Source organism: Meriones unguiculatus, chromosome 20 (genome assembly GCF_030254825.1).
Source record: "Meriones unguiculatus strain TT.TT164.6M chromosome 20, Bangor_MerUng_6.1, whole genome shotgun sequence".
NCBI lineage: Eukaryota > Metazoa > Chordata > Mammalia > Rodentia > Muridae > Meriones > Meriones unguiculatus.
The window spans coordinates 44,785,120-44,906,154 of record NC_083367.1 but is presented as its reverse complement, the minus strand read 5'-3'; the positions used below and the strand labels follow the sequence as shown (position 1 = coordinate 44,906,154).

At 42.9% G+C, this 121,035-nt stretch overlaps 1 protein-coding gene and 1 long non-coding RNA gene across 3 annotated transcripts; one reads left to right on the top strand and one right to left on the bottom strand.

Moving 5' to 3' along the window:
• The first annotated feature begins 7,726 nt into the window (after nt 1-7,726).
• Nucleotides 7,727-116,079, top strand: Slc16a10 (solute carrier family 16 member 10). 2 transcript variants are annotated; one of them, XR_002476466.2, is made up of 7 exons: nt 7,727-8,303; nt 66,109-66,253; nt 70,944-71,397; nt 94,141-94,284; nt 108,011-108,239; nt 111,180-111,655; nt 115,118-116,079. XR_002476466.2 is itself a non-coding variant. In XM_021638748.2 (6 exons), the coding sequence occupies exons 1-6, from the start codon at nt 7,958-7,960 to the stop codon at nt 111,410-111,412; spliced, it is 1,551 nt and encodes a 516-aa protein (XP_021494423.1). In that variant the 5' UTR covers nt 7,727-7,957; the 3' UTR covers nt 111,413-116,079. The 2 variants fall into 2 exon arrangements, 1 of the variants encoding a protein (XP_021494423.1); XM_021638748.2 differs by having other exon boundaries at nt 111,180-116,079.
• On the bottom strand, nt 54,969-88,573 carry LOC132649557 (uncharacterized). Its single transcript, XR_009588057.1, has 7 exons — nt 88,149-88,573; nt 79,810-80,048; nt 66,002-66,506; nt 64,099-64,466; nt 58,489-58,734; nt 56,056-56,421; nt 54,969-55,781 (listed from the first exon to the last, which is right to left on the bottom strand). It is a non-coding gene; the product is annotated as an uncharacterized LOC132649557 (long non-coding RNA).
• Nucleotides 116,080-121,035: the final 4,956 nt, after the last annotated feature.

Genomic DNA, 121,035 nt, shown 5'->3' with positions numbered 1-121,035 from the left:
CATATATACATTTCTTTCTCTCTTTCTTTTTTTTTATCTTGTTTTGTTTGAGATAGGGTCTCTTTATGTAGCCCTGGCAGTCCTGGAACTTGCTAAGTGGATCAGGCTGGCCTTAAACTCACAAAGATCCACCTGCCTCTGCCTGTGTCTCCATGTATGGCATTAATTTCTTTTTTAATACTGGGGACAGACCCAGAGCCTGGTACATGGTATACCACCACTGAGCTACAATTCCAGGCCAGTCTTGAGGTTCTTCAAGTTATTCTTCAATTCCATTCAGTTGGTTTGTTCAGGTAATTTCATTGAACTTGTGCTTTTAAAGTGTTCGAGATATGATCTGCCCTATCTGATAATTCCTGCTGTTGTTAAGGGGCCTGGAGCAGGACTCTATGAACAGAAGAATTCTGTAAACAAAGTTTGGAAGCCTAGGAAAAAGGATCCATGAAGCCGTCAGAGTGATGAATCCCCTTTTAGAGTTGAACTTCCAAGATGAAGAGTTCATTATTTAAGACAGGTTTGATGGTACAGGCCATCTCAATTTACTTGATGGTCTGAATCAAAAACGGAAAGTCAAGGTGGTTTGAAATGAGACTGGTCCCACAGGCATGGATAGGTTGGTGTTTGGTGCTTCAAAAAAAAAGCTCAAGCCTGGCCCAGCATCTCTCTCTTCCTGCTGCCTACAGATCCAGATGTTCAACTCTCAGTTAATTCTCCCGCATACCACCATGCTTCCCGCCATGATGACAATATGTTAAACCTCTGGAACTATAAGACAATTATATGCTTTCTTTTTTAAGAGTTGCTGTGATCATTAACAGCAATAGAATTCTAAGACACTTTTCCAGACCTTGCTTCAAAATAAAAAAGGCCTTGCTGGTTGATAGTGGCACATGCCTTTAACCCAGAATGCAGGAAGCAGAGGAAGGTGGATCTTTCTGAATTCGCCAGCATGGTCTATGGACAGCCAAGGTTACACAGAGAAACTCTGTCTCAAAGGACAAAAAAAGGCCTTAAAAAGGCTGGGAATATAGCTTAGTGTTTGCCTAGAATGTGTGAGGACCTAGGTTCAACCCTCATATTGGGGAAAAAAGTTTCATCATTCAGAAACAGAAAAGGAGGCATGTAAAGGGATTTTAATCCAGCAAAATGGCTACTCTGGCTGGAATACAGACAGGCCCTTAGCACATACCTTTAATCCCTCTGGCTGGAATACAGACACACCCTTAGTACACACTTTTAGTCCCAGACAATGAAGGTAAAGTTAGTTTGTAGAAGGAAGCACCCATATTTGAAAGTGACATCTAATTGAGAGGCAGAGAAAGTGATGAATCAGAGAAATGTTTGACAGACTATCAGAAATGCCCAACTCTCACAAAAACAGAGAGGTGACTTATAAGAGAGCAACACACACACATACACACAGAGAGAGAAAGAGACAGAAACAGAGAGACAGAGATAGACAGAGGAGGCAGTTTTACCAGGAGAGTTGTACAGAGACAGGTTACAGAAAGAAAAAAAAAAAACAAGCTAGAGACAGAACGAACCAAAGAATGAGAAGGAGCCAGAAGATTAGAACAGATTGATAGAGTTAGTTTGAGGCCAAGCAGAGCAAAAAGTCAGAAGCTAAGAGAAGCCAGATTGAATGAGTCAGCTTGGCGAGGAGTTTGAGCCAGAATATCTGAGTTGACCTTACCTCGCCGGAGTTCAGAAAGAAGTAGAAAGGGTGAGCTTAAGTCTTAGCAGGAAGTCTTAGAGTCTGAAAACATTCTAGGCCTTGATTAGATTGTACAAAGACTAGAAGCTGCCAGGACTGGATTAGCAGACAAAGGCAGTAAACTTCTGAGACAACAGCTATTTCCGGTGAACAAAAGATACTTTAACAGAGGAAACTTAATGCTTTTTTATACTGCTATAAAAGCATATTTCATTGTAAAGAACAGAAATTTATTCATAGATCTGGAAGTCAGGAAATCCAAGACTAAGGAGCCAGCATATAATGTGAATCTTCTTGCTGTTTCATCCCATGGCAGAGGACAGAAGGGCATGATATTACACACCCTTCCTGGCATCACCTAAGAGATGGGGAGGGCCATGAGTCGTTCTGTTATCAGGAATTCTACCCCACAATAGATTGGTTAAGGCTGAGCCATCACTATCTAATCACTTCTTGAAGGCCCACATCTCTGCACCCGTGGACAAAGGATGATGTTGATAACATGTAAACCTTGGGAGATACCTCCAAACCATAGCTTGGAAGTCTTGGATGTGTTTATGCAGGGCCTGATGTGAGGGGCAAGCCTTCTGGCTGCAGAGTAGGGTTTGAGGGGGTACAGGATAGGTCATCAGTTGAGAGTGGCAGTTTGCTGGCAGGAAGGCTAGTTAGGAGAGCATGATGGTCCGTGAGAAATGGACTCATCCTGCGAACCAACTTCTAGAACGGAGAACCAGGGGTTAGTTAAATGGTCTTCTAGAGCTAGGGTTGACAGGATTGTATTGGGGGAGGCAGCAAAGAGGTATATGAAGGAGATGTCTCAGGTTTTAGTTTGAACTTTGAAAAGCTGAGGGGGTTTGCTAGAAGACAGCTTGAGGGGACGTTGAGATCAGGTAAGTAGGAACCAGTCTTGTTTCTGAGATATGAATTTTTTTTTTGCACAAAATACCACATTTATCATTTATACAAACCAATGTTCAAGAATTCTGTGCATTTTTTTTGTTTTGATTAAACTCAGGGCTTCACACAAGAAAAGCACACACTCTACATTTCCAAGTCATTCTGTGTATTTTTTTTTTCCCCAAGATTTTTTTTTTCTTTTTGGAGTTAGAGATTGAACACAGGGCTTCACACGTGCCGAGCCAGTACTCTCCAATAGCTTCCAACTGAGCTGGATCCCAGCCCCATGCATGCTTTAATTAATTAATTAGGTAAGTAATTTTAAGACAAGATCTCGCTCTATAGCTCTGGTTGTCCTGGAACTCACTCTCTTGACCAGATTGGCCTCAAACTTACAGAAATCTGCTTGTCTCTTCTTCCAAAGTGCTGGGATCCAAGGTGTGCAGCACCGCATACGGCCTTCATTTCCGTGCTTTTAATCAAGCTGCTCGCCGTAAGGCTTCCAGATAGCGTGTTTGTCTCTCTGTGTGTAAATTATGTTAAGTCGCAGATATTTAGGAGAACGCCTACCAAATAATCATCACTATAGTGCTATTCTGATTTTGTGATTTGTAGAGTGTATCACAGAAAGATTACATTTTAGAAATTTCTCTGTCGCCGTTGTGGTAGCTCAAAGCTACATCTGGCTATTTGATTTAAAGTGGTCATTCAAATGGCATCAAAGAACCCTGTACCATGTAACATGAATAGAAACGGTACTTATATGTAACATCATTGGAATCTCATTCGGCACTTCCAAACTCTGCATATTCGATTTACTTAGTTTTAAATTTATTTTTAGATTTTCTTCTTACTTTATCTATATGAATGGTTTGCCTGCACATTTTCAAGTGTGTCAGAAGGTATTGGAGCCCCTGGAATGGATGGTTGTGAGCTACCACCTGGATGCTGGGAACTGAACTCAGGTCCTCTGGAAGAGCAACACATACTCTTAATCATTGAGCCATCTCTCCAGTCCCCTGTATATTATATTCTTTTTGTTGTTGTTGTTGTTTTGGTTATTTTTGAGACAGAGTTTCTCTGTATAACCTTGGCTGTTCTGGACTCTCTTTGTAGACCAAGCTGGCTGCAAACTCACAGAGATCTTCCCCAGTGCTGGGATTAAAGACGTGTCACCACACCTGGCCTATATGCCTTATGTCCTGAATGAATTAGAGAGGAGACCAGGACCACACAATTTTCTCAGGGGCAAGTCTCCAGTGACCTAAACTATCTCACTACTCCTGTTCTGCTTTACTCTCTATTATATGATTAAACACTGTGACCAAAAGCAACTTGGGGAGGAAAGAGTTTATTTCCTGTTATAGCTTACAGTTCATCATGATGGTAAGTCAGGGCCGGAACCCGAGGCAGAAACCTGGAGGTGGGAACTAAAGCAGAAGCCATGGAGGAATTTTGCTCATGGGCTTGGTCTCGGTGGCTTGCTCATCTGCTTTCTTCTATCATCCTGGACCACTTGCCCAGAGGTGACCCCACTCACAGTGGCCTGGGCCCCAAAGACTTGCCTACAGGCTAGTATGATAGAGGCATTTTCTCTGTTGAAATTCCCTTTTTCCAGGTATCCCCGGCTTGTGGCAGGCTGACTAATTAACCAGCACCAGGCCCTACCTTTTAATGCTTGCACCACTTCCCAAGAGCATCACTAATACTTACAGTGAGGATTGGGCCCCCACTACATGTGGTGATTTGAATAAGAATGGCACTTCCGGGCTCACGTATTTGAATGCTTGGGTTGGGGAGTAGAACTGTTTGAAAGGATTAGAAGGATTAGGAGGTATGGCCTTGCTGGAGGAGGTATGTCACTCTGAGCTTGCTGATCAGGATGCAGCTCTAGCACCTTGTCTGCTTATGTACCATTATGCTCCCTACTGGGATGGAAATGGACTATGGCTCTGAAATTATAAGCAAGCCTCCAATTAAAAGCTTTCTTTTATAAGAGTTACCTTAGGCAGGTGGATCTCTGTGAGTCCTAGGCGAGCCTGGACTACAAGGAGAGTTCCAGAACAGCCAGGGCTGTTACACAGAGACCCGCCTCCCGAAAAAATACCAAAACAAAACAACAACAACAAAGTTACCTTGGTCATGGCAAGGTAACTTCACAGCAATAGAATAGTGACTGAGACAGAGGTTGGTATCAAGGGTAGGGTATTGTGATTTTTTTTGGATGCTTTAAGCAGGGCTTAATGGGACTGTGGGATATAGCAACAAGGGTGATTTGAACTGCTGGGGCTCAGCTCAAGAAATTTCAGAGGGAAAGAATATCAGTAAATGGCTTAGAGACCACTCATGTGATATTTTTGCAAAGAATGTGGCTGCTTTTTGCCCTAAAAATCTGTCTGAGGCTAAGTTGAAGAGCTTTGGATTAACGGTATTGGCAGAGGAGATTTTGAGACTGCCTAGTATTGACTTTGTTGTATGGTTATTAGCAATTACTCCTATGCAGATCTGTAATGAAAAGGAGCAAGCCGGACAAAGAAAAATATAAAATGTACGATACGAAGAGAAAAGGAGTGCCAGGGAGCATAATGGAGCTGAGTTCTGCACTCAAGGAGATCAAAAGTTTAAAGAAAAGCTAATGCTAAATCGAGTAAAAGGAGTGGTGATCTCAGGGCAAGACCCCATCCAGTTTAGTTTTCAGTTTGTGAAGAGAAATTAAAGGAAAGCTTAAGTGTTGAGGGAGACCACCACTAGAAAGCTGGGGTAAATGTAAGTGAAGGAGAGGGCCAGGTTCCAGCCCCATGAAGCAGGAGAACAGAGCAGCTTTGGCCACATGGTTCAGTCTTTAGAGTCAAGGAAACAAACAAACAAAAAAAAGAGGTTGTAGAATCTCCTTCTAGGGCTAAAGAAAGCCACCAAGGCCAGGTGTGTGTTGGGTGTGTCCCTGCATGGAGGCCAAGAGAGGGAAGCCTGGATTGTGTTGGAGGCCCCAAGATATTGGAGATGCCAGAGTCATGGGATAGTTGCCAAGGAGAGCTGAAAACCAGCATGGAGCAACCCAAGAGAGAGAAGTGTTTTGCAGTTAGCAAAGATGGACAGAGGTGGACTTATGAAGAGTCCATTGACTTCAGACATGGACATGCAGAATTTGGAGTTTCCACTGTCGGGTTTCAGTCATACTTTGGCCCAGTATTTCCTCACCATGCTCCTTTTCTTCCCGTTATAATGGTAAGGTATACTTTGTGCTGCTATATGTTGGAAGAATGTGATCTGCTCTTTGATTTTGATTTTACAGGAGGTTACAGTTAAGACATTGCCATGAGTCTCAGAAGAGACTTGGGACTTCTAAACAGTGATGAGACTGTGGTAGGTTACGGGGTCTTTTGAAATTGGACTGAATTCATTTCTGCATTATGATCTGGCTACAGGCCTGTGGGGGTCAGGGAGTGGAATGTGGTGGTTTGAATAAGAATAGCCCCCTAGGCTCATGGGGGCGCTACTTGAAAGGATTAAGTGTGGTCTTATTGTAGGAGTGTGTTTCTTGGGGTGGCTTTGACAGTTCAAAAGCCAGTGCGAGACCAGGTGTCTGCTTCTGGGCTTGTGGTCAGATGTAGCTCTCAGCTGCAGCGCCGTTGTGCACTCTGCTCCCTACCGTGATAATGGACTAAATTTCTGCCACTGTAAGCCAGCCCCCGATTAAATGCTTCCTTTTTTAAGAGTTGCCTTGGTCATGGTGACTCTCCATGGTGATAGAACAGTGAAGAAGACACAAAGACGGCATTTTGAGGGACATTACATATCCAAGCTATTGTGGCATTTTAATTTAGTCTCTAAAGCACCCCACATTTGAGCTATACCCTCAGATTCCTCAGGAATACCGTGCTTTCCTTGGGCTCTTCTCTTTTTTCTCTGGCTGGGATGCACTTTGCTTGTCTTCCTCCACTGAAATCATGTGACTAATCCAGAGCTCAGCTCAAACTTATTTTCTGTAGACATTTTTCCTCCTTTTGGTATTTTGAGACAAGGGTTTCTATCTGTAGCCCAGGCTGTCCTGGAACTTACTCTGTAGACCAGGCTGGCCTCAAACTCAGAGATCTGCTTGCCTCTGCCTCCCGAGTACTGGGATTAAGGGTGTGTGCCATCATTGCCTGGCTATATAGACTCTATTCTTTAGTGTTTTGAAGAACAGTTACTGGCCCTATCCACTTGGGGTGTCCCTGCGTTTTAAACACAATTGCACCCTAGTTTGTATTTCAGGACTGTTTGTACTTACTAGTTTAGGACTGAGAGAAGCACAAATGTGATCGTTACAGTTACTGTGTGACCCACCACACTAGTAGGAGCCGAAGAAACTAGCACATTTTGATTTTGTCTGAAGTGAGCAATCTATGTATCTGAGAAATAATAGGATATACGGGCATTACATGCCTCCAGGGCCAGAGGAATCGGAATATAAGGAACTGGAATGTCTTTGTTTAGTATGAGGACAGCTTGTGCAGCTAAAGAGCATTGCTTTCTAGCTGCCCGTCAAAAATGTTTGTTAGCAGAAAAATTTATAACCACAGTCTGTCTTCCAAAGAGAGCATCTTCAGTGTGCCAAATATTCAAAACAAACCGTATATTAACGGAAGGGAACCGAATTGAGAGTAATTAAACAAGGCCTCTGATTCTTGAATTGCCTTTTAAGTAGGTGTGTGCGGCCTGAGGACTCTTCTGTATTATAATTAGCACACACACAGAAAGGACAACAAACATAAACTCTAACGGGTGTCAACTGTGACTCTCTGTTCCAGTGAGGCTAACGACCCGGTGCGGCCGACTGGATCGATCACCCTCGCAGCTCACACGTAGGAGGAGACGCTCCCTGAACTTCTAAGGTTAACGCCGGGAGGAGGTGACCTACGCCTGGTGATAGACACCGGGGAGCTAACTTGGCCGCGCGCCTGAAGCGCGCGCGCAGTCAGTCACTGGACCCCAGGGGTAGGGCCGCGGGGCGGAGCCACCGCTCGCCGGGACCCAATCACCCGCGGGCTCAGGGGGTATGGCCCTCCAGTGGCCACGCCCCCAGCCGCCGCGGGCGGGCGGGCGGGGAGGGAGGAAGGGGCGCTTTTAAGAAGCGGCGGCTGACGGCAGCCTCAGTCAGGCTCGAGGGGCCGCGGGCGTGTCGAGCGCTCCCGCGCCTTCGGCTGCGTGTGCCGTGTGCGCAGCCCGCCCGCCTGCCCGCCCGCGGCTCCGGGGCTCTCACCTTGGCCTCCCTCCTCCGGCCGCTCGGCTCTCCCAGCCTCCGCGAGCTACCCGGCACCTTGCGCCCGCGAGCTATCCCGGCTCCCGTCGGGGCCGCCTCGGGCCATGGTGCCGTCCCAGGAGGAGCCCGCCGCCGAGCGGGAGACGAGCGAGGCGCAGCCGCCGGGGCCCGCGCCGTCCTCGGAGGACGCTCCGCTGCCCGGCCCGGGACCCTCGGATGGCCCCGACGTGTCCGTAGAGAAAGTGGAGGTGGAGCTGGCGAGGTCAACGGGCGACGAGCCCCCCGGCGCCCCCGTGCCCCCCGAGGGAGGCTGGGGCTGGCTGGTGATGCTGGCGGCCATGTGGTGCAACGGGTCGGTGTTTGGCATCCAGAACGCCTACGGGGTGCTCTACGTGTCCATGCTGGACACCTTCGGGGCCAAGGACGATGACAAAATGGCCTTCAAGACAGGTGGGGCGTTGCGGCCGGCCAGGGGCTACGTGCGGGGTGGGAACACATACCGTGGGGGCTCGGTGCGTCCTCCGGTGCCGGGAGGGTGCGAACCGTAGGTCTGACCCGTCGCACTTGGAGCCTGCAGCTTCCCTCCTCTGCCGGTAGAGAGGCGGAGACCCTGCCTTTGGAAGCAAGTTGCAGAGTTGTACCTGCCCGAGGCTTCGGACTCCTCCTTTCCGCGGAGTGGGAGCCAAGAAGCCACAGTATTTTCCTCTTACTGTTGGAAAGCAAACGGAGCGTTCCAGCACCGACAGCGTTGCATTACCATTTTTACAGTCTGTTTTGTGACCGCCACGGTGGCGTGGTTATCTGCCTGCTGTGCTGCAGAAGGGAGTGTGTGTGTGTGTGTGTGTGTGTGTGTGTGTGTGTGTGTGTGTGTATTTGGGTGAGTGAGGCGCGGCCCAGCTAGGGAGATTGGCGAGATGGAAAAGTAGATCCCAAGGTCATAGGGAGTCCCAAAGGCAGCCCATCAAAAGTAGTACTCTGCCTCTCTGCACTCTGTACTAAATATAGAAAGCATAGGAGGCAGCCACGTGGGATGCTAAGAGGAAGATTAGGGGTTACACCTCCCGTTGTGTTGACATTTTTTTTTCCCTTTCTACCTTGTGGAAATAGCGTGCAAAAGGCACAGACTTCGCATTTTTGCCAAATGCTTTTGCCCGACTTCTTGACTGATTTTGCAAAAGCCAAGTCTAGGATCATCTACATAACATTTTTTTTTCTTCATTATTTCATCTCATGCTGCAAGGCAGATGTTGTCAGCTCTGTTTAGGTGAGAAAACGGAAAGTCAGTGAAATGAAGTGTCTTAGTGAGTAGCAGAATAAAGATAGAGTGCATCACCCGACTTTGAGGGTGAGTGATTCCCGTTGCTAAATCAGGCTATCATTGCCTTTTGGGAAATGTCATAAGATCAATATTTTCTGTGTTTCTCTCTGCTCAGCCCGGCCTTGACGCAGTTGGGATTATAAGAACATTTGGCACCATACTGGCCAATAGTCATTTTAAACCAACAGCAGGGTCTCATACAGTTCTGCCTGGCCTAGAACTCAATATGCAGGCCGGGCTCTCCTCAAACTCACAGAAATCTCCTTGCCTCTGCCTCCCAAGTGATGGGATTAAAAGCCTGTAATACCACAGCCTCACACAGTAGTCCTTTGTTTTGTTTCTGTTTTTAGAGTGCATATTGCTCAGGTTTTCTTGGTGTGCACACAAAGAAAACAAACAGGATTGTAATTACACATTGTAAGATAAAGGTGGTGTGGGGGATTTTAAAATTACCTTTTTTTTTCATTCATTTCTTTCATTAGTGCAAGGGTTGGAACCCAGGACTCAAGGGCTGCCCCACCTCCCTAAATTTGAAGTGATTTTTATCAGCTGAATATATTGTACTTTATGGACATTTAGATTGCTTCCCAAACTTATAAATATACTTCAAGCACTGCTGCATTGAGTATTATGATGTATATTTAATGAGAAATTTCTGTTGAAGTTGCTGTGTTGGGCAGATTAAAGGGTTAGGTACAGAAGTTTTATAAAAGTTCTTAGTTTTAATTGAAGAAAGGTAAGCTTGTATACTATGTTAATTCTTTTATTCTCCTGATGGAATTGTTGTCTTGGAGGCTTACTGCCTCTGTCTGCTAACCTAGGCCTAATCCTGGAAGCTTCTAGCCTCTGTACAGTCTAGGCCTAGAATGTTTTTAGCCTCCGAGACTTACTGCTGAATAAGTTTATCCTTTCTGATCTCTGATCTCTGACTGGCTTGTTCAACTCAGCTGTTTTGTCTCAAACTCTTTTCCAAATTGACTATTCAATCTGGCTTCTCTCAGTTTTTCACTGAATTGCTCTGCTTGGTCTTAAGCTAACAAGCAATCTTCTCTAATGTTCTGGCTTCTCCTTCTCTAGCTTATTCTGTCTTCACCTGTATCTAGCCATTTCTCTCTTCAATCTGTCTCTGTAAAACTCTCCCAGTAAAAACTGCCTCTGACTGTCACAGACTGAACTGCTACAAACTCAGCTCCACTGCACTGCCTCTCAGCTTTTGACTCAGCCAAACTTAATGATCAGCATTGATTAGAACTCAAATCTGCATGCCTCTGTCTCCTGAGTGCTAGGATTATAGCCGTGTACCAGGTGTAACCTAAACTTTTTTGTTTTTTTAACCTGAAAATTGCTCTATACTAGTCTGGCCTTGAAGTCAGTGATCTTCTTGCCTCTTTCTCCTGGGATTGAAGGCGTGTCTGTAATTCCAGCTGGATCACACAGACTTAGATGTGATCTCTGCCAGAGCAGCCATGTTCTGAATTAAAATTCCTCTACAACACTACAGCAGTTCAGTTATGAAGATGCAATAGAAAACACAAATTATTTTGCACAGTTTTTGAAACTTCTGTGTCTAAGTACTTCATGCATTCTATTTACATCTTTTGGCAACTCCATGAGACAGGCCTCCTTTTCAGACACAGAAATTTGGGCTCATGTGAATTCCAGCTGTGAGCAAGATTTCAAACTCAGGTTTGTCTGACTTCAGGAGTTAGGTTTTTTTTTTTTTTTTTTTGTTTTTAAGATTTATTTATTTATTATGTATGTAATGTTCTGTCTGCATGTACACCTCCATGTCAGAAGAGGTCAGTATACAGATCCCAGTATAGATGGTTGTGAGCTACCATGTGGTTGCAGGGAATTGAATTCAGGACCTCTGGAAGAGAAGACAGTGCTCTTAACCTCTGAGCTATCTCTCCAGCCCAGGAGTTAGGTTTTTTAAACTGCACTGGCTAGATAACATTCTGCAGATCTGATATTTTTGTGCTGATTCAGTGCTTCTGGGTTAAACATCTGGAAGGCTAGGGATTTAGGTCACTTGGTGGAGTACTTACATAGCGTTTAGTACTGCAGAAAGCCAGGTCTGGTGGCATGTGTCTGAAGTCTCAGTACGCTGAAGGACAGGCCAGAGGAGCAGGAGCTCAAGGTTATATGACCTTTCACTTAAAAGCAAGTTTGAGGTCTCTCTGGTATACAAGAGATCCTGTCCTTAAAAAAAAAAAAGTTTCTTTGCAGCTAGTAAACAATGTCTTGTCAACAGATTTTTGAAATGTAGAGGCTTCCACGAAGAAATGTACCGTTTTATTTTGTTTTTTTTCAAGACAGGGTTTCTCTGTGTAACCCTGGCTGTCCTGGAACTCATTTTATAGACCAAGCTGGTCTCAAACTCAGAGATACACCTGCCTCTGCCTCCTGAGTGCTGGGAATAAAGGCCTGCACCACTACAGACTGGCTGAGAATTCTACCTTTAAAATGGCATTCATACAAAATTCTGGTTAGTCTGCACCATGCAGTGCCTGGCAATTCGAGGGGATTTTCTTGGGGTTCTTCTCCTTTAAGGGTATCTTTGTTCATTTGTTTTTGTAAAAAATAAATGTGTAGCTTTGGATGGTCTTTGTCTCTGCCTCCAGAATGTCCCACCTCCTTACGGCTATTTTAATTTTCACATAATGTATGCTCTAGCCAGAATTCTCAAGAAAGGGCTAGATTTACTAGTAATACTGGCTAGATTTACTAGTAAATGATGAGTGTAAGTGAGCTCTACACCTGTTCAGCTCCCCTCCCCCAATCTAGCTCCCTCCCCGCCCCCTTTTCTTTTGAGACAAGGTCTCACTGTGTAGTCTTGGTTGGCCTAAAATCACTATGTAGACCAGAATGGCCTTGGACTCACAAAGATCTGTTTGTCTCAGAGTTCTGGGATTACAGGTATGTACCACCGTGCTCACCCCTGCTCCCCTCCACCACACATACACACTTTTTTTTTTCACTGTTGTACAAATGTGTACTGTTTTGGAACTAGTGACCCAGGAAGAAACAATACCAGCTACTCTAGAGTTTAGTATCTGCTGAAACACAAATGAGTCTTCCAGGGATAATGTTAGATTCTCCCCCGAGGCACTTGCACTATAAAGATAATCAACCCTGTTCTAAAAGTCTGAAATTGTAAGGGAATTTAATCAGGTGGGAGGAACTGGGAAAGAACTGATAGCCTTTCTCTCTGGTTATAAAATCTCTGTGTAACCGAGGCTTTGGGATGGGGATGCAAGCTGAACTCCAAATGGGTCTGTAAAATCAATGAGACATACAGCACGCCAGCCCCCGCCACGGTCCGATCACGACAATGTCTCACACATCCTGACCTGTCAGAAGTAGTCTTGGTAGGTTAGAAGGAGTAACAGAGCTTGAGTTGTCCTTTTCATTTCAGTTTTACCTTTTACCAAGCACAGGCTTTTGGCTGAGCGAAAGGGAATCAGACAGTTTGGAAAAGAAAATGGGTACCAGAAGAACCTGGAGCATTGTTTTGTGATAGAAGCCATAACTTAGTTTTAGCTGCTGGACACTGGTAAAAACCATGGCACTGCTAAGTCTAGAGTTCTCCATCTTCTCATGCAGTGCCATGGACAAAACAGTCTTTGGAATCATGCAAGGGTCTTAATCTTATCTGCTACTCTCTTCCTAGGGAAAGACAAATATTTTAATGATGTGTTTGTTTGTTGTTTTTTTAAAAAATATCTATTAAAAACAAGAATTTTTGTTTTATGTTAAGAAATTATGTTTTAAGAATTCCTGTTGAAGAAATTACTGTCTTTGCAAGCCAAAGGCTTGGCTTCTTTCAATAATTTCCCCAGTATGTTCTGTTTTTTTTTTTTTTTTTAATATTTTTGTGAAGTTGTGTGTGTGTGTGTGTGTGTGTGTGTGTATGTATGTACATTTGTGTGAGGGTGTGCTCATGCCTGGTGTGTCCATGGATGTCAGAGGACAGCCTTGGGGTGTTGGTTCTCACTATCAGCTTTTACACAGGTCTCAGTGACCTGAGCTTAGGCGTCCAGGCCTGAGCAGCAAATGCTTTTACCCACTGAGCCATTTCCTTAGCCTCCAAACATGCTCTGTAATGGCCTTTCTTGAAAGTAGAGAAACACCACACTATAGTTCTCTCTAGTATATTCAAATTGCAAGTCAACATGATTTCTTTTTTTAATCGACTGTCAAAAAGGTGTGGAAAGAGGCTCTTTGTTCATGACCTGTAATGTTATACCACCTGCCCTTTATGGTAAAAGTGTGTTCTTTAGACAGTTACACCCCTGAGTAGGAACTGGGTAGCATTCAGAGGTGGAAACATGCTGCATTACCTCATCACCCTCATTAGCCTCTGAAACTTCAGGTCAGTTGGTGTCAAACCCCAAGTTTTCACGTTTACTTACATTGATATCTACTATAGAGTTTAGACTTTCCCTGGCAGCGTAAAGATTAACCAGTGTTGTAGCAAATTAAAAATAAAATGGGTGTTGGTCTATATAATGTTCATTATTAGCCTTATGATCATTACTGCCTTTCTATCCAACCTGCCATCACAAACAATAAGACAAAGACATTGGTTAGATTTTATAATGGCCTTATTGACCTTGGACCATGCAGATATCCCTACCTACACTGTCTGAATCACTTCACCATCCAGCTTCCAGCCCATATCCAGGTCCATCCTTCTTAAACCTCCAACCTCCTATCTTTCATCTATAATCTTATAAATACTTGCTTTTATTTTTCATCTGGGCTTTTTCATGCCATTTTCAGCCTACGTGGTGTTTTCTCTAGGCTAACCCATCCCGATGTTCTCCTCCTTCCTCTCTTCCTGTCCGTCTGTCCAGTGATTTTCATGATTCTTCTGTCATCAAAAACCTGGGAACCTATCCATGCCTACCGCATTCTGCCCTGCCCAGGTATAGGCCACTTAATGAACCAATCAGGTATAATGTTTTAGGTAGGTTCACACAAACAAGGATGGGTGTATCCAGCAGGCAGTAAACCCAATCCTGAGTGCCAGTAATTAGCATAAGACCAACCTCTCACACCAGAGAAAAGCCCATTTATTTCGTTATAGTTTCATGTGACATGGAAGTCTTCAGATTGCCATTCAAAATTAACTGCCCCATTTTTAGTCACTGGATTGATGAAGCTTGATCAACTGTGTACAAATACTAATCAAGAAGAAGGGTATAACAGCAGTTATACTGCCAACAGGAGCAGATCAAAAGGGAAACCTGCAAGGACTGTCTGGCCAGATTCTTCTCCATCCTTCAGTTGTAGTGTTAGGGACCGAACAAGATAGGTCCTAGAGTTTCCCTACAGACAGCTCTTACACAGAGCCTGCTCAGTATGGGTATAAGAGGATTATTTTTTAGCTTTTATAGCTGGCTTTGAGGAAAAGGGCTTTAATTGTTGTCATCCACCTGGGAATGGGAGAGAGAATCCAAGTTGAAATTGTTTGCCTTAGGGAACAGTGAGTGAGAGGCAGGAAGGCACAAGAGGATCTGAGAAAACTGCTTTTTAAGCTCACGTTGAGCTAGTTTTCTAAGGCCCAGAACTACAGTGTACTTTTATGTTACACCTAAGTTACTGCAGATTTAGGCTGTCAAAGCCTGTGACTCAGGAACAGAGTTAATCCTGGTGCCGTGACTCGTCCTTATCCTCCTCAAGAGGTTTAGTTGGCCAGGAAAGCCACCGATACAACCCGCCATGTTGCTTAAGAAGTAAGTGATAACTGCTTTAATGAGGTGATTACAGTAGAAGAGCATCCTGGTTTATGTTCCTATACATCTGTTACTGTAATCGCTACATGATTTCTACTTTCACTGGAGGCGGAAAAGCTAAGAAGACTCACTCACATGCCAAGAACTCATCTCAACTACCAGCTAATAGGCCAGTAGAGCACAAAAGCGACTCAGGAAATTGGAAAATAAAGAGTATAGGGCTGGGCTTGATAGCGTACACCTATAATCCTGGTGCTTGGAAGGCAGAGGCAGAAGGCAAGTTCAAGGTCAGCCAGGGCTATGTAGTGAGATCCTACCTTAAAAGAAAAAAAAAAAAAAGTACACTTATGGTTATTTCATTTCATTTCCTCCCATTTTAACTGCCAAATCAACCTAAACAAAAAGCATATCAGACTTGTTTTAGAAGTTTTGAGATCTCCTTTATACTAAGTTGCGTTCTGGGCTTTTTTGTTCATAGCTTCAGTGCTGGAGATGAAATGCAGGGCTGCATACACGTTCGCCAGTGGCTCTACCACCGCTTACAGCTCCAGCCCTGAGCTTGATATGATTTGCTGTATCTCTCCATGTGCCCTCGTTGATGTGCCTGTCTTTTTCTGCCTAGCCAGGTGTTTCACAAACTCCGTGGCTCCAGTTACTTTCTTGGGGTCATTATTATTTCTAAAGTTAAGATGAATAGTTATAATTTCCAGACAGTTCCATCTGACTTTTTCAAATGCACATCATACTCAACTAGAGTGAATTTGCTTTTTAGCCAGCCCAGGCAGACTAACCCCTGACCAGAAACATCATCTCCCTTGCAGGCACACATCTTTCCTGACCCTCTACTCTTGCCTGCCTGCCTGCCTCCCTCCCTTCCCCTTCATTCTTCTCTCGCTCCCTCCCTCCCTCTGTCCTTTCCTTTCCCCGTTTCTTCCTTTTTGATATTTTTGAGGCAGGGTCTCACTGTGTAGCCCTGGCTGGCTTACAGCTTGTCTCAGATGCGGAGACCCACTTGCCTCTCCTCCATGCCTGGCTCACCCCTCCTTTCTTGTTCTTTGTATTCCAGCTAAGATGGAAGTCTTGCACCCGTCTACATCACCTTTATTCCTGTCCTTTCGTGTATACCCGTCCTGTCCATAGTTTGGTTGTCAGTCCAGTGAAGTGATTGCTCCTTACATTCTTCAGGCCACAACCCTGGCACTTTATGCAACGGTGGTTTTAAGCACTTTTAAGCACTTGGGATGGTGGGGGCTATGGCACTTTGGAGATTTGAGACTAAATTCAAGTGAGTTATGAGTTAAGCTTGAAGTGGAAGTCAGAAGCCAATTTCAACTTCTAAGTTAATCAGCAGTCTGTGAAAGGACTTGCCTTGTAGACCAGGCTGGCTTTGAGCTCACAGTGATCCTCCTTCCTCTGCCTCCCCAACTGCTGGGATTAAAGGCATGAGCCACCCAATTTCTGTTTGTTTGTTTGTTTGTTTGTTTTTGTGTTTTTGAGACAAGGTCTTGCTGTGCTCTGTCTTTGACTTCTGAGTGGTGGGATTACAGGCGTGTACCACCACAATTCTAATGTAAAAGGCATTTTAAAGATATCCATATTTATTTAAGTGTTCCTTTGCCATAAAGAGAATGCTTTCATGTGTCACCTTATTTAAATTTTTATTTATTTTAGATAGGATCTTGTGTTGCTCAGGCTGATCTCAAACTCTTAGCCAAATGATCCTTCTGCCTCTGTTTTTTTCAGATCTGAACTATACACGTGTGTCACTTCATCTGGCTTATTTTTGGAATTGTCTTGTCATGTGTTAATAGATAAATAAGGACACTGCAGCTTTCGGAGGTTAGGGTTGGGCTGCATCAGAAGTGAAGCCATTTTTGGAAGCAAATTCCGCTTTGAGTAATGATAGCTCAACCCGAAAACTGACCTCATATTCAAATTAAACAAACAAATCTCAACAAAAACAAACTAAGCCCCAAACATAACTGGAAAAGTCAGCTCACCAAAGCTCCAGGCACCTGCCTCACCCAGTACCACCCACGCAGGAACTCTGGGTGGTGTTTTGTTTGGCAGAGATTCAGAATGGGCAACTCCAGTGCACCTGAGAATTGCACAGACCTACCTCCGATAGGAGACTGCCTGCCAGAGCCTGCAGTGACGGAGGAGAGCCGTACCCCGAACACTGCCGAGTGGGCAGGGTTACACGGTGTTTTCCTTAACAGCCAAGGTAACTCCTCACCTTGCATGGAGAAACCAGAACTAAGGAACTGACTTTCCCAAGTCAGAAGTTGTTTTCATTTCCCCAATCTTGAGTTACAGGGATATTTGTGAGCTACTGATTTGAAAAAATATATAAGGACTAAAGCAGTGTTTCACCCAACTTCCTTATTTCTTCTACTAAACCAAAGAACTTCATGGTCTTGACAGTGTCTGTGCACACTCTCAAAGGGCGTTCCCTTTTCTCATGAGTGAGCATCCGTAGTTCTCAGAAGTCAAAGCAGTAGCTCTGTGTCACTGACCAGTAAAAGCTTTGTCAGGCTTTATTTTTAGTTGTGTTATGGAAACAATTAGGATTCTTCCTTAGTTTTCCTGTAATTACAAAGTTTTAATGCTGAATGTACTTTTTGTGCATCTCTGGAACTTTGATACATTCTCACTATAGTCTCCTGACTTGAGACTTATGAAGTGGAGTATAACATTAATTGATAGGGCTGGGTATGCAGCGTAGGAATATCCTATAGAGTTTGTCTAGCACGTGGGAGGTTCTGGCACTCCGGATTCCACCTCCTTCACCTCAGCAACAACAAAGTAATAAAATCTGTCAGGGAATGCCTTAGACAGTTAAATCTAAGCAAAAGATAATTGGTTAAATTAATGTAAAGAGTCAGGGAAACGAATCAAGCTTGGTAGTTTATACCATTAATCCCAGCACTCAGGAGACAGAAGCAGGCTAGTTTGAGTTTGAGGCCAGCCTGTTTATGTGGGAAATTCAGGTTAGCCTGGTCTACATTGCAAATTCAGGGCTACATTATGAGCCCCTGCCTCCTTTCCATTCCCCTCAAAAGTTCAGGGAAATGTTTCTGCCTGCTTTCTATCTGCCCCAGAGTTCAGGGAAATGTTCTAATGTGATCGAATTTCAGCTAGTGCCCCTGTTTCCCTCCCCAAGAGTAAACAGCTTCAACAATGTTCTGCAACAATTCTGAAAGCTGAAAATTGTTTCTGTTGCATACAGAAATGGGATCTAAACTCCAATTCTCTTATACCTTATAAAAACAGAAAACTAGGTGCTGGAGCAATGTAATGGCTCAGACATTAAGAGCACTTACTGCTCTTGCAGAGAACCAGAGTTGCTTTCCCGGCACCTGCGAATTCCAGTCCTGAGGGATCCCACGCCGCCTTCTGGCTTCTGCAGGCATCGCATTCACACCGTGCACAGACACACAGATAGACAAAACACTCTTACACTTAAGATAAAAATAAAGATCAAAAAAAATTAAAAACGGAAAACAATGGCAGAAGTGGTGGTTTAAACCCCAAATACCAGCACTTCAAGGACTGAGGCAGAAGTGCCCTAAGTCTGAGGCCTCCCTGGTCTACATGGTGAGTCTCAGACCAGCCAAGGTAATGTGGTGAGACTTTGTCTCAAAAAAAAAAAAAAAAAAAAAGAGCCCCAAATACCAGCACTTCAGGGACTGAGGCAGAAGTGCCCTAAGTCTGAGACCTCCCTGGTCTACATGGTGAGTCTCAGACCAGCCAAGGTAATGTGGTGAGACTTTGTCTCAAAAAAAAAAAGAAAAGAAAACAAAACAAAACAAAAAACAAACAAACAAACAAAAAAAACCACTCGTTAATACTGTTTTCTGCATAGGTAAGTATCAATGTCTCGTTGAGTCAATCAAGTGACTTATTCTCTTCTACCTGCTGGAGATTAAGCTCACAGCAGAGTGCGAGCTTCTGGTGCCCGTTTCTAGCCCTGAGCCGACTGCTGTGCCTTGTGCCCCCAGCCCCAGGAGATGTTTTCTAACTGTAGAAAGCTTTTCACCTGGCATCTTATTTCTTTTTGTTATTTATTTAGTTTTGACTTTTATTTAACTTTATGTGGGATTTCTAATGAAAGCACCTGAATGGCTTCACATTTGTCAGTGACTGTATAAACAAGGGAGGCCCCCAAAGTTAGTTGTTGTACAAGTTGTATAGAAAGTTACTCTTGTCTGTAGGTAGATCTGTAATAACACTGGAAGTTTGGCAGTGGGCCTCCCAGCCCTTTGGTTATTAGTGACAAAATAGTAAACTCACTCTAAGAAAAAAGCTGTTTTGTAGGAATAACTGACAGTTTGGTCATATAAGTATTGTGTTTTATTCTTTCTAGAGTATTTTTCATTGTGGAATAGGTTGGAAATGTAATTTTATTTATTTAGTTATATGGTTTTGGGTTTTTGTTTGAGACAGGGTCTCTCTATTTCATCCTTGCTGTCTTGAAATTCACTATGTAGATCAGGCTGGCCTCAAACTCTCAGAAATCCTCCTGTGTCTGCTTCCTCAGTTCTGGGATTAAAGGCATGTTGCCACCATACCCAGTCTCGGGGACTAATTTTAAATAAAATCAGATTATTTATGTATAGCTTAATTTTGGATTAAAATGGATATTTAGTGTCATATACATAATCATTTTCTTTTCTTTTCTTTTAACCAGAATTTCATGTAGCCCAGAATGGTCTCAAACTGTGTAGCTGTGGGTACTGGGACCTGAATTCAGGTCCTCTGCAAGAGCAGTAAACTCTCAACTGTGAAGCGATCTTTCTAGCACCAGCCATCTTTAGAAACTTTGAGTTTAGGATTTCAAAATTGTAGATCCCTTGTGGGCTTCTTTTTCTTTTTAATTTTTTTAGTGTGTGATCCCACTTTGGTGCTGGAGTCTAAATCCAATGCCTGTGTTTACTACACAGCGCTTTGAGCTAAATGCTTAGTCCCAGAATTATAGATTTAAAAAGAAGAGCAAGTACACACAAAAAAAGAAATTGTCAGTTTCACTGAATTTTTACTTTTTGTTGTTGTTGTTGCTGTTGATCAGCACATTTTATTTAGGTAGCTTTCTCTCTATCCCTGAGGTTACCTACTTAATAGTTTCATAGGTCACCTACTTAATAGTTTCATAGACCACACTGGCCTACTCCAGGCCATCAAACCAGGCCTCTCGTGGTTGAGTGTTGTACAGTGGCCTGTGTTCTCTTTCCTCAGCTCTGTCCGCCTCGATGTGTTGACCAAGGTCTTCCCTGGATTGAGGGTAGGGATGAACGTTAACCATCTGCACACTTGGTTCTGAAGGCCTCATGATTCTGCCAGAAGACATCCTGTCCTTTAGCAGCTCAAGTCTGCAAGGTCCATCATGACAGTCCTCTCTGTTGCCACCTTTCTTGAGCCCTCGCTGTACCCAGGTTGATTCTGTTGAAATATCTTTAATCAGTTGGTTTGGGTATGTGTATAATATGTGCCTTAAATGTTTTTTTCTTTACTTGTTTTTAAAAGAGTTCATGTACTCATGCTATGCTAACAGAAGTAGATCTGATTGATTCCATGTTTCTGAGAGGTTATAAGGGGAGAGAAAAGAACTAAGTTGTTCATGCCAAGACAGTGCCAGATGCAGTATTTTCTGAGCTCATTAAAGAAGGCTCTGTGAAGGTGTACTTTTTTTTGTGTGTGTGTGTGTGTGTGTGTGACATGAATGTATAAAAGTGGCTTTTTAGGTAGGCTTAAGGATTGGTAGACCATCTTCAGCAGAATTCATAGATGAGGACCATTCTAGTGTGAATGTTTTCACTGAACTTTTCCATCAGGCCTGGATCCAGTGTCTTGTATTTTCTTTTTCTTTCCTTTTTTTTTTCTTTTTTTTTGTGACAGACTCTCACTATTGCTGACCTTGAACTTGCTATGTAGATGAGGCTTGCCTCAAACTCACAAAGATCTGCTTCCAGAGTGCTGGGATTAAAGCCATGTACCACCATGCCTGGCTAGGATCTGTAACTTTAAACTTTTAAACTTTACTACACATGGGGGTTTATTAAGTTTTTATCATTGGATTTGGTTGGGCTCTATAAAGCAGGATACATAGTGGAGTCACAGAAGGTGAAGCTGATAAAAAAAATGTTGTAGCTAGAGAGTGGAAGATTAGAATGTTAATTTAGGAAGCTTAAACATTGATTATAGGCATAGAGAGAAATTGAGGGCTTCTGGGAGAGTCTCTGAAGGGTTTTGAAAAGGTAACTGAAGGCCGGTGAAGTGGCTCAAGAAGCAAAGGTGCTTGCCATCCTGCAGTGAGAATTTCGCTTTCTTTAAAAACACAGAGATATTATAGGACATGGTCTTGTTTTAATCCCAGGTGTGGAATATGGGGCTGCTCTAGATTGTCCACAGCAGCTGACTATGATTTGCCTCATGCTCTAGCACAGGTGTGATTTTGCCAATGTGATTTCTTGACCTTTGGAATTCTGGCTTGAATATTTTTGTTTTGTTCTGGTTTTTTGTTTGCTTATTTGTTTGAGACAGTTTCTCTGTGTAGCAGCCCTGGCTGTCCTAGAACTCGTTTTGTGGACCAGACTGGACTTGAATTCACAGAGATCTGCTTGCCTCTGCTTTCCTTTTTTGTACCATCACACCTGATCCTTGAGTAAATTTTTGCCATGTGGAATACTATTAAAGGGCAGAGGGATTTAAGGAGGTGATGTCATTGATAACTGTAGATGAGGCTGGGTGTGATTGCTTAAGCCTATAATCTTAAAACCCTGAGGCTGAGACAGGAGGATAGTAAGCAAGGGGATCTTAAATTTTCAGTTTCTCAAAACTACAACTAAAACTGGAGATGACTGGAAATGCATTTTTCACGCTGGAGAGTAAAGCTGAGTCCAGCAGTAAGCTTTGGGAAGAGTGTGTGTCGTCCAGGGAGCACTGCACAGCAGGAATCGGGAATTCTGTCTTGGGCAGACATGGGAGTGCTCCTGTCTTTGAAAAGCAAAGGGGGGAAAAATCAAATAACCCTCCGAAACAAACAAGCTAACAAACCAAGAAACCAAACACGATTTGTTTCTGCACACACAGAAACTGACATTTGACCAGGAAAAGGGTATAATTTTGTGGCACTCGCTGGCTGAGGATGGAGCAGTCCTAACTGAGATAATAACTGGTTGCTTGGCTACATACAAGTGAATTTGACCGAGTTTCTTGTCAGACAGCGAGCAGGAGGGCAAAGCAGATACAGACTTGGAGATGCTCAAAGACCCATCCACCACTCCTGTCTCTGAGCACACTGGCCTGGCACCTGCCGTTGGTGAAGCGTGTTGACTCAGCTGTGTTGTAGTCTCTTGGACGCGGGTCCGGAGCTGCTGTCTTGTGACTGACGCCGAACTGAAGGTGCTGGAAGTGAGCCAGTCACAGCAAGGGGTGGATGGAAGGGAACTGGCTGTTACGCAACCAGAACATTTGCTTTTTCAGAATGAAATTCATTGTTTTTGTATATATGTGTGGGTGTGCACATGCCACCTTGTGTGTGGGGGTCAGAGGACAACCTGTGGGAGCTGGTCCTCTCCTTCCACCATGATCCCAGGACCAAACTCAGGTTAGGTCATTATTACCCACAAAGCCATCTCACCGTTTACCCCGTCCTCATTTTTAAGTGTTTTCGTTAACTGTTTTATCTTTTAATGTCATTTTCCATCACTCACAAATTCTGTATGAAGGCAATGATTGGCTTGTGTCAGCATTTGTGTTCCTCTGCTATTATGCTTGCTGGGAGGAACTAAGATATGGTTTGATGACTCGTAAAGTTTAAGGCTTATGGGAAGTGGGGAAGAGGAAAGGACAGTTGAAGCATTTTTCCTCTGAAGAGTTTTTTGAAACAGAAAACTTCTTTTTCACAAAAATAACAAAGGTTAGGGGCTAATTTCAGTGTTACTCCTTATGTGAGTGCTGCCATAATTAGTTTTGTTAATGTGATAGATTGTTATTATTTTTTTTTACATCTTTTATTGGAAAACAAACACTGGGCCATTCAAAACATACTAATTTTGGAAAAAATTTTGGTAAAAAGTAATCTTTAATCAAATTAATCTGTCCTTTTCCTCTTAATTCATCATGATGGCTTTGGGTGTCTGGCGGCAACTGAGAACGGATAATGCAAAAATGTCAAAGCAATGTAATCCCCATTATTTATGGTCACTTAAGAGGATAAATTAATCATTGGCCCCTAATCTTGGGATGCTTACTCCATTGACCTGGAAATATCCCTAATTTTATTTTGGAAAGCAAGTCAGTGAGTTAGTAGCACTGTCAGAACTGATCAGCTTTTCTAAACCTAATAGTAAGTGACTAGAAGCCTTTCTCTTCTTGCCTCATAGCGTGGTTATTCTTTTACTCTGGAAACTGGAGTGCTAGGGGAAAGGCATTGATATCTGATCTTGTGGGCTTACCCAGAGGGCAGAGACTTACCTCTAGTCTAGGTAAGCTGCCTTCAGGCTACAGGCCGTAAAATCTACTTCTGGTTTGTTTGTTTTGTTTTTGAGAAAGCATCTCTGTGGCTTTTACTGACCTGGAACTCAGTATGTAATCTAGGTTGTTTGAAATTCTTGGCAGCCATTCTGTCTCAGCTTCCGAAGTGCTGGAGTTATTGGCTTCTGTCACCCTGCTCTGATCCATGCTCGAGTTTTTGATTGGTAGAATTAGGCTTGGCTAGGCACGGTGACACACACTTGCAATCCCAGTGGGAGGCACAACCTAAAAGATTGTAAATTCTGTACCAGTCTGGATGATATCCTGAGTTTCAGTCCAGCATGGGTTATAGTGAGACACTATTAGTCAGCCAATCAATTGGTTAATTACTGAAAGTTAATGATGTTATGAAATTGGTTTAGATATAGATTAAAAGTTTTGTGGTGATAATTCTGCTTATTTGTACATTATTTTGAAAAGTCATTATTGTTTAAAGACTGTATTTATGCTAGGGTCAGAGCGGGAATAAAGAAAAGAATACCCTTCAGTCATAAAGGAACAAAGAAGGAAGTCCTTGTTCCACTCTTCCACTGGGGTTCCAGCACCTTAGAAGAAGAGGTTGAGGTCTCCATACAGGAGGTTTCCTAAAATCTCTCTTTTTCATGCTGCTTAAAAATAGACATATTCATCTTGTTTTAAATACAAGTGTTTTGCCTGCATGTATGTCTGTGTGCCATGTGAGTGCGTGGTGCCGGGAAAGGTCAGAAGAGGGTGTCCAATCCCCACGAACTGGAGTTACAGAGGGTTGTGGCTAACACGTGGGTGCTAGGGACAAAACCTCGGTCCTCTGTGCTCTTAACTGTTGCCATCTCTCCAGCCCCTTAAAAATCTTTGTATTTGAGAGTATATGAAATTTCCATGCAAGTAGAATCACAGACATACTGCTTATTTATCACAATCAAATACCGTTTTGATACTAATTCACCTGCCTATGTGTGCCTCGATAAGGATTCTGGGAGTAAGGCAGATTTAGGGAGCCCAGCGAGATGGCTCAGCATCATGCAGAGGACCAGAGCTTGGCTCTCAGCACCTATTATCAGGTGGCTCTCCAGTGCTATCTACAAAGGATCAAACACCCTTTTCTAGCCTTTCAGAGTACCTGTGTACACACACACACACACACACACACACACACACACACACACACAGGTGCTCATAATTAAAAATAAAATTTTAAAAATCCCCTAGGATTTAGTTATGGTATCCTGATACTAGTAAATTATTTGTGTCATGAGAAATCTAATACTATATATGGAACCAGTTCACCTTGCAACAAAAATGCAAGTTAACATCTGGAAAGAAATGTAGATAAAATCTTAACTAGGAATCACTTTAGAAGTCACAAGTTTCAAAGGTCAGCTTTGTTGAGGCTCTAAACAAGAGCCACTGATTTTAAGTGTTCAATTTGAGTCCTGACAGGTGTAATTTTTGTATCATCATCATAGAGTGTATCTACTTTTCTAGAATGTTCCCTGTCCCCTTTGCAGTCTTCTTCCCTTGTACTCTGGCTGCAGAAACCACTGACATCCTTCCTGTCAGCACAGTGTTTACCTTTTCTGAATTTCCGTACGTATGGAAGCTTAGCATCCAGTGTGTTGGATTTTTCTCTCAATGCAATGATTTTGAGATTCTTCTGCATTTTGTAGCTATTAGCAGGTCCTGCTTCATGCTGAGTATGTTACATAGTATGCCTACGTACACTGCCTACACATGCTGAACATTTTGATTGTTTCTAGTTCTTACCTCATGAACAGTGCTGCTACAAACATAGGCCTTCAAGTCTCTGGGTGAATATGTTTTGTTTTATTCTGTATTTATGAATAATTTATATTTCATAAGAAGATAATACCATCTTTTCGAAATTTATTAAACAACGCTGTGGGCGCTGGTGATGTAGCTTTGTGGTAGAACATTCGCCTCACATGTGCAGGGCTGTGGCTGGGTTCAGTCTCTGGCAAACAAGAAAGAAATTATGGCTGAACAAGGAAGTAAAAAAAATGGTCATGGATAAACTCTGGAAAGACTTCTAACGTTTTTGTGGGATGGGGCGTAGTTACCATTTAAGAGTTAACTATGGATAGTATTTCAAATCTTTAATTAAAAATGTTTGTACTGTTTGAGAATTTAATACATACAGATAATGTTTTGATCAGCTCCACCCTTGTTTCCTGTCCACAAATTTCTTCTTCTATCTTTCTAACCACTTTTCCCTCCCAGATTCTTCTTCTTTTTTAAAACCCAGTGAGTCCACTTCATACTACCCATATGTGCATGTATGTGGGACCGTCTTCTGGAGCATAGGTCGCCTCACTACCAAGGGGCAGGATCCCTGAAGAAAACTGACTCTTCCTCCTCTAGCAGTCATTCATGCCTAAGGGTGAGGATTCGTGAGTCCATCCCCTACAGGTGTTGGGATTTTGGCTGACTTGCTCTTGTGTAGGTCTTGTACATGCTGTCACAGTTACTGTGAGTTCATGTGTGCAGTGGCTCTGTCATGTTCAATAAGTTCTGTTTGGTGCAAATGTTCACTACCTCTGGTTCTTACAGGTATAAAAGTAAGGGCTTTCTGCACTCATTCTTGCTCCCAAATAATGGCACAGAGACCTTTATATTTATTAATAATAGCTTTAGACACAATAGCTGGGCAGATTCTCTGTTATCTCAGTCTAAATTAACCCAACCAATCGTGACACTGACCTACTTCCCAGCCATGTGGCCCATTCCCTGCCATTTTAGTCTTATCCTGGGTGTCCTGCTCTGCCCTCATGGACCCCCAGGACCGACTTCCTGGTCCTTACCTGAGACTCTTTCTATCTCTCTGGGCCCCTTAAGTCCCGCCTTAGCCTCTCCTGCCCAGCTACTGGCTGTTCAGCTCTTTATTAACCAATCAGAAGTGTTGGAGAAGGTACCCATAGCTTGTAGTATTTAGGGTGGTCAATGGGACCCCACTGACCACCAACAAAAAGAAGTAAATCCATATCTAGCCACAGGCTTTTAATTGGTCAGCCTACACTTAGGAGAGAGGCATTGTTTCTCCTGTTACAGGGTAACTCCATTTAATCCTTTCTTCATACGTGTTTTGATATACTTTAGGAAGCTTTTACACTAGTAGGTTTCTGTATGGTATTTTCAAAGATCTTTAGTGTTTATCCTTCTTCATGCTCAACTGCTCTATCCTGCCCTCTTATTCTCAACCCCATTAGTCCTTCTTGTTCCATTACTGCTCTGCCCCTGCATGCTTTCCGTGTTCTGTCCCTCTTCTCTTTAAATCCACCCTGTGGCCCCTTGCTGGAATCTCCAGTTTCACATAAACTGGAGTCAACAATAAAGCTTAAAGTGACCTTTCTTTATTGTGTCTGTATGCATGCTTGAGTGCAAACACGTGGCTGCATGCTTACACATGTATCATGGCGCATGTGTGTAGGCTAGAGAACAACTTGAAAGAGTCACTTCCTTCCATTAGATGGGTCTGGGGATTGGACTCAACCCCGAAGGCTGTCAGGCTTCATAGCCTTCACCACTGAGCTTTCTCACTGGCCCCAGAGTTCATATTTTTATGTCTTGATTTTTGAGACACAGTCTCTCTCTATAGCCCTAGCTGTCCTGGAACTGTGTAGGTCAGGCTGGCCTTGAACTCATAGAGATCTGCCTGCTTTTGTCTCCTTAGTGCTGAGATTAGAGATCTGTGCCACCACACCTGGCATAGGTTTTATCTTTTTAAAAAAGGCCCAAGATCTGGAATTGGTGATGCAGGCATATAATCTGAGCTACTTTGGAAGTTGAGGCAGGAGGATTAGAAGTTCTAGGCTACAAAGCAAGACTTTGTCTAAAAATAACAAAACAAACAAACAAACAAAAAATACTTCATAAGCACAGAGAGAAGGAACCCGTAGAGAGGAAGAACCTCTCCACAGTGAGAGGTGGGGATTCAGGGGTTTTCTATCTTCATGCTGAGTGTTAACCGGGTTAATCATGTGCAGGTTTTGTGTAGGTGATCACAGCTGCTGTTAGTTCATGGATGCAAAGGCATGTCAATTCTGGAAGACACTGTCTTGAGCAGTCCTTGTCATAGAGAGGAAGAAAGTGGAGTTACCATGAGGATAACTAATAGAATTCAGTCTGTGAGGCTAGTGGAGTAAGATTTGAGATTCAGGAGTCTAGAACACATCTGGATGGATATTTGCAGGCGGGGCTGCCTGGTTGGGACCTGGAGAGGGAGAGAGAACTTGAGCAAATGTGTGTAGGTTTACTGAGGACTGTGAATCTGCCAAGATGAGGTCTTTACATTTCATTATGGAGTCGAGTAGCAGAGTTGAGGAGCATGGCAAAGGCTTGACATAGAAAAGGGTTGAGGGTCCAAACAATTAGACCCACGCATTTGCAGTAAAACCAGTTTCTAAGATCGTGTCATCTCCTAAGCTGTGCTCCGAGAGCTGATCAGGCGGTGTGGAGTATACGTGATGGAAGGTTAAAAAAGAATCAAAGCCAAGAGATCTCATGCTTTTGTGTTCATCTCTTTGCTTCTCTCTGCTTGTACACTGTGATTGGAGGCTTGGAAATGTTTGTGTGATTTAAGTCTTGGATGATTAAATGTATAAAACCTTACATTTTTATTTTGATAAATATATCATAAATGACTGCTGGTTCAGTCATTTTAAGTGGCATTAAGTACATTCACAGTATGTGCACCTATCATCATTACCTTTACCTTTAATGTGGAGTGTAATTTTGTCATTTCTCTCCTGCCCTTTGTATCACTCTTGAGCTACAAATGCAATAGGTTTTTTTGAGTGAGTAGAGTACTCATAGCTTTGAACCTGAGGCATCAGTGATCCTGTTTATTAAGCTTAAGTTTGGCAGGCACTATGCAAAGTATAGAATCATGCTATGGCATTGGGTTTGTGGCTATTAAATTGTGACACTGGCATTTGTCACTGTCTTTTCCTTAGCTGTGGAAGGTCTACATGTGTGGAAGCTCTTATGTACCCTGTTTACGATGAGGGTCTAACACAGTGTCCCACTTGTCAGCTTCTCTGGATCTTCCCCATCTCATTCCTACTTTCCTGTCTCTCTTTCTCTTTTTAAGATTTATTATTTACACAGTAATCTGGCTGCCTGTGTGCCATGTGTGCCTTCAGGCCAGAAGAGGGCACTGGATCTCATTATAGATGGTTGTGTGCTACCATGGAGTTGCTGGGAACTGAACTCAGGACCTTTGGAAGAGCAGCCAGTGATTTTTAACCTCTGAGGCATCTCTTCAGCTCTCCCACCCCCAACACTTTTAAAAATTAACTGAGTGAGTCCAATGAGTCCTGCCTGTGTGTGCATGAGTGTGGGTCATGCACCCAAGCTCTGTCAGCCTACCAAGGGTCATGCCCCTGAAGAAAACTGCCTCTCCAGCAGCCATTCATGGCCACGCAGAGGTGGGGCCTCATGGGGGCCTCACGCGCCACATTCATGCTGAGTGTTAACCGGCTTGATCATGTGCAGGTTTTAGGTAGGCAATTACCGCCATGAGTGCACAGATGGCAAAGGCCTGCCAAGTCCAGCAGACACTGTCTTGCAGTAGTCTTCCTCATAGAACCATATTAAGTGAAGCGATGAAATTGAGAATGCCTAGTAATATCATTATATATATATATATATATTTTACAATATGTAAAACAAGGGCTGAGAGGATGCAGCTCAATTGGTACAGTTTTTGCCTAGCATGCACAAAGCTATGGGTTTGATCCCTAGTACCACATAACATTAGAATTCCTAGTACTTGAGGGGTTTTTGAAGGAGAATCAGAAGTTCAAAGTCATCTTCAGCTATATAGCAAGTTCAAGGCCAGGCTGAGATATAGGAGACCGTGTCTTAAATGAAATAATTTAAAAATAATGCAGTTTAAAAAGCCCCATATAAAACAGTTCTGTCATATTTTATAGACTGTAAAAAGGTTGCTGATAAGAAATACTGATAATGTACACTGGTTAAGGGGGAAGACTGATAAACCATGATATAATACTTGCTGTACATTGTAAAGTGGATTCACATTCCAGGGATGCTGAAATATGAAAAGTATGCATCTCAGAATGGTGGTAAGTATATTATTGGTACATTGGAATAAAGGCATAGAATTATGCATAAAAATGGTATTTAGCCAACTCAAAATGTGGTCAGTTTTATGAAGGGAGAAAGGGGAGTAGTGAACAGGGCTGTACAAAGGGCTAATTATATTTTGTAAAGAATTTAAAACAAATATGACCAAGTTAGTATTTGGCAGTCAGTGGTGAATGCTTGTAGTTTTTTGGATATTTTATAATGAAAAGCACATTTATAAAGGTACATAGCCAGGCATGGTGGCCCACGCCTCTAATCGCAGTACTCAGGAGGCAGAGGCAGGTAGATTTCTGTAAGTTCAAGGCCAGCCTGGTCTACAAAGTGGCTCCAGGACAGCCAAGGCTACACAGAGAAACCTTGTCTTGCCACCACCATCACTACCACTACCACCACCAACAAAAACAAAACAAACAAAACAAAAAAGTAAGATGTGGGGATACAAGCTTGTAATCCTTGTAACAAAGTTATATATAGTGGACCCCCCAACTTTCATAGAAAGGTGGGCAGAATGCCTCTACGTCTTTGTTTAGCAATTAAAAGAAGTAACATGTATTGCCTTAGTAAGGTTAAGAAGGGGGAGAATTTGATTTTAAAGACATTATCTTGCTGTTATTAAACAGTAAAAAATGTTTTTTTTTAAAGCCATATTTCTGGCTATTCCTTTATTCTCTCTTTCTTAAACATGTGATATCTAGAGAGGCTTAGGCTATGGAGTATCTTGCTGAAATGTATTTATTATACAAGGTGAAGAAAACCCAGTATCATGCCTACCTAGAAAGCTATAAAGAAGCATTTATTTATTTATATTTAAAAACCCAGAGCCTTGAGCATCATACTTAAGTTCTGTGTGAGTGGTCTACCCCTGAGTTACACTCCCTGCCCCATCTTTAAACACTGAAGTGAACAAATCCTACAGCCTCCTTCCCCAACTTGACTCTTCATATAGATCAGGCTGTCCTCAGGCTCCAACTTCCTGCCTGTTTCCACTGTGCTGAGATTGTTGGCATGCCATCATGCCCAGCACAAATCTTGCTTTTATGCTTTTCCTAAAACCTGCAGAGGTCTGCAGTACTGTCTCTCTCTCACCAGCTGAGGGGTGCAGTGGAATGCTTGCATAGATTCCCCCAAGCAGTCAGGAATTAAGGAACTGAAAAGGGCATATCTGTTCATCAGTACTCGAAGACCTTTGACACCCATGAAAAAGGAATATTTCGTATAGCCTGAGGATATCACACGTAGGTATTTAATGGTTGTGGTTTATTTATTATTGTTGTTTTATTTCATGTGTATGGGTACATCAAATGAGTACAATGCTTATGGAGGTCAGAAGATGCTGGATCCTCCCGGAACTGGAGTTTTAGGTGCAGCTGTCATGTCGGTACTTATTTTGGGCACTGAACCCCGGTCCTCCGGAAGAGCAGCAAGTTCTCTTAATGGTTTTAAAAATAGGTCTTACTCTGTAGCCCAGGCTAGCTTAGAACTTATATAGCATAGGCTAACTTCAGGGCACATCAGTCTTCCTGCCTCAGCTTCCCAAGTGTTGAGTATAGGCATGAGTCACCACAGCTGGCTCAGCAGTACCATTGTTAACTAAAACGCGTGGCCAGCTCTAGGTTAAACTAGCGAATGTGGTCAAATAGTCAGGCCCAGAATCTTGCTTCCTGGTATCTTGCCTAGTGAAATGTCTGAAAGAAAAGGCTCACCGCCTAAAGGTGTTCAGTACTCCATTCCTCCAAAACAGCCCCACTCCTTCAATGCCTTCAAAAACAGAGCTGCTTGCATCAATGAAGGTCTGCTTTATGCACTGTGTTGTAGCTGTAAATGATAATAGTTGCTATGTCGTACCATGGCAACACCAGATGGTGGAAGAGCAGACTCTATCACATGACTAAAATTCTAAAAATGTGCATGAAAGAGGGACTATGGAAAAATTTTAAAATAGTATATTGAGATGAAGGATTTCCCTTCTCATGATTTGTAAAAAAAAAAAAAAAAAAAAAAAAAAAATTATGTTTAGTTTTTCGGGGGGGGGGGAGGAGCCAGCGCTTTTAAAGATAAATTCAAATTTCTCCGTTTGAAAGTGACAGTTGGTAGAGTAGAGGGTACTGGAAAACTAACGGTGACCCTTTTGAAGTTAAAATGAGAGCATTTCAAAGCCAGAACTGCTTTTTTTAGCAATACACACACTGACTATTTAATTTTGTCCTTTAGAAGGGAGTTGGCCTCACACAATTGCTGGGAAGTTAGAATATTGAAGAGGATTCGTTAAAAAAAAAAAAAAAAAAGTGGGAGGATCAAAGCCAATGAGATTGGCTTATTCTTCTGCATTACCAAATAAACCAAGCTTTTGAACTGTATCTACTTTAGTCAATATTTGTGTATTTGCTCTGAAGCTATTTGTTTGCGATAATGCCATTAACATCCTGAACAGAGCCAAAGTCTGACCCTGAGATGGTAGAATCTTAACCAATCTCGTCATTTTTATAGAAATCGAACCCTCTGAGGACATGGAGTACCATTTCTTGAAACCTCTTGTTTATATTTTGGGTTCAGTGCTGATTTTTGACCATCAGAAAAATCTTTACACCCCATGCTTCATGTTGTCACAATCTCGTCATAGCTACAGTGGGAGCTGCTGGACTGAGAGAGAATAAGAAAAGGCAGCAGGCTGTCAGAACTGCAGGCCTGTGCTGCCTTTCTGGCCAGTCCAGCTGTTTCTTTAGTGGGACTTAGTAGTGATCTGTGTGTTAGTCTACTTCTCTCTGTTGCACTGCCAGGAGAGAAGAAAGGAAAAGGAAAGCACAGGCAAATAGTTTTACTTTAGGGCCATTATTTTTTTTTTTATTTATTTTAAATTAAAATTTATTTTTTTCAAATTTATTCATTTTACATCCCCATTGTAGCCCCCTTCCTCATCTCATCTCATCTCATCTCATCTCATCTCATCTCATCTCATCTCATCTCATCTCATCTCATCTCAGTCCTGCACTCCCTCCCTCTTTCCCTCCATTCCTCTCCCCTAGTCCTCAGAAAAGAGGAATCTTCCTCCCCAACTGACCCCAGCCTAACCAGCCTCATCAGGACTGGCTGCATCCTCTTCCTCTGTGGCCTGAGGGCCATTATTTTTATGTGCCATTAGAAAGTGACGTTTTAGAGACTACTGCCCCAAACAGTAGAAGACATGTGCAAGCAGTTCCCTGAAGAAGAAAGGTAACACGCAAGATTATGAATGGTGGAGTTAACTATAAATAAGAAAATAAAGGCCTAATGTAAAGGTCAAACATTTACCTGTGGGATTTTTCAGATTTCTGGTCTTGTAAGGCCTTTTCCTGATTCTCTACTCTGGTCTTAGTAAATGAAATAGGAAGAAGAGATGCAGCGCGTATCTTGGTGCAGCCCTGCAGCTTTTCGGCCTCTTTTGTTAGCCATGCACTCTGTTGTCAGGTAGCACGTCCAAGAAGGATGCTCTGGGCAGTGTGTGGGAAGGCTAGTGTTCGGGGCAGATCTCAGCAGCTAAGCTTTCCTTTTCCTGTTTCCGGCTCCCCTCCCACAGGGGAGGTGTCCTCACGCCTGTTCAGAAGGTGCTGCAGAGGCCGGAGCCATGGCCCAACACTTAACAGGACTTGTTGCTCTTGCAGAGGACCCAGGTTTGATTCCCAGGGCCCACGTGGTAGCTCACAACCATCAGTAATACCAGTTCTAGAAGATCCAACAGGCATACATGTGTTACACACACATGCATGTATACAAAACATTTATATACACGAACTAAAAAGAAGTCTAATCTTAAAAAAAAAGAAAAAAGAAAAAAAGAAAAGAGGGTACTTGAAGGTACTGGAAGATAAACCCAGCAGTGAGAATAAGGCAGGACTGAAAGTGTACGTGGTTACTGGAGGGTGTCTTGCTGAGGAAGACAAGGAAGGGACTTGGACATGGTTGTTGTCCTGTCCAGTGGAGCTAGGTCTAGGAGGCTGTATGAGTGCGTTACGTGTCCAGGCAGCTGCTATAGTTTGGATCTAAAGGTCTATGTGGCTAAGGCTTGCTCACTAGGGAGGCACTTTTAGGAGGTGAGGGGACATGGCAAGGTCCTCAGATCAGTGGAGACATGCCTGAGATGGGCATTGTGGGACCCCGAGCTTCTCCTCTTCCTCTTATTTGGTTCCTGGCCATCATATAGGAAGTTTTCCTTTCCCTCGCACACCTGCCAGGACATGCTGCCTCATCCTGCTACCTTCCACCTTTCCCCAAGTCTTTCTTCTGCTTTCATGTCATACGCATGCATATAAGCATGTTCCCTTGCACACACAAACATGTGTGCACGTACCCATGTCAGCACATACATGTGTGCACACAATATGCTATGTATGATGTAAATGGCTTCATGTATCTATAAAATTTAGTATTCACACATGAGGAAAAATGTTCAATTTGTCTTTTTGAGTCTGCCATATTTTGCTTAATATCATGATCTTCAGTTGTATCCTTTTTTCAAACAAACATAATTTTGTGCTTCTTTATGGCAGACTAAAAGTCTCTTGTGTGTATAGACCACCTCTTCTTCACTCACTCGTCTACTGCGGGACCTATAGTTCATTGAGGAACCTTCATATTGAGTCTCACAGTGCACACCCCCCAGCTCTGTGCCTCTCCACCTCCACCAGCTTTCGTTGTCTTTTTAAAAACTGTTTTCCTAATGAGTGCCATTCTGACTGGGGTGAGAGGGATTTCAGTGTAGCTTCACCCCATTTCCCAAGTGGCCAAGGGTGTTCTTAGACAGTTTTTTTTTTTCACATGTATTTTTGCCATTTCTACTTCATCTTTTGAGAACTGGCTGTTCAGTCATAAGTCCATTTGCTGATTGGGCTGTTTGGGTTTTGGCGTTCAGTTCTTTGAGTCTCTAACGTATAGATGTTAATCTTGTCAGATGCATAGGTTACAGATTTTCTCCTATTCTGTAGGCTGTTTCTTCATGTGACTTTCTTTTGCTTTGCAGAAGTTCTTAACTTGATGCGAGTCCTTCTGTCAGTTTGGGCACTAGTTTCTGAAATGCTAGAGCTCTTTTCACAAAGTCTTTCCCTATGTTTATACCTTGACATGTTTTTCATTTGCTTTTTTTCCTAACAATTTTGGTTTCAGGTCTAGCAAATGGAGCGGTGCGTGCCTTTTACCTAGTTTTCGGAGGAGTATTGGGATCCCATCTTTTCTTCCTTGCTTACTTGAAGCCCCAATCAAACAGCCTTTGCTTCTGCTACGTTCCATAAGTAGTCCTTGCTTAATGCTATGTTGTTGACATCTTGAAAAAACTTTTTTTAGGTTATTTTATTTTTTTTACATGTATGAATGTCTTACATGTATGAATGTCTTGTCTGCACGTATGTCCATGTACCATGTGTGTGCCTGATGCCTGAGGAGGCCAGAAGAGGGTATCAGATCTCCATAGGACAGCTGTTACAGTTATGAGCCACTGTGTAGGTACTGGGAATCAAACCTGTGTCCTGGAATAGCAGCCAGTGCTCTTCAACCATTGAACCATCATCTCTCTGACTCCTTGAAATTATTATTGTTGTTGTTATTTTGAGACAGGGTTTCTGTGTCTTTAGTTGTCCTGGAACTCATTCAGTAGACCAGGCTGGCCTTGTACTCACAGAGATCCACCTGCCTCTGCTTCCCAGCCCTGGGATTAAAGGCGTGTGCCACTGCTGCCTGGCAATTTTTTTTTTAAGCTGGTTATGGTGGCTTGTGCTTTAATCCCAGTGCTTGGGGAGGCAGAGGCAGGTGGATCTCTGTGAATTCGAGGCCAGCCTGGTCCAGGACAGCTAAGTCTGTATAGAAAAACCCTTGTCTTGAGAAACAAAAACAAACAAACAAAAAACAACAACAAAAATTTAAATATTTTTCATGTACATTGGTGTTTTGTCTGCATGGATGTCTGTGTGAGGGTTTTGGATCCTGGAGTCACAGACAGTTGTGAGCTGTCATATGGGTACTGGGAATTGAACCTGGGTCCTCTGGAAGAACAGTGAGTGCTCTTAACCACTGAGCCATCACTCCAGCCCCCTCTTTGAAATTCTTAATCCTTACTTTGTGTCTGTGTGGACGCATGTGTGCATGTGTTCGAGTGTGTGTGTGTGTGTATCTGGGGCAGTATAGGGCTGCAGTTAGTGACCGGTGTGTGGAGCACAGGTTTCAGGAGTAGACTTTTTCCTTCTACCATGTGGGTCTGGGGGGATTGAACTCTGGACGACAGACTTAGCGGCAGGCACCTTTATCCACTGAAACTTTTTGCTTGCCCCAACATCTTGACTCTTTTTTGCTTGTTTGAGATGGGGTCTGCTTTGGGGTCTTACTTTGCAGACCAGGCTGGCCTCGATCTCAGAGGTCCACTTGCCTCTGCCTCCCGAGAGTTGGGGTGAAAGGCATGCACCACTATGCCCGACAGAATTCTTTACATTTAACCTTGGTTTGTAATACAGCCCAGTGGGACAGTGGAGCCTAGACTGGACCTCAGTTCACACACCATTTGCTCCTCCACCTTAGGAAGGACTCTTGGTGTTGGCTTCCCGTTCCATGATACCATGGGTCTTGTCTGGCTGCTGCTTCATGGCTTTCACCGCATGTCTGCTGTACCCTACCACATGGGTGATGGGTCACATGAGAGAGGAGGAGGGCGTTAGTGTTCTGTTGATACCTTCCACTTCCTCTGGGGGTCAGGGATCTCTCGTCTTGTGGGGAACCTTAATGCTCACCTCCACCACTGGCAGTGTGTTTGTGCATTTGCTGGGCAGCTGACTGGAGCATCTGAGGTCTGTGCTCTCACCAGTCCAGGGACGTAATGTGTGTGGATGTGGAGGATTACAGCTCCCTGACATACTTGCTTGCCATGGGATGCAGAGGTGGTCTCTCGGGCTGGAGTCTGTGGGTTGTCTGAGCATGTACTTGCTGGGCAGCTGTTGTAAGAGGCTCCCTCCCAGCTCCAGGGAGGAGCTGCACTTTTCTTAAGGATGTCCTTATACGGACAGCTGAGTCGGCAGCTATAGGCTTACAAAATGTCCTCTTTATTTCCTTCCAGCATTCTAGTCTGACTGAGCTTTCTTCTGGATGGCTTGAAGTATGCTCTGTGAATAAGCTGTGTGTGTGTGTGTGTGTGTGTGTGTGTGTGTGTGTGTATGTGTATTCTGTAATTTCAGTGATTGTGCATGTAAGTTAAGTGGTTTTATAGTGGCATATAAAACTGGCTTGCATAGCATAAAGAAAATGGTGGAATTTATACTAATAATTAACATATGTTTCAAAGCGATACATAAATTCCTTTAGTAGTTAGGTCATGGAAAGATGAAATCCAATATGTAATAAGTGTATTGTGTGCAAGTTTTGGCCAGATGAATAATACTGCCAGATGCACTATATTTCCAGCACACATGCCATACTCCTAGCATATGTAGTATTTTCTTCTTGAGCACAGCTTTAGTCTAAGCATTCTGTTTTCAAGTGAACATGGAACACTAGAATTCATTTCTAACCAGATCTGAGTTTCTTTCCTATCCTTGTGACTTTTGGCTTCTTGGTTTCTGACTTTGGGAGTCTGTGAACCTTTTTTGTTTTTGTTTTGAGACAGCATTTCACTATGTAATTCTGACTGTCCTGGGACTCACTATATAGACCTATCTGTCCTCGAACTCAGATCAGCCTGTCTCTGCCTCCTGGGTGCTGAGATTAAAGGTGTATGCCACTATGCCAGGTCTTTCCAAGCCAAGACCATAAAAAGCCCATATTGTTTGCTATTTGTCCGTCCTTATTTTAATTTCTTTTTTGGCTGTTGTGATAAAATGTCCTGACGAAAGCAACTTAGAGAGAGATGATTCTTGTGGTTCACCATAGCTGGGAAGCCACAGCAGTGGGAGCAGGGGGAGACGGCCATGTTATACCTGTAGTCAGGAGCTGAGAGCAATGGTGTTGCATGCTGTGCTCAGTTGACTTCTGGCCCAGCTCATGAAGTGGTGCCACCCACATTTAGATGAGTCCTCCACTTGGGACTATGTAGTCAAAGACAGATAAGCTTTGGGATTTTTAAAGATGGAACCCCGAGCCGGGAATATAGTTCAGTGGTAAAGTACTTACCTTGGATAAGTACTTTGTTCTCCAGTACTGCAAAATACAAAGATGGTGGCTGATGAGATGGCTCAGCAAGTAAAGGTGCCTGCTGCCAAGCCTGATGACCTTGAGTTCAAATTCCAGAAGCCACATGGTGGGAGAAGAGAACTGACTCTCCCTTCTCTACCTGAGCCCTGGCGTGAACCCTTCTTCTAACAAACGAACGAACAAACAACAAACAAACGCAAAAGTAAATAAGTGAACAAAGATGGAACCAGTAGGTTACTCTTATTCTGAAAGGAATTTAGATTGGAGCTGGAACGGGGTCATACAGGAGAAGCTTTAAAACTGCTTGGTCTGCCAGTGAGTACTCCTTTCTTCACGGTAGGCTGGCAAGGGAGGAATCCTGACCTCTAAAGCAGCCCAGAGCAGTGGTGTCCTCTAAAGCTGCTAGGATACACGATCCTCTGGATGCAGCTCTTTCGTGCCCACTAACTCCTGGTTAGGCCGAGGGCTCCTGCTCAGCTCAGCTCAGCTCAGCTCAGCTCAGCTCAGCTCAGCTCAGCTCCAGCTTCCTACTTCCCTAGAGAGAACTGGTGGCTTCTGTTTCAGGTGGTTCCACGTAGATCAAGTTTACCCTCAGCTGCCAGTTTTCACCTTGCCGGGGAGGTTCGAAGCATAATCGCTGGGTACTGTTGTCGCTATTTCCTCAGTTTCCCTCTCTACTAAGAACCATCCCATGTGGCAAGTCAGCACCACCCTACCTCGTCAGTATAATGCCTCTACACTTGCCTTGCATGCTGCATTATTAACTTTCATCTTAGAAAGATCAGCTTGGTCTCGGAGCAGGTGTGATTTGGCTCATATTACTGCCTGTGTCTGTTTGTATTCTCAGGGTACATGTATTCCTCACTCTGCCCATCTGTCAGCATCCCGTCCATCCGGTTGATGGCTGCCCTGTTCAATAGGAAGGAACTTAGCTTCTTTCCCTTATCTATCCTGACTTCTCTGTCAAGAATAATTCTCTCACTCGGAACTGTGCATGGTGATCCTAACAGCAAGGCTGCTTCCATGCTTGGAAGAAGTCTAGCACAGTGTAAAATAATCCTATCAACCTCTCATTGCTTTCCTGATCAATTACTTATTTACTTGTGTAATTCCCCCATCTGCTCTGTAGTATGTGTTAGCATAACTCTAGATTTGCTCCCTTAGAAGGGTCTTGGTCTGGTGTCAGCCGCCTTCTCCAGAGTGTGATTTAGTTTGCATCACCATGGGAGACCCATTGGCTGAGAGTTTTTGCTTGTTGTTTGGCCTGTTACTGAGCCTTCTAGCTGGAGTTGTCTGATTTTGTATCCCCTCCACTGATGAGCAGTAAGCTGCTGAAGGCCCAAGGGACTGCAGCGGCGTGAGCCTTAGTGCAGGTGCTTCTTCTGGGGTGCTGGGTTTAAGTCTTTGTTCTCCTTCATGCTGGCTTCTGCGAACTTCTGCTTAGTTCTTTTTAGCCTTAGTGTCCTGCTGAAAGAGGTGTTGATGTTTAGAAAAGAGGAGTCAGGTGTGTGCGATGCATCAGGACAATGCTAGTTTTAATTCCTCCTTTAGTGATTTTTTTTCAGGAAGCCCTGGATTGGAGGGTCCGGGAAGCCACAGACACAGATGGGAATGGGGCTGGGTTCAGCGTTGAACTCCAGGGATTGCTGAGGGACTTGGTGTAGAGCAAACCAACCTTCTGAAGGCCTGAAAAAGTAGCTTGAAATCAGGGTGACTTTGTCCTATCAGATGAGGGGCTCATCTGATAGTGGGCTTTAGTTGCCTAGAAGAAAATAAGGTGTAGGTGAGGGACAGGCACTATGTTTTCAGCTCTTGTTGAGCACCATAGAATGCTTCTGTTTTGTGAAGTCCTTACAGTGTTATCTGGCTTAGGCTATAGGGTAGGAATGACAGGAGACAGTACTTTTTTGTGTAATTTAAAAAACAATTATTTTGCTTTTTTGAGACCGAGTCTTGCTGTGTAGCCCTGTTTGGCCTGGAACTCATTGTGTAGGCCAAATTGTGCTCCAACTTGCAAGGCTAATCCTGACTGCTGTGATCTTTATGATGCTGGGGATCAAACCCAGTGCTTCCCGCATGCTAAGCTCTTTTTGCTTCAGCCTCTTGAGAAGTAGTGTCCTTTCTTGGCTGGTCTTTAGTGTGATATAAAGATAAGTTTCACAATGACAGTAGAACATGTTCTTTACAGGCTTTCTAAAGGAAAAACAAACGTTTATAAATTCTGCTTATCCACTGTTTGTTACTCTTTCATCCATTAATGCTATCATGGTTCAAGTTCAGTTCACTGTACAGTATCTGTTAACTAGTAAGACTTTATATCAGGTGCTAGTGGCTAAATGGCACAGTAAACATGGTTAGACCTCAACCTCAGTACAATTGTGCTGGGAAGGAAAAATACAGTTTGGAAAATATTTTAATCAGGAAAGGATTTTATTATAATGTCTTACATTTTACCAATAAAATTAATTTTAACTGCAATGCTATTTTTTGGTTCCAGAAATATTTTAATACATGAAATTTGTTAAGAAACTTATTTTAGGGGCTGGAGCGATGGCTCAGTGGTTAGGAGCACTTATTGCTCTTCCAAAGGACCTGGGTTCAATTCCCAACACCCACATGGCAGTTCACAACTGTCTGTAACTCCTGTTCCAGTAGATCCGACCCCCTCATATAGACATACATGTAGTTAAACACCAATACACATAAAATAAAATCAAACAAATAAAAAAGAAACTTCCATAGTCCAGTTCATATTATTAATCTTATAAGCAATGTTATTAAATTACAGACTTTTTAGTTCCTCTTTATCAGTAAAGGGAATATTTTGGAATAAACCCTTTTAGAAATGATAGCAGGTTTCAATAAATGTGTATTGGTATGGGGAAATTGTCATTTACCTCCTTGTGAAATTTGCAGAAAAAAGGAAATATTTACTGTTTTATTATGAACTAAGTAAACCTCAATGAAGAACTCATTTGGTTGGATTCATTCACCAACAGGCTGATCTCTGTGAGCATCTCATCATGGTGTCCTTAGTATCCCTTCAACTTTAGGCTTTTCTAGACATTAAGAATAAGGGAAGCAGCTGGGCGTGGAGGTGCACACACCTTTAACCCCAGCACTTGGGAGGCAGAGGCAGTCGGATCTGTATTAGTTCAAGGTTTATAAATCAAGTCCAGCACAGCCAAGGCTACACAGAAAAACTATGTCATAAGAATAAGGGGATGTAATTTCTGTGATATTTATGAGGCTAAACACTTTCCATAATCTTGAATATCACTTATACCTAATATTTGTTAGAATTGATTCACTTCCTTTAAAAAGAAAGTCTTTGTGCTGCTTTATCTTGCTAGCTTATCTTTTATGATATTAAAACTATTATTTTCTGCATACATAAAGAAACTAAGGTTCAGATTGAGTAGCTGAAACAGATCTCTAGAAAAGTTAGGGGACAAACCCAGATCTCTGGTTCCACGTGGTCCTACCTTCTACTGTACGGAATGCGGATATATTGTGATTTCCCTTCGCCCCTGGAGAAACCAAGAACAGCAGTGTGAAACATGAGGGTGGGCTGGCTTTACTCAGACATGGGTGCATTCTATGCCGTGTGCTTATGTGTTCGAGATGTACTACCATCATATCTAACTTTGTGTGTGTTTGTGTGTGCGCTCATGGTCCTTGCCTTCTCCCCCAGTCCTCCTGCTCCTCTTCCTCCTCTTTCCAGGTTCTAACTCTTTCCAGCTCTGGATGTCCTGAATTCAGTGTGCACACTAGGCTGCCCTCAAACTCACAGAGATGTTTGCCTCTGCCTCTCTATCGTTGGTAATGAAGGCATGCACTACCCTGCTTAGCGGGGCTTCTGTTTAATGGATGCTGATCCTTTGGCTAACTGCTCCTTATCCTTTAGACTATGCGGTTGCAGTTGAAGGGTCGGCGGGAAGAATACATACGAACTTAGGCTGAAATGTGTCGAGGAGTGTCAGATTCCGGTATCACTGACAGCTGTGTCAGAGATGAAGCATGAGATAATTTTGTTGATTACCACATTTCTTCTTGACCTAGTTAGACTCGTGTTAGGAAGTCTGTGGCTATTTTAGGATGTTGTAATACCTCTACACAGTACTTTTCAATTTGTGTTTACATATTTGCTTCTCATAATAAACCTTTTGAGTGAGGTGACATGGTGGTTTTTGTATCACACGACTAACCAAACCAGGAGGTAGTATAACTCCATGGTTAATAATATGTGTTATATTTTATGTGAATTATATGACGCAGACTAGAAGGCCAGCTCTAGCACGTTTTTCATTTTGTTTTGCTTTTTTGAGATACAGGGTCTCATGTAGCACAGGCAACCTCAAACTTGCCAAGTAGTTAAGGCCCACCTTGAACTCCTGGCTCCACCTCCTGAGTGTTGGGGTTACGGGTGTGTACCAGTCTCCCCAGCCAGTTCTACCAATTACTTGCAGAGTAACATTGCAGCAGTTTTCTCTAAGGTCCCTCTGTGTGTGTATGGGGGGGGGTGGGTATGTGCACGCGCATGCACGCATGTGTTTGTGCATACATGTACCATGGCAAGTGTGAAGGTCAGGAGACAACTCATAAGAGGCAGTTCCCCTCTCCCCCATCCCCCACAGCATGGGTCCTGTGGATGGGAATCAGATGTGGTGCCAGCACCTTTACTTGCTGAGGCAGCTTGCTTGCTGGCTTATAACTTGTTTATTTTTCAATGTTTGTGTACTGTGTGTGTGTGCTGTACACAGAGGCCAGAAGAATGCGTCAGATCCACTGGGACTGGAGTGATGGATGGTGGAAAGCCACCACGTGCTGGGAACCAAACCTGGGTCCTCCGCAAGAGCAAGAAGTGCTCTTAACTGCTGATCCATCTCTTTATCTCCCCCCCACACATACCATTTTTTGAGGCAGGTCTGTCACTGGAACCTAGGGCTTGCTATTAGTCTAGGCTGCTTGCCAGTGGACTCCATGGATCTGCTTGTTTCTGCTTCCCCAGTGCTGAGCTTACAAGCACCTGCCACCACGCCCAGTTCCCATGTTTGTAGAGCAGGCACTTTACCAACTGAGCTGTCACTCCAGTCCTCAGATTTCTGGGCACTTTAAACTGTACTGAAGAATAAAGCGTGTTTAAAATAGTCTTGCAGAAATAGACTTGCAGAACGGCTGAGCCAGGAGTACAGGTATGCTACCATGAAACCAGGGTTTGCTTCCCAGCGCCCAGGTGGTGGCTCACAACCATTGGTTAGTCCCATTCCAGGGGATCTGACACTCTCATACAAGCACAGAGCATGTATACATGTATGTGTGTGGTATGTTTGCACTCATTTACGTTAAAATAGTGGAAGAATGTAATACACACTCAATAAGTATTTGGCAGTATTAACATCTCAAGAGGTCATTAGTCATAACTCAACAAAAATTCAGAGCTCCTCTGTGCTAGCATCCGTGCATAGTGACCCTGCATAGGAGCTGAGGTGTTTGAGACTGCACCCATTTGTGTCGTGTGACATGGTGTGTGCAGTGCAAAGTGCACGTGTATTCAGGCTACAAGTAATACGGTAAGCTCAAAAAACTCGTGAGACTTAAGCCCTTGATTTTGAATTGAGTTTTGATCATTGTATACTCAAAAAATATTTTCCTGCTGCCGCCTCTGCCTCTAACAGCCTCTACAGTTGTGTATCCCTGATGGATGGCGAACTGCAGTTCAAAAGCTGCATTCTGACAGAAGTACATCTCAGTGGGAATAGAGCCGCTAAGGATTTAACAGAGTGGCAAGGCTTCCGAGAAGAGTAAAATGGGATAGTGCTTCAGAAGGATGTTGTCAATCAAGACATCGTTTTACACGAAGTGACATGTAATCTGAGGCTTGAGTAGCCATGTAATTAAGTGAGCTTTGAGGGAGAGGTGAAGGCTGATGGTGAGGACCGTTGAGGACCGTTGTCACCGTTGCCTGTTGTGGAGAGGTGTAGAGACCAGATGTTGTGGGGCTTGAAGCTGGGCCGCCTTCTACACGCTGTAATTTGAACAAGGTGGAAGATAACGTGTTTGAGTTGAGCAGACACTAAGCCAGGAGCAGTGAAGGAAACAGCAGGCATATCTTTCCTGATGTCATTTAGAGGCTGCTGGCTGTGGCAGATCTTTAGTTAGCACAGGGCCCAGCATTCCTGCTTGTCCGCTTGTGCTCTAATCCGATTATGGATGATACTTATCACATACGACTCATCACGTAGTCTCAACAGTCATGTATGAAATAACTTAGGGTTCATATTATCTATGAATGACTGTTCTAACTTCACAAAGGAGGAAAAAACCATCTGAACCTTGGGTACAAAATAGGGATTAGGTAGTAGGGGGCAGTGAGAGGAAAAACAAGGTCCCTCAGTATATGAATATAAGTGTTGACACCATGGCTCCTTCCAGTTGTTCAAGGCCAGCAGTGGCTGGGCCATGCTCATCTCTCCCCCATCACCAGGGGAATGTTGGCAGAGTTGTCCCACTGCTGCTGCCTTTGTTCTGAGGTCTTAAACTCTCACACCGGTGAGTTCTCTCTGTAGGGGCTCAAGCTCCTCAGAAGTTGGCTCTTTTGAATCACAGTGTAAGTGTAGATATTAGGATTGACCAATTGGACTTGCAATAATATGTATAATTATTACAATAACAAGAATTTATTGAGTGTTTACTAAGGACTAGTTGCAAGCCCTTGTACCCTATTATTCTATCATCCTTTCCCATTTTAACCATAAAGAAAATGAGTTATAGAGAGTTTAACCAATCTCCTTTAGGTCTGACAGTTGGTCAGTGATAGCAACCTTCAAAACCATGTTTAATCATCCATTAGAGACGATGTTCTTAACTCTTTCTTCACAATCATACGTTCAATAATTTTTATTGGTTATTTAATGTTCTGATAAGGAGGAATGGTGCTCTTCCTTATGGAGGAGGAAACCTACCACATGGAGTAACAACTGGCTTATTTAAAAAAATATAAGCCAGGCATACAGGTGTGTTCCAGCTTTGAATCCCAGAACTTGGGTGGTGGTTGAAGAAAGATCAGGAGTTTAGGGTCATCCTGGGCTACAGAGTGAGTTTGTGGCCTCGGTTACATGAAGACATGACTGGAAATCTGTCCTTTGATCTCCATCCACATGCCTGCCATTCCGTGCTTGTTACCCACACATATACAATAATAATAACAAAATCAACAACTTTAAAGACTCACCAATTTTCATGTTATGTATGAGTGCTTCCCTGAATGTATAATAAGTGAACTGCATCCACGCCTGATGCCCAAGGAGGCTAGGAGACCGTGCTTGGTCCTCTGGAACTGGGGTTACGGACGGTTATAAAATGCCAGGTTTGCTGGGAACTAAACCTCTGCCAGAATGTTCAGGGCTCCGAACTGCAGAGCCATCTCTGTAGCCTCCCAAAAGTTTTTTTTAAATCAACGAATAGAAGAAATATAGAAGTTAGTGCTGTAGCGCCGTACCATGTGCGTATGTTCTGAAGAGTCATCTATAGGCCACAGAGGTGAAATGACTAAAGAGACCTGTTAATCTACCTGAGAACTGTTCTTTTCTTTCTTCAAAATAAGTGTGTTGTCTATTGTAGTGGGGGACTTTAAGATGGCAAACTGTGACTACATCTTCAGGTTTTAAAAAAATCATTATTAAATAGCAGTAAAGACCTGTAAATCAAAAAGAAAGAAAGAAAGAAAGAAAGAAAAGAAAGAAAGAAAGAAAAGAAAATTTAACCCTGATAATTTTAATACTCATTTCCAGTTTGTTTTTTTTTTTTTTTGTCTCTGTGCATACAATTTATAATGGTCACAAGATAGCTGCTCACTTTTCCTTTAGTATTTTTTGAAGGTAACAGACTTTGGAGTTAGGCAGTCTCCAGTGAAAAGGAAAAGACTGGGCTATGCAAAGGTTACAGGGCATTAATAATTGATTGGGGTGATGCTTAGCAGGCAGCCGCATCAGTTTTGCATCTGGCCTTGGAAGGAGCAGCTGTGTGTTTGGACGTTGGAAAGTTCATCTTTCCAGACAGGCTGTCAGGCTTCCAAGAAAGTCAGAGGGAAATGGAAAAATACAGTGATTGAGAGCTCCTGTGAAACAAGCTGGTGGAGCTGGTTGACAAGAGGAAGAGCAATCCCCCCATAGGGTGTTTTAATTGTGGTTAAACTTTAACAAATAGACGGGGCTGCACAGTTTGTCAGGATTATCAGGATTTTGGTCTTTTTGAGGGCTTTATGGTTTTATTTATTTTATCAGGGTGCAAGAACAAAATACTTGACAAATACTGTTTTTTGTGCTAAAACTATTACTCTATATTAGGTGGTTTTAAAGTTTCACACCAATCTGATTGTACACTGGCCATAAAGTATTCAAATGCTTCCACATTTTAACCCTCAGGATGAAGTCTCATATTTAGGACTCTCACTGGTAGCTTCCTTTATCCAAACTGTCTTCAAGGATTTTTTAATTTTAAAAGTGTGTGTGCACATGAGTGTGTCACACACACACACACACACACACATACACATGTGCACATGTAGTATGGCACTTGCTTTCTCTCTGTGGGCTCTAAAGGTTGAACTCAGTTAGTCAGGCTTAGTGGCTAGTGCCTTTATCTGATGAGCCATCTTGCCTGGCTCCAGTTCATTTTTTCCCCCCTTAGGCCTTTGGATATGATGAGGTAATGTCAGTGAAAAGCAGGAACAAAGTAGAAATCTGTTAAATCTGTACAACACCCGTACAAATAAGGGTTTGTGCTGTTGTGTGTATGTGTGTGTGGTGTTAGGGCTAAACCCCATAGCCTCATGCATGCCAGGCAAGTGTTCTACATCTGTAGACTTCAAAGCAACTTGTGGTAGTGGTTTGTTTTTGATTTTGTATTTTTGCTTTGACACATTGTATTTGATTTTACTGAAGTCATCCTGCACAATAAAACATTGAGAGAAAAAGAACTAGAATTCTAAAATTAAGTTTTGTATTGAGTTAGACATCATACTGCTTTAAAGAAGCCTACACTGTTGGAATTATGAATTGGAATTTTTAATTCTGAGATTCAACCATTACAACAGAATCTGTAGTTTGCTTTAAAACACTTGCTCCTGTAACACTCCCCTCCCCATCATTCCAAAATGTGATAGAACTGTTAGGACTGTATCATGAGAACAGGTCAGGAATGTGTTCTAAATGAAAGGCCATCACCGTGACATCACACCTGATTCCCTGGAGAGAAGTCTGGGGAACCCATGGGCGTAGTTTTCTTCTCTACAAAGAACCTGTAGATGTGGCCTCTGGATGGCAGCTGAATCGTCGTCTTTACTCTTCTCTCCCTGTTCTATTTCTTTTGAGTTTGCATGTAAAAAAAAATGCTTGGGGGAGTAGGGGAGAGCTCCAGTTGAATGACCACTGTTCTTAGAATGGTGTCCGTTTGTGCATGTGTTGAGCTGCCTTGCGGTCTGAAGTATTCTCACCTTGGGAAGGGTGCAGGTTAACCATGCAGAAAGGCCCTTCACGTTAGCTGCTGCCACTTACCAGGAACCTCTGTCCTCCAGTGCATACAGAGCTGGGTTAGATCTGGCCTAGATCTGCCTTACCTCTGGGTTCTGTTTAACTGCATTCGCCTGCCGTGTCTTCTCCGAACAGATCTACTATGATAATCGACTAGCTTTCTCCCACCGTGAATATGTGCGGGTGTGCGCGCCTACACTTGTACACGGAGGCCAGAGGAGGATGTCAGGGGTCCTGCGCTATTAATCTCTACTTTGTTCTCCTGAAACAGGGTCTCTCACTAAACCTGGAGTCCTACTGGTTCTCCTGTCCCTGCTCCCCCTACCCCACAGCTGGGTTTACAGATATGCTTGTGGCTATATTGTGGTAGGTTGCAGTGTTTTTCCTCCTGCCCCTATGGCTCCCTGGACTCATAGCTCATGAGACTTATTAAATATTATACAAATACCTAGGCCATATAGCTAGCTCTTTCCTAACTAGCTCATAACTTAATAACCCATATAGTAGTCTACATTCGGCCATGAGGCTGGTTACCTAAGCTCAGGCACCATGTATCCTGTTCTCACATCCTGCTGGCTGAATCTCCAAGCCTGGCTCTATCCCAGAATCCCTTCTGGGATATTCCGGATATTCCACCTCCTACTTCCTGTCTAAGCTATAGGCCACAGGTTTTTGTTTTGTTTTGTCTTGTCAGGTATTGTATCCATACAACAAGCAAGAGATTCCTTCTACATGGCTATACTTGGCTTTTTACATGGAGTTGAATGCAGATCCTCATGCCTGCACAGCCAGTGCTGTTTCCACCAACCTGCTTCAAGCTCAGCTCAAGAATATACAGTAAATAGTCATGTGTGTAAAGTGCACTAAGAACACTGTAGCTAGTCTTTGATACTTTGTGGTTTCTTCTTTTTCCCATTCTTTATTCCCTGGTTTTACCCCATATCACTAGATAGAAAGAAGGATAGAGCAGAGGGAAAGAGATAGAGACCCTTGAATCTAATTTCTTCTTCTAATTTTGTTTCTTCTTTGAGTACAACTACAAACTAACTACAATCAACCCCCCTGGATGACAACCACCCACCCACCCACCTATCAGGGCTCTAGCATTTATGGGCCCTCTGAAAAATTCCCAGAATTTCAAAACGTCACACAGTCACAGGAACTATCTACAGCTGGGAAAAACTACACCTTTGCTAGAGCATGAGGCAAATCACAATCAGCTGCTTTGAAGCAGTCCTATATCCCACACCTGGGATTAAAATGAAAACATTGTTTTTTAATTTTTTTTAGACAGGGTGTCTTTGTGTAGCCCTGGCTGTCCTGGAACTCACAGAGATCCTCCTGTCTCTGCGAGTGCTGGCATTAGAGTCTTGCATCACCACTGCCCAGCTCACATATTGTGATAATAATTCTGTGTTTTTAAAAGAAACCAAAATTCCAGAATTCTCACTACAGAATGCCATCTAGTTTATGGCTGTCTTGGCATCCTAACAGGATTACTTTCCAGTGGTGAACTCTTGAGCAAGTCACTTTCTCTCTGCACCTTGGTTTCCCTAGAAAGAAGGTACTGATAAGGCCTCCCTCCCAGGGCTATTCCAAGGATTAAAGGAATTTTTATTTGTAAAGCAGCAGCTGCCTTATGGTAAAACATAAGGCAAACCAGATGTTTTTTTCCTAATAATAAAAGTAATACATTTCTAGAATTCAGAAAACTATTAGCGAGAATTGGAATGAATAAATGGTTGCCTTTGTAATGGTGGCAGCAGTGATTTGTTCTAGGAGGTATGTCTGGTCTTTGAAACTTTAATTAGCTGTTTTGTTTATCAGGATGGTTTGTTTAGGATAAAAAATTCTTTTTAAATTCCTAGCTCATTCTTCTGCCACTGATAAATCAATTCATTTGGTCTATTTGGTGAGTGAATCTTCAGAGAGCTGACTGTGTTCTTATTCTATTACTTACTAGCTCCATGGCCATATGGAGAACTATTTAATCTTTGTGAACCTCTCCTATCTTGCTAGTGAAATGTAGTTACTATTCCTTGTTTTGCAGGAGTGCTGCAAAGATTTAATGACATATGTAATGCAGATCCAGTGGCTATGTGCCTAGTCCTTTGTGGGTGGTTTTGGGATATCTTTTCTGTTTGTTCTCTTTAAGATCTGACATTGGAATGAGATTCATTCTCCTCTCCTTCCTGGTTGCCTCAGGGAGGAAATCTAGGAACATCACAGGGCTTGCCTCAAATCTCTGAAAAGCTACATGCAGGCAAAGTTAGTGTTCCTGCTGAGCTTGGTCACAGACTTGGTGGTGCATGCCTGTGAAAACTCATCCCAAGGGAGTTGAGGCAGGAGAATTTCTCAAAAAACAAAACAAAAGAAAGAAAGAAAGAAAAAAGGAATAGCAACACAGAACGAACATATTAATTCTACTTTCCCACTTTACACCAAGCTTAGGAAATGTTAATGGTGTCTATCTGGCTCACAAACAATGATATTTTGACATGCTTTTGTCATTTTACTATAATGACAAAAGGTATAGGAAGGTATAAAAACATACATATATCAAAATATGATATATGTTCAAAAATGATCATGAACATCTGTATCAAGAAAACACTGTGCAGCTAGGGGGATGGTTCAGCCTTTTAAAAATATTGATTGATTGATTGATTGGTTGGTTGGTTGGTTGACTCATTGTCTGTGTATGAATGTTTTCCACACATGTATGTATAAGACTTGGGTTCCCATTACCCTCACTGGTCAGCTCACAACTGCCTGTAGCTCCAGCTCCAGGAAAACCCACTGGTCCCTGGGCACCTGTACTCATGTGCATATTTGCACACATAGACATGCATATATACATATAATTAAAAATAAAGTCTTCAGAAAGAGTAAGATTTGCCACCACAGTGGTCTTGGTGGTTGTTCATTTAAACTATTAACCGCCTCATTTATTCATTAGCTTAATTTGTCTTTTGACAATTATTTATTTTATGTGTAGGGGTGTTTTGTCTGCATATATGTCTGCACCGCATGCATGCCTCATGCTAGAGGAAGCCAGGCAAGGCTGCTGGGTTTCCCTGGAACTGGAACTTGTGAGCTGTCTTGTGGGTGCTGAGTCCTCTGCCCGTGGTCTTTGCTCTCAACTGTTGAGCTGTCTTTCTAGCCCCAGCTTAATCTGTCTTAAGAAAGAGCTTTTCTGTTAGGTAAAAGGTGGTTTTGATTTTACATCCACTGTCAAGGAAGAATAGGGAGGAGTAGTTTGAACCCCAGTCTGCCTAGGTAGTTGTCTTATCTTGGCAGTTTAAATGTTCTCATCTCTTAGTTTCCTGCTATTCAGTGTTAACTCCTGATAGCTTACTTGTGAGAAGGAATGCTGTTATCAGAGCATAGCTGTCTAGCTGGTATTTAGGACAGAAGTGTTGGCTATTTGAGAGAGAGGCCAGCAATCTTGAGACATTTGATTCACTAAGATAGAAATCTGTTAGAATCTTGTCTGTGTGGGCTCATACTTTCTTAGTTAATTACATACTATCTGTAGGAGGAGACCCAAGAGTGTCTCCAAAGGTTCATTGTGACCTTGAATAGAAAGTGGGCTGCTCCTGGCAGGCCGTGTATGAATCCCTTGCTGCAGCTTTTTGTGGCCTTCAACAAGTTATACATGTTTTGCCTCAGTTTCTTCATCATCATGAAGGTTAGAATACCTTAGTATGGATTGTTGTGAGAACTGGGGCTGGAGGTGATTGATACAGGTCTGTAATCCTAGCACTTAGGCAGACACAGGAGAATCACAAATTTGAGGCCAGTTTGGGCATTTCAGGGACTATGAAGCAGACTGGGAATGAGACTTAGCCTTGGGGTTGGCGATGTAGTTCAGTGGTAAGCTGGTTGGGCTGTGAGGATTGAGTGCTTAAAAATAAATGTAAATATAAATGCACATAAAGCTCTGAAATAGTCTGAGTACACAGGGAGCACTTAATAAATGTTACTTAGCTCTATGTTGGCATAAAGAAGGGACAGTGGTTTGAGATTAACAGGAAGTTTACCTTGGAATTTGTCCTGACCTACTTAAATTACCTGTACTCAGGTAAACCCCTTTGAAAGTAATCAACAGCCCTCACCACTCTCTTGAAGGGAGGAATAGAGTAACTGTCTCAAACAACCTCTATTATTCGTTACTGCAGTAAGCCCTGCAAAGTGTGATATTCCTTTTGAACTTTTGAAGCCACACATGCTACTGTAAAGGACTGGCAAAATAAACTTCTGTGGTCTTCCGAAATTCCACAAATCAGTCTATGATTATAGTCAGGGTCTCTTCCTTTAGTTTCCTGTCTTACTAGTTTAGCCTTACAAATACTCTCATTACTACAGGAGTAATGTCTTCTGGCCCTCAAGGGTTCTGGCCAGTTAGTAACACTACGATTGTGCCTCAGACAGACGGGTTATGAATGTGAAACTTGTCCCCACGTCTGCCCCAGCCAACGCTCTGACTTGCCTTAAGGAATCTACTTGTGTCTTTCTATATTTTATCTACAAATTCAACCTCTTTCTAGGAAAATTGATCACAGGTTCCAATCTTGAGACAGATTTTTATGACCCTTAGCACATAGTGCTCTCTCTGTGCTATTTGTTAGGTACTTTTAAAGACTTAGCCATATACCTTGATCAGTTTCACTAACACTGGTGTCAGTTTTCTTTACAAAATTAATTTTTATTTTATTTTATTTTGTTAAAAAAAAAGCTGTAAAAAAGTTCAACTCTCATCATGGACACCAGCATCTCCTGATTCATTCTAAGGAAGAGGCTGGTATGACAGAGCTGAGCTGGTCCGCTGCAAGCCTTTCTCATACGCCTTTCCTGGTGTATGTATGTTATAGATAAGGAAAGCAGTTGGACCCTCCCTCCCAGGACAGGCCACTAAGAAAAACAAGAGAAGCCCAGAGGGGCTGGTTGAGCAGACCCAGCTTCTAGTGAAGGCACCAGTAAGCTAGTCCTTTACCCCACAGTTGTCTCTGAGACTGTGGGGCCAGTTGCCTGCATTGGCTCAGATGGGAAGTCCCTGACTGGGCCAAAGGCCAATGAATGAGGGAGGTTCCATGTTACAAATCTCTACTTGCACAATATCAGGATAGTTGTTTTTAATTTGTTCTGTGGGCTCATGTTTGTGCTTTCCACAATATAACAACTTACTGTGTTACTCTTTAAATTTTATAACATCCCACATTATAATTATGTGGAAAAGATACTTCTCAGGAAGAGTATCTGTGTACATTTCTCTGCTCCAATAAAAGGAGTTCCTTCCAGCAAGTTGTGGCCAAACCCAGCAACACCTTGAGGTTGCTCCTGGCTTACTTGTCTCCTGCTGCAAATAGTCTGTTCAAGATAGAGACATTCTCTGCTCTTGGTGGCCACATCTGCAGTCACAGCATTTGCAAGGCAGAGACAGGGGGTCAGCACAAGTTAAGGCCATTCTGGTCTACATAGCAACTTCCAGGCCAGCCGCAGTTACATAATGAAATCTTGTCTCTAAAACAACACGCACACCAACAAACAAACCAAAAACAAAAAATGAAGGGCTGGGGAGATGGCTTCGCGATTAAGACACTGGCTGCTTTTTTGTGAAGACACAGGTTCAATTCCCAGTACTCACAGGGCAGGTAACAATCAACAGGATTTGATGCCCTTTTCTAGCCTCTGTGTGCACCAGACTCACACATGGTACACAGATATATACGCAGACAAAACACCCATACACATTAAGTAAAGAAGGAGTTAATTAAAAACAGAACAGCCCCCTTCAAAACCCCAAACCAAACCAAACAACAAGCACACAAAATACAGAAAAATATAAAATTCTCAATGATATATATACTTTAAACCAGGAGCGGTGGCGCACACCTTTAATCCCAGTACTCCGGAGGCAGAGGCAGATGGATCTCTGTGAGTTTGAGGCCAGCCTGGTCTATAAAGAGAGTTTCAGGACAGCCAAGGTTATATGTCTTGAAAAATAAAAAAAACCCCAACCAACCAACCAACCAACAAAATACACACACACACACACACACACACACACACACACACACACACACACACACACTTTAAAGAGAGAATTAAAGGGCTGGAGAGATCGCACTGCAGTTAAAAGTGTTCGCTGCTCTTGCAGAGGACCCAGGTCAGTTCCTGGCAACCATTTGTTGCCTAACAACTATCTGTAACTCCAGTTTCAGAAAGTCTTCTGGCCACTATAGGCATTGCATACACAGGGTACACAGGCATACATGCAGGCCAAACAGCCGCACATAGACATTTTTATTTAATTAAGAAAAATTTAAAATTGTGTGTGTGTGTGCATGTGTGCATGAGTATGTGTGTGTGTGTGGCTGTGAGTGTGTGTCTATGTCTCTGTGTATGTCTGTATCTATATGTACGTGTCTGTATGTGTAATGACTATGTCTGTATGAGTGAGTGTGCTTGTATGTGTGAGTGTGCAGGCACACACAACTTCCGCTGTTACTTCACTGTTGTTCCTTAGGACTTTGTCTTGTTTTGAACCTGCTGCTCACCTAGTAGACCAGGCTGAGCAGTCAGGGAGCCCTGGGGACCCATCTGTCTCCACTCCTTCAGTGCTGGAGTTATAAAAGCACATGCCACCATACCTATCTTTTTGCATTAGTCTGGGGAGCCAGCTCTGGTTCTCTGGTACCAACTAAAGGTCTTAGCAGTTAAATCATTTTATTTATGTAGATATGTGTGTTCTCATTTTCTCTGTCTGTGTGTGGGGCACACGGGAAGTAGACAGAGGAGGATATCCAATGTCCATCTCTTGTCTGTAATTCTCTGCTTTATTCCTCTGAGATAATCTTTCAATGAACCCATGGCTAGGCCGGCAGCCAGCAAGCCCCAGTTAGCTGATCCTCACGTCCCTGCCCCTGTGCCCTCCTGCCCCACTTCGTCACCAGCCCCGCCCCCACCGCCCATCATGCTGGGTTGCAGTATAGTCATATACAGTGTGCATGACCATTGCTGGCCTTTGAGATGATGATGGAGATTTGAAATCAGTCCTCATGCTTCTGCAGCAGGTGCTTTGCTTTACATTCTGGAACATGAGTGAGTTGCTTTCCTTTTCAAACAGATTTATCATTTTTCCTTTACCTCATTTCTGGATCTATTTTTTCTCTGTTTTTAGACCCTGCCTCTCACTGCCCATTGCCACTCTCCCAGACTCTTTATTGTCATTTCTTTTATGTTTCTATCTAGTGAATCTTCAAATCTGTTGCTTCTCACATCTCTCATGTCCGTCCTCTTGGTCTCTTGCTACTTTTGAATTGGGATTGTTATTTATCGCTCTGCAGTCCTCTGCTTTCTGCCAAGCCTTCCATATAAGCAGGCTTTTCTACTAGACCAGTGAAGTTTATAATGGGGCTTAGGGTCTGATTTTGCCAACCACGATATCATCTTTATTCTTAGCTTTTGTCCCTCCGTTGAATGGCACCATTTTGTGGGCAGAGATTGGCATCTGTGTCGTTCCCTCTATCTTCTCAGATCTACAAGAGTGCTGGCTTAGTCACTCTTTACTTGCAGAGTGAATGAATATGTTGGCTGAAAATCGGGCAAGTGGAGTTTTGTTATTTTTCAGCTCTTGTTGTCAACTCCATTCCATCCAACACCTTTATTAGATATAATTTGAAAGTTTTTCATCATTACATAGGACTTTATTTTGTAATTCATACAGCAGAATAAGGCTAGATTGAAAAGTGCAAGGAAAACTTGTGTGGAATCAAGGTTGTTACGTTGTATGAGAGTTTTTAACGGTTGATATCTTGCTATAAGCATCCTCAGCTTTCTGTGTAGGAACCCTTTTTTGTGGCTTTGCAGAACAAGTTGTTGGAGAGAAGGAGGGACATCGTACTATGGACAAAGGAAATAGATTTCTATTCAGCCCTCTTTGAGAAAGGCGTTAGGTATTCAGCAGTCACTTCCCTTTCAAAGATTGAAGAGATAGGTTTGTTTTGTATACACATAGGATGTGAAGAAAAACTTAGATTTGGGAGACAAGTTGTGAGTGTTTCCTCTCCCTTTTGTGTGTGTGTGTGTGTGTGTGTGTGTGTGTGTGTGTGTGTGTACCCTAATGGTAAGTGCTGCAGCCCTACCTAACTGAGGCAGTTTGGTAGAACATTCTTGGAGGAAGCTGGTTCTGATGTATTTCCTCATAGAAGGGTGTTATAAGTAGATTTGTTGGGTCCTAACTAGCTAGTTGAAAGAGTTACTATGTTGATCTCCCACATTTAAGGGAAGTAATTTTTCTTTTTTAAAAAATTAGTTACATAGTCATTTCTTTATTATTTTGTGTTTACGTGTGCACATGACCATGGTGTGCACGTGGAGGTCAGAGGACAACTTGCAGGACTTGGTTCTCTCCTTCCCCCACACGGGATTGAGCTCAGGTTCTCAGGATTGGTAGTAGGCTCCTTTTGTCCACTGAGCCATCTTGCTGGACCAGAAACTGCTTTTCTTGATGTTTGAGAATTTAAAAGCTAAGACATATTTTAAAAACATTAACCTATGGGATACAGAGTTAATAAAATTAACTAATAATAAAAAATTAAATTAAATTAAAAAAACATTAACATATTGTACAGACAAATTAACATTTGTTTGAAGAACAATGGAGTATTCACTGTTTTGGAGAATATTTTTCAATACCTTATATAAAAACTTAATTAAAAACATTCCTTGTTAAGTACTTTCCCACTATTGGTCATCAATCCTGTTATAATTTTAAAGATTCAAGAATTATATTAAATGATTCCGTGTGTATTTGTTGTACTACTTACAGTTGTCTTCTGGTTAGCTTAGGTGTGCTAACCAGAACTTATGAAAGCTGCATGGTGCTCATGAGGAAGGCAAAGAGCTGGGCTTTGGGCCAGGCAGGCGAGGCGGTGAATCCGGGTGCTTCCACTTACACCATCGAGCACGCTCAGGGAAATCACCAAGCAGTGGCTACTTCACCAAGGCTGCTGAAGACAGGGAAGAGTGCTCACACACTCACACCATGTCTGCCACGTGGGGAGCTCTCCAAATGTTGGTTCTCATCCTCCTTCCACAGACAGACACATCTTTAGAATTTCTCTTTAGAATCCTGGGTGGTATTAGCGGTGGCTTTCCCTCTCGATGGAGACACTGTCTCACGGCAGTGGTTCCTGCAGATGAGAGGGAGCGCTTACCACAGGAAGGGGAGGAGCACAGGGATGAGTGTAGGGGAGTAGTCTTTTTTGACAGTTGAGAATTTAAAGTTAGCCTTAGAGTGTTTTGAAGAAATGATGTTCAGGTGAAGAACAATTTGTTATTTCCTGTTTTGAAGAATATTTTCAAGGCTTTATAAGAACAGTAAAAACTTTAAAATTAACTGCCTTCCCGTTCACTATAAGGTCATCAATCCAGTTACTCTTTTTAAAACTAGAGACGTATAGTAGTAAGAGTGTATGTGTATTAATCTAGGCTACCTCATCCCACAGGCATTTGATGTGGTTTTCAGAAAACACAGCATAAAACAATAAAAAATAAGATGTGGAATGTGATGTTCAAATCAGGTGGAAGTAACTGTTAGTGTACTCCATCCTAGCCACGTGGTTATTACAGAGTAGTGACAGCAAAAACATAATAGGAAGCAGGGTGGACAGGGCTCTAGGAGAGAGTCAGGGTGCTTTCTCCTCAGCCTACAGGAAGTCCTGAGAACCGAATGGTAGAGGTAAGGACAGAGGCAGCATCAGGCAGCTGCTCTAACGCCTGTCAAGGAAAGCAGCAGCAGCAGAACCGAGAGCACGCTCAGCAGCTGTGCAGGGTCCCAGGACCGGAGTGCATGGGCTAAAGGCTGGCCTAAAGTAAGGGCACCACACCCAGGGTATGGGTACAATTAGAAAAAAATTTGCTTTGTTTTTAAATTAGATTTATATATTTTATTTTATGTGAAAGTGTGAAGTCTGCATGTGTGTGTAGATCATGTGCACACTTGGTTCCTGGGAAGGTTAGAAGAGGGCATTGTGTTCCCTAGAACTGGGGTTACAGATGGTAACTCAACATGTGATTGCTGGGAACTGAACCCAGGTCCTCTGCGAGAGTAACAAGTGCTCTTAACTGCTGACCTCTCTTTTTAGTGCATTTTTTAAAAAAATCATCTTGAACTTAAATATACATAGATGTGCATGTGTGTGTCTGTGTGTCTGTGTGTCTGTATGTGTGTGCCTGTTTTCCTGGATTGCACCACATGTGTGTAATGACTGAAGAGGCCAGAAGGCGTTGCATGCTCTGGAAATGGAGTTACAGGTGATTATGAACTGTCCAGTGTGGTTGATGGGAACTTAATTTAGGCTCTCTGCAAGAGCAGCAAGTGCTCTTAACTACTGAGCCATCTCACCAACCCCTCAAGAGTCATTTTTAAATTTCATTGTTTTCAGTGGAATTTATTTTAAAAAGAGGCAACTACATAAAATCATTGGTATGCCCCAGGAGGAGGCTACAGTGCAGGGTGGCACAAAGTCCAAGCGCTCTCCATAGAGTGTTTGATGGCCCTGTGCAGAAGATGCAGGTCCTGAGTGATGAGCATTCTCATTGAACTGCACTGGCTCCATGTCTTAGAATGAAGAGGTTGGCGTCCTGTAACTGGAGCCTAATCAAGACTTAACACACTGCCTTATGGACGAGGGTTGAGGGCGTTTACCTTCTACTGTAGACAGTAATCAGATTACAGCATTATTACTCTTAGAGGAATAAGTCTTAGTAAATGAGGTTTGCGTAAGTCTAAACTGTACATCTAGGTAAGAAGTGAAAAAATTTTCCCACAGACAGAACTTTGTTTTTCGTAATGCTGTTAATTTCCAACACATATAAAGATGAGCTGTAGAGGCTTGGGAGTTGGTAGAGGTTTGATATAGTGTATCTTATCTCTCTTTAAAACCTCCAGGCCTTGTTATTTTTCATAGTTTTAGGGTAATAAATGATAGTAAGTTCAGAAATTTATACTTAGAGCAGTGTTGCTCTAGTCAGCACTTTCCTTGCGATGTGAATGGTTTTAAGTTGCCAGAAATGTTCCGCACGTGTCTCTCTGTCCTCACCAGCCGAGGCTGTGAGCCATCACCTCTAACGGAGAGCAATCTTGACCATTTTACCTCAGCAGACTGTATAAGCATTATATTTTGTGTAAGCTGTGACCAAAGACTGTCGCCAATTACAACCTGAGTTCCCTTTAAAGTGGACTGTGGCACAGCTACCTGCAATCCCAGCTGCTCAGGGAGGACTGTCAGTTCAAAGCCTTTCTGGACTATATTGCAAGTTCAGGGCCAGGGTGGGTCATTTAGCAAGATCCTATCTCAAAATGGAAAAGGCCTGAGTACATGGCTGGGTGATACAGCGCTTGCTGAGGCTGCGCAAGGCCCCAGGTTCCACGTCCAATGGCTGCTGAGGGTTGAGTGAGGTCAGTAGTCCTTTGAAGTTCAGTCCTCCAAAGAGTCTTGATACTGCGGACAAAACAGTATAGTAATTTATATATCTGTACACACAGTCACTTCCTTTACTTTTGTACTTCCTTCCCATTCTCCCTGCCTCCATCCCTCTTTCATCTTTCACTTGTAGCTTTCTTTTTCTTTTTCTTTTCCTCTCCCCACCCCAGACAAGGTCTTGCTGTATAGGTCTGGACTGGCATCACATTTGCTATATGGCCCGGGCTGGCCCTTAAACTTCCCAGCTTCTGATTCAGCCTCCTGATTGTGGGGATTACAGGCCTGTGCCGCCATACCTAGCATTGCCTTCCTAACTTTCTGAGATGAGCAGGATATTTCTGAGTTTTCCCTGTTGGAGTGAGTGGTTACAGTCAAGACAGGATGAAGCCCAGGATAAGTCCTATGATAATGGAGTTCAAGGTTAACTTAAGACGCCTGATACAGTGCTGCATGCCTGTAATTCCAGCTATTTGGGAAGCTGAAGCAGAAGGATTCTGAGTGTGAGGCCAGTCTAGGCTACATAGAACCTTGCCTCAAAAATAAGTAAGCAAGTAAGTAAATAAATAAACCCCCAAAATTATGTAAGTGGGATCTGTGTCAAAGAGTGACAAAGCCAAATAAAAAAGCCATCAAAGAGCTTCCAGTACTCAACAAGATTTGACTATAAGCAAAATCCTATCACTGTCCATGAGCCTGTTACTAATGTGAATAAATGGCTGAAGAAATGGATGTAGATGAATACTCTGATCTCTCATACAAAGGGGTTCCAAAGTTTATGTAGGCAAATGCTTTGCTCCCAAAGGAGAGCTTAATCCTCACTCCTGCAGAGTGAGCTGTACTCAGTGGCTCCCTTCCAAACGCGCAGTGTAAAAAGGGGGGAGTAAGGCAACTTCACAGTGGAGGATCCTGAAAACACCACTCAGCAAGGTGGTCAAGGTGATAAAGCGGCCTCCGTGACTGTGCTGTTCCTCTGTGCAGAGCGCGCAGTTCTCCACACACCTCGGTGTGTTCAGCCATATACTTGATAATTGGTCCTCAGTGCAGCCAGTATTCTCAAGCACAGGGGAAGCCAGGCAAATTCTTAGAGTCAGAGGAGCCCAAGCTGAAATGCCCACTAAATAGAATGTGGTCCCCAAACCAAAAAAAAAAAAAAAAGGACATTAGTTAAGTCTAAAGGAATCTGAATAAAGCCAGGCATGGGGACACACCTTTAATCCAGCATGCTTGAGAGTCGGAGGCAGGCAGCTCTCTGTGAGTTTAAGGGCAGCCTAGTCTATAGAGAGAGTTCCAGGACAGCTAGGGCTACACAGAGAACCCCTGTCTTGAATAATAACAGCAGCAAATGAATGAATGAATGAATGAATGAATGAATGAATAGATTGATAGATAAATAAGAAAGAAAGAAAAAAAGAAATAAAGGACACTACCAATATTGGTTCCTTAGTTACTTGAAAATATTCTAATGTAAGATGTTTTAAAAAAAGAAACTGCATGTAGGATAGATATGTGGTTACTATCTGCATCATCATTTTTATGTAAATTGAAAGGTTTTTTTTGTTTTTTTTTAAGACAGGCTCTATATAGTCCTGGCTGGCCTGGAACTTGCTATGTAGACTAGGCTGGCTTGAATCACCTCCCTCTGTAAAAGTAACATCTTTAAAATATACAAGTTGATCTAGTTTGGGAACTTTTTCTACAATCCAGTGTCTTTCAGCTAGGCTCATTCCTGCTCTCTGTTTATTAAGGCACAATCCACATATAAACTAGACATTTAGGCACTCACATTCCATACAAAATCAACAAAACAGCAGGACTCTCTCTTTTGAAACAGGGTCTCTGCTATGTAGCTCTGGCTGTTCTGGTACCCTCTGTGGAGATCAGGCTGACCTCTGGAGTGCTGGCATGGCTTGGAGCACCTGCCACTCCACTCCCTGGCCCTCAAGTTCTATTCTTTGTTTGTTTGTTTGTTTGTTTGTTTGTTTGTTTTATTGAGGCAGAGCCTGTGTTATTTTGTACAAGTGGGTATTAAACTAGCTGTGTTGCTGAGAATGACCTGGGAATAATGACTATCCTGTCTCTATCCACTGATGAGTGCTAGAATCAGAGGTAAGGATCACCATGCCTGCTTTACGTAGTCCTGGGGATTGAATCTATGGCCTACTGCATACTAGGCAAGCACTTTACCAACAGAACTGCATCCCAAGTCCCACCGCTTGAATTCTTTAGTTAATATGTTCAAGCTTTGCAGAAAATAATGTCTTATGTGTTTCCAATAGCAAATAATTATTCATTTAAAAATCTGCTTGTTTATAAGTTGCTATTGTTTTAATAATTACAGAATCTTCTACTGAAACTGCAGCAGAGGCACGAAGGTCTAGTGATGTGATTTCAGAAGTGACTATTCCACTTGATAGGTGCTCCTGGGTTGGAGTGAATCTTTTAGAATAGTACTGAAAACTCTAAAACCCCTAGAAGGATTCTTGTTAGAAAGAACATTTTGTGAAGTTCCTTCAGAAATGCATGTGCCTTTTCTCCCTATGAAGAAGCACAAGAGTATAATATGCTTTTGCACTTGGTGCCTGGTAGAGAGTGTCTAGAAAACCTCCATCCTTTGGGGAGCACGGAGGTTCAGGCAGCCCCTGCAAACTCTTCAGGGAGGAAGAGATGACTCGGTGGTTAAGAGCACTGGCTGCTCTTCCAGAGGACGCGAGTTTGATTCTCGGCACCCGCAAGGCAGCTCACAACTGCTTGTAACTTCAGTCTGAAGGCATGCTTCCTCTGGCCCCTCCAGCACTGCGTGCACAAGTTATGCAGATATACACGCGGCAAAATGCCCACACACAGAAAACAAACAAATAAAAATGTCCAGCAAGGAGAGAGCTATTGCCCGCCAGCAGCTCCCACAGCAAGAGCTGGACAGGAGGTGGCCAGGTTGGGATTTGAGAGGATTTGTGAGTGCTTCCTACCGATCAGAAGAGGCCAAGTAGCTGAGAGGTAACCCCACAGCTGTTCTGACTCCTGCCAAAATAGACTGCCTGGAGGGTGTGCGGCTCCAATAGTCTTGTGGATGACAGCCAAAAAAGCTGTCGGTAGAGCTGTAGCTACAAGGAGCTTAGAGGTAGGACTGAGAAAGCCAGCTCTGCTCACCGCCGTCTCTGTTGTGCATTGTCCTTTTTTTCCTCCCCAGCCTCCACTTTCCACACCCACCTTGGAGGAAACTAACAGCAAGGGATGGGAGAATTGGGGAGCAGCTGATGCCAAGTCTTTCCTATCCTCCCTAGGTCTAGAAACTCTTGAGTTACTAAATGAAGACTAGCTTGTTAGCTGATGTGGCTGCAGGCTTTGTTTTAGCGTGGACAAAAAAGACCACTCGAATCTGCTAAACTGCTCATCCAGTGACAGAGGAAGTTGTTCCCTCAATGAGGGGCTAGTCAGGGGAATGTACATGATTATATCTTGTCGTTGGTGCCTGTGAGTGTTCATGTTTGGCCCAGGCTTAATGTCCTATGAGGTCATTTGTTTCTTTAGCACAAAATCATTATTTAACGACTGTTAGGCTACTTAATACTTATCTTCTGATTTTTGCCTTTCTTTTTTATGTATTCTTACAGAATCAGCAGGGAGGTGTGATTTCTAATTTTCAAGAATTTTTTTCTTGTTAAAGATAATATGTTTTTAGAAAAGATAAGACCGGGTATAGTTTTACCGAACACTAGGCAGACTTTTTTTTTTAACTTCTTATTTTATTAATTACAGTTTGTTCACTTTGTATCCTAGCTGTAGGCCCCTCCTCCCTCCCCTCACAATCCCACACTCCCTCCCTCTTCTTCTCCTATGCTCCTCCCCCAGTCCAATGATAGGGGAAGTCTTCCTCCTCTTCCATTTGACCATAGTTCATCAGGTCTCATCAGGACTGGCTTCTTCGTCTTCCTCTGTGGCCTGGCAGGGCTGCTCACCCCTCAGGTGGAGGTGATCCAAGAGACAGCCCATGAGTTCATGTCAGAGATGGTCCCTGGTCCTATCATTTGCCTTGGGGTACTGCTGTGTAAGGGTTCTAAGTTATCTCCATGCATGGTCCTTGTTTGGAGTATCTGTCTCAGAAAAAACCCCTGTGCCCAGATTTTTTGGTTCTGTTGCTCCCCTTGTGGAGCTCCTGTTCCCTCCAGGTCTTTCTGTCTCCCCTTTCTTTCATAAGATTCCCTGCACTCTCCCAAAGTTTGGCTGAGTCTCAGCATCTGCTTTGATACCCTACTGGGTAGAGTCTTTCAGGGGCCTGCTGTGGTAGGCTCCTGTCCTGTTCCCTGTTTTCTTCCTCTTCTGATATCCATCTCGTTCACCTTTCTGAATGAAAATTCAGCATCTTACCCAGGGTCCTCCTTCTTGCTTAGCTTCCTTAGGTGTATAGATTTTAGCATAATTACCCTATATATGTCTGATACCCACTTATAAGTGAGTATATACCATGTGTGTATTTCTGCTTCTGGGATACCTCACTCAGGATGATCTTTTCTAGATCCCACCTTTCTAGGCAGACTTTTGCAGAGGTTTTGTTATGGTTGAGTTGTCATATGTTCTGCTGGGTTTTAATAGTTTATTGTTTCTTTTTGCCTTTACCGTTTGTTTTATTTGTTTATTTTTAAGACATTGTCTCACTTTGTAGCCCTGGCCGTCCTGGAACTTACTATGTAGATTAGGCTAACCTCAAACTCATAGAGATCCTCCTGCTTCAGCCTTCTGAGTGCTGGTATTAAAGGTGAATGTCACCATATCTATCCCAGTAAATTGTTTTTTAAGCATGGATTACTGAGTTGTTGTTTTTTTTTTTAAATGGGATTACATTATTACTATGAGTGTTTTTTTTTTTTTAAAGACAGCATCTTTGAAGCTCAGGCTGTACTTGAACTCACAACCATCTTCCTGCTTCGGCCACCTAAGTGTTAGAGTCACAGGTGAGCCACAATGCTTATCAGACCCCTTTTATTCTAAGCCACCGATAACTAGCAGGTGGCCATGATTACCCATTTTTTTTTTAAATCACATAAAACCTAGATATTTGCTCTAGAAAAACTATGAAAAAATTAAACTATGTTCTATAAAAATACCACAGTATGCACAAGACTAAAAATTTAAAGCAAATGTATGGAATACTGAATCAACTTTATAGACAGCTTCCAACATTAAATCAATATTTATTTTACTTGAGGATGATGGAAATTTCCAAAAAAAGCATGAGTCAGAGAGAGAGAGAGAGACTAGAGCTCTAAAAATTAGCTCTCCCAAACTACTTAGTAAAAATAGCTTTGAGAAGTTGTCCCAAGAAATACATAAAATCACCCCAAATTTTTCACACAGCTCACTCTCCGTCTTCAGCTTCATTCTCACCCTTTGCAGATGATGCCAAAGCCTTTTTTTCCATTTTTCTGTCTCCCTCCCCGAGAGCCTCCGCTGATGTTTATTCTCGGTCGCTTCTTAGCAGACAGACGTTTTTCTTGGTGTAGGCGCAGGTCGGGTGGAGCAGGTTTCCTTGACGGTCTGGCTGACCATCCCGCAGTCTCCAGTTTAGTTACTTTGGTTCCACGGTGGCCCTTGTCTTCTCTGTAGATGTTCTCTTCAGCATTGTGCTGATGTTAGTACAGCAGGAATAAAGCAGCAGGCTGGGGAGCTGCTGTGTGCTCAAAGCACTTGTGCTCTTGTGGGGACTGAGTTTGATCCCAGCACCCACGTAACGTTTTAAGAGAACAGTCTTCTTTCTGGCAAAGGAAGTGAATTAGAACAATGGCAATTTAACTATGTCCTATATGCGATTGAAGAACAACTTAGCTGACTGGTGTGGTGGCGCACGCCTTTAATCCCAGCACTTGGGAGGCAAAGGCAGGTGGATCTCTGAGTTCAAGGCCAGCCTGGTCTACAGAGAGAGTTCTAGGACAGTCGGGGCTGCCCAGAGAAACCTTGTGTCAGAAAATTAAAAAGTGAAGTTGTCAAGTTGGTTCATTTAGACCTAGTATTAAGAAAGGGCCTTTGTATGGGATTTGGCCTTTGTGCCAAAGGGAATACAGAAACACACCAGGAGACTTGGAGGGCTGAGGGAAGCTAGACACACCTGCATTCTGACCGTCATCAAGGCTTTAAATTAGGAAGTGTGCTGCCCGGGCTCTGAGCTTCACTGACATGTTCTTTCAATCCTCAGTAAGTCTAATCTATCTCCAAGATACTTAAACCACCTCAGAAGGACAGTGACTTCTCAGAGACACCTTATTATGGGGCTTGTTGTACAGCCTCATGCACGCAGGCCCTATTGCCTTATCTATTATACTTTTTTTGGCAAGAATTTCCAGGCTTGATGACAGATCATTCAGCTCTTTGACATACTGTCATTGCACCTAATGCCGCCTTCTTTTGTTTTGAGTTTTATAGAATCAGAACCAGAACCTATGATTTTGATTCCCACCACTTCCCTCCCCCTCTTAAGTTGTGGGAAATAACATACTTGCAGAGAGGAAAATAGAACAGTATAGTTTTATAAATAACGGCAAAGTAAATACCCTATGGTTATTGTCTAGGTCAGAAATAATATACTATGTATACATCAGTTTCTTTAGGACAAAAGCAAAAAAACAAAAACAAAAACAAAAAACCAACCCTCAAAACCTAAGCCCAGATGCCACACAGACGATCACTTCTTGACTGCTTGTTCCAAAATGACAGTAATCTTTTCCACGCAGGTTAATCACAACCAGACATGGTGGCCCACATATGTAATTCTCGGAGTCTGGAAGGCTAGATAAGATAGGAGAAATGGGCTAGGCTTCAGGCCAGTTATTGCCAACATAATTAGTTCTAGGCCAGCAGGCCAGAGTGAGCTCCTGTCTAAAATAAACATTCTAAAACAAAGACTTATAATCACTATCCAGATTTCAGTGGTCATTTCTTTGCATTTTGACCTCCCTAGTATAAATTCCTTAACTAAATATGTGTGTGTGTGTGTGTGTGTGTGTGTGTGTGTGTGTGTTGAGGGTCTAAAGTGTCACACAAGTGTCTTATCTTCCAGAGTGCTGGGACCATAGGTGTGCTCCACCATGCCCAACTTTCATTTAAAATTTTTTTTTATTTAATGAATTTTGTTCCATAGAGTAGAATTTGCTTAAAACCACACCATATCAATCAGTTAGGGCCATAAAAATGTTTAATTAATTTAAAAGCACAAACTTTTCAAGAGTTCATTTAAGTGCAGTCACCATATAAATCGCAGTGCTCAAGCTGGTGTTCAGGCTTGCCGTCAACTCACCGCAGGACTTGTGGTTTTCAGCGTGTGTCAGTGCTCTCCTTTGCCGTGCGTTAGCCGCTCTCCGAATACGGTTAGCAGCGCTGTAACGCTCCCCTCTTCTTTTCCAGCGTGGGTAGGCTCGCTGTCCATGGGCATGATCTTCTTCTGCTGCCCCATCGTGAGCGTCTTCACAGACATGTTTGGCTGCCGGAAGACAGCCGTCGTGGGCGCTGCCGTGGGATTCATCGGACTCATGTCCAGCTCCTTTGTAAGGTAAGGACCTAGCTGCTTGACGTTGCTTGCAAGAGCTGTTAATCATGTTCCAGAGGCCTCACTGTTTACAAGGAAACCCCCCTTAAAATCTTACCATTCCACAGATCAGAACTGTCATTCATAGCAGCGTGCCAGAGGCTGAGCATTTAACTGTGTTTGCTTGCAGTGCCAATGTCAGATGTCAGGATATATGTGTTCACTGGAGCCAAGAAAAATGTGCTTCCTTTTGTTTTAATCTGCTTACATAAAACCCCTAAAGGAATCAAATTATATCTATGAGTTATCTAATGCTGGGGCTTCAGTTTACAGTCGCTGCCATCTTAGAGATAAAGGATCCAGTCAGTGATATTTTAAAGTAATAAGCTTGACAGGAAAAAATTTTCATTGATGAGAATAAGGTCTTTTAAATCAGTGCCAACCCAGGTAGGGAATTTCAGTCTGTGCTTTAAAATAAATAAATAAAAAGAACCTATTAAAATATTTTAATGACATGACAAAACGGGGTGGCCTAACACACTTGAAAACTCAATGTCATATACTACTTCTATTAGAAGGAAAGATTCAGGCGTCCAAAGGCACTAAGGTCACTGGACATGCTGTGACACGCAGCAGCTGCTGTCCTCAGTTCTTGGTGTGGTTCTGAGAATTCTCAGTTAGAGGAACAATGCTGTACCCAGCACCACGGGGAGCAGGCCACCACTGCCAAGGGGAAGCCTGAAGACCCTCCTCCAGAGAGGGGTGTGATCCCCTTTCCCACCAGGGTCTCTATCTTTCCTACCTCCCCTCATGTTTCCTTGGTTGAAAAACACGATTTAGTTTTGGGTGGAGTAAGATGGGATCTAGCTTGCAATATTGGCCGTGTTTAAGGTTTTCATATTCACTCAGCATAATCCTTAGCTTTTCTCATTTCACTCTGCACCACACACAACCTTCCCTCATTCGAAAGTAAGCAGTTAGCTTTTGTACTTTTCCATTTAAAATTGTATTCAGGTTCTTTAAAAATTATACTTCTTAATAGAAAAAAGGTTTTCACCTGCTTGCTTCTGAACTTCTTATTTAAAAAGAAAAGAAGTTTGTTTGGAGTTCTCTGTACTGATTTCCTGAACCTGTAGCTTTATTATTCTGGGGGCATAGAGAGCGACTTCGAAGAAGGAAGCCTATAAAGCCTGGTATCCAGCTCAGTAAGAAATCACACAAACACCAAACATTTGTTTTTCAAACTTTTTGGCTTGTGAAAAAAAAAATTATATTGTAACCCAGTTTGCCCTTCTCCTTCTATCTTCGTGTCTCAAAGTCCAGGAGAAGCAATTTTTGAGATCACATTGGCCTTAATATACACAATATCCTCACATGACTCATTTTGATTGTTTAACCTGCCTGTCAAAGCTGTCAGACCATCAGAGAGTGTTGTGGAAGACCCAGGATATTGTGAGATCCTGGTGGATAAAAATAAAGACACCAAGACCTTTTCATGTTTCAAAGCTTTGGTCTTGGCTGGGCAGACTTTCTGCCAGCTTATCTAAGTTAACCTGACCACCTAGCTCCATCCAGCCACATGGCTAGTTATACCTTCCAGGCCTGTAGTCATGGTCATCTCCTCTCATGCCTCCTGGCAAAAAAAAATGTCTTCCTCTTTCTTCTTCCCAGAGTGCCTTTCTCCCTCCCCTCCATTTTTCTCTCTGCCCAGCTACCGGCTGTCAGAAACTTTTATTATCCAATCAGGGATAATTGGGAATCATTCCTCACATCACATGGATACAGGAGATGGTCCAGCTTTTATAACAGTGCCTGTGGCAGATCTCAGGGCACTGAAACCACCATGTGAAAACCCAGTGCACAAGGCCCTTCTCCAGCAGAGTAGCATGGAGAAGGCAGGTGTGAGTGGAGAAGGCAGCAAGAGGTGGCAGGTCTGTTTTTCTTGTGATTCAACTTCTGCCTTCTTAGGAAGCTTTCTCTAGCGTCCTGGCTCTGAATCCTTTGTATGTGGTAAAAAGAATCCTGTAATCTTACTAACTTACACTGCAGTTAGACGTCAAACCTTAACTATAGATGGTCTTTGTTACTTTGTGGATTCTTCTTTGTCCCATCCTTTCTCCACCTCCCCGTTTCATCCCCTTATACTAGATAGGAGAGAAACAAGGATAGAAGGGAGATAGGAATTAGAAAAATCCATGAATCTAATTTTTTCCTTTTGTTTCTTCTTTGACCATAGCTACTAACAAACTGTAAACAACCCCCTACCCCCAACATCCGCCAACCTATGGAGAGGCTCTAGCGTGCACGCGCGCGCGCACACACACACACACACACATATACATGTATATATATATATATATATATATATATATATATATATATGCACACACACTTTTCTAGCATCTGAAAAAGTTCCCAGAATTCCAAACATCACACAATTACAGACACTATCTGAAGCTGCCAAAACCATGCCTCTGCTAGGGCATGAGACAAATCATTGTCAGCTGCTGTGGACAGTCCAAAGTAGCCCCATATCACCACACCTGGGATTAAAATTAAAACACATTCTTATAATATTTCTGTGTTTTAAAATAAAGCAAAATTCCAAAATTGTCACTACTCAACCACTGAAACCGGCCATTTGTTGTGAGGACGGACATAAGTAACAGAAGTTTTCTGAGGACAGTGACACAGACACAGGACATGGAAAGATGCGAAGCCAATCTCATTAACTGATTTCAAGTCATGCTAAGGAGAATGCTTCTTATTTACACACACAGCTATATGATCTTATCATCTCCATTTTGTGGAGTAACTATAGCACTTGATGTTTGTGATGATGATGTTATCAATATTATTTCTAATCTATACATTGAGGGAGGCAGAGAAATATATAATAGATTTTACTTTTTTCTTTAAAATTGTTTTAAAATTTTGAGAATTCAGGAATTTGCAATTATTTGGAAAATTGCTTATGTGGAAGATTTGGTACAGAAAGAAGCATTATGAGTTTGAGGCTAATCTCTGCCATACAGTGAGAGACCTTGTCTAAAAACAAAAGTCAACTCCCCACTCCAACCAGACAGAATGAAGCAGGGGCAGGAGAGATGTCTCAGCAGTTAGGAGCATTGGCTGCACTTGCAGATAACCTGGTTTCAATTCCGGCATCCACATGGTGACTCACAAAGATCTATAACTCCAGGCCTAGGGCATCCAATGCCCTCTTCTGGCCTCCGTAAGCATCAGACACACACACGGTTCACAGGTGTACATTCAGGCCAAGCATCCATACACATAAAACAAAAATAACTAAAATATATTTTTTAAACAAAGCACTGTTTGTCCTGTATAAGTCTTGCTGGAGATAGAGATAGAAGTAGTCGTTTAAGTAGACTGTGAGTAACTTCAAGACACAAACACTTTCCCACCAAATATCTGCTTAATGTGGCTATTGAACCAAGAGTAGAGGTTGGGTAAATAGTGATGGGAGTGAAGTGAGATTAACTGGAAAGGCCTAGAAGCACCTCTTGAAGGTGGCGCTGGATGTGAACTAATGAAGGGGAAGGGCATCTCAGAGGTTTGCCAACACGCCTTAATTTGATCAGATTTGACTCCCTTTGATTACCAGAGCAAACTGGTAAGTGAGTATTATTGTCCAAAATTTAATTATTAACCAGCTTTATCTGTCTACTGATAAATAGCCTTTTGAATCGGACTTAGCATAAAAAGAAAGAAACAACCAACTTGTTTCAGTTCTTACCTTAATTCAAAGCATGTATTTGATTACAATAGAAATTCTTGTATTCTTCATTATTCTTTTGATACATAAATAACAAGTCACTGTAAAAGCTTGCAGATTGACATTAGTGCTGGGCACGCTTAAGTCAGTCTTAATGCAATCTGAATATGATTTCTTGTTGTCTTGCACAATGCTGGGAACAACGCAATACAGGGCGAAGGTTGGTTGACAGCCCTAGGGCAGTGGGGGTGGGAGGGGAGCGCAGCCGCTCCTCATGAAAATGTTCTTGACACAACACTGAAGCGCCAGTGCCAGACACAGTCTTTCCTTTGACTCTATTGCTTGGTAAGCACCTGGGAAAGTGCCATGAGAATAATGAGTGTGCAGAGTTAAATTGTAATTCGAAAGTAGTATTGAACAAGATTTTATTGTCCCTTCCTGGAAGCTGTCTTTATTTCTGAGTTGTGGAGAGCCTAGGTCTTACCTAACGTTATGTATGGTTCACCAGAAATCCTTGGCAGAGAAAGGGGAGCTCTGTCACTAACAACCTTAATGGTCATTTTTTATACACTCAGATTAAATTATTTTACTGCTACATTCTTGATTTATTAAGCCTTTCCCCATTTTTGTTTTTTAGTTTTTGAGACCATGTTGACAAGATCTGTTTTTGCTAAGGGAGTTCCTTTTAAGACTTATTTTTTACTGAATGTGTATGGGTGTTTAATGGCATGTATGTCTGTGTACCACATGCATGCCTAGTGCCCACAGAGGCCAGAAGAGGCCGTTGGCTGCCCTGGAGATATGGTGGTTGTAAGCTGGGAACAGAGTGGGTGCTGGGTACTGAGTCCAGGTCCTCTGCGAGAGCAGCAAGCGCTCTTAACTGCTGAGCTGTCTCTCCAGACCCCCATTAAGGTTTATCATATAAAGCACAGTAGAGAAGATTAAAGCTCCTTTTTCTCTTTCGTCTTTACGCAGCTCCATCGAACCCCTCTATCTCACCTATGGGATCATATTTGCCTGCGGCTGCTCCTTTGCCTACCAGCCTTCTCTGGTCATTTTGGGACACTACTTCAAGAAGCGCCTCGGACTAGTTAACGGCATCGTCACGGCTGGCAGCAGCGCCTTCACAATTTTGCTCCCTTTGCTTTTAAGGACTCTGATTGACAGTGTGGGCCTCTTTCACACACTGAGAGTCCTCTGCATCTTCATGTTTGTGCTCTTTCTGGCTGGCTTTACTTACCGACCTCTTGCTCCCAGCGCCAAAGAGAAGGCGAGCGAGGGCAGCAGACTCTCCTTCTTTTCCAGGAGAAAGATTAGTCCTCCAAAAAAGGTTTTCAATCTTGCCATCTTCAAGGTGACAGCTTACTCAGTGTGGGCTGCTGGAATACCACTTGCACTGTTTGGATACTTTGTGCCTTATGTCCACTTGGTGAGTATGCATCCTTGGCTCTGTTTGTAATAAACATCACCAGGTCACACAGGGGGAGCTAGATGAGCAAGGCAGGTCAGATTGAAGCCGTCCTCAGATACTGTCCTGGTGGTGACCCCCACCTCCAGGAATTACAGGTTTCTCAAACGAGAATAGTTCCCCCATCAGATGATTAAACAATTAATCCAATGGTATGCTTCAATGTTTTAAAGATCCCAAACAAAAGCAATATTTAAAAGGGCGACTAAACTCTTGGAACGAATTATCAAGGTAAGATACTTGAGATGGGTAAAATGGCTTAATGGAGAAAGGCGCATACTACGAAGCTTGATGCCTCGTGGTGGGGGGAGAGAACCAGCTCCTCATTGTTGTCCCCTGAACTCCACTGCAGCAGCTGTGAATCCCCTTCACCACCACCCCCAGTAAACAAACATAATAAAAAGCCTGATATGTCACCTCTGAAAGTAGCTTGCTGATCTTATTCAGGGAAAAAGCTAGTGTAATGACCTTGTTAATATTAATTTTGAACACATGGGTACAGAAATTAAGTGGTTAACAAAATGATAGTGACTGATGAACATTCTGTTTGTGGGATAATTCTGGAAAAAAACAGAAATTCTCCTCAGAGGAGTATTTAAGAAATGTTAGGGAAGTTTTAAAGGAGAGAAGAGCCTTAGAGTTTTATGTGAAATTAGGATTCAAGTGCTCAAGCAGTTTATATTGTTTGCTTCAATGTCAAAAATTCAGCCTATTTCTACTGGAACATCAATAAGCAGTGTCAAGGCATTTGCCCTTGGCAAAATGTATGCAAAGGTGCTCCGTTTTCTTTTTCTTTCTTCTCCTTCTCTTTTTCATTTATCTGTCTGTCTGTCTACCTATCTGTCTGTCTGTCTGCCTATCTTATTTATTTATTTATTTTGCTATTTGTGGTGGAAAATAAATACAGTTCAACGTTAAACAAAAATGGCATTTGCTTTGGTTTTTCTTTTGTGTATGTACTAACTACATGTGTGGATGTGGTTCTTTTTTTTTTTTTATGCTTATAACCTACTTGGGATATCTGTAATTTTTCTCTAGTTGAAAGTTTTGGTGAAAGTATCAGTGGCTCATAAAATTACTGGGCCTTGAGGATCAGCTAATCACTATACCACAAGTCCTTCATGGGCTCCTGTGTGCAGTTCAGAAAGTAATCAAGCCAAGGAATTGTGATGAGTGGTGGGAAACACATCTGGATTTAAAGGTAATTTTGCTTTGTGAATCTCTGAATTGTCCTGTTACCAGGACAGTTGAGGAAGCAGCTAGGCTGGCGTTGGGAAGCATGGGGAAGGATTCGGGGCAGCCCTCTGAGTGTGGCATTCATAGGAAGTAAAACCCGGTTTGTCAGCTCTTCCTCATTTTTTCAGCTGACTCTACAACCACTGGATTCGTTTTTGGGGATACGGGTCTGTTGAGAAAGACTCAGCTTTACCAACCTACCTCTGTACTGTTTCTTAGTCAAGCACATTTACTGTGTATCTGCCTTCCTCCTCGGTTTGAGACAGTCTGTGTAGATCAGGCTGGCCTTTGTGAATCTTCCTTCCTCTGCACCCCGAGTTACAGGCTTGTGTCTCTAAGCCCAGCTTTTCTTTCCTAATTCTCTTTGGTACTAAAAGATGAAAATACTCAGAGAAGTGGGTATTTCAGCTTTCCTAATGCTTGCCAACAATCAAAGGGAAGTTAGTGGATTTCTGGTTATAAGGTTTACAATGTATAAATTAGTTAACTTGACATACTATTTCATCTGGCTCTCACAATAAACCTGTAAAAATAGATCCCTTTAATTCCTGGCTTACAGATTCACAGGAGAAAGACAGTTTCTGCTTGGAGAAATAGAAAAGGTGTTGACTCCTGGGCCTTCAGCATGAAATGTTCTTGTTAAAACTGTGATCAACTAGGGGATGAGTTTTTCAGTTTGGTTTGCTTTGAACTTCAGCAGATAATGAAGTACTCTCATGGCTCTCCCCATGATGTGAGAGAATATATATATATATATATATATATATATATATATATATATATGCTTATTCTCAAAACAAGTTTGGAAATTTTATTTTCTTTTGCATTTGAAGCGTGCGTGCATGTGTGCATGTGTGCGCGTGTGTGTGTGTGTGTGTGTGTGTGTGTGTGTGTGTGTGAGTGTGTGTGATCTCTTAGGATGGTCTCAAATTGGAAATGAAGCTTGAACTTCTTTTCCTTCTGCCTCCACCTCTCAAATACAGGGATACAGGTATGTGCCACCATGACTAGTTGCAGTTGACTTTTTAAAAAGGAAGAATTAGTAATCTCTCTTGTAAGCCTGTTCGCTTATAATCTTAATATAATGGGCACAATTGACCTGTGTCGGATTAGGTAAGATGTTAGTTTCTAAGCAACCAGTTTTCATGAACTGCTCTCTTTGTTTGAAGCTTGTTGTCTCGGTTAGCGTCACGTAACTCTTCATTACCCTTCATATGACATCTGGGGGTGACCTTCCTAATGTTCCCTGCCACTTCCCATTTTGCCTTTTCAAAGTTTTTCGTTTCTAGCTTTTGCTGAGTTCCTCCCTACCCTACCCTTAACACAAACATGTCCAAGTCTTATTCTTTGATCCTTTTAATCTGTGACCACTGGAAGTTTCATCCAGTCTCCTGAGTTCAGAAACCACACATAACTCCAGAATCTCTAGCCCAGACCCTTTACTGAATTTTCACAAGAGCTCAACGCCAAACACTTACTTAAATATCTCCATTCGCATGACTGCTGGCTGTTTCAGACATGATATGAATAACCACAAGGCCCTTATCTCATTCCTCCAAACTTGCTCTGTCCCTGGCTGTCCTCCTCTTAGGAGACAGTAGTTTGTCCTTCCAGTGACTCAAGCCTCAAACCTTGAGTCTTCCTACCGCCTCCTTCTTGGGCATCACACCCCTGATAGAGTCAGGAAATCCTGGTGGCTTCCCTTTCAAAGAATATCTGGTATCTGACCAATTTTCACTATCATCAGTACCAATCCTAGGCCACCTCTGTGTGGAGGTCAAAGGACAACTCAAAGGAATTAGTTCTTCTATCAGGTGGATTCCTCAGATTGAACTCAATCTGTCCTCCTCAGCTGCAAGCACCTTTACTTCTGAGCCGTATGGAATTATGACCCCGTAATTCCGCTTGTTTCATCAGTGTTTGCAATCACTTGCTGAGTTGATATATGATGCACAGGTTGTTCTCACACTTTTATTGTTTTTAAACTGTATGATCTGCTCCATAGGTCCTGAAAATGTCTTAATTCCTCTGTCATGGTTGCCAAGGTAATTAAGTTTGTATAAGGCTATAGCTGCGGCCAGTTCTATTTTTGTTTTATAGGTCCTGGATTATATTTGTGTGCTGACATTAGCATGGCTGTGCTTTTCATAAGAGAATGCCAATAGGAGCTTTGCAAACGGATCTTGGGTGTTTATAACAGGAGAATTAAGTGCTTTCAATGTCCATGAAGGCAGCAGTTGAAGGATTAACATTCTTGTCCACTGTATACAACATGAAGGCTCCTGTTAATATATTATAACTCCTACTTTACACAGCTAACTTTAGAGCACGTTAATAAGAAGCTAATTCTGATGAGTTTAAATGAGGGATTTTTTTTTAATCAAAATTACTTTTAGCATTTTACCTCCAAGGGATAGTTTTAGTGTGCCTAGAATCTATTCACTTACTTTTCCTTTTCTGATTAAAAATATACATCAAATGTAATCCTAAAAGGAAAAAAAAAATAATGACCTTAAAGTAGCTTACAAGTTTCTCAGTGGTCTGGTTTATTCCTGTCTCTGGGGCCTCTCCTGACCGGCCTGCCTTGCTCACTAGGCCACTGCGTCCACCTCCTCTCTATGTACATGTGCATAGGGCAGTAAACTGCCTGAAGTGCCATGGGAACCTGGCCACAGGTGGAGAGTTCTCTGCCACCCAGCATTCCCGAACGCCTACCCTTTCTTTCCTCTTTATTTCTTTCTAGCACTTAATAGTTTCTGACCTATTTTAATAATTGTGCATATATATATATTTTGCTAGGATGTAAATCCCATGCAGTTAGGGTATGTTTCTGTTTTGTTTGATGATAGATTTCAAAGCAAAAAGCATAGTGTCTAGCACACAGTAGGTACTCACATGTTGGCTGGATGTTGAGATACATTATATGTAAGTCTAAAGGGACACAGTTTTCGTCTCACGATTTCACTCTTTAAACTCTACATTCATGTCATAGTGATATTCAATCAGTGCGTAACACATAAACGCAAACTCAGAAAACCTCAGAATAATAAAAGAACTACCAGAGTTGTCAGTTCATGGGATGAGAGACATGTTGCCTAATGCTCTGACACTTTATATATCTATACTGAAACTACAACATGAATTAAGACATTTCTGTCTTAAGAGGAGCTGTGTCTTCATACCACTCAGAACCCTGAGACGCTACCTGTAAGAACAGATCTTGGGTGTAGGAATGTAGCATGGCCACAGATTGACATAACTTGGGCCGTGTTAGTCTGAGGACTGAAAATGTGTCTAAAAATGATAGTGATTTGGTAACTTTTCTTATTGGTACAAACTGGTCCATACTGAGTATGAAGATGACAATTCAGTTTCATTTGCTGTCATTGTTTCTTATCACTCTATACTTTGAAATTGGCAGTTCAGCGCCTATCAACAATGGTCATTGAATTAGTTATTTTTAAACTTTAAATCACAGAAATCTTCATCAACATGATTGACTTGTATGTGAAAACCTGTTCATTACAAAATGTTTTGAGGTAAGATATTACTATATAGCCCAGGCTGGTTTGTTAGTTTGTTTGAGACAGGGTCTTTCTATATAGCCCTGGCTGTCCTGGAACTCACTCTGTAGATCAGGCTGGCCTCCAACTCACAGAGATCCACCTACCTCTGCCTCCCAAGTGCTGGGATTAAAGTGGTATGCCACCACCCCTGACTTGGTTTCAAATTTTTTTATCTTTCTAGGTCATCCTCTCAGTTATGGGGGTTATAGGCATCATCATGGCCAGTCAGCATTAGTTTTTGTTTGTTTGTTTGTTTTGTGTTTTTAAAGAAAACTATGTTCACGTATAAATGGATTGGCTTTGTGGCAGATAGTCTCAAAAGAAATATCCCATTCATGTGCTGTAAGATTAATGGTAGATCATTTGCCTGCTAACGGGGCGATCAGTGGGTTCCTCAGTCCACTTGTAATTGGGAGTAAACAAGTTGTACTTTCAAACCAGAATCGCCTTTCAAGGCAAACAAGCCCATAAATGGGAACTGTAGTTCTTCAAGAGCTGCTTTGTTGGTTTGGAGAGTGCAGGATGTGATCGGAGTGTGTCAAGGGTACCACACAGCTGGGAGACTTGAGTAGCCCAGCGGCTCTTGTCACTCAACTCCAGAAACAGCATGTGATGCAGAGCCATGCATGCAGGAGAAACAAACCCTCTGTCATCTTTTCTTGGCTTCTGTAAGGGGAGGTCCAGGTCAAAGTCACAAAGAGTGGATCTTACGGGACATTTTCATAAGGCGTATACCAAACACAGTGGATGCAGGAAGTAACACCGAGCTACAGAGAAGTGGCTCTAAGGCTGGGCTGTTTTTGGGGGGAGGGCATTCACTGAGTTTGCTCAGAACTGAGATTTTAACCGGGCATCAAGTGTGGTGAAGCCCTCCGGAGCTGCTCTTTCCAGCCACGCCAGGGTGACACCCATTTTACTTGTCTTGCAGATTTCTGTTCATTCCAATCAGGATCCCGACAGTGGTCACCTACTGTCCTAGTGCTCAGGGCGTGGCTTACAACCAGAGAGAGGACTCTGAAGAGAACTAGCTCTTGTTCTAAAGTGACCAGAACAAGAGGACCCATGTGACCTTATTTCTAACCCCCACATCTCATCTTCTGATGGGTGGTTCATTTGACTATGGGAACATTAAGTCCATATAAAGTTCCTTTTCACAGCTGCCAAAGCAGAATATGACCTACATAGTACTTTATGTTTGGTTTTGTTTTCTACAATAAATGTTAACCATAACAAAACAAAAATGGACACATATAAATTTATAGTAAGATATGTAGCCTAAATTTGATTAACAAGTAACCACTGTAAGAAAATAAATGGCCTCAGTTTAGAGTCACATGCATGTATCTAAGGCCATTGACCTGCAGCAAAGGGCCCTACAGAGTAAGTGTGCTGGTAAAATAACTGATATTCTTTCTTCTCTCTTGCTACTAAGCAGTTTCATCAGGGTTTTTGTTTTGGCTTTTTGAGACACGCTTTCTCTGTGTAGCCTTAGCTGTCCTGGAACTTTCTCTGTGGACCCAGACTGGCCTCCACCTCACAGAGATCTACCTGCCTCCCAAGTGCTGGGATTAAAGGCATGCGCCACTACTGCCCGGCTACATCAAAGTTTTTGTTTGTTTGTCCTTTATTTGTGTTTAAATATGTTATTTGTTAAAATGTAGCATGCTTCTAGAGTATAACAGATTTCAATTGTAATATTGATGTTTGTTCATTCTGCAAGTCCTTCCATTAGTATCAAAGTTTATTCAAGTTTTACACACCTAAATTGTGCTGACAAGGAAAGAGTCCTTTCATACCTTTTCTCCCAAGTTACAGTACATCTTTTATGAGAAGTTCTTGCTGTCAGCAATCGCTAACTCCAAGGAGTACAGAACAGAAGGGAAGGGGCCTTCCTAGGAATTAGAACTGTAATGAATGTTTGACACCCAGAGAAAATCTAAAAGCTGTTAGCCCCTGGCTGTCTGTTTTCCATTGTATCTCCCCCCCCCCGTTCTGTCCCTCCTGCCCCGCTTGGCAGCTCACTTATAAACAGGAACTTTACATTCCCTCATAACACATTTAAAAAAAAAAAGCTCAATTTGGAGGCGTAAAATTGAAACATGGACAGTTATTCAGCGCAGCTATCTGCGGTCTAGTCAGTTGGGCAGATTCTTGCCATAACATGGCAAGAATGTAACAGCTGCGGCACCTAGGCTTCAGGGTACAATTTAGTTAATCCTACATGTCTGTTCTCAGAGTCAAGCAAGGATTTGCTTTAAGCCAATGGTCTCTCTAAACAAATGTAACATTGATTGATTCTGTTTTCCACATTTCTTTTTTAAGCCCTTGTTTTTATTAACATTTGGTTTCCACTCTGTTGAAACGTGTTTGTAGCATCAGGGCTTCCACTTGGCCAGAGGAGAACTGGGTTAGCTAGACAGCGTGCTCAGGATTGCCACACTGGTGCACGGCATAGCCAAGAATTAAGCTGGGTATTCCGAAGAGTGTGGCTTTTAAATAAAATATTTAAATGCTTGCCAGAAATACATTAACGGTGATGTAGGAGTGACAGGAATTGTACCATATAATTGTACGCTGCTGCTGCTTTGAAAAACAGGAAAAGGAATGAAGGCACAGAAAGCGAAACAAACTGCTTGCCAAAAGTCTCATAGAAGTAATAGGACCGAGTGTAATATTCGTTTGTTTGTTTAAATATATGGGGAAAAATAGAACCTTATTATAGCCTAAACTGTTAATGTGCACAGTGTGGAAGTGGGGTTATCAGGAATGAAGTTATACTTTGATCTGAAGGTCCAGCTCTTCAGTGTTGCTAGTAGCAGTTGCCTTGTTCTTCTTTCCTGGTTATATTCGGAACTCTGGTTTCTGTGTGCTAGCTCTTTCCAGAGAACACAAGGCTCACAGTAAGACCCCTCAGTTGTTGCTTTGTTTGTTGTGTATTCATTGTTGTGTGTGTTGCGTGCTCATGCATGTACAAGTCAGAGGATAACTTTTGGAGTTGGTTTTCTTTTTCTACTATAGGTTCTGGGGATCAAACTATGGTCATCAGGCCACAGCAGCCACTGAGCCATCTTGTTGGCCTAGCAGGATCCATTTAAGCTAATGTCACTGCATACTGACCAAGAATGACTCCATTGTATTACAGCTTCTCCTCTCCTTTCTCCTTTTACTTTCCTTTTTTTCTTTCTCCCTCTCCCTCCTTCTCTTTCTCTTGTTGGATTTTTTTTTTTTTTTTTGATGAACAAAGAGGGTGAATGTTTTGTTTCTCTCGGTGTTGCAAAACCAGTGCTTCGCAGTGGAAAAGTATAGGCTTAGATTTCTCACCAAATCTACTTTAGTTAGGGTTCTTAAATATCTTTACCTCTCTTCCAACCCCCTGACCTTAGATGGGAGATTAATAGGGAGAAGGGCTGTAGACATCTTTTATCTACTTCCTGCTGATTAGGGTCAATGGGTATTTAGGAGATTACCAAACTGAGTCGTCAGGATACCACAGTCCAGTCCAAAGGCCAACACCGAGAAGCAACACACATCAGCACAGGTCAGCTAAAGCTACAAGACTCAGTTGGATTACCTTGAGAAGATCTCTGGAACGTTTCTCTCTGTGAAGTCAAGTGTTGAAGCAGGAAGATCAGCGCAGTGATGTCGATCCAAAAAGTGAAGCCTCAGTGTGTGTATGGTGGTGGTTGGGGCTCTGTGTATCTTCTCTCCATAGAGTCCACCCCCGGATGTTCTCAGCTGGCCAGAGTCATGCCCCTTGTACGTGAGAGCTCACAGCAAACGCGAGCTCACAGCAAACATCACGTGCCCAGACTGTAGCAAGACATCACATGACAAAACTGAGTCTTCAGAGAAACCAGAAACTTCCACTCCAGGAAAACAACAGCCGACATAGCAGTTCATGAAATTAAGACAGTACCATGAAGATGCTCCCAAGCGTTTCCAAAGAGAAAGCACACTGGGTCCTTCGACCCAAATCCAGTGGTGGATCTGGGGAAGTTACAATGTTATGTGAGATTTACAACATTGTTATCCTGGATTATGGAATTCTTATAATCACTAGGCAGGTCTCATCATGTAACTGTGGCTGGCCTGGAATTTGTTATGTAGACCAGGCTGACCTAACATCTGCCAGTCAAGTGCTAGGATTAACAGGTTGTTTGTCCCCAAACCCAGCTTCATAACTACTTTTCGTTACAGGTGATCTCAAGATTTCTAAACACCGGAGCTTCACGCCTAGTCTAAGTAGCTAGTACAGGATTATTAGAAATATTGACATTGCGTTCATCCGCACCTGTTAGAAAGCGGGGTTCTTAAGCAGCACTGTCGAGAACAGTTTCTTTCCATCAGTGTTGCCAAAAGTGATTCCAAGTCTTCTACCCTCCACTAACTTAAGACAAGCATGCTGCAGCCGTCTACTTCCCACAGTTTTATTTGGGGGTAGAGGGGTGCCATGTTCACTCCTCGGGGGATTTCACCTATTTCTCATATGCTTCCTCATGCATTAACCCACGTAGCTCAGAAGGGTCGTTTGGCATCATCTTGGTCAGCCAACCATCTCTGTAATAGGATTCACTGACGAGCCCTGGGTTTTCTGCAAGTGCTTCCCTGGCTTCAGTTATCTCTCCTGACAGAGGAGAGTCAGGTTCACTGGCTGCCTCCACACTCTCCAGCACGCCAAACTCATCTCCTTTTTTTCAATTTTGTCCCAACTTCAGCAGTAAAAACATCTCCCAAAGCTACCTGGGCAAAATTGCTGATGCCGACTGTCTCAATATCATTCTGTTTGTTAAAAAGATGTATTCATCCATCCATCCATCCATTTATTTATTTATTCAGTATTCTGCCTGTAGGCAGAAGAGGGCACCAGATCACATTATAGATGGTTATGAGCCACCATGTGGTTGCTGGGAATTGAACTCAGAACCTTTGGAAAAGCAGCCAGTGCTCTTAACTTCTGAGCCATCTCTCCAGCCCACCCATTTCTGTTGTTTGATAACAACAACAGAATTCCTGTTTCTCTGTGAATTTAGGCATCGACAGCAATGCAGATCCAGTGCGCAGCGTGTGGAGGGGAGGCAGGCCAGGGCAGTGTAGGGCTGCAGGCCACGGTCCAGGCGACACTCTCAATGACATGATTCAGGGTTCTGAGGGTAACAGCGCTGCGCCTCTGCCACCAGGCTGACGGGATGGGCCTTGGCCGGAGTTCTTCCTTGATTTTTTGAGACAGAGTTTCTCTAAGTATTCCTGGCCATCCTGCAACTTACTCACCATGGAGCAGAGCCTGGCCTCACATTCACAGAGATCTCCACGGCTCCCTCCAAGTACTGGGATTAAAGTTGTGCACCATCAGGCCTGCCTGTGTTTAAATTTTCTGACTCAACCCAGGTAGTCCCCGTTTCTGAGGGAAGCAACACCACCACCACTCCCCTCACTCAGGAGGAGGACCCTGAGGACATGGAAGCTTCCCTTTGCTCACAGGTTTCAAGGTCTCTCCTACACTGGAGTGGTTTTAAAACAGATGCAGGATAGGTTTTCTGTTCTGTCAATGTTGTTTGTCCTTGTCTATGTGTGACTTGTTTTAATTACAGCTCAGTTAAGCAGATTGAACTCATGCATTGAACAAAAGCAGAGTGCCTGTGAAGTTCCCCAGCGTTTCAGGCGTGGGGCTATCAGGCGTGAATGGATACAGCGTCTCTAATGGAGGTAGCCCCGTGACAGCAAGCACATTCAGTGTGTGGTATTCATATCTGAAAGACTTGAGAAGACTAAGACATTAAAGTTCTGTAGTCTATCTTTAAAGTCAGACAATGGTCAAAAAATTTTTCTTGTCCAACTTAACTTTTTTTTCCTGGCATATTATATTAAAAACCTGAATGTTAAAATTTCAAAACCTTACCCACTTTAGGTCCAGGATCCAAGCACTGTAGTTTTCTCCATAGTCTTCTAAAAATACCTCAGTATTGCTCACTTCTTATTGGTTACTTAAACAATGGCTTCTTGCTTTGTCCCTGCGTTTTTCCATGGTGTCTGTGCCTTCCTTGCTTTTCTAGCTTTTCTAACCTTGAATTTATTTCCCTTCAGATCTCAACATCTGCTGCAATTTGGCTTTTCAGGTTAGTGCCGATTTGCCCTCTCCCTGCCCCCTTTTTCGCTTAAGGATACAGGCAGTACTCACCAGCATTCTGCTGCTCGAAAAGAGTAAGAATTGTCACTCCTTCCGCCACTGTGACTTAGTAATGGTGGAGTTATATGTTCACAAAACATTCATCAAAACAAGTTAGGCTTGATTTTTTTTTTTTAAAGAGTATTTTCAAAAATAAAATAATGCACAGTGCAGGAACGTGGTGGTAAGGAAAGGCATGGCTGACAAATGCAGAATCTAGAAAAGATATTGCTAACAAATAGATTAAAGCAGGGCTACCACCAGGCATGGCTAAGCATGTTTTTTATCCCAGCCCCTGGGAGGCAAAAGCAGAGATTAGGAGTTGAAGGCCAGGTTGAGCTACATCAGACCCTGACTTAAAAGTAAGTGCAAAAATTAAAGCAGATTTGCTACATTTAGCAAGGCAGAACAAATTTGTCATGTGCCCCAAATTGTGGTTGGCCAAAATAAATGTCTACAACTATTTCTACAGGAGTTTTTGGGAACAGCGCATGGTTTGCTCTGCCGTGAAATTATCCCTAGGAAGTAGGCCCCAACCTCTAAATGATTTAGATTTTTAGGGAAACAGGAATTTTTTCCCCCTAAGTGTTTTAAAGTGCCTAATGTTAACTTAAATTGAAACACTTTGCTCAGCCCTTGAATTGTGTAGTGTATTTAATGTAAATGTAAAAAAGAATGGTGAAAGCTGGATTTCTTTTCAAAAGTATGCCGGTGATTTTTGTGGGAAAGTGCCCACATACATCAGGGGGTGGGACAGAAGAGACAGGGAAGGGAAAATGGATGTCCCTGTCAGTGGTCAGTGTTTTTTTTTTTTTTTTTTTTTTTTAAGTCTCTGAATATCTCTAGTTTGGATGACTTCACATTTTAATAATACTCTATTTTTTTCAGGGGTTTTCCTTTACTCTTTGATATGTAACCTATGCCCTCTCCCAAAGGTGACTTATCTCCATTTTAGTTAGATTAGTTCCAAATTTAGAGCATTTTAAAGATTTGCAGATGGGACCGGTGGGGACGGCTCAAAGGATAAAGGTGCACCTGGCACAAACCTAATGACGGGAGTTTGATCCCCAGATGACACATGTAGGTGGGCCGAGAGAAGTGACTTCACCATAGTGCTGTGACCTCTACATGTGTGCTATAACATGTGCAACCACCCACACACGGTGCACACAACAACAGCAATAATGAATGCCTTTCTTTTAAAAAAAAAAAAAGATATACACGTGCTCGGCAAGAGACATATAGTGAAATGCAGCCCCTGGGCCTTGCACCTTTTCCAAGCTGCTTCCAGAAGAACCAGGGTGACCACAGCCCAGCAAGCAGGCTAAGAGGCCTATGCTCCTCTTGGCCCAAACATACAACTGTGCAATTTAAAATGCCCCCATATTGCCAGATGTGTTGGTACACACCTACAATTCTAGGAATCAAGAGGTTAAGACGGGGAGAGAGTGTTCACGGGCTCAAGGCCACATAGTAAAACCTTTAAAAATGTTTTTTAAAAATCTCATAAAAGCCCTAAATAACAAAATGCTACTATATATTAGTGATTGAATTTGTGATTCATTATAATGTCTTCTATATAAACCTAGGGCTTCAGCCTGCTTAATCATTTTCTCTGTTTGTGTGAGCACATGGTTGTCTTTCTAAAGCTCCTGGGGCTTTCCACAAATCCTGGTTTTGTCCTTACTAGTCTTTCCTCAGAGGAACATCGCTAGTTGCCTGTTGATTTCTTTAGCATAATTGTTTCTCAGAGCCTGCTTTCTCCTCTCTCCAGTCCCAGAGCCTTCTCTGAACCCCGGGATTAGAATTGCCCAGGACTAGGAATCGCATAACGCCTCATGCCTTGTCTCACTCTCCTCTTCCAGAGACACAATCTAGGCTTTGTATCTTTTATCCTCACAGCGATCCTGTAATCCTGCTCCCAGGCAGTCTCAAACCCACTGCTTCCCTTTCTCTTCCAAATCAATCTGCTTTTGCTCACATTGGATTCCCCTGATATTGCTGAGCCGCGAGCTCTCTGGTCTGGGACAGCTTAGCCTGGCATGACCTCGGACTCCCAATCGTGTGTCTCTGTTCCTCCTGAGCTCTGAGGTTACAGGTGCTGAGAATGGAACCCAAGGCCTCATACAGGCCAGGCCAGCACTCTGTCAACTGAGTTACACTCCCAGGCCCTACACAGGGTTAAAAATTGCAAAAATTGAACCTCTAACATTAAAGTTTTTTTTTCCCCCAAAGGTAACCTTTGGTTGTATGCTACAACATACATGAACCTTGATGCTATCATGCTCTGTGACATAGACAGACACAAAAGGATAAATGCTCTCCATTTAGACGAAGTACCTAGAGTAGTCAACTCATAGATGAGAATGTCCAGAGCAGAGGGAAATGGGAAGGTGAGAGTTAGAGTTCCAGTTGGGAAGACGAGAAAAAATTCCTAGAAAGCAATTAATGATGGCACATGTCTATAGTCTCAGCTGGAAGTTGGGGCAGGAGGATCACAAATTCAAAGCCAGCCTTGGATACAGAGTGAGACCCAAAACAAGCCAAATTAAACTACAAAAGAAAAAAACAGCTTACTCAGTGAGAATTAATTTGTAATTTTGCTCAAAATCAGGAAAGCCTTACCAAATAATATTCTAATAAACTAACAGTATTATGAATCTTTTGTCATTAGGAGAAATAGAACTAATCTGGAGGGCTTATGTAATAATCTGGCTTATTGATGTCACTGCCAAGATTATTAAATGAGTAAAGTTATTGTTGCCTTGAATCTTAGGGACTTAGTAATGACCTCTGATTTCATTCTTTTCAGTTTTAACGTGAAACCTGTCTTAACTTCTAAACACTAAGCTCATCTGCCAGCTTTTGTTGTGTTTATTCACTTTGGACTGTTTTTCCAAACTTGTGTGAATGTGCTATCGATTAAAGGTTCCCTAAGCATGAATACCTGCTGGTTTATTTAGCCAGTAAAAGACTTTATCACCAGGAAATAAGGATAATTTGCAAAAATAAATAAATAAATAAATAAAAAGAATAAATTGAAAGAGCAAATTCTCTCCTCTCTTAAAATGAGAAATGTGGAAACGTGTGATGCCCCCAAAGAGCATTACCATCAGATCCCCATGTAAAAAGCCTTCGCAGCTGTTTTGTATTCCTAGTGTACTCCTTAGAGCCTGGCTGTCCTCTGTGGCTGAGCCTGGTGCCATCGCAATAGTCACCGCAGAGGCAGGCCCCTTCTTTCGCAGATTAACGCTGTCTTAGTTCAAAGCTCATGTTCGTGTACATTAGCTAGGAATTGGGAATCTGAGAGCGTGAATCTGATGTGCAGAGAATGAATACCAAGAAGAAACTTTTCAGAATCACAGCTGGGTGGGATCAAGGACACCCTGTAGATGAATAGACTAAACACCTTTCATTATTCACTAAGAGCTTAGAAATGGTGGTGGTGGTGGTGGTGGTGGTGTTTTCTCTCTGATTCAGGAGTTTGCTCTATAGCCCAGGCTGGGCTAGAGCTCCGGATCCCACTGTCTGAGCCTGAGCCTCTGAGTTCAGGGGTTACAGTGTAAGCGATCATATCAGCCTAGAGTAGTTGTTTGCGTTTGGTAACTTTTAAAATACCTGGCATAAATATTGATTACATAAAAATCCTTGTCTATTTTCTGTTTCAAGATGAAGTCTTCTTTAAAGTTGTAAAACTCAAGATGACTTAAATCCAAGGTTATTTATCATTTACCTTCAGGGCTGGAGATGGACTCTCAGGAATTCTGAATGCTAAGCAAGCAGTAGCCACTGAGCTACACCCTCAAGTTAAAATAAAGGCTGTTTAACTAGCATCTAAATCCAAATTGGTTTTGGTTAATAATTCAGCAAGAATTTTGATATTATCTATGTGATGCTGTCAAAGATATATATGTATAAAGATATATGTATATCTATATATATATATTTGACAGCATCATGTAGATAATACCAAGATATATATCAAATATATGTATATATATTTAAACCCACAGGAAAAACTTTTTAAAGACTAGCAGGGGAAAAATAGCAAATGCTTTTAGAAGATTTTCTAGTTAGAAAGTGTTTTCAAAATTAGACTTTACAAACAACCAACTCCTCTTTCACCCATTGGTGGCTATTAAGTCATCTTTATTCCAGAAACTTTTTTTTTCCCAGTTGTTTTTCCTGTCTTAATGGTGCTGTGTCATTATCAATACCATGGAAACCCATTTTAATGAAATGGAAAGAGTGGTTGTTCAAAAAGAACAAACAGAACCAGCAGTGATACCTTCTGGAGTCCTGGCAGGCCAAAGGTCAGCTTCTATCTCAGCCAGCTGCTGAGGAGGCAGAAAGCACTCGGAATCTGAAAACAACTCCCGGACAACCTAAAGATGTTAGTCCTTAAATGTGCTAGCAAGCAGGGTCGGGTTTACCTCTCAGCCCACCTGTTTGTTAATTGCAAAGTACAGCTGAGCTGGTTTAACAGACCAAAATGACATTTGGTGGCTTATCAGATCCTTGGCTCTCTGTTCTGTCCATAACGTTCTAGTTCAGTGTTTTGGTATAAAAGGCTTAATTGTATCAGCATAGGTTTCTGTCATGAACTAACTCCCACCCTTGTAACCACTTCACGTGGCTAGCTGGCATGTAGTGCCCTTGCCAAGCTTCTTTTTAATTTACTCTGAGATTTCCTTTTTTTAAAAAACAAAAACAAAGACAGAGAAAACAAGTTTGTAAAAAGAAGCACTGAGCTTGTTCCATTCAGATGTCTGACAACCCTGCTCTGCAGTCAAAGGGTGGTGTGAAGTTCTGCTTTGTGGCTAATTCTGAGATTAACTATTAACAGCTGCAGCAGGCCATCTACTCCCTTTCAAAGGTACAAGTTTGGTTTTGTTTTTTTTAAAGGGTCCAGGTTCTTTTCTTCGACTTTGCCTGTTAAAGAGGTGGTGCAGGCTATAATTTGGGAACTCGGGAGGCAGAAGAATTCAAGTTTGAGGATAGCTTGGCCTATATAGTAGAATTCCTGTGTCCCTTCCATGCCAAATTCAGTTAAAAAGAAAACATGTTTAAATCACATGGTCTTCTAGAGTTATGGGGTAGCTTTTTGACATATTAGATGGAGATACACACACTTACGGGCTTTTGGTTTTATTTTGTTTTTAGTTTAAGATTTATTTCTCTGTTAGGTTCATTTATTTTCTATGAATGAGTGTTTTTCTTGCATGTATGTCTTCGCACAACTTGAATACCTGGTGCCTGAGAAGTTGGCAGAGGGTATCAAAAGATCCCCTGGGACTGTAGTTATGGTTGGTTGTGAGCCACCCCTGAGCATCTCTTTAGCCCCTCTTTCTAGGTTTTTTAATACAAGGACTGGCCTGAAACTAAGTAGACAAAGCTGGCCTTGAAGTGGTAGCAATTCTCCTGTCTCTGTCTCTCCCAAGTACTGAAATATAGCCTGTGCCACCAGGCCCAGCAAGATGAGTGAGTGTGCTTTAGAAATTACTCTCAACCACATGCAAACAAGAAGCAGCAGCCTCGCGCTGCTGAGCTCTGGTGTGTCTAGCAGCCAGGGAATATAAGATTGCTACTTGGAAGTAGGGAGTTGAGATCAGTGTGAATTCCAGAACCATCCAAACATGACCTAGCACTTTTTAGCCCAGTTTACATGTGCCATGCAAACCAGAGCTACAAGTCCTCTCACCCCACAAAGTATTTATTCTAGAAGTGAAATGGACACCCATGCTTACCCTGTTCTTTCCAGTTTGATGATGTGTCTCTCAGGAGCAAGGGCAGATAGAAGACCGAGGAATCAAAACTGCCACAAACATGGCAAACGGTGACAGGTGACCGAAATCCTCTTATCCTTCCAGAGAACACAATGAGCAGCAACAGCTGGAGACGATACAAATTGGAGCATTTGGAGGTTTTGTCCTTTTGTGTTTTCCAAAGATTTTTTTTTTTTCTCTCACAGCCTGCCGTGTCTACTGGAGCTGATCGTGTCGTGTTCTCTTAACTCTCCCTCCTGCCTTTGTTAACACTTCAGAGTGAGTCAGTCAGTTGTTCCTTCCAGTCTGCTGTCGAAATTGTTTTCTTTTTCTTCTGTTTGGAAGGTTTTCAGTAATTTCCTTCTTTATTCTTCGACAACGTGTAGTCTAAGTTATATACACTGAGATTCCTCTATCGCATTCTTTGTGTGGTGTTACATAAACATTATGTGGAAAATTGTAGGCAAAGGGCACTCAAGCGGTTAAAGTGTGCACGTGTGTATGGAGGAGGGTCAGTGATCTAGTTTCATAGCCACACGACACAAATGAAACAGCAGGTAACTTTTGACCCATGGCATTTGTGGTTTGCCGGTATGGGCAGCATAGCAGTATGGGCAGGACGGATTTCGCTGTAGCACCTCTGGGTTGGACAGCTATCCGGTGGTCCTTAATGATTAAGTGTCTGAGAGCCAAAGCATTCTGCTGTTTTCTCAGTGGAAGATGCCCTCTGTCCCCACGAGCCTTGCACTTGTGACTCCCCTGAGGAAGGGGTGAAGGGAGGGGCGCCACAGCACAGGCCACAAGCTATTCTAGTGAAAGACTGATTTTCACAGGCTGCTTCCATTGACCCATTCAGAAAAAAGCGGGATCTATTTTTTTGCCTTTAGTTGTCTGATCAGAAAAATGTCATCAATTCCAGGAATGCCACTCTTCCGTCAAATTGAAGATGGTTAGAGAAAGGGTAAATCGAAGAGCTTGGTCTTAATTGTCTCACGGATATAGAATGGGCACATCTTCCAGGATGTGAGTTCTTGGTTGTCTTTGGATATTAAAACAGTGTCTGTGGTCAGCAAAAGCTGCTTTTGCTCGAATGATGGAAAAATGTTTTACGAGCGGGTGATGTTTAAGATGTTTCCAGAGGTATTCATACCTCCAGATTTAGCTTGAGCTCTCAATAAAAGATATGTTTCCTCCCTAAAGATACTTATGTGTCCAGATAAAGCCTAAAGCCCAGCGTGGAGTCCAGGGAACGGCTCAGCAGGTAAAGGCACTTGCCACCAAGCCTGATGACCTCAGTTCCACCCTCAGAACTCACGTGGCGAAAGGAGAGAACTCAGTATTGAAAGTTGTCCTCTGACCTTCACACACATACTGTGATAAGAGTGCGCCCATTCCCCCTGCCATACGCATACATAAAATTTAATAAAACGTTTTTGATTATTTAAGCCAAGTTTGGCCAAGCTAGCAGAACTGGAAATTTGAGGCCAGCCTGTACCACATGATGAGACCCTTTCCAGAAAGATTTACGTGCTGGTGTTACAGGCTGAGCTTACACCCCCCGCCCCCAGTAATGTTAACGTTAACCAACTGATCCACAAGTAACATCCCCTGGGTAAATACTGGGCTCCAGCACAAGCTTTCTGTTTGTTTAATAAATGAGTTAGATCAAATTTGAAAGTATCTGTTCCATGGTTTTCTGTCTCTGCCCTCATGAGTATTAGAAATGCCAGTTTTGCCCTATGTCATGCTCTGTGTTAAACAGAGCACACGACAGCACCCAGAGGATGAGGGACGGCAGAAATTCCTAAGTCAGACAGCAGGCCTCCTGGAGGCTCAGGACGAACCTCCTTGGTACTGCTGCCTCAGCGAGGAAAGACACAGAGGTTTGGCATCTACAGAGTGGGATCACCTCTCCTGTACACTCCTCACCCAATAACCAAAAATACTCTTAGTCTGAAGTTTTGGTGGGGCACGTAGAGAGGAAGTTACAAAGGTTGATGGGTTTTAAAAAACTTGTTATTTAAGTGATACTGACGCAAATTTGATGTAGTCGTGTCCTTTATCATTAAAGAACTGAGTTTCCAATTAAGGCGTAATTTTAATTTCACCATTTTATTAGTGTAGATTCATTGTACAAGATAGTGGGTTTCATTATGACTGACAATGTGAGTAATCATGTGCGTATTTTGTGTACTCTAGCATATTTACACTCACATTACCTAGCCTCTTTAAAAAAAATCTCAAATATTTCACTTTATTATTTCTTATAAAGATTGCAAAATAGACTGGGGGAAGGTAAAAGAACTCAAAGAATGATAGAAATTTACTAGGCTCCTATTCTTAGTTTCATCAAAAGAATGACTGACAGGTTTAGTCTTATGAGTATTGAAGAACGTCTCTGTGAAAGCTTTACGGGGCTGGCAGCGGAGGTAGGTTCAGCAGCTGCTTAGCACACCGAGGCCGCGGCTCTGTTCCTCAGCCTGGGCTGGAGCTGGTGTAGATCCCGCAGGCGCTTTCCGATTTTTCCTAAAGAAAGCATGGGGACACGCACCCCACTGTAGCACCTAACTCACACTGGCCATTTCCCTCCAGAAGGAGATCCGTGGTCAGCTCTGTCTGCAGGTTCCTGGTTCCCTTCAGCGGTGGCTGTCATGTGCTTGCAACAAGCGGGTTCTTCAAGAAATGCGAATCATGCCACTTCATAATTTAAATGAGAAAAGTCCAAGTTACCCACAGTAAAAGAAAAAGGAGAAAAAGAAACGAAATTAATTTTTATAATACTTTACTTAGCTGTACAGCTGATGTATTTATTGTTTTAACAGGCACTCAGGATTGAGCTATTTTTCATGCCTTCTCCTCCCCAGTGACTTCCGGTTCTCTGCATGTTTGTGCTCACAGCATATCGCAGCTTAGACTGGTCATGTGTCAGTGCTCAGTTGTTGGCACGCTTTAAAAAACAACAGCTCCTATTTGCATTTCTTACATCTCTTTCTCCCTACTCTGTCCAATTCCGTCCAGCACCCCAACACCAGGTAGGAGAGAGAAAGGGTTAGTGGGGGAGGGGGCTCAGGTCTCTTAGCTGCTTCCTGCTGGTTAGGGTCATCAGGTTCCTTGGCGCCAGTCTAATCCTCGGTTCAGGAGATCTCCAGCTTCTTGTCTCACTGCATCAACAGCAACCCACAGCCAAAGCCGGGAAGCAACAGCGGCCTTAGTCCTTTCTCAGAGCTTCTCCACACTCTCTGGGCTCTGGCATTTATTCTTTCTCCAGAGCCCTCAGATTTACATTATCTGCAGCTGGCAAAGAGCTCCTCTCAGAGCCGGCATAAGGCAAATAGTTTGCTCTTGTGGACGATCTGAATCAGTCCCCCACCCCACCCCTGGAATTAAAACAAAAACATGTCTGTATGCACAACACTTCAATCTAAAGGCTACAGACCCTAAGGGGAAAGTAAGCCCAGATGTGAGCTTTAAAATGTGAATTTAGGATATTTAGGAATGGGGGCTCTAACAGGAAGCATGTTAGAAGGTTGCTGTAGAGGTCCAGGTTAGGAGTGGCAAGAACCTACACAGGGAACACAGAACAGAGGAAGTATGTGGGAGTCACTCAGTCAGAAAGTCGTTACCATTTGGTGGCAATCTGATTTGAAGAAAGGAGCTGGAGTAACCTGAGATGGTCACTTGGGTTTTACTGCCACGAGGGCAACTCCTAAGGGGTGGGTGAATAAAGCATGAGGTCCCCTTGAATTTGGCAGATGGGTAATGTCTAATTTGACATGGAAAAGAGTGTCCGGAGAATTTAGCAAGGCTGGCTAGAAACAGGCGCAAAACCGCAGGTGCCCAGGGACAGTGTTAAGAAAAAGCAAGAAGTTACAAAGCCCAGGGCGCGGCAGACAGGGGAGAGCATAGTAGCATGAGCAGTGGGCGTATGACAAGCCTTTCCCACTGAGCTGGCCGGGATTAAGACTGAGATCAAAGCCGGCCTAATGCAGTTTGCAGCATTGGCATTTGCAGTTTGGCTTATGAAGCCTTGGATCACACGGTGTTCTAAATTCAGGGTAGCTGCCAACATTTCTACGCAAGATCCGGATTTCATATTTCTCCTAAATCATTTACGTATAGTAAAAGAAGGTGGGGGGAGGGGGGGCCAGCAACGCAGGTAGTAATGGTCCTCCGGAATGTGCGGCTTTTCTCCACACACGCCTACTTCCCTTTTTACAGGCTCAGTAGACATTTGAGCCAAGGAGCAGTAGTAACTAAGAAACAGCCAAAGGGCAACCAGTGACAGGCTATGGAGAGCTTTAAATACCGGGCAGAGTACAGCATGTAGGCTAGAACAAGCGACTTCTGAAGACAGGATTGGCAAGATTAAAGTCCCATTCAGGAAGATTATTTTGCAGCAGTGTGAAAACAGAAGTTAGAAAAACTACCGACTTTTAATTTAAAATTTTAATTATTTATTCGTATGTGTATGGGTTTCCAAGCCTGTGTGTGTGCCTGCACCTTCCATACCTGCCTACAGAGGCCAGAGAGGGTGACAATCACCTGGGGTCAGACCCCGCTTTGAGCTGCCATGTGAGTGCTGGAAGCTGAACCCAGGTCCCCTGGAGGAGTAGCCATGCTCTTAACCGCTGAGCCATCTCTCCAGCCCCAATCGCCAATTTTTAACGAAGAGAAATGAGATGATGTGAAGATACACAACTGGTTTAAGAAAAAGGAAAGCAGGAAAAAAGAAAGTTAAATGGAAATGTCTTAAGTAGAGAGATGCCATCTGAAAAGTCTCCCACTAGCACATTAGTTACTTGGGCTGTTGGGCTTGGTGGGAAGTTTGCTTGCAGTCTCCTAGAACTCCAAGGGATGCTCGGCATATAAGGGACAGTGAGTGCTGAGGTCATTATGGAAAAGTCAAACAAAATACGCCCTCTAGGTCTCTGTGGCCCAGAGGTCACTGTTTTACTAGACTTTGAGTGGAGGGAAGTGAAGTTATTCCCCCAACTCCAGCTTCTACTTCAGCCAATATTCAAAAGGTCCTTTGTAAAAAGGATGGCCAAGATTAATATTTGGTCGTTAACTGTCTGCCAGCCATTCTTCTGAGGCGGTGTTAGTGCTGGCTGAACCTGAGGCTTCACATACGCTCCACAGGTGCTTCAGTGTGTCCTAACTCTTAAGTCCTCTATGCAGATGTTTTACTTAATCCTTATAACACCCTTGAAATAGATACTGTTGCTATTTCCATTTTGTAGACAAATTGAGATCCTAAAAAATAACTCAGCCACAGGGCCTGATGGACTAGAACCAGTATTTGGATCTGGCAGTTTAAGATTTAATTAGACTTAATTGTAAATTGTTTGTGTATCTGCATCTGCGGGCATGCCACACAGGAACCTTATACTCCCATACAGGAAACTCTGGTAGAAAGTACTTCAAGGGCATCATTTTGTTCTGGTCCCCCCAGAAGAAATAAAGCTCCAAAGATAACCTTTAGCCATCTTCCACGGGGTGGGTGGAAGATATTTCAGGTCTCCATTCTCCTTTGAGGACTGGCTCATTGTGTGTGATCTGTTTACTGAAGAAAAAAAAATAATTATAGTATTAACTCATTTTTTGAAATTGTGGTTTTTCTGAATCAAGTTCTCGATGCATGATCCAGGCTTCCTGAATTTACTCTGTAGCCCAGGCTGGCCTTGCATTTCCAATCCTGCCACAGTAAGCCAAGGGCTGGGATTACAGGTTTGTGCCATCACACTCAGAAAACTCATTCTTTTTATACAAGCTAAATCATGATAGATTTTCTTTATCCATTCTTCTAGAAAGTTATCACAGGATATTCTTTTAACTATTTTAATCTTGGTTTTGAAGGGGAGTTGGGGCAACACTGTAGAGGAAAACCCCTATATTTGATATTATTGACCTATGTCTCCAAGCTGTGGCGTTTCCCTACCATATTCAGCAAGGTTTCCTTTTTCTCGACCTGCAGATGAAGTACGTGAAGGAAAAATTTCCAGATGTAGAGAACAAGGAGGTGCTTTTCATGTGCATTGGCGTCACTTCAGGAGTTGGGCGGCTTCTCTTTGGCCGCATTGCAGACTACGTGCCTGGTGTGAAGAAGGTCTACCTGCAGGTACCCCCGAGCTTTTCTTCTCCAGCAGACTCTGCTCCCTCCCCCTGCTGATATACTTCCACTAAATGTACCCATATGAATATATACTGTAGAGGTGTGAAATACTCTCTGGAACAAAATTTCTGCAGACAGGTTTTCTTTTTTCCTTTTTGATCCAGGGTTTCTCTCTGTAGCCCTGGCTGTCCTTGAACTCGCTCTGTAGACCAGGCTGGCCTTGAACTCAGAGATCTGCCTACCTCTGCCTCCCAAGGGCTGGATTTAAGGCATTCACCACCACTGCTGGCTGGCAGACAACGTTTCAAGGACAAAGTAATCAGTTATGTACTTGAGTTTTAAATATTAGAGGTTGGCAGTCAAACATCAGTCTTTTCTGTTTTGCTTTGTGTACAGTATGCACAAATCAGCTAAAGACGGTTCTCTGCTCTTTGCTTGAGCAGGTGAAAGGCATCTGTCTCTACAAGTTCATTTGGACTGTATAACCAAGCTGCAATACACATACCCATCAATGCCGCGTGAAAGGATGGCGTGTAAAATTAAGTCCCGAGGACTCTGCAGCCAACAAGACTTATTGGCTTTGCAGAGCCATTTTCTCCTGTCTCAGCCAGAGTCAGAGCTGCTCCCATGTAGAGGGGTCAGCATATATGTTAGGTTTTTATTTTCCTTCTTTGTTTCTTTCTTCATGTCTGCAGTCAAAATTTTTAGAAGGTCTCTGCCAGTCAAATCTAATCTTTATTAATTTGGAAGGTATCCACAGCTTTTCTTTTCCTGTTAAAGCATAGGCATAACCTATCTGTAACATTTTCTATGCCATAATGTCTTTTAAAATGTTGTATTTTAATGGATACATTTGTTGGATCATCATCAGCTTCCATTTAATAAATGTTCAATCTCAGAATCATTGTTTTCAGAATTCAAGGTAAAAAGCATATTGGAATCTTAAGTCTGAGCCGGGCTTGGTGGTGCACACCTGTATCCCAGCACTCTGGGAGACAAAGGCAGATAGACCTCTGTGAGTTAGAGGTCAGTCTGGTCTACAAAGTGAGTCTAAGACAGTCAAGGCTACACAGAGAAACCCTGTCTCAAAAAAACACAAAATTCTAAGTATGAATCAATTATATGATGTATTAACATATTTACATACTTTAATTCTCCAAACGCTACAAAATGAAACACATAAGCTATTATAAGACATTGTTCTAAGGTGGCATTATTGAACAGAATTTCTATTTTTAACTTAGAATATAGACCTTCATCTAGTAATTGATCCTTGACAAAATAGTATCAAGCCTAACCATGTTGGTTTATAGCTGAAGCTTTTTTTTTTAACCTAGCGTCTCTATGGGATGCCATTCTATAATCTCCTTAAATCCTTGTAGATTTCTCTCATATGGAACTACCCTTCTTGTTGTCATTGTAAGTTCCAGATTGGATTCTTATGAAGATCCTTTATTTTGAATCAAAGAGACCTTCCAATCTCTTTGAAATATATATATATAAAATTATAATCACTATGTAAAATACAAATATTTCTATGTTGATAAGCATAACAAAATTATATGGTAACCAAATGCCTCTGTCATTGCATTTTGCATTTTTACTTGTCTTATTAATTTTATTTAACTCTTTTTTTTATTTTTAAGGATTTCCTAAGTATCATACCAAGTCTGGCAATTTTTCAACTTTTCTTGCCACTTCCCACATGTCTGAAGCTATTGTTTGCCAAGTCTCTTTGCCACTCAGCTAGCATGCCATGCAGGCTGGCAGCTGCAGGCTTTCCCCGGGTGGACCCCGTCTCTGGGAAGTCCCCCTCCCCCCATGGGCCTGCAACCCACTGGCAGAGGGACTCAGCTGGACTTAGCTCTGTTCACTCTGCTGCCTTGGGAAGTGTGAGGCTCCCCCAGAGGAGTGGTCTCTGGCACGGGCCTCTTGGGGTTTCCCACTTCCTACCTGACTGCTGGCTTTGCTGCTCAGCAGGGGCTCCCAGGGAGCCCCTTACCCCCTCTGCCACTCAGAGGTTTCAGTGACCTCACAGCCAGCCAGACCTAGCTGGACTCCAGCCATTCCACTCACAGAGCAGTGTGCAGGGGGCCGAATTTATTCCTAGGAAGTGTTTGTCTGTACTTTCTCCCTGGGACCCTAATACCTGAATCTTTTGTCCTAAGCTCGGATCTCTGTCTATGTTTAGATTACATGCCTAGCACGACGGGAGCCAAATGTAAAGATTTGGTTTTTCTATGCCAAAAAGTTATTAATAATAACTTTAGGCCTAAAGCTGGACAGGTACTCAGCTATTCTAAACTGACAGTTCTGGCCTGGCCTACTTCTCAGCCATGTGGCCTCTTAGCCCTGGCACCTCCTTCATCTGTGTTCTGATGGCCACTTCCCAGTCCCCTGAGACTGATACACACACCTCCCCCCCCACCCCTGGCCCAGAAGGCCTGCCTTAACTCTCTAGCCCAGCTATTGGCCATTCAACTCTTTATTTGACCATCAGAAGGTGATGAGAACAATGTTTTCAACATACCAAGACAAGAGATGCTTCTAACAATGACAGTGCCAAAGTCCAGACTGTAATCAGATCTCTGCCTGAACAGAAGTCAGCATTTAAAATACAAGGATCATCTTCACACAGTGCACAAAAGATTATCCCTACAATTTCCTGGGGGACATGATAATACAGTATTACAGCACAGTAAAATGACAGTTCCCTGGAAGGACAGGATAATACAGATTACAGCACAGTGAGATAACAGTTCCCGGGGGGGGGGGGGGGGGGACAGGAAATACAGATTAGAGCACAGTGAGATAACAGTTCCCTGGGGGAAATCTGAATCACTAGTGAGGGTCTAAAGACTATAAAGAGGTAAGAGCTAGTTAAAGACCTGGGATGTCTTTAACATAATAGAGAGCTTGCCTTACATGCACAAGGCCCTGTTTTTTTTCTCCAGCATCACAAAAAAAGTAGTTTTCTATAAGTGAGTAGGTAGAGAGTGGCAGATATAAGGAAGAAGAGAAGAATGTCCAAGCGCAGAAAACACATGGACCATAGAGTGTATATATGTATGCCTGGGAAGCTGGATGTTTGGATGGCATAAAGGAAGAATAACAGGGGCTATAGCTGGAGGAAGGCCAGGTTAGGAAGACATGAAAGATAACAAATTTCCGTCACATCAGTTCAAGCCAGCTGGGGCTACACAGCAAGACCTCAGTTAAGAAAACAAAAACAAAACAAAACAATCCAAACAAACATAAAATTGAAAGGGGGTGAATTTTATTCCTTAGTCTAACTCAAGCCACGGAGGGGTTTTGAACAAGGGGCTGACATGAGTGGTGTTTGGAAAGCTCAGTCTGATAATTGGGAAGGAAAGAATGGAGTGGAGAATGGGGCAAGAGTTGAGGTAGTTACTAAAGGCCACACGTTGAATATCCGTTATATTGCATTGAGCTGAAATTTCTAGAACAGGCAGATCATTAAGAAAGTAAATTAATAGCTGTTGTTTGGGGATTGAGGAAAGGTGATGGTTTCTTTCTGTGGTGGTAAAACTATTATAAACTAAGATATGAGTGGTGGTCTAACAATACACATAAGGTGGGTGGATTTTTTAGCATGAGTTTGAGGCAGTGAGCTGGAATCTGCTGTTGTGTTCGGGGTAGGAAAGCACCACGTTGAAGACATTGGGGTCAAACAGTTAGAGGTACAGATGTCCAACGGAGCTGGTTATGCTATGCCTGAGATCTGTTGCTTGGCTTATGGTGGAGGCGATTTTTATTATCTTGTGAGATCAGTAATTTGCTACAGCCGAGAAAGACACACGTTTTTTATTTTTATTTTTGCCACATTTGTGTATGATCCCTGTAAAACAGCTGAGTTGGGCTTGAAGCTCCTGGGTGGGTAGATGCGCTGTGGGTTTTGAGCATCCTTGGGCTGCAGGGAGACTGAAAGGAAGTGATCAGGTTGGTAGGAAACATCTGGGAATAGAGTGCTCTTAGGGACAGCAGTAGCCAACGAGATCAGGAACTACTGAAGTGACTGGAGTAAGAGGCTATTGGTGACCATACAGATGAATACATGAGAATGTAGACAGTTATATCAAGGGTAGAGGAGAGCCAGGAAGAATTGGAGCTTAATCATGAGAGGTAGCATGAATAGACTCATAACAGAGGTGAAATTTGGGAATAGGAAACTGCATGGAACAGGTGTTTCTTACAGATAAAGGAACTTCCAAAGGTCAGCTTGTAATAATGACCAGCACCATTTACTGAGCACCTCCATAAGCTTGTGGAAGAACTGAGGCCTCCTCATGCTGCATATCCAGTCCTTACCTCAGCCCTTCAGGGGAGCTGTAGTTCTTTGCTTCCACTTACAGATGGGGACACTTAGGGACAGAGTTTGTGTGGGGTCCAAGCAGACAGTCACAGGCCAGAGCTAGAAGGAAGTGGAGACAGCAACTGGTGTCTTCTCCTCCTGCCATTGCTGGGAGTAAAATCATTCATATTTATGTGCCCTTTTATAAGATGTAGAGCAAAGCTGGGCTTAGTGGTGCACACCTTAAATCCCAGCACTTGGGAGGCAGAGGCAGGCAGATCTCTGAGTTCAAGGCCAGCCTGGTCTACACAGTGAGTTCCAGGACAGTCAGGACTATGTAGAAAGCCCCTATCTTAAAAAAAAAAAACAAAAAACAAAAAACAAAAAAAAAACAAAACTCCATCAATAAAGCTGTGGGCCTCAAAATCCTGATGACCTGAGTTTGATGTCAGAACCTATGGAAAGGTGGAAGGAAAGAACTGTACTAAGTTGTCTTCTGACCTGCACGTGTGCTCCACGGCATGTACCACTCCCTCCCCAACCACCCGTCCCCCCACCGCACACTAATGGTCACAGCTGGGCATGGTAGGTCACACCTGAAATCCAGTACTTAGGAGGTGGGGGTGCCACAAGTATGAGGTCAGCCTCGGCCTCAGAGTGAGACCCCGTCTCAAATACAACAATGGAAGTGTTTATCTTACGATAATCACTTCACCCCTCATAATAGACACATTTTAGACCTCATTGTAGACACAGGTTTTTTTTTTTTAGCAATGAGCTGCCCCGTTAGCTTTGTATTCTAATGTCAAGGTGCCCTCTTCTGGACATCTGTTGTATTGCCGATGTGAGCTTTCATTTTGTAAAAATAATTCTGAATACTTCCCTCTGCTCTTAGATATTAGCCCAGGTAGGATGATGCAAACAGGACAGACAGGATCCCTGGGTTCCCAGAACAGGATTGTAGATGGAAAAGCTAGGTGTTTGGACCTAGACAAGGGAGACAGGCATGGAAGAAGCTGGAAAGCTGGGAACAGGCTTTCTATGTCTTCAGAGCCAAGATTAGAGATTTTACTTTGTTGGAGAATATTGGCGTAGTTATTTAAAGTTGCTGTAGATATCGTGTGTATGTGTACAGGATGAGTTATAGGGAGGAAAGTAAAAGTAGGAGAGAAAGAAGAGCACTTGCTGTTTTAGGCCTTTTTGTTGTTGTTGGTGGGTTGTTATTTTTAAGACAGGCCTTGCTATATGGCTTTCAATACACTTTGCAGTTCAGGCTAGACTCAAACTCACTACAGTCCTCCTGCCTCAGACTCCATAGCTCTTAGATTACAGATGTGTACCACCATGACTGGCTTCTAAGTTTGTGATGTCGACCTGATGAAGAGGTGTTTGTGATTTAGTAGTACTTCCTGAGTGACAGCTGGGGTGACTGTTTGAAAGAAGACAGTGGAGAAGCAAGAGCATACTTTGGTGTGTCCTGTGGCTCTTAGGAGTCACCAACTACACTATCCAGGGTTGGGTTTGTCAAGTCTGTGAAGTGTTGCTCAGGTCTGGAGGGTGAGGAAGAAGCCAGCCATTTGGCAGTTCACCTCTATCACCTAGATATGGTCCCCCTCCCACCTGCTTGCCTACCTGGGAATTTATCCAATACTTAGCCTCCCATGGACATCTTGTCCATATGTGTGAACACAAGTGCCCTGGGACTGTGGCGTGCTCCTTCTGGATGGAGTGCAGTGCAGGCTGATGGTGGGTAGGATTGAAGAGAACCTTTCATGTGCTACTACATACGTTTCTCCATGGTCTGAATTGTTAGGGGAATGTATTCATGGGTAACATACGTAATTAGAAAAAATAGAACAATGTTCATAGCCATCTTCATGTATAAACTTTCTCTCCTATTGAGGAAGATTGAACTGGTCAGAGTTGCTTGAGCTGTTTTTCATTTTATTTTCATTTTACTTCTTACTGACATTTTATGCGAAGGTATGGACTTTACTGGCTAATCTAAGCACCTGTTAGATTTATAATTGCCTTATTTACCGTGGGCCAGGCAGATATTTCACTTTCACTGTTTCATCATCCTCACCATCCATCTCCCAGCCCCCACCCAATGCCATCCACCATCATCCTCTTCAACTGGTCTACCTTCCATACATAATCCCAGGGTACTTGTATTCCTCATCTGGGCTCTTTTCACACCATTATTGGAGTTCTTCCTCCCAGGCCCCATGGTTTCTTCTACCGGCTAACCCACTGTGGTGTCCTCCTTCTTCCTCTTTTCCTGTCTGTCTGTCTTTCCTGTGATTCCTCCTGGGATTCTCCAAAGGCTGGGAACCTTAGCCATGCCCAGCCTACCCTGTCCTGCCCGGGTATCAGCTGTTTAATTAGCCAGTCAGGTATAATGACTGAGGCAGGTTTACACAGAGGGCCGGTAATTAGCATCAGACCAACCTCCAACACTTTAGCAAATATTTTAAGATAGTCTTCCAAATAACGAACTTTCCCCAGACTGCATAAAGATCAGAGGCCCCGCACACAGTCTCGTTTAGACTGGCACTGCGGTGAATGTGGCCTGTTCTGTGGAGAAAGTCAGATATGCTCCTCTTACTCCCTCCTTCTGTGAAACACTCTGAAAGTACAGGCCCTAAATGCTTCGGAAGACTCCAGCCACTTGGACACACGGCCTCAGCAAATCCATCTAGTTAGTGCAGGGTGGACAGGACATAGCTGCTTTCTCCCTTGGTAAAAGTCTGGAAATGAAGTACTGACCCTCCTGTATGAATAATTTGTCAAACCTTGACACGTGCTTCCTGTGGCCCAGGTATCTGAGCACATAAGTTACAAATATTTATTCCTCACAGCAGTTATGCTCCGACCAGCTTGGAAACAAAATCTACTGGGAAAGATCATTGTTTCTCATCACTGTAGTTACTGTCAATGCAAAGCATAGCCCTCTCCTCAAAGAGAGTAAGGGTATGTTCTGGAGCCAAATATGAGCAACCATGGTTCTGGAACATAGAGTTACTCCAGATTCTGTGCTCCAAAGTGGTGATGTTTGGTGAGGTTTTTACAGTAACTGTTGTGGATTATTAACATTTATTATTGATTTATGTTTTAGTTAATCAGCCGTTATTCCTAAACCAGCTGTATACCCAAATCACCACACAGAGACTAGGATTTACTTAATTAACCTAGAGCACAGTGCTGGGCAATAGTTACTCCATCCTAAACCTCCAAGCCTGCATAGTTTCCTACCATTCAGATTTTACCCATTATACTTGCTTTTAGTCATATCTTAGGTCCAGTTCATCTCTCCACGTGGTTCCAAGACCTCTCCTGCAGATTCTCTGCTCTCCTCCCTTCACTTCCTCCTTTTCCCTCCTCCCCCACCTCCCCTCTGGACCAGGATGTCCCACCCTATTCTCTCCATTGCACAGCGTTGCGGCTGGTTGTTTTAATCAACAACACAGAGAACAAATGGTGGCATGTTTACACAAACTTGAGACAGGTGATGCTTACAGGTGATGCTCAGAAGAAGCATCACAATACAACGTCCAGCCTGAAACCAGATAGTGGGGGAGAGAAATCAGCGTTTGAATGAACAAGGGTAAACTGTACACTGTCCACAGGAACATCATACCAACAAGTAACAGAAGAGTCTTAAGTCAAGGCACCTTTCAGATGCCTTAGAAGCATTAGACAGGCGGACTAAAGTGAAGGGAGGAAACGGAGGCTCTGGCCTCAGGTGCTGCCTGGTGGCATTCTTCTCATTTGGTTGGTGGTATTGGTATATGGAAGAGTATTTACCCAGCGGTCGCAGAGACATTAGCTCACACATAGAAGAGGACAGGAAACGGCTACCAGAGGGCTAACAGTGGCCCGAGGTAATTTGGCTCTGGACTTGTACCATTCTAAACTCTCCAACACTGCTAAAGTTCTAATAAGTTAGCCTTGAATGTTCCCGGTGGGGTGGGGAGATAGCTTCTTCTTGAGAACTTTCCTTTAGTACAAATAAGGCTAAAAAAAAAAAAAAGCAAAACAAAAAAACTAGATATTTTTCTGAAATGCTTAGGGAATATTTGTGTGAATGGTCTTAAGGCACTCAATCCTCAAAAAATCCTTCTATAAAAATTTAATTAGATTAATAAACCTGTTTTCATTCTATAACTTTGGGTACTTTCCCTGCATGTCTATCTGTACATCCCGTACATGCCTGCTGCCTGCAGAGGCCAGAAAGGGCATTAGATTTCCCGAACCTGGACTTACAGACTATTTTGAGCTGCCATGTGAGCACTGGGAAAAGAACCCAGGTCCTCTGGAAGAGAAGCCAATGTTCTCAACCATTGAGCCATCTCTCCAGTTATAAGTTAATAAGTCTTAAGGTAGGCATCATAGAGTGTGTCTGTATCCCTGTACTCAAAATGCTGGGGCAAGGGGATTTCAAGTTTGAGGACAGACTTGAATGCATTACTACACTTTTTTTTCCCCCAAAAGAGCAGCAACTGTCATAAATCTTGGTCAAAGAAAGAACATAAGTTAGTATAGTTTAACTTGAAAAAGGACTTGCATTTAGGTAAAGATTCAGAAATGCCCCAGATCAATAGCGCTATCTTAAAAATCAAACAAAAAAGCTGATCAAAGACAAAAATTTTTAAAAGGCAAAAAGAGAAATCAGAGAAACACCCAAAATTAAGGTGCCTGGATCTCATTCTATTACATTAATTATTCCATGAAAACATTCGATATCAACAATATTGATTGTGCCAAATACTATACAGGATTGTCAAATGACAAGTACCTACTAGCTGCTAGCATGGTAAGTTTCAACTCCGGAGCTGGTTTTCTTGACAAAAATGAGTATTGAACAAAATAGGAAGAGAAAGAAGGTGTGTGTGTGTGTGTGTGCTTTCTATTCTAATCATGGTGAAGTGGCTGGAAATTTGCTGTCTGTTTTTACCAGTGAAGGGCATTGAATCTGAACCAGGCATGATAGTTCACCTATAATCCCTAGCACTCAGGAGATGCAGGCAGGATTGTGAGTTCAAACCCAACCAGGGCTTTATGGCATGATCTATTTCACCCAAGACAAGCAAGGCAAAACAAAATATATATTAGAATAGTTTAGATTTCCTGGAGTTTACTTGATTGCAAATATTTCTAAGACTGTCCATGTTTGTCTCTTGTCATAGTTATGGGCAGGACAAAAAAATGTATCTATAACTAAGAATAGTAGGCTTTGTCTCTCCCAACCTCTGCCTCTTCTTCCCCCTTCTTAAGCAGAGACTAGGGGTTTTATTTAGCTCACTGTTCTGGGGGCTGTGACAGCTAAGAGTGTAACATTGGTTTCAAGTGTCATTTCTTGATACATCTTAATATAGCAGAAGCATCACATGGTGACAGAGCCTGGTTAATTTTTTGATTAAACAAACAAACAAACAAACAAACAAACAACAAAAAAAACCCACAACTCCTTAACCTACTTTTTTTTTTTTGTCTGCTTACTAACTTTTAGACATTTTGATTACATTTAGGCCTTTTTTGTTTCTTGGTTTTGTTTGTTTGTTTTTCCAGACAGGGTTTCTCTGTGTAGCCTTGGCTGTCCATAGACCAGGGTAGCCTAGAACTCACAGAGATCTGTCTGCCTCTGCCTCCCAAGTGCTGGGACTAAAGGTGTGCGCCACCATGCGCTGCATATTTAGGCCTTTTTGTCTCAAGCATCACAACGCCTTTCGCTTGTTCGGAATCACAGTGAGCTAGAGCCTGGCTGTGTTAAGTTTTAATTCATCTCGACACAAGCTAGAGTCCTTTTCCTCTGGGGAAAAGAACCCTCAGTTGAGAAATCGCCTCTGTAGGTCAGCCTATAGGCACATCTGACAGGCATTTTCTTGATAAATGATGTGGGAGGGTCCATCCCGCTGTGGGCAGTGGCACCTCTGGACAGGTGGTCCTGGGCTGTGTCAGAAAGTAGACTGAACAAGCCAGTAAGCAGCGTTCCCTATGGCTACTGCTTTCTTTTATGATGAACTGTGATTTGGAACTGTATGTTGAAATAAATCCTTTTTTTCCCAAGACGCTTTGGTCATGATGTCTTATCACAGCAATAGAAACCACAACTAAGATAGACCTAGCCTCTGCCCTCTTAGTACTGCTTCCTTCGAGTCCAATAATTACTCACTCCTATGAAATTCCACTTGTGTTTTCATTGAAGTTGGGTCAAGCTGGAGATGGCTAAGTGCTTACGAGCACCATCTGCTCTTTCAAAGGACCCAGGTTCAATTCCACACAGCAGCTTTCAACTGTTCATAACGCCAACTCCAAGGGATCTGACACCTTCACACTAATGCACATAAAATAAAATGTAAAGAAATTATTTTTAAAAAGATATTTTAATTTTTTTTCAAGACAGGGTTTCTCGGTGTAGCCTTGGCTATTCTGAACTCACTTTAGAGACCAGGCCTTGAACTCACAGAGGTCTGCCTGCCTCTGCTTCCCTGAGTGCTGGGATTACAGGCGTGTGCTACCGTACCCAGCCAATATCTCAATTTTTTAAAAATGGGAGAATAGAAGATTCTATTCTTTCAGAAAGTTAGTGTGAAGCTGGGTTTGGTGGCACACACTATAAACTCAGTGCTTCGGAGGTAGAGGCAGGAAGATTATGTATTCAAGGCCACAATATCTATTCTTTCTCATTCTACATTAGATATACAATTATGGTAACAATCAAAACTACAAAGTGGGACCGGCCACTGTTCTCCTCCCCCTCAAAAAGAGTTGGTATAAAGTGATAGATTTATTTTTCCAACAGTAAGCTCAGAGTCTTAATCCAATAATAATTTCACTGTAACGCCCTATTTTAATACTGAAGAAAAAAATAGATTCAGCTATATGACACAGTGGTGTCAGAAAAGTAACTATCCTGGATTGTGACTGTTTTTAAGTACTTTTCTTAATGCGTGTCTGTGGACAAATTGTGCTGCCCTCCCAAAGGTCAGTTTCAGTCATCATTCTCCCGGAACTGCCCATGTTTTTGAGACAGCCAGTCCCAAAGACCCTGTTTCCACCTTCCCAGCGCACCCCACCCACCATGGGAAAAGACAGCTTTTCCCGTGGGCACATACTGTCTAACTCAGGTCCTTACACTTTTACAGCATTTTACCAACAGAGCTGTCTCTCAAGCCTGAAGACCAGCGTTCTTGACTCCCACCCCACTCTCAGATTTTGCATCCTTACAGCCCTGGGGCTTCCGAGTAACTTCCCTGATTTGCACAACCAAGTTTGGTGACAGCTTTTGTCGGTTTGATACAAACTAGAGCAGCCTGGGAGGAGGAAACCTCAGTTGAGGAGTTGCTGTCATCAGATTGGCCTATGGGGCATTTTCTTGATTAATGATTGATGTGGGAGGGCCCAGCCCACTGTGGGAGGCACCATCCCTAGGCAGGTGAGCTTGGGCTGAGTAAGAAAAGTAGGCAGTCAGAAGAGAGCAAGCCAGTAAGCAGCATCCAGCAGTCCTCAGCTTTAGTTCCTGTGTGGCTTCCCATAATATGGAAACAATGCCCTCACTTTATCATAACAAATTCTAGGAGCCTAGAGAAAATAAAGCCATTTTTGGTATGCCATTCTGTAGAAAGGGATAGCAGCATAAAGAAAGGCAAAGCAAGCCAGGTTTGGTGGTGCATGCCTTTAATCCCAGCAGGACACCCAAGACTACACAGAGAAACCCTGTCTGGAAAGGAAAGAAGAAAGAAAGGGGAAAAAAAAAAAAAGGCAAAGTGGCTGGTGTGTCCATTGGTGCAAGACAGTGGTTTTTGAAGTTCTTGTTCTCGAGAAATCTGTTCTCTTCTTCCCATCAGCTATTGGTTCAGGACACAAAGCCTTAGCTAGTGAGTATTCGGGGGCTCAGTCACAGAGCAGGCCGCCCGCAGCTTCCCATCTCTGAGAGTTGTAAGACAAGCAGGCAGTGTCTGGGGTAAGATGGCAGTGAGCTCATCTTGCTTGCCCGAGACACTTTGATGAGCTCTAATTGTACCTCATGCTGAAAATGGACCAGAATGATCTGCCCCTCACACTGGTGATGGAGTGTTTCCAGGAGTGTAAACCAAATGAACCCTTCACTCCCCAGGCTGCTTTGGTCATGGAGTTTATCACAGCAGCCAGAGTAGCAAATTAGGGCAGCTGTATCCTAGAAGTATACCAGTGGGGCCTACAGAAATCAGAAGTGACACAGAGGTGCCCACAGCTTATTTGTCTCTGTCTCTGTCCCACTGTCCCTGGAGGGCTTCCGACAGGAACCTCTGTCCACTCTGAGCGGCTGCTCACATAGGCCACAGTTCCAGGCCAGCTCTGTCTGTGTACCTTGATTGCGCTAGCCTTTCCCAGCACCACTGTCTCTGCATGTAAAACAAGGACAGCATTGTATCCCCGGGGTGATTAGCAGGGCCTGGAGCTTGGTAAACTACTGTGTTTGAATAAACTTTCTTCTGATTAGTCACTAAGCTTTCATGTGCCTATAGTGTCTTCTGATTCATTCCGGAGTTTCCAAGGCTGTTAAGACAACTTTCAGGAATTGTTTCTTTCCTTTTACTGTGGGGTCCTGGGCCTGGAACCCAGGTTCCCAGCCTTGGTGGCAAGAATCATACTCGCTGAGCCATCTTGCTGGCTCTTTGTTTTATCTTTGAGACAGGCTCTCATCATATAGCTCAGGCTCAAACTGCCAATTCTCCTGCCTCCATTTCCTGGAATTGTGAGTATAGCCACCACACCCAGCCAGTTATCCAGCTTTAATTCTTTCCTTCCTCCTTTCTTTGTTTCTTCCTTCCTTCCTTCCTTCCTTCCTTCCTTCCTTCCTTCCTTCCTTTTCTTTTGGGTTTTTGAGACAGGGTTTCTCTGTGTAGCCCTGGCTGTCTATCCTAGACTCCCTTTGTAAACTAAGCTGGTCTCAAACTTACTGCCTCCCAAATGCTGGGGTTACAAGTGTGTGCCACTATGCCTGGCTAATTATTTCTTTAGACATTACTTATTGTTCTCTCTCTACTTTCTGTGCCCTCTGTAGTTTACATATATGACTATGACATCTAAATATTTCATTTGTACTTATTTATTTAAATGTCCTTCTCTCCAGAACCTAAGAGGGAGAATTATGTGTAAACGTCTTGATAGCATAATGCTTATCAAATGGCAGGCAAAATAAGAGTTTGGTTAAATTAACTACACTAACCCAAAGATGTCTGGTGGCTTAGAATAAACTTACACATTCTGACGAAAGAATGTGAAGGCTGGAAAGGAAAATTACTATACAAAATGGTTACGTTCTTATTCCCTTATAAAAATAGTAAAGAAATCTGAAAGGACCTCAGGGAGGCTGATTCTATGTGATCACGAGGAAGGAGAACATACAGAGTTAACATGAATCCTCTGCCCTAGGTACTCTCCTTTTTCTTCATTGGCCTGATGTCTATTATGATACCCCTGTGCAGCATCTTTGGGGCCCTCATTGCTGTCTGCCTCATCATGGGTCTCTTCGATGGATGCTTCATTTCTATCATGGCCCCCATTGCCTTTGAATTAGTTGGTCCTCAGGATGCTTCCCAAGCAATTGGATTTCTACTTGGATTCATGTCTATACCCATGACTGTGGGTCCTCCTGTTGCAGGTAAATATAAATATTTTATATTAATTGTTCTAATTCATAGCATTTTCTACTGTGGATCCTAAACCTCATTTATTTGTGAAATATTTTACATATTTTTAATAGTCCTTTGTATGCTTTCTCCCATTCATTTTTTGTTTGTTTTGGGTGGGAGGCTTTTGTTTGTTTGTTTGTCTTTTAAGACAGAGTTTCTCTGTGAAGTCCTGGCTGTCCTATAACTTACTCTGTATATCAGGCTGGCCTCAGACTTAGAGATCTGATTGCTTTTGCCTCCCGAGTGCTGGGATTAAAGCGTACACCAATCCTCTGGCTCCTTCTCATTTTAAATAAGACTCTCTGTTGACAATAAGTTGAAAAAGTTTGTTGGGGAGCATTCTGTGTGTGTGTGTGCGCGCGAGAGTGTTTTAAGCCCAGAGCCTTATACATATTTAGCAAGCATTTGCCACTATTCCCTACAAAATATTACCTGTTGGGGAGGGCTAGGCATTGAGTATACTAAATACATACTCTTCTATTGAGCTATGCATTTAGCCTCTACTTTTTTTTTAAGTTTTGTTAGTACACTATGTTAGACAAATAGAACCATAAAATGCAGATTATGATAGATTTCTAAAGTATATATTACTTTTACATAAGAAAGCATACTCCTTGAGGAATGATTGAGGAAAATTGCATTTAGTGGAGAGAACTTGGTTTTCCATCAGAGCGTGAATATAAAAATAATGTCCAGGCTGGACATCGTGGCACATACCTGTAATCTCAACATTCAGGAAGCTGAGGCAGGACCTTCATGTTCAAGACCAGCCTGGCCTACATAGTGAGTCCCAAGAGAGCTGGGGCTATATATATTAAGACTTGACTCCAATCAGTCCATAGCCAAAAGTAAACAAAACCCAAAATAGATCCTCCATAAAATGGATAGAGGTTAGTATTATCTAGCCATAAAAGCAATGCGGTAGGGACACTGATGCATGCTACCAGGTGAACGAGCATCACAAACATTATGCTAAGTGAGCAAAGCCAACTATAAAAAGGCCATTATTGTATGATTCCATTCATAGGAAAAATCTGACATCTCCATAGAGACAGAAAACAGATTAGTAGTTGCCAGCGACTGGAGGGAAGGATTGGAGAGTGGCTACTTAGTAGAGATGGAGTTTGTTGTTGTTTTTTGCATGAAAATATTTCAAAATTAGATATAGCCAGAATAGCCTCAGGACATTGTGGATTTACTAAGTGCCACTGTATTGTTGCCTTTTAAGTAGTTGACTTAAAGTAGTTAAAGGAATTCTACCTTTAGAAATCTTCCAAACAATAATGTGATGTCTTACTTGGGTACCAGGTGAATTAGATAAGTGTTCAGTACAATTAGGATAAAGTTTCAATGGTGTACAGTCATCTTGCCTAATAGAAGGGGCTCAGGGATAGTCATTCATTCTTATATCTGCAACCACATTACTGGTCCAGAATCAAGGAGGCAGGGCTATTACTGAGCAGATGACATAGAGTTTAACGTCTGGTGGTGACAGTTGCTGGAGGAGAAGCCTCTGTTCCTTCCTTTTTCCTCAAGTAACATATTGATCACTTAGCTGAGTTTGGGGGATTTCAGATCCGCAGACAACGGTAAAAGCATAATAGTGGGAGCAGCGTTGTGCTGGTAGGATAGTAACTGCCCCCCGACCAAGAGTAGAGGGTGTGGACTAGGGGGACCACACAGCAACTGACAGGAGAATTGCCCCCATCCCCCCTGTCCTCAGTGGTTCAGGGTCATTATTTATAATAACGCCTGTTTATTAGTATCCACGGTTGCAAGGTTGGTTGCATGCGAGACACTTGGATTCTGAAGACAGGACTATTGCATATTTTAGAGATGCTGTGTATTTTGTGCCTGGATTCAGGGTGACTGCACAGCTCCATCTCTATCTACAGATGCTGATGTACCACAGGGTACACCCTTAGCTGTGCATCGAATGACGTGGGCTAGATGTCCAGTTTAGCATGTCCCCTGGACGTTCTAGGTAACTTGAGGCTGTGCAGAAAAAGTTCAAAGGCTAAGAAAATGTACAACCTTGAGTGCTGTAAGAATCCATCAAACGGCAAATGGCACTTAATGCCATTTGGTGTTTTTGTTTGTTTGTTTGTTTGTTTGTTTGCTTGTTTTGTTTTTGTTTTGAGACAGGTCCTCTATGTAGCCTGAACTCGATGTGAAGTCTAAGCTGGCTTCAAACTCAGAGGTCCATCTGCCTCTGCCTTCCAAGTTCTGGGATTAAAGTCATATGCTGCCAGACCTGGCCAAACACACACTGATATACTTTCTTCTCGAGGACAGGCAAGCCTTAGCATCTTTTTCTTTGGACTAGAGAGTAGATAAGAACACTGGCCACTTTCCCCAGAAACCGCATGGTGGACAGCTACCTCTAACTCCAGATGCCACCTGGGACAGCAGGCAGGAGTTGGGGGCACATTCAAACACCCATACATATTAAAAAAAAAATTAAGAGTCTTTCTTTCCTTCTTTCTTTTTTTAAATCCCGACTCTTGGATTTACAGCTTCTCATGTTTTATATAACGATTTAAGGTAGTTTCTTGTTAAAGTCAAATAAGATCAACTTGAGGCATGGATATTTTGGAGAACTCTGTTGTGCAGGCGCTGTCCACCTTCTGCTGAGACAAGGGCCATTACACCATGTATTTGAATATCCCAGGTGGCCTCTGACAGACCTGAGAATGCCAAAGCCAAGTTGCAAATATTTTCCACAAGTGTTATTTTGGTACAACTGGCATTGTGTGATAAAATTTAAAATAAGTGATTTTTTTTTCTTCCTCATATCAAAAAAGGTTTACATCTCTAATCTGTTATCTAAGCTGGGCCTGCTGTCACTGTGATCAAGCTGGGAGCCAGGCTTGTTCTCTCTTTGTGACAGCTGCTGTCTCCATTTCCAGGGCTACTTCGTGACAAGCTGGGCTACTACAATATGGCCTTTTACCTTGCCGGAATCCCTCCCTTCCTTGGAGGGCTTGTGCTGTGCTTAATCCCATGGATTCATAGTAAGAAGCAAAGAGACATCACTAAAACCACCGGAGGGGAGAAGATGGAGAAAATGTTGGAGAACCATAACTCTCTACTGACAGGCTCATCCGGAATCTTCAAAAAAGAATCTGACTCTATTATTTAATGCCATACATACCTCCACCTGACTGGATTTGCTTTTGAATTTTAAGCCAGTTTTCCTTTTATATGAATTGCAGATTTCTTATTTTTTTAATCATCCTTGAAATAGCACAAATGGGAAATATAACCTTTATTACTACATGAACCGTTTTCTCTCCCCCAAATAGCTTTGATAATTTCAGGAATCTGAGGGAGGAGACAGGCAAACATGTCTGAGAGTCAAACACGCGCTTTCGAAGCTATCTCGGTAAGGAGCAGCCTCGGGAGCCGCGAAGGCTGTTAGCTGCAGTGTGCCTGGAGCTGTGCTGGCTGGGCAGCGGCCTGGCTCACACCAGAAGTGTTTTGTTGGTTGCTTCCGTCTTTAGTTCCAGTGTTTTACTTCCTTCTGCAGTTTTGAACTTTGTGCAAAATTTAAGCCTGGATCCTAGATAATGAGAGGCCAACCCAAACCTCAAGTCTGTTAAGTGAGTTAAGCTAAGAAATTAGGAGACTCTGACATGTTCCATCATCCAGGGACCTCCTGGGAGCAGATTCCACTACATAGAGTGGAAACAACAGATGAAAAGAGTCCTCTGATGTGAAGGCAGCGACCACTAACCTTTGTTCCCTTTGGTTTGTAGCGTGTTTTACTCCAGTAGCCAGAAACACCCTGAATTTCTGATTTTGTATAAACAATAAAGTAAAATAGAAAGTATAAAAGATATCTCGGCAATTTTAACGTGGAGCTTTTCTAACTTCTGGATTTATCAGCACTGTATTTACATGTCTTTCCAGTTGGTAGAATGGATACAGATCAGAGGTGGTGCAGAACCGTTCTATCCATTTGAGAAATGTCTGATAGAAAGAATTTCTTGAACTGACTTATGGGATTAATGATTTTAAAATGTCAAATATACAAAAAACAATTCCTAAATTTTCCAAAAAATTTTTAGCAAAGATTTGCATTTGTGTTGCAGTCTTTTGCCAGTGACAGGGATATATGGAGGAACCTGATGGCAGTTGCTTTCATTATCTGGATGTCATGGAGTTTATTTACACAAACTCAGAAGACTCCATTGTAACCAAGAGATAGAATCTTCCGGCACATATCGTATATACACCTCTTCTCTGACTGGAAAATTAATGTGATATTTATTTGCCATGTGTTTCTTGTTAACTCCCACCATTTCCCCTACTTATGTCCAGACTGTAGAAGCCAAGTGATTAGCTTTGAGGACCAAAAATTAAAACCAAAGTTGGGCCATGACCCATTACTCATTTATAAAAACAGGAACACATTCTTAAATCTTTGAAATTATATTGTAGACCTTTAAAAGTTAAAATGCCAGGTATCCTTAAATATTAGCCTAGGTGAATATTAGGTCATAGTTGAATGTAGCTTGCTTGTTCATGTGAAAAGAATATTATCTTTTCCTAAGCACCTCCAGGATCCTTCTGTTGCTAAGTTATCTGGGAGGTGAGACTTAATTGTGTGATCTCACTACTTGGCTTTCCCCCTTCTGTTTTTAGAAGATAGTCCTCCCTCTCTGCACTGATGGAGGGGTGGGGCTGCTTGGAGAGTTTAGAGACTCGTTCTTGTTGGCCAGGAGGAGAGAGAGCTGTAGACAAGTGGGATTGTCAGTTGACAGCTGGAAGCTTTTCCTCTCAGTAACAGCTTCCTTACTTAACATCTTGGGAGAGTTCACAGCCTAAATGCGAGGTGTACATTTGTTTTAATGGGTTCTGAGTAATTGTAATTTATTTATTATTTATTTATTGTGAGGTGGAGTCTTAGGAGATCTGACTGGCCTTCAACCCTGTCCTGTGGCTTTAGACCTGTGTCAGGGGCGTGCTGCTGAGTATGGCAACGATTTTAATTTTGAAGATACAAGCTTACTGTGCTATACACACACTTTTCTTTTTTCTTTCTTTTTTTTTTTTTTTTTTTAAGTCAGGATCTCACTAAGTAGCCCAGGCTGGCCTGGAGCTCACTGTGTAGACCAGGCTGACTTTGAGCTTACAAAGACCTGCCAGCCTCAGCCTCCCAAGTGCTGGGATTAAGCATGCTGATATAATTTATTATCAAGCCTTTCACTTACTTCTCCTCAGTTACCTGGCATCATTGACAGTGCTTTCAAAAGCTAAGGCACTAGAGAGTTGGCTCCGCAGCTAAGAGCATTTTGCTGCTCTTAGAGAGGACCTGAGTTCAGTTTCCAGCAAATTACATGGTGGCTCACAACTGCCTGTAACGCCAGTTCCCAGAGATCTAATACCCTCTTCTGAGCTCCTGCACGAATGTGGCACACATACACACACTCAGGCATAAGCACACATACGTAAAAAGAAACATTGAAAAGGTATCAGAAACATACAGTTAAGATAATTAAACCTGCCATTATAAAACATCAGGGTGACGTTTATTGCTATGAAGTTTAGAACCTCGTTCAAGAGTGGCATTTGTGAGTGGCTTGATGTGGGTGCTAGGACCTGAACTGCAGTCCTCTGGTGGACTAGTAAATGCTCTTTCTCCCTGTGGAGACAAGGTCTCCCTACACATCCTTGGCTGGCCTAGAAACCATTGTGTGGACCAGACTGGCCTCTAGCTCCAGATAGGTGTTTGCCTCTGCCTTTCTTGAGCTGGGATTTAAGGTGTGTGTCGCCACACCTAGCTGCTGTAAGCACTCTTAAGTGCTGAGCCGCCTCTCAAGGCCCCTCCTAAGTGTTTTAGATTGTGTGAACACATAAGTGCTTCTACCAAGATCTCTCCTAGTGAGTGAAAGTGACTCTCATAATATAGTCTACACCCGCAAAATTGTCCTGAGGACCCAGGATTTGTTATTAATAGTGTTATATTTTTGACCCCTCACAGTGCTGGTGCCTCTACTAAAAATTAGATCAAGGTCGCTATAAAACCTCATATGCCCTTCAAAGTACCTTCAATTAAAAATGTATCTTTTGCTGTGTGTGGGTGCTGCCCGCATGGCTGTGTGTGCACACGTGCACACGTGCACACGGTGCTTGCAGAGCCGGGAGAGGGCAGCATGTCTGCCCGGAGTTACGGGAGGTTGTGAGCCGCGCTGGGAGCGCCGGGAACAGAACTCGGGTCTTCTGCAAGAGCACTGTAACTACTGAGCCACCTCTCCAGCCCCCAGGTTGGTTTGGTTGGTTGGTTTTAAATACACGTAGCAGCGGAAAATGTGTGTAACCAGCAAAACCTCACACCTGTCTTGTGCATACATCGGAGAAATTTTCCCCATGAAGCTATGACTGATTTTTGTTAACACTTAATGATCTAAGCTTCATTTACAAGAAAATGATCACCAAATTTAGCCTCGGTAATGAACATGGCCTCCCAAGAGAATAACTTTAAAGAAAGTCCTTTCTTGGTGATTTTAGCAAAGAGCGAGCTGTTTAAGCTTACTCGTGGGTTGAGGATCTAGCCCAGCTAAGGTGCTTGCCCAGCACACCCAAAGCCTGACTCACTTTAAGAAGTAAAACTGAAAAGGAGGGGGCATATAGTAGCTTTTAATTGGATTTGATCAAGGGGGCATTTTGAACATTTGAGCTATGTAACTGTTTTACAGCTAAAGCCAGTTTTTGGAGTCATTGGTCTTAAAATTTGGATAATGAGTTATTTGCTCTTTTTTTTTGTTTGATTGTTTGTTTTGTAATTTGAAAAAAAAAAAATCCCATTGCAAACATGATTGTTTCTCTCTTTGGTTTGACATAGACTAAAACTGTACCTGGGCCAGCGTCCCCAGACCTCAGCACCGCGACAGTGTCAGCCAAGCACGCCACCCAGAAGTGCACGCAGGTCCCTTCCAGTTCCCGTGCTTCTACGCAGGATTCGGATAACTGGGGGTCGTGGGGTGTAGCTTAGTCCTGCTTTCTTTCACAGACTTTGCCTCAACTGTTTCATAGGAATGAGAAAATAACTCAAGGCCGCAGTTGCCTTCGTGACTGGAAGGACCAGGCGCTCCCAGCTGGGCGTGCCGGGCTCAGTGTTCAGGATCATGGGTTGTGAGTACTGGGGCCTCACTCACTACGTCACATAGTTCCTCCAACAACAGCGCCTGGGGAGCGATTCCTCAGGGGAGTCAAATGATGGCCGGTCACAAAGGTACCGCACTGCGCCGAATACCCTTGCCTTTCTTTCATCAGCTCCTCCCACCTGTGCGTTCTAACTCGAAAGTTACAGCTACAACAGACTGAACTTCGCAGTATTAAGCTTGGGCGTTTTAAGTATCTTTCGGCATCTGGCATTCTTCTTGTCTGCGCATCATAGTGTTTATCTGAAGATTTTTAATTATTTTATGTTTTGAAAGTTCAAACTCTCTTAGCCAACCTCATATTCCAAATGTACCTAGCGCTCCATGTGTGAGCCCTTGTCCCTCCCCCTCCCTCTTCTACAGAGGGCACCAGCTTACCCTGTAGGTGTATAAATACAGCTGACCATGTGACAGGGTCATGCTGGGTTTGACCAGCGTGGTATTTTCCTAGTTTTGAGAAATTGTTTCTTTTAAAATAATTTATAATTGATTTTTTTAAATGTGATTTCTATATTTAATAATTAGATAACCAAAACCTTTTAAATGAAGAGTGCTTTGTAATTTGGAGAATACAGTCCTTTTACTGTGGGGAAATGTGATATTCTCAGTAAATGCAATAAAATTTTTTAGCAAGTTTCTGTAAGGCCTTGTGGTTGTATTTATGGAATCGTGGGGCTGGGGAATGGCTGAAATGAACAGTCTGTGTTGAAGAAAAGTAAAGCGTATGTGTTTTATGGTGTGTTTTCCTAGCATGTTTGGATATTGCCATTGCTCGGGGAAGGGGGATGCCTTGACGTGGTCTAAAATTTCAAAGCATTATGTACTGAGGAATATGCCCAGGGCCTTCCCATGCTAAGCAGGCCCTCCACTATTGTTTGCACCCAGTCCGGACAGTTATTTTTAGAGTCCCATCTTATTCCAGTGACTAGCATCTGGTCTTATAGATCAGTTCTTCACCTCTGAATTAGGTTTCCAGAACACTGAACCTACCTGGTTCTTCTGGCCGCTCCTTTCCTGTATCCTAGCCTCTTCTGAGCACTGTGGTTGCATCAGGGCCTGACCTTTGACACACAGACCCCTTGTGTGTGGGGGTGGGGGATGAGGCAGAATTGCTGTTTTGAGACAGGTTCTCCCTGAAGCTCTTGCCTCAGCCCCCTGAGTGCTGGGATTACAAGCATGCGCCACCATGCCAGCCAGCCAGACACGTCTTTGAACCCCTTCACACTCTCCTGGCCTCAGTTTCTGGTTGCTGACATGGCCTCTCTCCCTTTATTCCCCCAACCTCGTGTTTCTAAAATTAATGACTCAGTAGCCGAGAGAACAAAAGAACACACCAGTTTAATCTATGGCCCAAACTGAGCTGTTAAGACTGTTTCTTTCAGTTTGTGGTGACTTTGGTTGTGTGGTCTAAACATACCCACCTCCACTGCCATGTTCCTCTCACAGACACCAGTGGTACACCAGCAAGTCCATGTTGGCTGTTCCAAACACACCCAGCATTCTCCCCTCCCCACTCAGAGACAAGTCATCATTTGTGGTCTGTTTGCTGCCTGGCAGCCAGAATGATCCTGTCAAAATGTCAGATGAAGCCAGCTTTGCCTGAAGTCATTCTCTGGTCCCTGTTTCTCCTCAGAGACCAAAGTCCTTGCACATCCCCACATCTTCTGTCTACTGCCATTTTCTCCTACTCTCTCCTCCTGTTTCACCCTGGCCTCCTGTCTGTCCTCTTGTCTGGGGGCCCTCCCACCAGGTTGCCTCCTGGATTCCCTATCTCCTCCTGTGGATGGATCTTTCCTCAAAAGCCCCCTTTCTCTGTGAAATTCTTAGTGAGAAACCCCTGATAACTTACGTTTCTTCCTGACTGAGTGTGCCCTTTGCAGTTGCCACCTGCATATTTTTATCTTATCTGTCTTTCCCGCTAGACTGTTAAGTTCTATAAGCCTAGGGCTTTTTTGTGTATCATTTTTTACCTTCAAAATTTTGAAAGGTATCCGGCATGAAATATGTGCTTAGTAGTTAGTTGTTGAATATATGTTTCTCAACTTCTCAGGAGTTTATTCGTTTTATCTTGGTGTTTTTAAAACTTCATGAGAAAATAGCCACATTGTGAGGGTTGGGACCAGGGAAAAGGTGGCTGGTATGTCCTGCCAGAATAGATAGAGGATTGCTTCTACCTGTGCAGGCTAGAGAGAGGAAGGAAAGTGGGAGCTAGGTCTCTCACTGTTGGAGAAGGGAGGTCCGTATGGAAGGTGGAAGGCTAGAATCAATGCTGGTGATGGGAACGGAGTTGGGTGCCTGTTACCTGGCTTTCTGTGTCTGCACCAAGAGCCTTGAAACAGTGGCACTCAGCGATACAGTAGAATTAATGTCCCTCTATGTGGAAGCAAGATGGGGGGAGGAGGAAATAGACTCTTATTAAACAGAAGCCCCTCCCCAATGCACAGGGAGGAAACCAGTTCACAGTGTGCAAGAACCAAGCACAACTGTGAATTTCTTGACAACTGCCTAGTTGCATAAGGCACAGAAGACACCTGTTGGAGGGTGAGAATCCTCCAGCAGCTGGTACCCGTTAATGTAAAAACAAGCTCATTTGGAAGAAGGTACCCTGTGTAGGCAAAACAAGATGCTTCCAGAAGTAATAGATTAGCAAATGGAAATCCCAGTGCCGGGGAGGGCTGCCTGCCCGCGAGTCGCCGGGGGGCTATTGCCACCACTGCTGGTTGCCCACCACAACTGTGACTATACAGAACCGGATGCTACCGAGTTTCACACTAGTTCACAAAAGTCTATTAGATCTTTAAATCTGATAACGTCTTTTTGACGAAGAGGAAAGATTTGGGAATAGCTACAGGAGTAAAGTTGGCAGGACTTGGTGACATATTGAGGGGATGGACGGGCGGAAGCACCGGCGTGGGCGCAGCATGTGGTACCCACCCCAGGAGCGGGAGAAAGTTTCCAGAAAACGAGGTGAGGAGGCAAGAAAGGCAACTTCCTGTGAAGCTTCGTATTCCTACAGGCATCGTCTGCCTGCGTCAGGCCTCGACCCACGGGCAGGAGCGCGTTGCTTAGTTCCAGCGCTCAAAGCCGCGCACCGAGGCAACCTCTCCCACGTCGTCTTCCGCTCAAAGTGCTCCCAAAGACACCTTTCCAAAGGCTTAAATTAGACTAGTCGACCTTGAGTCCTAGCTTCTGTATTTCCCTCTAACGCGGTGGTAACTGCGCTGTGTAACCGTGTAATTTAAAGGCAGCCTTTCCTCCCGTGCCTCTTTGTGTGCGGTTTCCCGTCACCTGCCACAGCCTGGCCTGCAAACAGTGTCCATGCATTTCTCTTTATATTTGTGCTAATAGTTGCTTCCTCTTGACATGCTCTTCTTCACTTACCCTTCCAAAACCCATCTGAAACACCACCTTCTCTAGAACATTCTAAAACCCTCCCAAGCGGAGTCAGTCCCATCCTTCATTTGTCCTGCTGGCTCTTTGTTTATGTTGGTCTCAGCTCTACCTCAGCACAAACCCTGTACCCAATGATTAAATTATACAAGGTGCTTACCCAGCCTCTGGGAGACCCTGGGTTTGATCTGCAGTACTGCCAAAGAAAAATCAGCTGACATATGTTACGTCAATTAAAATAAAACTCGGTCTACTGTCTCTCCAGAATCTGGTTTTTAATTTTGATTTTTGAGAAGACTTTCTTACGTAGCCAGAACTGACCTTAAATTCATGATTCCTTTGCCTCAGTCTCCCAAATCCTGGGATTTGGCACAGGCCACTAAGCTGACCAATTTTGAAGGCCTTGTTATCAATCATCACCTTGAAGTTCCAGAGAAACATAAGCTGACCAATTTTGAAGGCCTTGTTATCAATCATCACCTTGAAGTTCCAGAGAAACATTCACTGAAAAATTTAGAGCATACTTTAGAAGTCAACTAGAAAAGTGTTGTAACAGACTAGTGGAGGATGAAGATGGAGAAAGAGAATGGAGAGTTGGGAACTGATGAGAGCCATTTCTGAGGTAAGCTGGGAAGAAATGAATACCAAATGGATGCATCTGGAAAAAGTGAGTTACACAAAATAAAAGTCTAACATTCTTATGCTGGAAACCTGTAGGAGGAGAAGACAGTGGGAAGATAAAATTGAGAGAGTGATTATATAGATTTTTATCAAAAAAATTGGTACTTTCTTTGTTACTCCCTTTTGTAAAATGAACCAATAGCTATAAGTGATATGTGAATTTTCCCCAAATATGTCACACACACACACACACACACACACACACACACACATACACACTCATGTTTAAGGAAATGGGTCACTTAAGAGAAGAAAACTTACAGTTAGTACCCAGTTGTGAGCCTCCGCCCGCCCCCACCCCTACCTCCACCCCTGTGCTCCAAATGATAGTTCCAATCCAGTGCCAGAGAGAGTCCATTAAAATCAGTGAGTCCCTTTCCTCAGGCCCTACTGGGCTACTGTGCCCCTCCCTACCCTCTTCAACCACTCTCACTTTGGAGCTCCTGGTAAACACCACAGCTCCTGTAGGCCCTCGGGGCCTGTGTGACTCTGTTCACAAACCTTTCCTGCTGGATGAGACCCTCCACAAAGACTCGGTTTTTGTTCTCATCTCTGGCCTCTAGGAAAGCCTGGGGCCAGGCACAGAGTCTCTTTAGCTTAGCCAGGCTAAGCTGAGGCCCTGCTGAGTGTGGTGACCTCCCATTGAATGGCTTGGTCCTCCTTCAGTCATCCTGAGTTGGGGGATGCTCAGGACTACAGGCTGCAGTGACATTTTCCTTTCCCTTTCTCATCCATGGGAATGCAGTCTTTCATACCCTCTCATTCCCCCCTGGGATGCCTCTTAGAAAACCTCCAGCCTTGAGACACCTGAAACCCAACCTGTCCAATCAAATTTGGCCTCATTATCCCTTAGATGACCAATACAAAAGGCACCCTCGATCCTAATATTATTCAGAATCTTTACAAATACTGTGAGCTATTGAGGAAACAGAGATTCAACATTCCCTATTTCTCTTCTCTCCCTCCCCCCCCCCCCGACCCGTTTATCTCTCCCCCACCCTCACTCGGTGCAAATGTCCTGGCTTCTAAGTACCATTGATGGCTTGGTAAGTTTGGTGCAAAACGGGGGCTAAAAACCCAGCAGGAGAGGGAGAAAGGGAAAGAGTGGGCCAGCTGCACACACCCAGCGCACACTCCTCACTGGCTGGTGGCCTTCCTGCAGTGTCCACTGTCTTTAGCCAAACCTCAGATTTTCCTATATCCAAGCCTTCCTTGTTCTTAGCTTGCTGGATCTAGTTTTACAGTAATTCAGGCGTCTTTTGCTTTATGTTGCCTTAAGCTGTCCTACTTCAATAAAAAGCTGAGTTGGAGTGTGGCTCCCCCTCCTCTAGAGCCAAGCATGCTTGTTTAAAGGTTTCCTCCAAAATTTCTACCCCATATCAGGGGAGCCACCTGACTGTGGCAGAGAGGAACAGAACAAAACAAAAGGGACAGACAAAATATTCCCGATGGGGACTATTGCTTTTTATCTCACCCTCTAGGCTTTGGGCTAACTCTCTAAAAACTTCTGCTAAGGTATAAATCTTAC

Excerpts from the sequence above, each read along its gene's own strand:
- Slc16a10 (XM_021638748.2), top strand. The coding sequence starts at position 7,958 with ATGGTGCCGTCCCAGGAGGAGCCCGCCGCCGAGCGGGAGACGAGCGAG. Across the intron at positions 71,398-94,140 it reads TTGTGCCTTATGTCCACTTG|ATGAAGTACGTGAAGGAAAA; the intron begins GTGAGTATGCAT and ends CTCGACCTGCAG. Across the intron at positions 94,285-108,010 it reads TGAAGAAGGTCTACCTGCAG|GTACTCTCCTTTTTCTTCAT; the intron begins GTACCCCCGAGC and ends CCTCTGCCCTAG.